Source organism: Grus americana, chromosome Z (genome assembly GCF_028858705.1).
Source record: "Grus americana isolate bGruAme1 chromosome Z, bGruAme1.mat, whole genome shotgun sequence".
Taxonomy (NCBI): Eukaryota; Metazoa; Chordata; class Aves; order Gruiformes; family Gruidae; genus Grus; species Grus americana.
In genome coordinates this window covers 37,327,306-37,471,484 of record NC_072891.1, presented here as the reverse complement: position 1 = coordinate 37,471,484, position 144,179 = coordinate 37,327,306, and the positions used below count along the sequence as shown (strand labels likewise).

The window sequence follows — 144,179 nt, the reverse complement described above, 5'->3', positions numbered from 1 at the left end:
AGACGGCTGGGCGCTTCTGTCCGCTTCCCAACACGCCATTCATTTTGAGCACAAGCACAGCCCACAGTCGCAGTGCCGCCTGTGCTTCTGGCTGCACGGGAGTGCAGCGGGCCCCACCACAGCCTCGCGTTCATTGCTCTTGCCCTCTGCTTTCAGCCGGATACTTCCCCGGGATACTGCTGGCCTTTCCAAGGGTCTCAGAGCCAGGTGCTAATCCGGTTGCCCGAGCAAATACGACCGATGACCATCACGGTACAGCACACGTCAAAGATTGCTTCTCCGCTGGGGACTGTCAGTAGCGCTCCCCGAGATTTCGCTGTCTTTGTAAGTCTCTGTTGGGCACTGGTGGCTGGGACCTAGCCGCGGGGAAAAGCTGGAACGGGGACTTGCTGCTCTCTGCGCATCTGCTGAGATTTGTGTGCTCCCAAGTACTGCAGTTCCCTGAGGGGACATTTCAAGGGACCTGTGACCCCTCCTAAGACTTGCTTAGCACGTTTTGGCACAGAACGTCCGGGCCCTTGAGCACCATACAGGGAGGAAACTCAGCCCCACTGCATCCTGCCCCAGACTGTGCTGGAGCTGCCGGAGCTGGGTGGGGATCACGGGCCTGGATCTGGCGTGAGCGTTTCGTGCTCACATCGAGCGTGACGTGCTCCGCTGTGCTTTATTTCCAAGGGACTGGATGAGGAAGGCAGCGACGAAACTCTGCTTGGGACGTTCATGTATGCTGTCCACAAAGAGCCAATGCAGAACTTCCCTCTGCAGGTACAGTGAGTGCGCGTGGGCGAGAGGCCAGGGCAGAAATGCCAGCTTGCCAGAAAGTCGCTTGGCCCGACCCTGGCCAAGAGAAGCATTGGCGGGATTGGGAGGGAGAGTGGCATCCGGCAGAGAGGGAAAAGCAGAACAAAGGCTGTGCTGGCCCCACAGCCATCTGGGTCCCCAGAGCTACCTGGCATCCAGGCAGGTGGTGGCAGGGAGGACGCCTAGCACCTTGTCCTGGCAGCAGGACTTCCCCAGACCCCATTTGCCCAGGACCAGTGAGCCTCAGGTTTCCACAGCTGCCCACCACGCTCTCTCAGGCCAGGTGTTTGCTCCGCAGGGGCACAGGGGTCCTTTGCCGCCGGGGTGGGAGAAGGGAAGGAGGGAGAGGCCGCCGCCTCAGCCAGGGCAGGAGCTAGTCCCAGAGCAGGGGCCAGGCTGGCAGAGGAAGACACGTGGAGCCTTCTGTCACTTTTTACGCCCCAGGAGTGACACTGCTTTCTGCTATGCTTTCTTTGCAGAACGGGATCCCCAGAGCCTTTCGGTTTTTGAAACTTGTCATACAGAGCAACTGGGGAAAACCAGCATACACCTGTCTTTATCGAGTGCAGGTGTATGGGAAGATCGTGGGAAAGAAAGGCATTGGTCAGACGTGTGCGGAGACCGTTCCTCAATAAAAAATGAAAAGGAAAATGGAGAAACAGACCAGAGGGATGTGGCTGTTAGTCTGGTGGACAGCAACGCTGTTTCAGAGGCCCTTGCAAAGCTGCCAACTCCTGCCCTCCTGACGTGGTTTAGGCCCAGCCGGTAGCTGGGTGCCACGCACCACTCACTCACCCCTCCCCCGGCGGGCTGGGGAGGAGAATGGAAAAACAACGGCAAAGCCTCGAGGGTTGGGATAAGGGCAGTTTACTGGGACAGCAAGGGAGAGGGAAACAATCAACAACAGTGCTGATAACAGATATTCACCATGGGTGATAACAAAGAACAATTTACATCGACCACCGGCCGACAACCGACCGACCGCTCAGCCTGTCCGGGAGCCACACCGAACCCGCCCCTGCCCGACCGGCCCCCTTTTATGGTGAGCATGATGTCACATGGTATGGAATAGCCCCCGGCCAGCTTGGCTCACCTGTCCTGGCTCTTTGTGAAATTAACTCTGTCCTTGCCAGAACCAGGACATTATCCACCCCTTATTCCTCAGGCCGAGGCCTACTTCAGGCTGAGGCCTTCCTCAGGCTTTCGGCTTTCCCTCCACCACAGGGATGTTTCCCCACTGAGCAAAAGGAGATGACGCTCCCGTAGCCTTTCCTTGCCTAAGTTCCTTAACAAAAGGCTTTGCCACGAGGGGTGCCCCCGCCCACCCCCACCCCCCCACCCCCCCCCCCCCATCTCGCCCCAGGAAGGAGTCATCAGAGCCTGGCAGCATTTGGCCATCATGATCCCCAAAGCACTGACCCATTCCATTCAGACAGCACCTTGGCTCTGGGGTCAGGGCCTAGCGAGGGTGGGGTGCACATGGGGTGCAGCCTTGTCTGGGACCCGTGAGGGCTGTCTGAGATGTGTGAGGAGGCCTGAGCAGCCTGACCACCGGGGACGGGGAGGGTTCCTGGCTCAGCTCCCCCATGCCCCTGTGTGCTCCCAGGCACAGCCCTACGCCTCTCCCTTCTGCCTTCTGCTTGCCTTGAAGAGCCACCGTTCCCCCACCCTGAAACGCCAAAACATAGCTCCCAGCTGAGTGCTGTACACACCAACAGAGAGAGAGTGAGTGAGTGCGTCTGTCTTTGTATCGGGGAGATTTGCCCAGTTCAGCTCTACATCCTCAACAGCAAGTACGCAAGGTTATTGACCTACACCCATTCATCTCAGACCGATGTAAACTCGGAAGCCTGAAGCCTAAAGCCAATGGTTCCACTGTCATCCCTGCTACTCTGCTAAGTATGAGAGGCCTGAAAACCCGTGGAATCTCATTCCCATGGGTGCAGCTTTGCGGGGAAAGCTTGGGCACTTCCGCTCTCTTTCCACGTTGCTTTCCGCATTTGCCTTTGAATTTAATGTGGGGAAGAGGCAAGTTAGGGTGGACAACTACATTGCCATCAAGCAAGTTCACAGGTCAGGCTGGGAGAAGTTGAAGGGGTGCGGCCCAAGACTTCCACTGCCACTGTCCTCTCTTGGCAGGGAAATGAGACCACAATGGTGCGAGCTTCATTTTCCATGGAAGACTCTGTCAAAATGCTTGGAAGAAAAGCACCTGCTCAACTGTCTGCAACAGGAGGGCAGTAAGCTCAGAATCAGATTGTTGGAGGTTGGAAGGGACCTCTGCAGGTCATCCAGTCCAATGTCATCCCTGCGCAAGCAGGGCCTCCCGGGGCTGGTTGCTCAGGACTCTGTCCAGACGGCTTTTGAACACCTCCAGGGTGGGAGACTCCACATCCTCTCTGGGCAACCTGTGCCCGGGCTCAGTCACTCTCACTGTAAAAAAAAAGTGTTTCCTGATGTTCAGAGGGCACCTCCTGTGTTTCAGTCTGCATCCATTGCCTCTGGTCCTGTCACTGGGCACCTCTGAAGAGAGCCTGGCTTTGTTGTCTTTGCATTCTCCCTTCAGGTACTTATATACATTAATGAGATCCCCCTGAGCCTGCTTTTCTCCAGGCTGAACAGTCCCTCTCAGCCTTCCCTCATAAGAGAGATGATCCGGTCCCCTCACCATCTACGTGGCCCTTTGTTGGACTCTCTGCAGTACATCCATGTCTCTCTTGTACTGAGGAGCCCAGAACTGGACATAGGACTCCAGATGTGGCTTCACCAGTGCTGAGTATATATGGAGAAGGCTGAGGTGCTCAGCTCTTTTTTGCCTCAGTCTTCACTGGCAAGTGCTCGAGCCACATCGCCCAAGCCGCAGAAGGCAAAGGCAAGGACTGGGAGAATGAAGAACCACCCACTGTAGGAGAAGATCAGGTCAAGACCATCTAAGGAGCCTGAAGGTGCACAAGTCCATAGGGCCCGATGAGATGCGTCCGCGGGTCCTGAGGGAACTGGCGGATGAAGCTGCTAAGGCGCTCTCCCTCATATTTGAGAAGTCGTGGCAGTCTGGCGAATTTTCCACTGACTGGAAAAGGGGAAATATATTTTTAAAAAGGGAAAAAAGGAGGACCTGGGGAACTACAGGCTGGTCAGTCTCACTTCTCTGCCTAGACAGATCGTGGAGCAGATCCTCCTGGAAACTATGCTCAGGCACATGGAAAATAAGGTGGTGATTGGTGATAGCTAACATGGCTTCACTGAGGGCAAATCGTGCCTGACAAATTTGGTGGCCTTCTGTGATGAGGTTGCAGCCTTGGTGTAGAAGAGCAACTAACATCATCTACCTGGACTTGTGCAAGGCGTTTGACACTGTCCCGCATGACATCCTTGTCTCTAAACTGGAGAGACATGGACCTGATGGATGGACCACCATCTCCACCATGTGAGCAGCAGACCAATGCCCAGCTTGTCCCCAAGCAACGGCTACTTGGGAAAGACAAAAGATCCAGGCTTTATTGTGGAGCATGACATTTACATGGCATGGAGTCCCCCTTTGGTCAGTTTGGGTTGGCTGTCCCAGCTGTGTCCCCGCCCAGCCTCTTGCCCAGCCTCGGCCTACTCGCCTGTGGACACCCAGACAGAAGGAGAGGAAGCCTTGGCGCTCTGCAAGCGCTGTTCAGCACCAGCTTAAACACTGGTGTGTTTTCAGCACTGACTGGTCACAAATGCAAAACACACCACCAAGTGGGCGGCGGGTCTCTCTCCGCCCCCACCGCACCCCTGTAGCTCTGTGATGTCACAGCCATGTCCTCACACCATGCGAGGCCAGGCCTTTGTGAAGTCAGGCACTGTGGGCCATAGTCTGTGGGCCTGGAAGGAGCTCGCAGTGTGCTGGTGGCTGTGTGCCCGTGGCAGGTGGTCTCCTCCCAGGTATCCCCAGGAGGAGATCTGCCTGGACAGGCAACACTCCTGCAGCTGAAGGAGAGAACCGAAGCTTACAGGAGAGCTTCATTTCTCACCAGGATGAGGAGGAGAAAGGCTCCTCCAAAAGCACAAGGGGCTGCTCCCGCAAGGAGACGAGTCAGCAGCAGCCCAGCAAGGTCTGGGGAGGCCCAGGGCTCCAGAGGGCGAGGGCCTGCACGCTGCAGTGCTGCAGAAAGTCAAGGCAAGTTCAGTGCTGCCTGTCACCCCATGTTTGCACCAAGCCTGCCCGGCTGTGCTGGGCCTGACAGCCTTGCAGAACCAGCATCATCCTGCCGTGAGGGAGGCCTGGGGCCACCTTGGCTACGTGACAGTGATGCAGCTGGTTACCATGTCCATGTCTCTGTGGGATACTGTAGAAACTATGGGGTGCCCCAGGACTCATGCCACCCTTCTTCCCCAGGCACTCTGTCAGTGCCCTGCCTGACAGTAGGGGGATCCTGCCAGGCCCTCTGCCTCCAGCTGTCCCCCTCTATGGGGCATAACCACAGCCCTGCTTCCCCCGCCCCCTCCCTCCGCAGGGATCTGGCATGCACTGAACCAATGTCTTCAAGAAGGGTCCTCAGGCTTTTCTCTGGTTTCTTTGCCCAGGCTGGATCATCAGTGTGATACTGGCCGTGGTCTCCTTTCAGAGATGCGTCAGGTCAGGCATCTCCACCATGTGAGTACGACTCATGTCCCAGCGTGGACACAGACGAGGGGTGCCGGTGGGTCAGGGCAAGCGGGGGGAGGCTGGTGGTGCTCCCCACTAGGAGACCCAGGCTCCTCAAAACTTGCTGCTCCTCAGCTTGTAAGAGAAACCCCCCACACGCAGGGCTCTGCCCCTGAGCACTGTTAACACCGGGACTCCTTCGTTTTCAGGAAAGAGACCATCAGCTCAAAAAAGAAGAGACTCTTCACAATCCTCTTCTTGATGAGCCTAGGTGCTCTCAGTGAGTATTAGCCCACTGCCAGCGGAGGCACGGAGGCACGGAGTGCCAGCTTCAGCCGGAGGGAGAGGCGCTGCTGGGCCCTTCCAGCCTCCCACGTCTGCAGCTCAGGGAGCTCCCGAGATGCTCACTATATGCAGAGTCCACCCCGCCCCAGAGCCAACAGACAAAATGAGTGCACGGCCCGTGGAGTCTGGTGGTGGTGCTGGCCGCAGCAGGGAGGGGAAATGGGGTGTAGCTGTGGGGTGCCAAGCACACCCAGAAACCAGGGCTGTGCAAAGTCGTGAGGCCCGGGGAGAGGGTCTCTGCTTGGAGCTGCAACCACTCTCTGCATCCTTCCCCGTGTCCTCAGCCAACCTCTTGCAACCTTGATGTGGGAGGAGACCGCATGGCTACAGGGATCATTAGAAACCCCAATAACTCTTGCTGATGTGAATTACAGCTGGTGCTTGCTTTGGGACGATAACGATGCTGTGGATGCTATGGACAAAGGATGTGCCACAGGTCAGTGACTGCTGTTTTGGGACAGGAAGGTGCCACAAAGGAGCACGGCTGGAGATGAGTGGGTAAATCACCCAGTCCCTCCAGTTCTAGGCAGCGACCCAGAGAGTCAGTGGCAGCTTCCGCCGTGCTTTCCTAGGGCCACCAGCTCTGGAAAGCCCCGGCAGCTCTGGGACTCAAAAGGAGAGCCTTTCTCTTTTAGGTGCTGCTGGGACAGCCTGCAGCCGACTTGAGGTCCATGCGGTAAGAGCCCTCTCCTCTCTCCTGACCTGCAGCACATTTGGCGGGGTAGCGGCAGATGAGCCCGTACGATTTGAACTCACTTGCACAGTGCCCAGGGCTTGTGCCTTTTGCTCCTGCCTGGGCCTTTTGCTAAACCTGGAGGGGAAGGGAAGCGTTTGCAGACCGGGGAAAGAAAAGGAGGCTTGAGCAGCTCTGTCTCCACTCCTCCAGAGCTTGGAGGCTCCAGGAGGGGCTGGACAGCTCTCTGACAAGATCTGCTTTCCTGGTGACTGCAGGAACAGCCTCTCTCTCTCGGGGAAACAGTCACAAGAGGTGCAACAGCTGAGACATGAGGTGGCAAGCCTGACTCTGGAGATCAACACTATGACGAAGGTGATCCTGCACTGTGGGAAAGAGGGCTGGGACGAGCATGCCCCCGCACAAGGCACTTTCTGGGCCAGTTGGTGGGCTTTTCCTGCTCAGCCCACACACCCGTCCCTTGCCAGGGGCTGCTGGTTGAGCTTCTCTGCTGCAAAGCCCCTTCTCCTGGCCAGGTCTGACACGTTGCCTCTGTTGCCTTGTGTCTTTCCCAGGAAGTTCGGCAAATGAAAGAGGCGATGTCTGCAACCACGCAGGTGTCCGACTGGGCTCTGCAAAGTGTAGGTACGGACAGACACAGGCAGGCAGGGCTGTCACCGCACTGGGCTTCTGCTTAGCGCTCCCAAAAGGAGGCCGCGCAGCAGACTGCTCTCCGAGGCAGAGGGACATGGGGCGAAACCACGGGGCACAAGAGCATGGCTGTGGCTCCCTTGGGCTTACCCCAGCCCTACCGTCAGACTCCTCGCTGGAGCGCCGGCCAAGCCCCTGACAGCATTTCCGCCCTCTCCCGCTCCACAGAGCTTTCCTGGGGAACGAAAACGAGTGGCCGGGTTGTCCCTTGCTGTCCACGCAGCGGGGCCTTGGCTGGGGTCTGCTGCCCTTCCCACGGGCACTTGCTGGCTCCCAGCACCTGCAGACCTTCTCTTTGTGTGGCTGGGAGAGAAATGCTGTCACCGGGCACAGGGATCCCCTCCTTTTCCTGGGGCACCTCCGAGGGTGCGGTGCTGTGTGCAGGGCTGGCAGGCGGCCTTAGAAGTCGCCTGCAGCCACCGGGTCCTCTGAGCCTGGGGCCTCTTGCAGTCAGCTGCTCTCTTCTCCCTTCAGGGGCTGCCATTGATCTGCAGAGATCGTCCAGCAGCTTTGCAATGCTCTGCAGGGTCCTTTGGTTCCTGTGTGCTCCACCCCTTCTGGATACCTTTGTGCAGGTACAGTAGGAGAAACTGTCAGTGCCGCTTCTCTTGCCTCTTATAAATATGGGGCCAGGCCCTGGGCTGTCTCCTCTATTGCTCAAGGCCACGGCACTGGTCTCGTGCCTGACACCTGAAGTCTTTCATACAGGGCTTGGCTCCCTACGAAATAGCAGTTGCCCTCAGAAGCGACTGAGCTGAGCCGAGCTTCCTGCCCACCATCCTTGGTCACTGCCGGGTGAAGGAGCTTCTCCTTAGGGACCCCATTTCCCTGCCACAGCTGCGATTGTCCCTCTCCCGATGGGGCGGCGGAGGGTGGGGGCAGGCTGCAGAGCTGTTGGGCAAAAAGAGAGGTTTCTTTAAAGCCTTGACTCAGGTGCAGGACATCAGATGTTTCCCACTGGCTGGCTATCTTCCTCGTTCCTGGGCCGGGAAGACGGCTGGGCGCTTCTGTCCGCTTCCCAACACGCCATTCATTTTGAGCACAAGCACAGCCCACAGTCGCAGTGCCGCCTGTGCTTCTGGCTGCACGGGAGTGCAGCGGGCCCCACCACAGCCTCGCGTTCATTGCTCTTGCCCTCTGCTTTCAGCCGGATACTTCCCCGGGATACTGCTGGCCTTTCCAAGGGTCTCAGAGCCAGGTGCTAATCCGGTTGCCCGAGCAAATACGACCGATGACCATCACGGTACAGCACACGTCAAAGATTGCTTCTCCGCTGGGGACTGTCAGTAGCGCTCCCCGAGATTTCGCTGTCTTTGTAAGTCTCTGTTGGGCACTGGTGGCTGGGACCTAGCCGCGGGGAAAAGCTGGAACGGGGACTTGCTGCTCTCTGCGCATCTGCTGAGATTTGTGTGCTCCCAAGTACTGTAGTTCCCTGAGGGGACATTTCAAGGGACCTGTGACCCCTCCTAAGACTTGCTTAGCACGTTTTGGCACAGAACGTCCGGGCCCTTGAGCACCATACAGGGAGGAAACTCAGCCCCACTGCATCCTGCCCCAGACTGTGCTGGAGCTGCCGGAGCTGGGTGGGGATCACGGGCCTGGATCTGGCGTGAGCGTTTCGTGCTCACATCGAGCGTGACGTGCTCCGCTGTGCTTTATTTCCAAGGGACTGGATGAGGAAGGCAGCGACGAAACTCTGCTTGGGACGTTCATGTATGCTGTCCACAAAGAGCCAATGCAGAACTTCCCTCTGCAGGTACAGTGAGTGCGCGTGGGCGAGAGGCCAGGGCAGAAATGCCAGCTTGCCAGAAAGTCGCTTGGCCCGACCCTGGCCAAGAGAAGCATTGGCGGGATTGGGAGGGAGAGTGGCATCCGGCAGAGAGGGAAAAGCAGAACAAAGGCTGTGCTGGCCCCACAGCCATCTGGGTCCCCAGAGCTACCTGGCATCCAGGCAGGTGGTGGCAGGGAGGACGCCTAGCACCTTGTCCTGGCAGCAGGACTTCCCCAGACCCCATTTGCCCAGGACCAGCGAGCCTCAGGTTTCCACAGCTGCCCACCACGCTCTCTGAGGCCAGGTGTTTGCTCCGCAGGGGCACAGGGGTCCTTTGCCGCCGGGGTGGGAGAAGGGAAGGAGGGAGAGGCCGCCGCCTCAGCCAGGGCAGGAGCTAGTCCCAGAGCAGGGGCCAGGCTGGCAGAGGAAGACACGTGGAGCCTTCTGTCACTTTTTACGCCCCAGGAGTGACACTGCTTTCTGCTATGCTTTCTTTGCAGAACGGGATCCCCAGAGCCTTTCGGTTTTTGAAACTTGTCATACAGAGCAACTGGGGAAAACCAGCATACACCTGTCTTTATCGAGTGCAGGTGTATGGGAAGATCGTGGGAAAGAAAGGCATTGGTCAGACGTGTGCGGAGACCGTTCCTCAATAAAAAATGAAAAGGAAAATGGAGAAACAGACCAGAGGGATGTGGCTGTTAGTCTGGTGGACAGCAACGCTGTTTCAGAGGCCCTTGCAAAGCTGCCAACTCCTGCCCTCCTGACGTGGTTTAGGCCCAGCCGGTAGCTGGGTGCCACGCACCACTCACTCACCCCTCCCCCGGCGGGCTGGGGAGGAGAATGGAAAAACAACGGCAAAGCCTCGAGGGTTGGGATAAGGGCAGTTTACTGGGACAGCAAGGGAGAGGGAAACAATCAACAACAGTGCTGATAACAGATATTCACCATGGGTGATAACAAAGAACAATTTACATCGACCACCGGCCGACAACCGACCGACCGCTCAGCCTGTCCGGGAGCCACACCGAACCCGCCCCTGCCCGACCGGCCCCCTTTTATGGTGAGCATGATGTCACATGGTATGGAATAGCCCCCGGCCAGCTTGGCTCACCTGTCCTGGCTCTTTGTGAAATTAACTCTGTCCTTGCCAGAACCAGGACATTATCCACCCCTTATTCCTCAGGCCGAGGCCTACTTCAGGCTGAGGCCTTCCTCAGGCTTTCGGCTTTCCCTCCACCACAGGGATGTTTCCCCACTGAGCAAAAGGAGATGACGCTCCCGTAGCCTTTCCTTGCCTAAGTTCCTTAACAAAAGGCTTTGCCACGAGGGGTGCCCCCGCCCACCCCCACCCCCCCCCCCCCCCCCCCCCCATCTCGCCCCAGGAAGGAGTCATCAGAGCCTGGCAGCATTTGGCCATCATGATCCCCAAAGCACTGACCCATTCCATTCAGACAGCACCTTGGCTCTGGGGTCAGGGCCTAGCGAGGGTGGGGTGCACATGGGGTGCAGCCTTGTCTGGGACCCGTGAGGGCTGTCTGAGATGTGTGAGGAGGCCTGAGCAGCCTGACCACCGGGGACGGGGAGGGTTCCTGGCTCAGCTCCCCCATGCCCCTGTGTGCTCCCAGGCACAGCCCTACGCCTCTCCCTTCTGCCTTCTGCTTGCCTTGAAGAGCCACCGTTCCCCCACCCTGAAACGCCAAAACATAGCTCCCAGCTGAGTGCTGTACACACCAACAGAGAGAGAGTGAGTGAGTGCGTCTGTCTTTGTATCGGGGAGATTTGCCCAGTTCAGCTCTACATCCTCAACAGCAAGTACGCAAGGTTATTGACCTACACCCATTCATCTCAGACCGATGTAAACTCGGAAGCCTGAAGCCTAAAGCCAATGGTTCCACTGTCATCCCTGCTACTCTGCTAAGTATGAGAGGCCTGAAAACCCGTGGAATCTCATTCCCATGGGTGCAGCTTTGCGGGGAAAGCTTGGGCACTTCCGCTCTCTTTCCACGTTGCTTTCCGCATTTGCCTTTGAATTTAATGTGGGGAAGAGGCAAGTTAGGGTGGACAACTACATTGCCATCAAGCAAGTTCACAGGTCAGGCTGGGAGAAGTTGAAGGGGTGCGGCCCAAGACTTCCACTGCCACTGTCCTCTCTTGGCAGGGAAATGAGACCACAATGGTGCGAGCTTCATTTTCCATGGAAGACTCTGTCAAAATGCTTGGAAGAAAAGCACCTGCTCAACTGTCTGCAACAGGAGGGCAGTAAGCTCAGAATCAGATTGTTGGAGGTTGGAAGGGACCTCTGCAGGTCATCCAGTCCAATGTCATCCCTGCGCAAGCAGGGCCTCCCGGGGCTGGTTGCTCAGGACTCTGTCCAGACGGCTTTTGAACACCTCCAGGGTGGGAGACTCCACATCCTCTCTGGGCAACCTGTGCCCGGGCTCAGTCACTCTCACTGTAAAAAAAAAGTGTTTCCTGATGTTCAGAGGGCACCTCCTGTGTTTCAGTCTGCATCCATTGCCTCTGGTCCTGTCACTGGGCACCTCTGAAGAGAGCCTGGCTTTGTTGTCTTTGCATTCTCCCTTCAGGTACTTATATACATTAATGAGATCCCCCTGAGCCTGCTTTTCTCCAGGCTGAACAGTCCCTCTCAGCCTTCCCTCATAAGAGAGATGATCCGGTCCCCTCACCATCTACGTGGCCCTTTGTTGGACTCTCTGCAGTACATCCATGTCTCTCTTGTACTGAGGAGCCCAGAACTGGACATAGGACTCCAGATGTGGCTTCACCAGTGCTGAGTATATATGGAGAAGGCTGAGGTGCTCAGCTCTTTTTTGCCTCAGTCTTCACTGGCAAGTGCTCGAGCCACATCGCCCAAGCCGCAGAAGGCAAAGGCAAGGACTGGGAGAATGAAGAACCACCCACTGTAGGAGAAGATCAGGTCAAGACCATCTAAGGAGCCTGAAGGTGCACAAGTCCATAGGGCCCGATGAGATGCGTCCGCGGGTCCTGAGGGAACTGGCGGATGAAGCTGCTAAGGCGCTCTCCCTCATATTTGAGAAGTCGTGGCAGTCTGGCGAATTTTCCACTGACTGGAAAAGGGGAAATATATTTTTAAAAAGGGAAAAAAGGAGGACCTGGGGAACTACAGGCTGGTCAGTCTCACTTCTCTGCCTAGACAGATCGTGGAGCAGATCCTCCTGGAAACTATGCTCAGGCACATGGAAAATAAGGTGGTGATTGGTGATAGCTAACATGGCTTCACTGAGGGCAAATCGTGCCTGACAAATTTGGTGGCCTTCTGTGATGAGGTTGCAGCCTTGGTGTAGAAGAGCAACTAACATCATCTACCTGGACTTGTGCAAGTGGAGACCAGTGAAGAGTGGCGTTCCTCGGGGGTCGCTATTGGCACCAGTATTAATTAGCATCTTTTCTGGGGACTTAGACAGTTGGATTGAGTGCACCCTCAGCAAGTTTGCCAATGACACCAAGCTGTGTTGTGTAGTCGACACGCTGCAGGGAAGGGATGCCATCCAGAGGGACCTTGACAGGCTGGAGAGTTTGGCCTGTGCCAACCTCATGAAGTTCAGCAAGTTAAAGTGCAAGGTCCTGCATGTGGGTCCGCGCAATCCCAAGAACAAAACAGCCTGGCCAGAGAATGATTTGAGAGCAGCCTAGAGGAGAAGGACTTGGCGGTATTGGTGGACAAGAGGCTCAGCATGAGCTGGTAATGTGCACTTGCAGCCCAGAAAGCCAACTGTATCTGGGGCTGCATCAAAAGAAGTGTGACCAGCAGATTGAGAGAGATGATTCTCCCCCTCTACTCCATTTTGGTTCGATCTCACCTGGAGTACCATGTCCAGCTCTGGGATCCACAGTACAAGAAAGACGTGGAGCTGTTGGAGCAAGTCCAGAGGAGTGCCACTAATATCATCAGAGAGCTTGAGCACCTTTCTTATGAAGACAGGCTGAGAGAGTTGGGGTTGTTCAGCCTGGAGAAGAGAAGGCTCCAGGGAGACCTTATAGCAGCCTTCCAGTCCCTGAACGGGGCCTGTAAAAAAGCTGAAGAGGAACTGTTTACAAAGGTGTGTAGTGATAGTGCAAGGAGGAATGGCCCTAAGCTTAAGGAGGGTAGGTTTGGATTAGATATTAGGGAGAAATTCTTCACTGTGAGGGTGGTGAGGCACTGGAACAGGTTTCCCAGAGAAGCTGTGGCTGCCCCCTCCCTGGGGCCAGGTTCAAGGCCAGGTTGGATGGGGCTTCAGGCAATCTGTTCTAGTGGAGGGTGTCCCTGCCCATGGCACAGGGTTTGGAGCTAGATGTTCTTTGAAGTCCCTTCCAACCCAGGCTATTCTATGATTCTATAATTCCATAATGGAGTCCACCTTCACTTAGAAAATTTGCAGACGACACCAAGTTGAGTGGTGTAGTTGACATGCCTGAGGAACAGGATGTTATTCAGACGGGCCTGGAGAACTTGAGAAGTAGGCCCATGTGAACCTCATGAGGTTCTACAAGGCCAATTGGAAGGTCCTGTACATGGGTCAGGGCAACCCCTGGTATCAATACAGGCTGGGGGATGAAGGAATTGAGAGCAGAGAAGGACTTCAGGGTACTGGTGTTTGAAAAGCTGGACATGAGCTGGCCACGTGTGCTCTCAGCCCAGAAAGTCAACTGTATCCTGGGCTGCATCAAAAGAAACGTCGTCAACAGGTCGAGGGAGGTGATTTTGCTTCTCTACTCTGCTTTGGTGAGACCCCACCTAGAGTACTGTGTCCAGCTCTGGAGTCCTCAGCACAGGAAAGACATGGACCTGTGGGAGCGGGTCCAGAGGGGGACCATGAAGATTATCAGGGAACACCTCGCCTCTGAAGAAAGTCTGAGAGAGTTGTGGTTTTTGAGCCTGGAGAAGAGAAAGCTCCAATCTTTCAATACTTAAAAGGGGCTTATAAGAAAGATGGGGACAGACTTTTTAACAGGGTCTGTTGTGATAAGACAAGGGGTAATGGTTTTAAACTAAAAGAAGGTAGATTCAGACTAGATACAAGGAAGAATTTTTTCATGACGAGGGTGGTGAAAAACTGGAACAAGTTGCCCAGAGAGGTGGTAGATGCCCCATCCCTGGAAACATTCAAGGTCAGGTTGGACGGGGCTCTGAGCAACCTCATCTATTGTAGATGCCCCTACTCATTGCAGTGGGGTTGAACTAGGTGACCTTTAAAGGTCCTTTCCAACCCAAACCATTGTATGATTCTATCAAGAGATAAATTGTTTGTCAAGAACAGTCAGAAAATTCCCACTGGAATTCTTCCTATTAAAGCCCTCTTTCACACCAAGACCCTTTAATAGAATATAATAACATTTGTGCCAAGGACCCCATTTCCAGCAGGAAACTTTCTGCCTTTGGTGACACTTGAAAACATCCCTAGATTTCCTAATGAAATTTTATTCAACCTCTAATTAAAACAAGCAATGCTAGGCCACCAATTTTTGCTGGTCTCTTGAGTAGCCTCTTAAGACTGAGGCTTTTATGTTTCTATGCAGAACAACATAGTTGGCTCACCATTTTCTATATTTCCTTTGCTATTTATTATCTGGCATATTTATGCTTGGATAAGAATAATTTTGCTGACAGCCACAATCCTGTATTTGTAACTTAGCATTTTGTTGCCATAGAAATGAACACAGTGTCACAAATCTAGCATTATTATGATTTACAGTGCTGGATCAAATTGGAGGATGCTATAAACTGAAAAGGAACGAAGCTTTTTAAGTGCCGTAATAGGTGAATGGAACAAGGCAAGAAGTCTTTCAAGAAATGATTGTCAAGGTTGTACATATATTTGTCCTTGAACTTTAAAAATTTGTAAGTTAGGTCCTATTCCTCCTGTTTTACAGACTTCATCCCACGGCACAAACTCCAAATGATTTTTAAAAGGCAGAATCCACAGCAAACAGAAGAAAATTTCAAAACCAAAAATGAAAAAGGGGTTGGAAAGGAGGCAAACAGTGGGATACGCACTGGCAGCTCTTTAAACAAGGTTTATCTTTTTTTATAAATTGATCTGTTTATTTCAGAAGCAGTTAGCTTGACAGTGTATCTGTGTTGAAAATGACCCAGATATCAATCATGCATCCTTAGTGAATCAACCCAGAAGCTAATACCTAAAGGGCATGAGCTTGGCAAGAAGCCTTGTAGGCTTTCTAAGTCATTCCAGGCTGAAGAATCCTAAGGAACATTACTTTGCAGCAAGTTTTCTATTCCTGCCCTTCCGGGACTTAAAATCAAATGTGCCCTGAAAAAAGAGAAATGGACATATTATGAATTCTAAAGGGTTTTGGAGCAGTTGGACTCCAGCAGTGGGTTCTTGGAGCCCAGGGATCCAGAAGTCCTACCACATTTGGGCTTTTATGTTCTGGTGGGGGTGTGGGTATGCACCTGAATGAATGTGGGACTTCTAGGGAGATAGCACGACTGTGCTAGATGTGTGTTAGATGAGGAAAAGAAATCCAAAGTGAAAAAAGTAAAATTGTCAGGCTGAAAGAGTGCTAGAGTTGAAAACTTTTACATTTTACTAGATTTGAAGGAAGAACATAGGAAGCAAGAACAAAAAATAGAGGGGCAGAATGAAAAACTTCATTTGCAGTGGATATGAAGGGAAAATAGAGCTTATTAGGGACTGAATTTTGTTGTTGTTACAGTGAATAAGTGGCATATTATTTTCTGAATAATTCTATTCAAATCTGCAAGAAAATTTGCAAGGTAATTTTCAGCATGACTATAAGCAACACAGAGTTTTCTATGAAAAAATAGAAGTTGTTTGTCTTTTGCTTGTAGTACTATAGCATGGAACAAATTGAGGAGATCCTTTCATTGAACCATGTATTAAGATCTATATCCCATTGCCAACAAAGTGTCTGGTAAACATGCTACCAAATTTCCAAAAGGTAGTTGTACCTTATTATGTGCTCTGCAGTCCATAATCACTTCTGAAATAATTATAACATGTTTAAATGTTTTTCTAACTGTTACTAGCCAGAGTTAGTGAAAGGTGTTTACATCTAGGAATTCATACCAAGAGCATTTCCTGTTTGCCAAAATGTGTGTTAATCTGAAATGCACTAATTCTTACTTGGCAATGACTTGATATTAGATGTAGGTTAGAAGGATCTGAAACACCACATTAATGTTAGCTAAGTGTGCAAAGTCATACCATCAAATCATCAGTTATATCCTAATGGCTTGTGAAAAACAAATTCACCAGATATATTTACACACACATACAGAAAGCATAGGAAGTGCCTGTACAAGTGTGAGATTTGCCTTAAATATTTTGCAGGACATTGAATCGCTAGATGCAATACTCCTCATTGAAACAGTCCCGCTGATTTCAGGAGCTCTTCTGAAATGAACTGACCTTTTTTTTTTTTTTTTTTTTTCCCAAAGGAGGTAGCATCCCGTAGCAGTGAGACTGTTAGTATCAGTCTAGTTTGTCTTATCTTTCCTGCATTTACCTTGCTGTTTCTCATTCCAGGTAAGCCTTGCAAATTAAGTTTCTTTCTCAGGGCAATATCTGAAGTACAGTTCCTGCGTGGCTTTTTTTAAACTGTCCTATACACTCCACAACCCTCCAAAATAAGGATTTTTCATGTGGAGACATGGGAAACACAAAAAAGGGATTATTAGTAAGTGAGCCCATCTGCTAGGTGCAGTATATACTGATTATTGCCTAGGAACAAGCACATTTGCTGAGGCTGGTGAAGTGGCACTTTCTATCCTTAGGTCTCAAAGCATTTTATGTATTAGTAGTTTTATCATTAATCTTATGCTAAAGCTGAAAAGCAGTGATCTATGCATAGGTACCTCCCAGGTCAAAGTAAAAGGTAGGAAAAAAAAAGAAGACTCTCAACCCGTGCATTTATCTACTATGATACAACCTTACTGAAAGGCAATTTGAAATTATGAGAAGGGGAAAAAATAGGAGAAAAATACTGGTCCCTTGATAAGAAGAGGACTGCAAGAACCCAGGATTTCATTCTGCAGTATTTCAAGGCATTTTCACATAGTGAATGACTGTTAACCTAATCAGATATGGTTTTGGTTTGGGGTTTTTTTTGGTTATTGTTCTTTGCTTGTTTGGGTTTTTCTGGGTGTTTGTTTGTTTGGGTTGGAAGGGACCTTAAAGATCACCTAGTTCCATCCCCTGGGGACACCCTCCACTAGACCAGGTTGCCCAAAGCGCCATCCAACCTGACCTTGAACACTTCCAGGGATGGGGCATCCATAGCTTCTTCGGGCAACCCGTTCCAATGCTTCACCACTCACGTGGAGAAGAATGTCTTCCAAATATCTAATTTAAACCTACCCTGTTTCAGCTTAAATCCATTACGCCTTGTCATTTCTAGTCTGTAGTTCTGACATTAGCTAAAATTGCCTAGTTTTGCCCCTGCATCTCTGTTTGACATATGTGCTCCTGCAAACTCTTTAACTCAACACATGATAGGACAAATTTGCCAGAAATGAAGTGAAGAGTATCTGCAAGCTGAACTACTTGCAGAGGGTCACAAAATCTTAGGCTGCAGATGACCAGCAGAAATAAATATTAGAAGAACTTCATAACCTATCATCTACTGAAATACAACAATCAGGAATAATTTTTCTATCAGGTCAGAACAGAAACACAGAAAGTAAAAAGTTTTTTCCCTGTTATGTTGGCTGAAACATGTGGCATTTTACTTCATTTATTTGTGCTTGTACCTTACAAGGATGAAAGACTACAAGCAGATTAAAGAGGAGTTTCACTGGCAAATTCTGGGAGATTATTTTTCAGGTGTTTTTAAGAGTGTTTCAAGTACTTCACTATCAGTACAGAATTCTTCCTGTTAAAGCTTCTAGAGATGGAAGAGGTCATCAGTTTGGTCACTACAGGATTTCAGTCCTGACACAAAGCCCATTGAACCACGTGGAACACTACATTAGGTTTCAGTTTAGATGATGCCAGTATAAGTGTGTATATATATATATATATATATATTTACCTTAACTAGTGCTAATTCACTGTTTATTATCTAAATGCATAAATTGGTGCGCACTGTAACAGATTCTGTGGTTTCAGAGCCACCAAAAATAATTTTATTCACAGAACAGCAAACAGGTACTTAGAGCAATGTCAATAAATGCTATGGTAGCTATCGCAGAGGCAGCAGTTTTTTACCAGGTTGGGTAACATTAACGATGTTTGATTAACAAGTGCTATTGAGGTATGCAGGGAGTACACATTTTGCTCAAGTGCACAGAGTGAATCACATCAAATCTGAGTACAAATCACAAATCTTCTACCTCATGAAGTATCAAAAAATTGAGCCAAATGGAAAGGCAATGCTAAGTACTTTGCACAGTGAACTGTGCTAGAATCATTAAGATAAAGAAGACATTGATTTTACTTTAAAAGAAACTTACAGGATAATAATACCATGAAGTTTGGACTTTGACTGTTTACTATCCATGCAGTTGAATAATAACTCTGATTTTAAGATGAAGAGAATACATGGGAAAACTTAAAAGTCTTTCAAAGAGATAGACAATAAAGTAAGTATGTATGTGAGGTAGGCTCTAGCAGAGAGTTTGGTGCAGCCATTAAATCAGACAAAAGATTCTGGACATTACTTTCCTCCTCAACTCTATCAGCGGCTTTCTACCTCCAACATTTATGACTCAAATTTACCTTTTCATGAGCCACTTTGGAAACACTTGGAAGAGAAGCACTGAGTTCAATGTATTAATGATCAAGTAAACAAGAATCCATAATAGGTGCTTTCTGAGAACAAATGAAAAAATGAAGCAACCTATTGAACACTTCCAAATGCAAACAGCGTTTCCCTCTTCATCACCAAGATTATTCTCAGTTTGCCTGGAAGGTATGCAACCTTTTCTCACTGCATTAAAGGTACTTGCAGGTATCCATTTCTTTCTGTCTTAGCCTGGTGCTGATTGCTCAAAGTTGTTGAAGAATTGGAAGCAAGGCAAAGACTTCCTAGTTTTGCATGAAAAAAGAGCCACAGATCATTTGTTAAAAGATTTGTTCTTGTCATCTATCAGCTTGTCTTCTGTATCTGTAGCTAAAAGCCTGTGTGAGCCTTCCATGATATACTTTACCCACTTATGCTATCTGAAGAACTTGTTTGACATATTTCAAAGGTTACTTATTTATTATTATATTTTTTTACTGTACAAGGAATTCAAGTCTTTCCCTAGTTACATCAAAAAAGAACTAGGACAATGCAGCTTCTTTTGTAAAATGAAAATATGCAGGGAATCCAGAGGTGTGCTAATAATGCTTGACATTAGGAATGTTTTCCATAAAAGAAAATAGAAAAGAAAAAGCACTTGTATGCCAGTTAGGCAGAGATTTTATATGTGATAACACTGCTATTGCACTGTGCAGTTCTAGCATGCAGTTACAAGTATGCAAATATAGTAGAAGAACATTCTTCAGGTCTAGCTGGGGCTAAAGCATCCATTAAAAACTTTAAAATCACCTATCATGAATAAAAAATGCCTTGCTCTTTATGTACTATAGAAACATACATATACCATTAAACTAAAATGGATGAAGTCAGGTAAATTTTCAGTACAGGGATTATGGAGGTGAAATGCTGAAGGTTTTGACTCTATAATGGCAAACAAAATGATTTACATAAATGTCCATGTTGGAAATATCCTTGTGTTATATTCTCTTTTTAAAATACACAAGTGTGAATCCTCAGCCTCAAAGAACGAAATATGAGTGAGGAGAAACTGGTTGTAAATTTCCACAGAAAAATAGCGCCTAAATGCAAATATTTCTGTTTTATCTTATGTGAAAGTTAGCTTTTATTTTTCAAACATTTTACTTATTTCAATCACAACTAAATTCTCTCAGATCATACATATTGCATAATTACAGTGAACCACAGAGATAACAAAATGTAGTTTAAACATTAACGACATCTCGGTCATTCTCCAAAGCTCTTCCCTTGTTTGAAACACTTAAGTAAAAACTGCTGGGCATAGGCAATTGTATCATACATACTAAATCATACTGAGAAACTATGTAGTTAAAAATCCCTCTACATGCCTATTTTTTCCTTTTTTCACCCCAAATTGCAATTTATGGTAATACATTAAATATTGTCATAGAATCATAGAATGGTTTGAGTTGGAAGGGACCTTAAACATCATCTAGTTCCAACCCCCCTGCTGCGGGCAGGGACACCCTCCACTAGACCACGTTGCCCAAAGCCCCATCCAACCTGGCCTTGAACACTTCCAGGGATGGGGCATCCACAACCTCCCTGGGCAACCTGTTCCAGTACCTCACCACTCTCACAGTAAAGAATTTCTTTCTAACATCTAATCTAAATCGACCCTCCTTCAGCTTAAACCCATTACCCCTTGTCCTGTCACTACACTCCCTGATAAACAGTCCCTCTCCATCTTTCGTGTAGGCCCCTTCAGGTACTGGTAAGCTGCAATTAGATCTCCCCGGAGCCGCCTTTTCTCCAGGCTGAACAATCCCAACTCTTTCACTCTGTCCTCATAGGAGAGGTGCTCCAGCCCTCTGATCAGCTTCATGGCCCTCCTCTGGACTCTCTCCAACAGCTCAATGTCTTTCTTGTACTGGGGCCCCCAGAGCTGGACGCAGTACTCCAGGTGGGGTCTCACAAGAGCAGAATAGAGGGCCAGGATCACCTCACTTAACCGGCTGGTCACACTGCTTTTGATGCAGCCCAGGACACAGTTGGCTTTCTGGGCTGCAAGCGCACACTGCCGGCTCACGTTGAGCTTCTTGTCCACCAATACCCCCAAGTCCTTCTCCTCGGGGCTGCTTTCAATCCATTCTCTGTCCAGCCTGTAGTTGTGCTTGGGATTGAGCTGACCCACATGCAGGACCTTGCACTTGGCCTTGTTGAACTTCTTGTGGTTCGCACGGGCCCACCTCTCCAGCCTGTCAAGGTCCCTCTGGATGGCATCCCTTCCCTGCGGCGTGTGAACCTCACCACACAGCTTGGTGTCATCGGCAAACTTGCTGAGGGTGCACTCAATCCCATTGTCTATGTCGCTGACAAAGATGTTGAACAGCACCGGTCCCAGTACTGACCCAGAGGGACACCACTCATCATCGTTCTCCACTTGGACATTGAGCCATTAACCACAACTCTTTGAGTGCAACCGTCCAGCCAATTCCTTATCCACCGAGTGGTCCATCCATCAAATCCATGTCTCTCCAATTTAGAGACAAGGATATCGTGTGGGACAGTGTCAAATGCCTTGCACAAGTCCAGGTAGATGACATCAGTTGCCCTTCCCTTATCCACTGATGCCATAACGCCATCATAGAAGGCCACCAAGTTTGTCAGGCATGATTTGCCCTTAGTGAAGCCATCTTGGCTGTCACCAGTCACTGCCTTATTTTCCATGTGCCTGAGCATAGTTTCCAGGAGGGTCTGCTCCATGACCTTGCCAGGCACAGAGGTGAGACTGACCAGCCTGTAGTTCCCTGGGTCTTCCTTTTTTCCCTTCTTAAAAATGGGGGTTATCTTTCCCCTCTTCTAGTCGGTGGGAACTTCGCCGGACTGCCAGGACTTCTCAAATATGATGGCGAGTGGCCTGGCCACTTCATCCGCCAGTTCCCTCAAAACCCACAGATGCATCTCATCAGGTCCCATGCACTTGTGCACCTTCAGGTTCCTTAGATATTGTCGAACCTGATCTTCTCCTACAGTTGGCGGTTCTGCATTCTCCCAGTCCCTGCCTTCTGTGACCTGGGCAGGGGGGCTCAAGCATTTGCCAGTGAAGACTGAGGCAAAGAAGTCATTGAGCACCTCAGCCTTCTCCCTATCCTGGGTAACCAGGTCACCCGTTTCATTCTGGAGGGGACCCACATTTTCCCTCGTCCTCCTTTTATCACTGACATACCTATAGAAGCTTTTCTTGTTGTCCTTGACATCCCTGGCCAGACTAATTTCTCTCAGGGCTTTGGTTTTCCTAACCTGCTCCCTGGCTGCTCGGACAGTTTCTCTGTATTCTTCCCAGGCTACCTGCCCTTGCTTCCACCCCCTGTAGGCTTCCTTTTTTTTGTTTGATTTTGCCCAGGAGCTCCTTGTTCATCCACGGGGCCCTCTTGGTTTTTTTGCTTGACTTCCTCTTTGTCACATTTTTGTAAGTTCCATGGTGCATTCTTTCCATATACCATATTTTCTCTGGACTTCATCACCACTAAAGACTAGCTACCATAATGAAAGATTATGATATTTAGCTGCTTTTTGACAGCATACCAGAGAGAGATAAAAATGTGAGGGTTTCAGATTGTATTAACCCATTCAACTGAGGCTACTCTGTTGGTCTGACTTGTTGGCAGTCAGGGATAGTGACCCATTCAGCACCCTTTTAAGAAAAGAGAGAGGAATTTAGAGAGAAAGCCTTGAATAATGTATCATTTAAAGCATTCTTCACATATTCCAAACAAAACTTCTTATTAGTAAACCATCAGCGCTGTTCACTTAGTCAAAGGAAAGTCATTACTGTGATGTTGCTCTACCGTTCTGTTATCTACCTCTTCTTCTCTGATGACATCTTAATTTCCTCCTGTACCGTCCAATTCCCTTGGTTTCTGCACTATCAACTTCTTGTCTTTCAGACTAGTAGGGGCTATTAAACACATAGACAAATTTGTTCAAGCCACAGAATTTCGATCAATTTCTACTTAGTAACTACATCTATAAGCCTTATTATGCTTTGCATTTTGGAAGGGACCCAGTCACTAACAGACTCTGGATGCATCTCTTCCCTCCATATTTTGGCCAACAGCCTTTCTTTAATGTACTTATGAGCACTAATAGACCCACTATATTCTCTGTTTTATCCCATTTACACCAATAAATATATTTTTCTACCAAAATTAAATTATCTTTCTTTCTTATTAAAGAAAAAATCCTAAACAAAGATTGCATATTGGCAGGGTGTTTCCCTAGGTTTCAAACAATTAGCAGGTATTTTCCCACGTTTCCAGTTTTCAATTCATTCTAAGTGTTGATGTTAGAGCTGTGTGTAGTGTTCTGGTATCAGTTGCACAAAAATCACCTGCCTACATCTACTGATTACTACCCTTTTTACATATTTCAGAAAGGTAGTGGCATTGTTGTTGGGATGGAAGTGTAGTATTTATTTTGAATTGCTGGAAGCAGCTTAGCATCATAGCAAATATGTGAACAACTCAATGTGTCTGCTATTAGAAACTAGCATTTACAGCCCAGGCTTTGTTTTGAACACTTATCTCCAATGCTTAATGAGGATATTGCACTTGACACCAATTCTGTTTCTCACCATGTCATCTTGTGTAAAAGTTTGTGACCTTTGCTTTTATGCCCATATCTCAGTACTGATACCCATGTTGTCACCTGACACTGACTTTTATGGTCTCTGTTTGTCAGCCTCTAACAGCAGCCCAGAATGAACACCAGTTTTGAACAGGGCAAACTCCTCAGCTCTGTTCATGCACCAACAGATTGTAGAGGTGAAGAAAGAGCACAGACATTAAAAGATGGGGGAAGAAAAACCTCACAAATCTTCAGACCTTTCTGATAGGCTAAACAGGTATGAGGAATGGAATTTTGATCACTTAAAGAACAACTGAAGGTTGTCAGTATTAATTCCTCTAAATGTCAGATCACCTGCATAGAATTATTAGGAAGGATTTCTGGATTTATGCAGCTGTAACATAAGAGAAGCTGGTAAAAAAATGTAGCAATTCTTTTTTAAAGATAAAGTTTTACAAAGTAAAACCACCCATGATATCTTTTCAATGCGATTATGTATGCTTTAGTCATTTTCAAGATGTCAGAAACGATGTTAAGCATAGTCACACATAAGCTTACACAAAATATTTTGACTTGTAAATTAACACTTTGGAAATACCTTTTGTGGGAAATACATTTTGTGGGAAGGTTTAGACTTTTTGCTCTTTACTGGAAATAATAAAAGCAGAAAACTATGAGATCCTCACACAAGAAAATGTCTTCAAACTTCATAGGAAGAGAAGAACATATCCTGATGTTTTTCTTCTTATTACTCTGAGAGAAGAGCATCCATTCAGTTAGAAGTTTCTTGCTTCTTGTATTTCCTTTGCGTCAAGCTGAGCAGAGACCTTGGATGGCATCCTTCTTGATACCAATCAGCCAGGAATTTCTAATTATCCTTTCCTATCACCAGACTTATTCACCAGACTCCTAGCCTTCAGCATCCCTTGCTATCTCACTGTGTGTGCAGACACCCACACTAGCTGCTTCCAGCTTGCAGGAGTGCTAAACCCAAGGATAGCAACTGCACAGGGTTAGCTGTCCCTAAATATTGCTAATGCAAGGCACTTTGCCTGTTACTTGTTTTTTTCTGTAAGTGCACTTGAGCAGCAGCATCTGAAGGTTGTCCTTACAGTCTAGATTGTCATTACAGAGCATAGTACTGGAGATCTTTAAAAGCAAGTCTGAATAATATACTATTATAGAAAATATCCAGAAAACCTACTTAGGCCAACATTAAGATATACTGCATGTTACGTAGGATTGTGTCTATAGCTGCTAAGGATTGATTACTGTAGAACTTGTACGATGCCTGGCACAGTGTTAAAAAAAACAGTATGCAGAATTTTTTTCCTTTCTATACTAAGTGCTGTAGAAATACAGTCAAGTAACTATTTACCTAGGCATTGGAACAAAATAGAAAGACAGGGGTGTTGCACACAGTCTGTGGCAGTGCATTGCTGAGTGCAAGCAGGAATTACAAATTTAGGGGATTTTAAAAAGTGCTCTTCAGCTAGTTCCCTGTTGTCTGAGAATCCAACACAAAAATAAAAAAAAAACCCTCCATGAAGTTTTACAGAATGTTAAGTAGATGAGGACAAAGGCCAAATGCAAAAGAGTTGCAGAGGCTACTCTGATATGTAGCCAGAAGAAGTGAAAACAAGTGACTATTTTCTGCTGGAACATGAGCAGATTCTCAGGGTTTCCAGTGAATACATGAGAGAGATGTGCTGATGAAAAAAAAATGAAAGTAAGAATAATCTTGATAGCAGAGATTCAGAGGTTGGTATTATCTTTATCAAAATTATATCCTTCAGAACAACCTCTTTAACAAGTAGGTGTGCATCCTCTACATAAACAAAAATTATCCTCTATAACAAACAAGAAAAAAATATAAAATAAAAGTCTGTTGCTTTAATCTGTAGACTGGAAAACTAATACAGGGGCAAAGACATGGTGCAAGTTGTCCAGTAAATTTGCATAACAAAGCAGCTATAGATACCTTCTATGTAACAACCAGTATATCTTAATCTTGGCCTAAGAAGTCTTCTTGTAGCTAGGTGACATCTCTGAATTACAGAGATAGTCAAGAGCTGATCGAAAATAGTTTGCCAAAGCTTATTTTTGTCAGAAAAATGTCATGACTTTTTAATTACAAATTGTTTCCAGTGGCATTTTTTTTAATACCAACTCAGAGTAGAATACCTGAGGAGTATATAAGTTTTAAAAATTTTTTTCAAAACTGGAAATATTCCCATATTTTTCTTTTTTTTTTTGTTTTGTTTCACGTGCTTTTTCTCCTGAAACCTGGGTAAAACATGGCTTATAAAATGTATAAAAGAGAGAAAATAGCAGTCATTTTACTTCAAAGTGTATCACTTAAAAAGAGAAAGCAGAACATTAAAACTTTTCACTCTCCATATTGGGTCAAAAGCAAGATCTTACAAAAAATATATTTCTCCAATGCTGAGACATTTACAGAAATCATTTTAAAAGTAAGAGAAAGTTGCAGTCCCTCGCAAAAAGGGAGAGAATATTTTGAAGCAAGATAACTTCTATTCTTTGATAATAACATCATGTCATGGGGGAAAAGGAACACCAGGTAACATGACATGGATGAGTTGACTTTATTAGGTGGACCAAAACAGTGGGATAGGCTGTGTCAGGTAAAGGATTGCACAGACGTGTGCACATACACACAGACACAGAGTTAATGTATAGTCATATGCATGATTCTCCTACTGTTCCTGTGTCAGAAAGTTGATGCTGCAGAAAAAGCGACACTCTCCCCAGCCTCTCCGTGGTGGGCTCTGCCTGAAGGCTTGGCAGGCAATGTTTTAACAGTTGCATCTTGGGTTCTCTGCTTCTACATGGTGGCAGATAATCATGTACCAGCTTTCCCAAACTCTACTGTTGGGGGGGGGGAGGGTTATAGCCACATGCTGTCTCAAATTGATACATGATGCTATCACACTAGGCCTTTCCAGCAGTTTCAGATGTTGTTCTCCTGGCACTCATTGATCCATGGTCTGTACCATGGCTCATCTCACTCAGTTCTTCCTTGCTTGCTTGCCTGTCAGTCATGGCTAATTATGCTTAGTTGCTTACTTATGATCAGGGAAAAGGTTGTGATACTCCTTCAGCTAGTAAAAAATATTTTGGAGACAAAAATATCAAGTATTTGCAAAGGAATTAAAGTTTAAATATCCTATGAAAAGGATTTGCTTTCAGCCATCACAAGATATTTTGCCATTTGCGCTGTGCAGAAATTTTGGAAACCTATCGCAACAGAGAATAGCCAAATAATTTGGAGTTGGGAATGCCTAGTCCTTGGAAACCCTGTGTTTTGTTAATCCTGATGGTTTTAACTGTAAGGAATTCCCTCCGCTCTTTAGGAACAAAGTACTAGCTGAAGCAAATGCTGTCACTAACGATGCTTTGAAAGGACCCAGGAATAAAGACAACAAAGACTGGTTGCTAGAAGGATTTTCCAGAGCTCATCAACAAAACAGTTCCACTTTGCACATTCAAGATACTTGCAAGGAATGTGCTGACTCTGCCCTGCCTGCAGCACAGCTTGTAAGCTTTTCTTACAACAGTGGTGTACAGGTGGAAGCAGAAGCCCGTATCCATTCTATCCCCAGTATTCCCATGCTTGTGTTCTTTACTTTTTTTCCTATTTCAATGAAGCCAAAAAAGATCTAGTTTCTTTTTGTCAGACTCTTTTGTTTTCTTTTTAACTCATTCTAAAGCGTCAAAATGATAGCTAGGGATGGTGAAAGTCTCAGAAAAAGGTGTCTCTGTGTGTTGCTGGGCAAAACCACATTTTACAAAGCACTGGCATTGCTTATGACATGAGCCATGCTTTCTGGTGGTGCCACACAGGGCACGCATGGCAATGATTTGTCATCATCACTCCTGTGACTTTGACATCCTGAGTCCTCTCTGCCTTGTCTGTACCAAACCCATAATACCTCAGGTTGTTATCCTTTTGCCTCACACACTGCCTCCTTTTGCACATGCGCATGAGGTTGATATTCTTACAATCTGTTTTTGAGGATGGTTTTAAGATTTCACATGAAGAGTACTTGTTTCAGCACTTTTAACAGGTAATTTCAGCTTAGCTGTTTACCAAGATGAATACCTTTTGGAATGTCTCTGGAGAACCCATCTATACGCCTGAAAACACTTTTTGGTCCTTATTTTCATACTTATCTCTTACAGTCAAGTTACAGACTAAGTACATTCTTAGACATTATTAGTTCCTGCACCTCCTCTTACTCCTAATACTTATTTAGAGAAACAAACCATGTTTGAAATTACCCTAATCTCACAGCAAAGAGCAACCAGGCACTGAGACAAGTACTTCAAGACACACTTTGGAAAAAGTAGGTCTTAATCACTTATGCCTCAAGGGCCCATATGTAAACTGGGTATAATAAAAAGATTTTGCTACAAGAAAGAACCTCAATTAATATACATGAAGCATTTGGGGAACTTCAGATGAAAGGTGCTATGAACTGTCAAAACATTCATATTCTAATATATTCCTTGAGACAGTTTGGCCCAAAGTAAGCATAACTCTCCTTCCAGCTAAAGGCTGACAGATGTATTTCATGATGAATAGTTTGTGCTTGAATGAACAGTTTCAGAAGCTATTCTGATTTTTTTTTTAAATTTTATGTTTTCTGAAGGTGAGCATCTGCAATTCTATTATTATATAGGGGAAAGGGGAAAAAAGCTACATATAAGCATGTGTGTGCCCGATTGAAATTACGAAGCTTAGTGCTGGAGGGATCTGTAGCTAGGAGACAGCTAAAAATAACTTTCTTCAGGACAGATGGATGATGTGAGTATGTGGGTGCTATTCAACTGTTTTACTGGACTTTTCAATCTTAGGGGTGTTTTACTACCCCATTCTGAAGATCCACATAAAAAAAAAATTGCCTACATTATGAAAATATGATGGATGAAAATAGGTAGGGTGAGCTTTAGCAATTTCCACAGCTTAGGCTTTTGGGTTGTTTGTTAGCTTTGGTGGGGTTTTTTGGTTTGGGGTGGTTTTTTGTTTGTTTTTCTGGGGGGTTTTTTTTGTTGGTTTTTTGGTTTTTTGGGGGGGTGTTGTTTGTTTGATAATTTTAATGTTCAGGTTTGTGTGATATTGATAAAATGAGTTTTCACAATTACCTTTGCACAATGGCCATTATCTATAGGAATCTCTATGTTTGTTAACAGTATCCATTAAAACTTTAAATTTCAAAAAGAGAACATATCCATTTAGAAGTTATTATTAAAATAAAATGCCAGGGTGCCCTCTACTGGCTCACAGTATTAACACCAAACAGTAACAAAAATAAAATATTTGTAACCCGGCAGGAACCATGATCCAAAATCTGAGATTGCCAGCTGCATTTAATTTGAAACATGCTGGACTTGTTAAAAACAGATTTGGGTCCCTCCCACGTCTTGAAAAGGTGGTGGCAGCACATGCTGTATGCAGCTTGAAGGAATAGACTGGCTTCTCCGGTGGCTGCTGACTGCATGGTAGGGCAAACCGTGTTCATATTGCAGTAATGAAGCTTCAAGATCATGCATCATCAACTGAAAAAGTGCTTCCCAGGGTATGAAAATAGAAACAAAGCATGCCCTGTTACATTTTCTACAGCTCATCAGAGCCTACAAGTTCAGCAGGGACTGTGAAATTCCTTGCTGTTGCACAGTCCTTCCCTACTCTAGTTCCCCGCAGGACTATGACAAAAGTGGGCTGCTGGCTGTACATCATCCCAGTATTCACTGGAAGATACCTTCAGCTTAATTCCATTTTCAGACTCTCAACTGAAGGCTAGAGTATTAATGCTTAGTAAATATCCTTAAACCAGCAAAAGCAAAACTTTTTGACTTGGGTAAAAGCAGAGATTTTGATTTGGCTGGATTAATATCATAGTTGTACAGAGAAAACCGAACAGATTCTTCCTCACGTCTACAGTGTAAAGTCTGAGAGCTTTATGTACATTAGTATATATTTGCAACAGCTGTGTGAAACATGGAATTATTATCAGCCCTATTGTACAGTTGGAGAATTAAAACTAAATTCACTGCCCAGTTTCTGGCAACAATTCTTTGCCAGCACTGGAAATCAAATCTATGCTGAGTCCCATTCTAGGACCTTAAACAGATCTGGAAACAGGTACGATGTGACCTCAGTAACTTTGGGAACCCCATGAGACCCTGCTAGACTTCCAGGACAAAACAAATAGTGACTTCATGATGCTCCAAAGTGAAAGCAAGGAGCAATTTCTGAGAGAAGGAATGTTGAGGACATGGTGACATGATCTATAATGTCCCATGTCTCTGGAAGTTTCCTCATTTTAAACAGCTATTTCAGCTTTACACACAGCTGAGCAGCTTTACGGAAAGCTGCTCTTCTGTAGTGGACATCATGAGTCTAAGTTATTTTCATGTGATGTACTAGGCTTTTTATCCTCCTGCTCAAAAGTGTTAAAATGATGGTATAAACAGTCCAGCTGCCTTCTATTTACTTTATATCTGTAATTCATTCTGCTCTTTTAAGAGTAAGCTTTACAGCACCTGCTTACAGGACTTGCTGGGGCTGATGAGGTGCCTTACTGCCATTACTCTTGCCTCTACCCCACTCATCACACAGGAACTGGGTACAACATTGGATCAGAAGATCACTGTAGGATTGATGAAGCTGATGCATCTGCAGTGTGCTGATGTCTATTATCATACTGTATCTTTTCCTGATTGTTCAAATTTGCATATGTTAACTGTGAGCTGCTAACAAGCTACTTCAGCCTACTACAAAAGGATTGTCAGAGGCCACCACTTCCTTCTCTCATGCTGAAGAAGTGAGGTATGCTTGCAAGGCTTTCTATTTATGACTGTTTTCCTCTTCATGTCAGTATTGCGTTTCGAAGCAGCTATGATCACATTTCACTTAAAGACTAAAATCAGAGAAATTCCAGGAACACAAGTCCTGTCTCTAGAAGAATAGGAGAGGATAAATAAAATTCCTGTCTCTTTTTCTTACTGAGTACTCTGCTGTTCCCTCATAATTCAGGAAGTATTAATTTCCCAGCACCACTTGAAAAACCAGCAATTAGAGAGGATAGTTCTGACTCTGAAGCTTCCTTCTAGCAGATTGAACACCCTTTCTGGCTCTTCTACAGTTGCCTGGTTTATCATGCAACCCCACACCTGGGCTGAAGCTTCAGACATAGGATACTTTCCGCATTACTATAGGAGCTTCTGGGTTTCTTCCTGTTCTGGTGATCTCTGGAAGGTCCAGGCAGAGGAAGATATAAAATGTTTGGCTGTGACTGCCCAGCTAGAGTTAGTGCTAAATTTTTGCTGACAGGTTTTTTAAGATCAAATCACCCAGCAGATCTTGACATAAATTAAGAAAATATGACTGCATACTGGACTGAATTCTGCTTGCAGTGTTGGCAGAGGATTATCTAGCTCAACAGATGAGTTTTGCCAAGGCTTCAAGTGCTTCTGGTTAAGAAATGCAGACACTTCAGGAACTTTTTACAAACAAACCCTGTAATGACCACTGGGCTAAGTGGCAATTCAACAAGCACTTTGAGAAACCAAACCTTAGACCTAGGCACTCAGAATGCATGTTAAATCTTTGACACCCAGCCAAGGTATTTGTGGAATTCTCCTTATGCGATTAATTATTCAAGCTGTGTATTTTCACTTCCACCATTAGATGCCTCAGTACCCCTGAAGTACTTCATGTTGTCAACCATTATAGCCATAACTGTTACAGAGTCATAACTAGTCTCCTTCTCACTACACATAACATACAAGCTTTGGGGACAGCCACTACAGCAAGCACTGAAGGCCGGTGGATATCCAAGTTATTCTGATGCATAGCATATACCAGCTAACTTCTACAGTGGAAACTAAGGATGTTCTGCCTCTCTGCAACAAAGGCATACCTCCTCTGAGACTAGACTCTCCAAATCTAATTTTTAACTTGGTTCTATAAAATTTGTTTCACCAACTAATATGAAAATAGATGCCAGACTTAAAGTGTTCAATGTTTAAGAATCTACCCATTATTTAAGAACCCAAATGTTTTAGGATGCTATGGTCAGCTCTATTTACAGGCAAGTGCTACAGAAATATATAGAATATATTATTTTGAGAGTCCTGTAGTATAACATTGTCTGTGGTTTAACATCCTAATAGACAAACTGATAAAGTATGAATTAGATCAGTGGACAGTGAGGTAGATGGAAAACTGACTGAGTGACTGGGCCTAGAGGGTTGTGTTCAATGGCACAATGACCAGATGAAGGCCAGCCATGAATGGTGTACACTAGTGTTCAATAGTGGGTCCAATCTTGTTCAACATCTTCATTAAACTGGGTCCAGAGGAGGGCCACGAAAATGGTCAGAGGGCTGGAGCACCTCTCCAATGAAGACAGGCTGAGACAGTTGGGGTTGTTCGGTCTGGAGAAGAGAAGGCTCTGGGGAGACCTTAGTGCAGCCTTGCAGTACCTAAAGGGGGCTTATAAGAAAGACAGAGAGACATTTTAGCAGGACCTGTAGTAATAGAACAAGGGGTAACTGTTTTAAACTGAAAGAGAGTAGATGTAGATTGGACATAAGAAAGAAATTGTTTTACAATGAGGGTGGTGAGACACTGGAACAGGTTGTCCAGAGAAGTTGTGGATGCCTCATCATTGGAAGTGTTCAAGGTCAGGTTCAAGGCCACTTTGAGCAACCTGATCTAGTGAAAGATGTCCCTGCCCATGGTGGGGTGGAGAGGTTGGAACTAACTGATCTTCAAAGGTTCCTTCCAACCCAAATCATTCTATGACACTATGATTCTATGATTAATGGTCTGGAAAATTAGGCAGAGTACACTCTCCATAACTTTGCAGATGATACAAAACAAGGAAGAATGGCTGATACAGAGGGTTGTGCTGGTAACCAGAGAGACATGGACAGGCTGGGGAAATGACCTGACAGGAACTTCATGAACTTCAACAAAGGGAAATGCCAAGTCCTATCCCTGACAAGAAAGTTTAGTGTGAAAGTTACATGTCACAAGAGAGGTCTGTAAGTGGGATGAGAGAGTTTATGCATTACACTGAACTTGTGTGTAGGCATTGGATGGGTACACGGTTTCAGACCAAAGTGTGTGGTCTTTGTGGGGCGGGAGCACGTCATCTGGAGTACAGCTAAGAGGGGCCTATGAGAGGTCTCTCTTGCAGCCTGGGGAGCCTGGTGTCGGTGCTCATCACAGCGGGGAGAAAAAATAGGAAGTAGCTGTGGGGTGCCAAGCATGCCCACAGTCTGGGGATGTGCAGATCCCCAAACCCCGGGTAAAGGGTCCCCATTTGGAGCCACATCCTCTCTCTGCACCAGTTCTCCATGTCCTCAGTGAACCTCTTGCCACTCTGGTGTGGGAGGAGACAGAATGACTATGGGGATCATTAGAAAAGCTAGCAAAATAACTCTCTTGGTGATGTGAATTACAGCTGGTGCCTACTTCAGGATGTCACTGCCTATGCAGATGCTCTGACCAGACAACATGCCACAAGTCAGTGACTGCTGAGGGACACGAAAGTCCTGTAGATGAACACTGTTGATCGCGGTTGGGTAAATTGCTGAATCTTCCGTTTTTCAGGCAGTGACCCAAAGAAGCACTAGTGTGTTTCTGCAGGTACTGGGAAATCGGATCTTGTCAGAGAGCTGCCCAGCCCTCCTGGAGCCTCCTGGCTTATACATGGTCAGAGACCCAGGAGCTCAAGCCCCCTTTTCTTTCCCTGCTTTGTTAGTGCTTCTTTTCAACTACAGGTTTCACAAAAGGTGAAGAGAACGTGAAAGGCACAAAGCCTGAGCATTATGCAAGTGAGTGCAAGTAGCATGAGGCTGGCTGCCACTACCCCACCAAATGAGCTGTGGGCCAGGAGAGGGCTCTTACTGCAGGGACTTCAGCTCGTCCACTGCTCCAGCAGCATCTGAAAGGGAAATGTCCTCTCTTTGAGTTTCTGAGCTGCTGGGGCTCTGCAGAGCTAGTGGCTCTAGGAAGGCATGGCAGAGGCTGCTGCTTCTTTGACCTGCTCCCCTGTACTTTATCTCCAAGGAGATACTATTAAAGGTAAATAGCTTAGAATTTATCTGTACTTTACAGTGCACAGCAAGAATATATCACAAAGCTGTTCCCATTTTCTGCAACATTTTAGGCTGAATGGTAAGGAGAGACAGCAAAGCCTTCTGGAAAAGAACTGTTTGAACTGCCAGAGTGCTAAGAGTTCAAAAAGAATAAAATAATAATTACAGAGCATTCCAGAAATTTTGAGCCTAAGTCTAAGACAACCCACTGGTGCTTTACAGAAAATTAAGATCAAGTTCATGTCTACAGAATGTACTTGGTTTTATACAGTGTTACCTGGGAATGAGCCCTAATTCATTACTTTATTTGCTGTTGTGGTTTAACCCGGCAGGTAGCTAGAACAACCACACAGCCACTTGCTCATTACCCCCGCTGTGGGATGAGAGGAGAGAATTGGAAAAAAAAATGGTAAAACTCATGGGTTGAGATAAAGACAGTTTAGTATGACAGAAAAGGAAGGGGAAATAATAATAATAATAATAATAATAATAATAATAATGGAATATACAAACCAAGTGATGCACAGCACAATTGCTCACCACCTGCAGACCGTCGATCCCTGGCCAGCTTCCCCCAAGTTATATGCTGAACATGATGTCATATGGTATGGAATATCCCTTTGGCCAGTTCGAGTCAGCTCTCTTGGCCGTGTGCCCTTCCAGCTTCCTGTGCACCCCTAGCCTCCTCACTGGCAGGGCAGTTTGAGAAGCTGAAAAGTCCTTGTAAACCTTGCCTAGCAACTACCAAAATATCAGTGTGTTATCAACATTATTCTCATCCTAAATCCAAAACACAGCATTATACCCACTACTAGGAACAAAATTAACTCTATCCCAGCTGAAACCAGGACATTTGCCCATCTTGAACTCAGCCTACTCCTATGCTGGAAAGAAGACCCATCTGCACACTGACCTACACACACCCTGTTCCCTGCTTTCGTGAGTCCAGTCCATTTCCTCAGCCTGCAGAAATGGCAAGCATAGGACACATTGTTCAGCATAGTGGTAGCTACAAAGATTTTTAAGACCTAAAAATGTGAAACCAGGAAAGAAGTCATCATAGCACTTTTCAGGTCTTGTCCATGCAGTTCATGTAGGAAAAGCAGTTATGATTTTCTGTAAAGGGAGATTTGTCAGCATAATCACTAATCCAAGATTCGAATACAAAATTCTAGGTGTGACTACCATCTTCTTTCTTTCTGGAGGGAAAGCGATATTTTAAAAGAGGAAAAAACCCACCCTAATTTGGTTCAATCACTTCTTTATTTAAATGGACAACTGTTCAGGAAACTGTTGGTGTTTTTTGCTATATTTTTCACAACGTTTCACTTTGTGATAAATGAGAAAGTCTAAGAAGGTAAAAGCTTCATGAAATCTTAGGGTTCAACAGAAAAAAAACACAACATCAAACCCCAAATATTTAGCTATATTCAGCAGCTGATAGCTCAGTGCTGGAAGACTTCCTAATTTCCTCTTGTGAGGTGTGGCAGTTCTACAGGCAAGTTTGGTAATTAGGAACCCATGTCACGTTTTTGAAAAGTTTCTGAAAAGTTTCTGAAAACATACACCTTAGGAAGCAGGATGACAGAGGCTGTAAGTTTACCAGTGAAAAAAGGATGTTGCCTCCATCAACAACATGTCTTATGTGCTTCTAGAAGGCAACAGGGCTCCGTAGGTAAAACTTTGAACTAACTGAGATGTAAAAGCAAACAGCCTCCTGCTATCTTCCAATCCCTGGATCACACCCTTCATCCTAGCAATGAAGCTTTAGATGCATAATTTTGTCAGCCCTGGTAATCGCTGTCTTTGCCAAATCAGATTTTAATCTTACCACTCAAGGAATATTCTTCAGAGATTACCTGTACAAGACAGAGAACACAGCAATATGGAACTGGCAAGAATCCTGTAACATGTCAAGACCAGGCCCATGTCATCAAGTGATGGCGTGTAATAGATGTTTTGTTCTGTGCATTCCCTCTGGCACCATTTGTTGAAAGACACAACATTTCCCTACACCTTAAAAAATAGGCCCCCTCAGCAAGGTGGGACAGCACTGCACACCAATTACCCTTTCTCTCTAAATCATATAAACTTATCTCTAAGATAGTTGCCCTATGTTTGCATGTCCTCCACAAACACAACAAAATAATAATCTGGTAAAGCAGGAGTGTGCCAGGGCCAGAAATGTGTCTCTCAGATCCAGTGAAACTACCCATGACTGCTAGGACTTGATAATTAACATAGTTAATTAACTGTAACATAGTTCTTAATTGTAGCACATCACCTTTAATGCATCTGTTAAAAGTTTCAGGGCCATCAGGTTTGAAACAGATTACTTCAAATCACTGACAGAAACTTACTTAGAAGCCAGTCCTAGTATTTAGGCCAGAACTGTAATAAAAAGTAACAGGAGTTGTGTGTATATATATATATATACACACACATATATATAACATACACATATAGATATATTTATGTTTTTTCTTTTTTAAAATAGTTTGGGTTGGAAGGGACCTCTAAAGGTCATCTAGTCCAACCCCCCTGCAATAAGCAGAGACATCTTCAACTAGATCAGGTTGCTCAGAGCCCCGTTCAGCTGCCTTGAACTGAGCCTTGAATGAGGCTCTGTCTCTGTCAGACTCTCTGATGACTTCCACTCTGTCAGAGTCTCTGTCACTGTGTGCAGGGACATCCCTTAGACAGGCCGATGGCATTATGTGACAAGGCGCTGGCAGCAGGGGCTGCAGGGCAGCCTCTGTGAGAAGCCGGGGCTGCCCCGTGCTGGGTACAGCTGGTTCCAGCCAGCTCCAACGGACACACCGCAGGGCATGGCTGAGCCCCTCAGGCAAGATGGTGGTGCCTCAGAGAAAACATATTTAAGCAAGGGCAAAACACACTGGGCAGAGAGAGGAGGAGGGGAAAGATAAAGAGTGAGAAACAGCAGAGGGAATACTGAGGTCAAAGAAGGTGTTCTTTGAGGAGGAGGTGTTCAAAGAGGAGGACGTGGTCCATGATGCACAAGCAGATACTCACACTGTGGCCTGTGCAGCGACCCACTGCTGAACAGGAGAAAACCGTGAGGAGGAAGAAGCAGTAGAGAGGACTGACCACAAACCTCCCATTCCACATCCCCCTGTGCTGCTAGTGGGGAGGAGTCAGGAGTGAAGGAGTGAATTTGAGCTTGGGAAATGGGGCAGGAAAGGTACTATTTTAATGTTTGTCTTTTTTGTTTCTCACTACACAAATCTACTTTAATTGGTAATAAATTAGTTTTCTCCAAGACAAGTTTGTTTTGCTTGTGACAGTGACTGGTAAGCAATCTCCTTGTCTTTATCTCAACCCACGAGCTTTCTTACCCTACCACTGAGGAGGAACAGTGACTGAGCAACTGGGGGTGTGTTCGGCTCTGTGCCAAGGCTAACCCACCACAATATGTGTACAACAAAGAATATAAAATGAAATAAAATGCTGTGTCATACGAAAGAAAAAAAAAAATTATAAGTTACCATGCCTTTAAGCTTTATTAGGGGGTTTGTGAACATCAGCATTCTTTAATGAGAAACAACCTGTATCCACAAAATTGCATGCCGGTCATCATGACATTAATTTAATGTGCTCAGTGTTCAGTTTGTCCCATTTATGACAGCCATTATATGTATGAGTTTTAATTGAAGCAATATGACAATGACAAAACCAGGTATTTTTCACATTTGCAGGAAATGAGGAACATGCTTTCTTAAATAAAATTCTTGTTAGCTGAAGTTAGCACAATAGATTTGAAAGCAACAAAGTAATAATCCACAACATTATTCTAGTTATTCTCTCAGCATTTATTTGAAATATCAATACTTTCCATTATATAGTTTATACATTAAGCAGTAGGGAATTGTCTTAATTTCACATTATCCAGTACTGAAGTGGCACATTCGAAGCAGCACATTAAACCTCTGAAAGAGTCTGTACAATTTAGATAAATAGAACTCTGGATAACTAAACTAACAGAACTTCTGCAACTGTTACCAAAAGAATGCCAAGAAGCTAGGCACAGCACTGTACACACAAAGTGCAGGAAGAAGGAACACAAGAGAACCAACTAAACATATGGGAAATGTTTTTGCATATACAGCCACATGTCTTTAATTGCTCAACACAAAAAGATGACGTTTTATTTAGTCCTCATTGAGGGCAGAATATGCACAAACGATGTTCGAAGAACACATGGTGGACAGAAACAAATGAAGGGAGGGTCATGTTTGGTTGGTTATTGTATTCCTCAATGAATGAGTTTACAAAGGATATCTGGTGCTTAAGCAGCATGATTTTGTGCTAAGACTTGACAAGAAACAGTTAATAAATGCCAGTTTTATTCCCCATCTTGCCCTCTTACTGGCATTTTGGTGAGCATGCTCAAAGTTCCTGAAGGGCAAATTCAGGTGGTTTGTGGTCCAAGGTTTTTACTATAGGAATCCCCATTTTATGGTTTACAGTTTACCTCTGGAGAGAAATAGGCCTTTTAACAATAATTAAGAATATAAAAATAAGCAGAGAGCAGCAGGACACACAGTACAGTGGTTCACTTTCTGAGAAACCAGAGGGTCTACATTTACACCATCTGTGAGAACAGCAAGCCAGTTTGACTGGAAGATACAATTCTGTTTAATCAGTGTTAGACCTGTGTGAACTGTATCATTAGGAAGGGAAAGATGGAATGGCAAGAACTTTTCCCTCTTTTTATAGAGAACTAAGACTGAAAAGTAATGCAGTGGTGATAGGCATTATCTTCCCAATACCACCTTCACTTCCTGCTACTTCATTAGCACTTACCTGCTTTGCTTGCCATCATCTTCTCAGCCACATCTCAGTAATTACTCTGGTTACCACCAGGCCAGCATGGACAAAAATCTAACCCACACTATGCTGACTCGGAAGATACCATGCATCACCACCACGTAGTACAACAACACGTAAACCAAAGATGCTCAGTGGGAATCGATGACTCTAACCACTGCAGTTTGCACTTGTAAGGTGTAAGAAGCAGCATTCTGAAAGCAGTGGTACTGACACAACTATCTGGGTCAGAGGCGGTGGATCAGCCATCCTAATTGGGTAATGGAACTAGAATATCGACATAATTGATGGGGAAGAAACCTGACTGGCCATGAAGCATCCCCTCATACCAGTTTTCATCAATCTGATTAGTGAGAGTAATGATATCACCCTCTTTGAATCCCAGTTCCCCTTCATTTTCTGGTTCAAAGTCATACAGAGCTCGGCAGCATGGCTGATCCATGTGAACACCTATGGAGAAGAAACACAAAGAAACAATGTGCTTAAAAATCTCAACAGTTACAGTATCCTTTTTACCATTGTACCTACTACAGACTTGGCTGTTTCTGGTATCACTCATATGCTGATGACAGTTCTGTGATAACATCTAAATTTGGACTGCTAACTTCATTAGAAGACAGCTATCAGTTTTTGGCAGCCTTCAGTTTTTGTATGTGACTGCTAGTAAATGTCTGAGAATCCTAAAGAACCAAGCTACAGCCAAGCCCACACATAAAAGCATGGCTACGATCAGTTTGCAATCTAATTTTTATGTGTTTACAAAACATAAAAAAATGAAGCTAAAGCCCTAATGTATTGCTGGCTTTACTGGCACAGAGATGCTCTATTTGCCGCAAGTAAGTAGTGTAAGGGGTAGCTTAAAACTACAATGAAAATGTAATTGTGTCTGTCCTTTATTTGGAATCTTCACTGGTACAGCTATACTGTAAACCACTGTATATGCTCCTAATCCTCTTAATTTTAATATGGAATTTCCAAAGACCTTTTCTCCCCATTCCCATAAAACACTTGATTGCAGGGCCACCAGGATAGATTCAGAACAAGTTTGAAATTGAAAGATTTCTAATATGAACATCTGACCATAAACCCTTTAAGATAGCTAATGGATATTATTATAAGTAATTAGATCAGATTTGCATATGTTGTAGGAAGTTAATAAATATTTCTCCCATCCCCTGTATTTCCTCTGCTCCCCCCACCCCGCCTAAGTCTCCACAGCTTCAAGCCTACGAAAAGCAAAATTGTTACTGGTCAGAATATTTAGGATTTGCAGCACAAAATTGTAAGGAATCTTGTATCCCTACCCAACTTTCCATAGTAAAAAATCATGCACTTCCAGTGGTGAGAATGAACTGACATATGCCACTCCACCATAATGGCACTTCTACGAACACGTATTTCAGCTTTTTCATGTATACTGGCTTCCAGATGAATAAGTTTCAGATTCAAACTTTTTGCATACTTGTTTCAACCATTCACTATGGCTAGAAGGCCCATGCGTGAGCTATTTTAGGACAAAAATATTCCATTTCTATAAATTTCAATAGAGCAAGTTTTTCAAATGCCAGATTTATTAAATTCTGTAGTGAAAACTTCTTTCATTTCTTTACATATCACTCACAGTGTATTTTGCTTTATTTGTCATGAAGACTATTTTGCTGGCATCAACAAGCCTTACAATGCATGTTTGGTATCCTCATTGATACCAGCTGAAATTTAGAAGACTTAGCAAATAAACTCTAATGACCATAGAAGATCAGATCTTTGAATGAACCACCCCAAACAAATGTTAAAGAATTTTCAAAGAATAAGGTGTTTCTCTGAAACTGATAAACACTTCAAAAGAAAAAAACCTTATTGAACAAAATGCCAAATACTGCTCTGTGAAGAGGAAAACACAAGTGCTAAAGAGACACAGGAACATCAGTCTGCACTGCCTTAGCACAGACAAATGTTCATGACACTACAAAAAGGAAACAAAAAAGAAAATTATTGGTGGCGTGAGGAGAGCTTTAGCATGCAAGACTCAAGCCACACTCATGAACAAGGAATCTCCATTATATCCCCCTCCTCACTAGCATAGTGAGATTATTAGGAGTTTGCAAGATTATGCGAGACAATTTCCAGTTGCAGGTGCCAAATGGAGATACTGTTGCTGCCTATATCTGGGAAAACATCAAACATTCGCATCAGGATGTGATGGGAAGGAAGGAAATCCTGATGAAAGATCTGGTGAAAAAACCCCAGTCTTGCAAGGTGGAGTGTGCTAGCAATTGTCACTGATGTAAACTGGAATAACTGAGGTCAGGGTCTCGACAGAGGGCAGCCCTCACCATTAAGCATGGGATATCAAACAATTGCTATGAGAAATAGTAAGGCTTTCTTAGTATGTGCTGATATGAAATAAACACTTCTTTAAGATAATAATTATGTACAGTCATATAAATGCTTAATCTTGCTTATGCTGCTCCCAAATGGACAAAGAAAATAACTCAGATGGCTTTGTTTTGCTTTTTAGTTATCTTTACTTTCAGACTCTTTGTGTTGTAATACCTGGCTTTAAATGCAGGGTAAGGTTATAGAAGCTTTGAGGGGTTCAGGTGTCTGCATTTTCATGAAAAACTTCCAGTTGTTCTTTTGGTTTTCTAAATGCCTATTTTGTGAAGATCTATATTTCAAGGTGAATTTAGTACAGCAGCATCTCTTTGAGATTCTAGGACTAAGGAAATTTTTGACCCAAACACACCCTTAAAGCAGTGGATGATCCATCCCTGTTCTCCTGTCAGGGGATGTGAACACTTTACAAAGAAACAACAGTTCAAACAGTTCTTTCCTATACAATCCTTATTCTCATTTTCCCTCACTATGGAAGAACTAATCTCTGGAAGAAAGCATGGAACTTCTGCATTGCAGCAAAACTTCAGACAGAGTTGGCTTTTCTTCTTACATTGCTACTGCCTTTACCTGACGGTTTGGGTGTGGTGGCATGGGATATTCCTCCATTGTGCTGAGTATTGTCACCAGTTGTGAAATCCAGGCTCATACGGGGTTTGGGCTGGTATTCTCTCCTGGGCTGAGATGATGCCTCTTTTATTCTGCCAAAACATGAAGTTAAATGTCAAGAGTTAGTTTCTTGTTAACATATGAGATACACCAAACATCTTTCTTTCCATGGCTGAAGTTCCCATTCAGCAATCATCCAGACTAAACAAGTTTTGGCATTTGGAGTAATTTTTTGTTTATAACATTAGTTTAAATTACCAAAACCCACCTGATGTGACTATATCATGAGTTTGTTAATTTTTCTTTCCCTCTAGCAATCTTTTTGTCTGGCTTCCTTTTGTCTAACAATAACAAAGAGCTTCTAACAGAGAAAAACTTGTTATGTGATTAGCAATGCTTACAGAAGGGCTGTACAAACATCTCTGCCCCCATTTTTAGCACGATTTTTGCTTCTGTCCCTGGCAAGCCTTAGCTATTCAGTTGGTCGATGCCAACTCCTGTCATTTTGTGAGGAGACTGTGTGGGAATGTACTGACTTCAGTTGCAGACTTAGTTAATTTGTAATTTGGAACACTTGTTTCACAAAGGCACACAACTCCAGTTTTCCTGACTCTCAAAATAAAAATATTATACATCATTCATTTCAACTTATTTTTCTAATTGAGAAATATAGAATTTTCAGGATAGAGTACATTTTCAAATTCCAGGGTAAAATCCAGGGAAGGGAACAACTGCCACACATATTTCTAATCCTGCATATGGAAGAATATTTGAGTCAAGACCTCTGTATTTAAAGGACAAGTTGGTTTCTCTAACCTTCTCCAGATCTGCCCCAGGCTTGCTGTTGGTAGCATATTTTGGTTTATCTTTCAAAAAGATCCGCTTCTAACTTAAGCAGTTTTGGTCCTGATAACAAGGGCTTCCTCACCATACAAAGTATTATCAATATTAGTCAATCCCCAGAAACTGTTTTTCTTCTTCATAAACAAAAAATAAGCATATTAAAAATGTAACTAATGAAGTTGACAAAATAAACTTAAACCAAAAGGCTTTGCTGTGTTTCACTCATCAACAGAAGTTACTTTTTCAAAACAGTAGTTTTGAAGAAAGAAATACTTATACAATTTCTATTACATTTAATACTTCCATGAAACAAATACCATTTTTTTACAATTATAAACTAGATGGTGACAGTTCTAGTGACTTGCTAAAAATTACCCAAAAGCTGAGCATGAGCCACGTCTCTTAAGAAAAGAAACATTTCCAGGGAAACCATTTCTGCTTCCCAGCTGCTCTGTCATGATACTGTCTTGAAAACTGCAGCCAGCCTCCTTTCGCTTGATGAAAAAGAGAGTGTAAAAGGCAAAGCCTTTCTGACCTTCCAAATTTTATTAATTTTATTGCAAGTCTCCAAATATTTGCCAAATTTCTAAAGTTCTAGTTCCTGGAATCATGGAATTTTAACGAAGTTTAATGTGTAGAACAAAAATGAAAATTCTTGCATTTGCAGTTCATGAAGAAAGTTTGGAAGCCTAGAAAGAATAGAAAACTCGAGTGCGTTTTTGAATTTTTCATGGCTTTTGCAGTCTAACTCATATATTTTTTTAGAATTCTTTCAGCAATATTTTAAACAGGACAATCTTAGCAGTTAGAAGACATTGTCCGTGCCAAACAACAGCACGAACAAGTTCCATTCACATCTTTTAGAAAGTAGCTAGAAAACAGGCAGCATGTGCTGTGGAGTTCAGATGATGCTGTAGATGTTCACTGAGAATGAACAGTAACATATTTGCTCATCTTAAAAGTAAAGCATTATTTGTTTTCTGGTCCATATGGTCAAAAAACAACCTCCAAAACCCAGGGCCATGCATTCTTTGCTGCCTGTATATGACCAGCAGGAAAAGACAAGCAGTTCAAATAGTAACAGCTCTACATCCCTGCTTAATCCCTGGCACAAGCATAATCACAGTGCTCTAATTTGTGTCCAGTGGTGTGGACAAAGTATGATTTAGCCAGCAGACTCTTGACAATTAGGGATGCACAATAAGTTTATGCAAAAGATTTATTTCAGCTGATCTATAAGAGCAGTCTGATGTAAGGTTCTTGAAAAGCTACAATCATTCATAGCTGACAAAGAAAAGATACTGACTGTTTAGCAGAAGTTTCAAAAGAGCAAAGGATTATCTAAATTGATACAGGAAGAGAAATCTGTTGCAGAGAGAGGTATGTTCACTTTTATGGCATAACTTAGGGACTACAGAACAACCCACCTGCTCCTGAGGATGTTTTAATGCTTCTGCAAAGTAAGCGAATTGCACTATTCATTTGGAAGTGCTGAAAATCATTCTGTTAGCTGTTTAGACAGTACTGCAAACTGTATCCAGAAACAGCTTGCTGGGCAGTCTACCTACCAAAACAAATGCTGCTTCTAATCACAAAGGAATTTCAAGACTTAGAACTCGATGAGGCTTACAGACCATGTGCTCTGAGAAAATAAACACTGACAGACCCAGTAGTACCAGAAACTAGATCCACACTAATGACATCAGAAAACAGCAAAGAATTACGCTGAATTAAAAAGCTGCCTTCAGACAGTATGTGAACATTATCTGCTCTTGGGAATTATGTGCAGGTTTTATGAGGAGTCTTGCAGCACCATGTGGACTAAAGAAAACTTTCTTTATGTTAGGTTTCCTTGAAGAAGGATGTGTGTGTGGGAAGCTCATAAAATTTTACAAACATTATTTTCATTTCAAGGGGGTACAATCTGTTTTGTGTTGATAGAAACAAAAATTCTAAACTAAAAATTCTAAAATTCTATTAAAAAGATATTGTAGCAATACTGAATAGCATTTGCAGTTACAGAAAAGGGGATGGGAGAGGTAAACTCGGTTAAGCCTTGTATCAAGATTGATCTGATAATAAAGCTGGAAAAAAGGAGTATTTAATAAGGTGGCAAATTGTGGGGGGGTCTCACTACCAGGCTCAGGAAGATCTTCAGATAGATGAGAGTGTAACAAGATACTCTTTTTCATAGCAATCATTAACATCTTCTCTCAGAGAGACTACCTTGTGAATAAAGGCACGAATGGTAAGGAATGCAAAGCTGTAGGTCCCACTGACTTCCAATATTTATAAACACTTGCTTTCAGTTAAATCCCATTTAACAGCTTTACTGTTGCGATGCTGAAAGCTGAGATGCTTTCCTGAACTCAGTCCTCATTCAGACATATTCAGAGGCATATGCATCTCCAAAACATACAAACCTCAGCTTGCAATTGCCTAATGAAATGGCCTTTGTTTTCATAAACAATTACCAAGTTGCAAAAGATAACAGTGTTGCATTCAACTCATAGTTTTTCTCCCTCTATAAACCAAAAAAATTTTCAACAAACTTACAAAAAGTGCATTACCTATCTTCCAGCTTAGAAGTAACTCGCTGTAGGATCTGTGTGGCCTGCTTGTGGTACTCCAGCTGGGCTTGTACAAGAGCAGAAAGCTGGCTCACTTGTTCAATCTGAGGATTGACATTGAAACATCACACCTTAGGTGAGCAATAACAGCTCAGCAATAGCGAGTAAAGACCACTGTCACACTGACACTGCAATGGCAGTTTTACTTATCTCTCTAAAAACTTGATTCATCTTTGTAGTTCATAAATAGTTACATATCAGTCTTTATACATTACCATGTCTAGTTATGACCTGATCTGGAAGGTTAACTGCAACTCTTCTCAGCTGTTCATTTGCATGAACAGCAGCCTACAGACCTACCTCATTCAGCAAACTCTAGGAAAGTAAAAACGAGACTGTAATGAGAGCGTAACACACCTTCTGCCTTTGAGGAGCAGAAAATTATGGGGACTATGGTCATGCTTCTGTTCTATTCTGGCCTGTGAAGCAGACCAAAACAGGAAGATACTACAATATTTGGATGCATATTTGTAGTGAAGGCAGATACCATTCTATTTCTTGAAGGAAAAAACATCCACAACTCTGGTGTGGGCCATGCAGTTGCTAGCAGTTTCCATAATGCTGAATGCCGCAAATGGTGTAATGCAGGCCAGCACTATCTGGCCACATGGGGTTGAATGTCACTACAAGGATTAAAAATACAAACTTGCTATACTTCTTTAATTTCAACACAGCTATATTTAATTTCTAATGTGCAAGTATTTTCAGGTTTGTTATGGCCTTTCTACAGAAATCTGGTAACAAAGTGAAGAGTTAAATAAGGTATGTATTTCAACTTTAAGTAAAGTCAATCATTTGCTTCAACATAAATATATAAGCTCAGTTTCCTTTGACCACATATTCTGTAAGACAGACTTCAGCTGAAATGTTTTTTCCTCCAAAAGAGATAAATTTTTCTTATTCTTGATTTTACAGTTTCAACATTAATAATAAATAGAAGATTAAAAAAACATAATAGATGCTCAATTCTAAACCAGTCTGTAAGCAAAAAATATGCTGCAGAGACAGATTTGAGCAGCCACACTAACTTTGGCTTTCCTAGTCACAACTGCATCTGACTACAGCAGAGACTATGGGCTTGTGAGTTCATAATCTCTCATCTTTTACCAATCCTCTCAGCAACCCACACACTCAAGTAAAAACCTTGGCTCAAACCCTAATCCTACAGCTAAGTAAAAGTCATGACTTACATTTACGTTATTCTAAGAAGAAAGATATTTTGGTTTTGTAAATAGCACGATGCAGTTATGAAGCACAATGATATTACAGAAGATTCATGTTCTTTAGCTCAGTTACCTATAAAATACCTATAAAATTAGTCCTACACATGTATGGTGTGCATTACGATAGCTTCTGAGCTTCTCACTGAGTCTACCAAGGATGCAAGTGTTCTTCCTCATTGTACAGTGACAGCAATCTGTAGTGTCATGGATTTAATAAAGCTTTCAAGTTTTAGACTGCTTTAGACTGCGTTCACTGCTGCACCAGTATCTTTCTAAGACTCAGCTCAAAGATTAACAAGGGATATCTCACATCCATCTCCAGAAGGTTGAACATGCTCGACTCAGCAATTTCTTTTGATTCGTCAAATTTCTCCAGAGCTTGGCGAAGTTCTTCATCAGGGAGCTTGCCCTGTCTCTTCTTTTTGTAATCAAAATCCAGGCGTCGACCCTCCATTTTCTTTAGGTGATGCTAAAAAACAAAAATGCATACGCAAGCACAGAATAAAGGATATTCTCCAACACTCCTTGTACTCCAATGTAATCAGGTTGTCCACGTTCATTTGTGAGCATGTGCTGTTTGTTGTGTATCAACCCTCCTCCAGAAGGGAGAGAAGACAGAACCTACTTCAGAACAATGAAGTAGGTGGTTTTACATATCCTTTAAGAAGCCATGGTGTGCTGCTGCCTAAATGACAGGCCTTCAACATTAAAAAAAGGCCACGCAGGTTGGATAACTGCAACTGCCACCTGTATAAAAAATATGCAAGTTTCTAGCTTAACTCTGATGCGGAATTACCTGAACACTATGGTTTTTCCCTAGATGTTTAAAAGAAAACTCTATTAAAAGCACAAGTTAGTGCATTTTTGCCTGTTTAACAGTTCTTATAAACAAAACAACATAGAAAATATTTTTATCATTTCCATCACACCACCAAAGGATCTTAATGTTATCTTTTATTAAATATATTCTAGTTTTGCTGACAAAACATTCATGTCAATCTGTTTAGCAGCTCCCACATCAAGCTGACTGAAAGTTAATGCTACCAGCATGAGCATGAATACTTAGGTGTTTATGTTCCCTCAGAAGAATCAATTTGTCATCTATTATGATATTTATAACTCTGTAAACTGTGTAAATTATATCAAACTGCCTAAGACATCTTTGTTCCACATATATTTAACAATGTGAAAGCCCTACTGAGCTCAGAAGAACAGTTACTTATACAGATAAGCATTTGCTGAATTGGGAGGCACTTTTACTTCCACAATTATAAAATTAGGTTGTGTCCACAGAAGTATGTGTGCAAACAGATTTTTCTCTGTAAATACTGGCTAGTTCTTGGATTACTAACTACATAATTGATGCAAGCAAACAGTGTTTGTGTTCGAAATTCCTGGGGAAGTTTCGGACACAGTCTTCATACAGACAAAAGAGCAGTGCCAGTCTAGAGGCAACTATTGAAATGCCCTCACATGTCATACACTAGAAAATGGAATGTAAACACCTGTTCATCTATTTAGTGAAACGAGCTTTCAAATGGTAGGATTGAAGTACTGTGTTCATGCCTGCATAAGCTTGATGATGCTACCGTTAAAAAATGTTAGAATTTTGACCTCTCTCTAACGCATCAACAAGATAGGCAGAACTGAGAAGTAAAACTCAAGCCAAAAGAGACTAAAATCAGATCATTTGCAAATCTGAAAGTCCATTTTAAACTACACAACTAACATAAAATTCAAACATATACAATCTGCACATCTGGCATTAGTGAAATGCCACACTGAGGGCAATACCTGTATTTCTCTCAGGTCTTTGTCATGGAGATTCTGAAGTGGATCAATGAAGTTTTGTTTCACTTCCATGTCTAAAGAGTCCTTGACCTCAGAAAGCTCCTTCATAGCTTCTCCCACATCTGCAAGTGCTGGTCCTGAAAGAAAAGGTGTCCAGTTTCTAAATCACTGTAGAAAGAAACTGAGTCATGGAAATTTCAGTTAACATTTCATTTTAAGTGTAAAGTTTAGGAAAGAAACAGAGTATGACGCACTGTGTGAAAGGGCAACATGGATTTTACACTTCTGCAGCCCCCAGTTTATGCCTTGTAACACAGCTGAACTTGAAGATCCACACTGTCAAGACAGCCTCCTCCACACCCCTCGTCTGTTCATTCCTCACTCTGGTGAAACAAACATGCTAGAAAAGAATTAGCTGTATTTGCTCCAGTATTGCCATCACCAGACACTACACTGCATACAAAAATAGCTCTAATGCAAGTCTAGGTCTCCCTAGACTGGTTTGTACCAGTGAGACCGGAGACAGTATCAAATGTAAAAATTCTTAACAATTTCACAGACTTTTTTTTTTTTTAATGAAAGATGTCTTCTGATGAAACTATCAGCTTCATACACCTACTCAAGTTCATAAACTTGAATAAGAATTATCTGCCTTCTGAGATTTCCTCTAAGATTAACTTGAGGGCTACAAAAACTGTCACTCTGGTTTACCTCCTCTGCATAAAAACAAAAGCAAAAGGCTCAAAAATACCCTCCTGATTTGAGGTGAGGAAAAAAATTCACTTTCAAAGAATACAAAGGGTCTGAAAACATAATGTGAGAAATCGGAAGGAGCTTTGTCTCCGAACAGGGGATGCCAGCAACGCATTGCAAAACTAGAGAGCCTGCCAGACCCAGATCAAGAGTGACAAACAGCCATATCAGCTGCTATTAGTTAAGAATATGAAAATAATTGCCATATCTATTCTGCTGCATGCTACTGCAGTCATCAGGGAATATACAGCAATTTGTGCAAACTAAATTCTGATAGTTCTTCATTTTCTTTTTAAAAATGTGTTTGAAATTTAGCAAGTGAGAGGCAACCAATTAAAAAAACCCCAGTTCAGTAATGTTTAGCACAAATAAACTTACATCTGCCAAGCTAACTAATAAATGATATAAAACAAACAAGAAAGTACCTTTTCCTTTGCAGACGTCTTTACGCCAGAAAGAACATTTTATTAAGATTCAGAGAGGAAATAATAGACTTTTCACAGTCCAATTTGAGGATCCTGTGTGTTGCCATATAAAAATGGCCACAGAGAAGCCCACACAAATAGGACAGAAAGACAAAGGATCCTGTGGTGAATGTTATCTCTTTTAGTTACACCTCTACTGTTGAAGAACACAATGTTAAGTCTCAGTTTAACATTTCTAACTCAGGCAGCTGTGAACTCATTTGAGGCTTGGAGGGAGGAGTGGTCGACAGGTAAGACAGGAGTATTCACAACTGTCTTAAAATGTGGAATTTGGTCAGAAAAAAATGTCAAAGTCTGTTAAAAATCTCTTAACCTTTATTCCTTGCCTGTAATGAAGACATTAACATTTATGATAAGGATTCTGAGGGCAAAAGGTTTTTATTGTACACATGCGTAGACAGTAATACCATTTCTGAACACATCTTTCATCCCAACACAACCCCAATAACATAATCTATGAGAGAGAGCCTAAAGCTCTATATGGATGTGGGTCCAAATGGCAACAACTTGACTTTCATCCACAAGAAAAAATCTCTAGGCCAAATCCGCAAAAAGGCAACAGGCCTAGACCGACCTTAAAGGCGAAGCCTGATGAAGCAGAACTCTGATGCTTCTTTCAGAAGTTCTTCCTTTATGAGTGCAACATAATAATGAAATAATAATAATGAAAGTTATATTAAATGTTACTACCATTTTTATTCCATTATAACAGAAAGGGAAGTAATCAAGTTACCAAAGTTGCATTCTTCTCCAAGTTCTCGGCCAAATTTCAGCATCGCATCTGCCAGCAGGGCTTCAGCCTGAGGGTAACCTGGTCCCTTTTCCTGGCCTCGAATTTTTGACATAGTGTTGATCATGCTGAGTTTAGCTCTGGAAGCTGAAGCAGGCAAGTGAGAGGTTACTAATGTGCAATAGTTTGACTACACAGACAGGAATGGACTCTTTAAATCTATCTGAGCTACCTACAATGTATTTGAAGCACATTATCTAAGTTTAGGACTAAGACCTGTTTTTCATCAATTATTGTAAGAGTAAAGGAATGAAATGTTGTTGGTCACTTACTTTTTTCTTCTGTTGGTAGGCTAGAGAGGAGGCTCTGTCCTGAACTTTAAGTCAAAGCTTCCCTTGAAATGACTTGGACAGAAGCCCAGGAACAGTCCCAAGATAGCATGTTTGACACGTGCTACAACTCAGGTAGAAAAATCTGTAAGCTATCCCCAAATTCTTAATCTTAAAATCTTCACGTACCAGATGGATAGCAGATTGAGCCAGCCTTCCTCTCAAGGAGAAGTCCAGGCTAGGTACACTCAAGATTAAACTGTGGTGCCCACATTTTTTAAATGTTTGAAAGTTTTTCTGTTGTACAATATTAAATAAAACCTATGTCCCCAAATATGATGTCCAACAACCCTTGAAACACTTTTTGCTCTTTATAGGGATTTGGGGAAACCCCTAATTCAACATAGTTTTCAACTGTACTTTAGCTTGTATTTTATTTCAGATACACAACTGCAGATCAGAAGAAAGCATGCAATTATCATAGCTGATGAAAACAAAGACAGCAAACAGAATAGAACTAATTTGTTTGATGAAGTGTTTTAGTGAATTTTGCAACTACAGAATGTGAATGGCCTGCAGAGAGTGAATTAATTAATGGCACTTGACTTCGAATTTTGCCAGCTAAATCCTATTGCCAGCAAAGCTGACTCGGTGTTTCTACCTGCATTATTGCGTGTGCTATAGGAGGGCAGTTATGCATGCCTCTACCTTCCTCCTTGCAAAGACTTGACTTTGATAGCTGCTCTTATGAATCAGTATTTCTGTTTACAAAACATCAGTAGCTCGCACTGTTGTGTGCTGATTTCATTGTCAAAGCTCAACCTCGCACACATTTCTGCAACAAAACAAAACTTTAGCAGACTAGAGTCAACAAGCATTTTGCTCTTCATTTATTGTCAAAAGTGCATATGAGGAGATGGTTCTTGTTGCTGAATATGTTTTCACTTTGTGGCATACAAATGTAGGCACAGACATAGACATAGAAACAGACACAGGATAATCAGGCGTCATAGTTCCTACTTTTGCCTGAGAAGCAGCTACGAAAGGATAATATATTTTTAACATACAGTAATTATGTTTCTGTCAGCCTTCTCACTACCCTTGAGTGCCACCAGATCATGCTTTTCGGCATCTGAATTTCTTGATGCCTTCTGTTTCTATCCACTACAAAACTACAGTCAGCAGACTAGCTGACTGTTCAGTATGAGAAACCGCATATTAATGAAGTGTCTGGCCTTTAAAAATGGCATTGAAATGATGGTGGCAATAGGAAAATACAGAAGCACAAAAGAAACTAAGGCACAAACAAAATCAGTCAGGGGAATGGAAGCAGCAAGATGAATTAAAAAAGGAACAAATGGAAGAATTGTCAGAAACAGAAGAAAAAATATGTAAGAGGGAATATAAAAAAATGAAGTGGCTATATTCTGGACAGGTAGGTAAGAGCAGAAAGCAAAAGGTACAGGAAAGAATGAAAGAGATGAAAGGACAATAAGAGAAGGGCAAGAAATAAATCATAAAGAGAAGAAAGGTAAGCATGAAAAATTCATGCTTCAGTGATTCATCTAATCATTTAATTATGATTACATTAGAATCCTGATTTAGTAGGAAATCTTAGAATACATCCACCAGTGATCTCATTCCACTTTTCTTCTTTCAAAGTTGATTCCAGTAACTTCCATGGGACCAGAGGTAAGTTTGTGCTCAATCTCAAAATCCCATCCTGAGCCCTTTCATTTCTATTGCTTTACTGTGCTAGTGCCATGTGCTTTCTCTTCTAAGTTATGTTTCAACCTGAGTGAGGACAGGCAGAGATGTACGAAACACCACATGGAAGTGACCTGAATGCTTGATTCTTTTCTTAGTTGCACTCCCTCTCCTTTACATTGATTTTCATGGTGTCACTAATGATTCACCTTAATACTGTTAACAGAGCCATGGTGAATCATAAGAATACTGCCAAAAGAGTTTCAAAGAAACTTCAGCAGTGCATTCAATTGCTCATTCTTTGTACTTTCAATCTTGTTAATCCTGCACCTCTTTTTCTTAAAATTATGGTCATGTATAGTAAGTTTTTGATATTAGTAAGAAATTCTTCACTGTGAGGGTGGTGAGGCACTGGCACAGGTTGCCCAGAGAAGCTGTGGCTGCCCCATCCCTGGAAGTGTTCAAGGCCAGGTTGGATGGGGCTTTGGGCAACCTGGTGTAGTGGAGGGTGTCCCTGTTCATGGCAGGGGGTTGCAACTAAATGATCTTTAAGGTTCCTTCCAAACCAAACCATTCTATGATTCTATGATTCATCATGTTCAATTGTAGTTATTTTCAGCTGTCCTTCATTTTTTTTCATAACTGGGAAGTCCACGAAGCTATCTTTTTCATTCACACTAACCTCAGCTGAACATGTTTCAATAAATTCACCTTTGTCTTTAATATCTTTTTCCCTTCCCTTCCCTGCCCTGCCCTCCTCTGTTCTTCCTTTCCCATTCCATTTTCCTTTTCCATTTTCCTTCCAGCATTACTTAATTAACTCTTTAGTCAAGTTAGACAATGCTGCATACGTAATTTATTGATCCTTCAAAACACCATGAAGCCAATTGATCTCTAGCACTGCAGTACTATGTTATCCAAGCATATTGATGTTTTCAGGGCACATCTTACTTATCCAGGAATGTGTGCTACATCCCAAACCCTCCTCTCCCTACCAAACCCAGGTAAACTTTTAAACAAAATCTTCTGTTAAATATTGCTGTTAAATAATTTTTTTCCATTAAATTCCCCCCTCCTTTCCCAATGTAATGTTTCTATTTTTTATGAAAATGAGAAAGCAAACAGGAAATACTGGAAATTGGCATTTTTGGTCCCCCAGGTAAATAGTAATATAGTTGTAGTGAGAATTTTAAAGAGGAATTTTTAAGTTTTACTGAAACAAGAAGTAATTTTCCATGCAATTCTTCTCACTATAGGGAGTCCTTTTGCTGCTGGCATAAAACAATCTAAGATCAGGTGAGAGCTGAAAAAAGTCAGTCCTCCTTTCCTCTTACTCCAGCTGCTACCATTGCCCAGCTGTGGAATGAATAACATGATCTCGTTTGATATGCAAGAAAGTAAATCTTCCTCCTGCCTATTACAATTTTAATTTTCTGATCCTACTTGCACATGACACAAGCAGATGAAGGGATGTGTAGCTAGAGTTTGGAAACTGCTCTTTCCTGCAGCACTGCAAACCTACATCAGCCTGAGGAGCCTGAAATCACACCCTAGCTACTTCCAGAATTTTTGCTCTCTGCCGTTGCTGTGAGCCTCTTTCGTGACTCACAGCAATCATGATCACTCATAAGGCAGCCAGAGAAGCACTAAACAGCCAAAGCTTATTACTCAGTCTATACCATGTTGCACAACAGCAGCTTGACAGTAGTTAACGATTTTATCACTAGCCCCATAATGTTTGTCAATCCTATTGCTTTTCCTGCAGAGTGCTTGTTGACGATGAGCAATGAAACTGTGGACTCAAGTCATAAACAGTATTTCATCTGTTGACATAGACACCATTCTAGTCATCATTATTTTCTCTCTAGAAGTTCTTGAACTGTAAGTATAATTCCTCTTTTCAATCCACTGGCAGCATCATCAAATTATCCTCCTTTCCTCTGTGGTCTAACATATAAATATCACCAATTAAGCTATACCAGCAACAGTCCTTCACCTTACCACACTGGAGTTAAAATATTTCACACTGGTTTAAATTTGCTTCCAGTTATTAGGAAACAAATTCCTCACAGTGAATGAGTGAATTTGGTCTGTACTTCCACGAAACGCTAAGACACTTAAGGTAGGTGAGGGCCTCATTTTACCTTCACGCTACTTTTGCACAACTGTGCCATCAGTGAAGCTGGCCTTGACTTATGCTAGTATCAAAACCCTTATGTTCTTAGGTAAGTATGGAAATCTTCAAGTCCTTGAATGTAATGCTTTATTTGATTACAAGAGCTCCAGATCACCCCTCCTTGTGAGAATCCTTTGGTAAGAGAGAAGCATGCAGCTCTCCATCAGTCCAATAACAAAACCTTTCTTTCATCTATCTCCCCATGGAAACCAATCATTTATTTCTATTTTGAAGGTTCAATTTAGTCATCTCTAATTATGTATGTTTATCTGCCCTTTTCTCCAGTTCAGCATCAACAGCTCTTTTGCACCCTCCCTTTTCTAGTAGCACTAATGAGGACGGGAAATTGCTAGAGGACCAGGTGAAAGGTGGTGTTACATCTCTTCCTGTGCCCTGGAGGACATTGCTTCAGAACTTTGTCTTTCTCCCCATGGTCTGCAAGGACTGCCTGGTCCTCTTCCCTCACACAGGGTGAATGACTGGGACTATAGAAGAAAGAGATGTCTCATGCAGACACCCTCACCATGCCTGACCCTAATCCGCCCCCCAGGCTGATTGCCTGGCCTGCCCTATCCCCACGCCCAGGTAGGTGCCTGATGCCCAGGGCTGCTGCTGCCCCCATGCCCCCCAGCTGCCCCACTCCTGGATGGAGCAGTGGGATTGGCCCTGGCTGCCAGGCACTGCCCTGCCACCCCCGGGGAATCCACAGCCATCTCCAGCTCCCAGGGAGCCCCCCACACTCACAGTGCTGACATTCAGATGCCTGCAAGTAAATACACCTGGTTTCTAGGCATATGCTGCCCCTTCACCTAAGGCAAGAATGCACAAAAGGAAAACAAGCCTCCCAAAGCCAGTCTCCGTTCCCTCTGACAGCCTAACACAGAAGCCTGTGCTCATCTCTGTCTTTTAGTTCATGGTAACTTCACCAGTTTTGTGCTAATCTTAACTGCACCAGTGAGGATGAGATCTGTCAGACTATATATTGGTGAGAAAGAGTATTTTCAAAAAGTGCTGCAAGTACTGTTAGACTGTGAAATTACATTACCTGGATTGGGCTGAAGATACTCTATTGTCTTTGCCATTATTTCCATAACTGCCCTGCTGGTAACATCCACTTTCTGAAGGACAGAGAGTTAAACAAAAAGAAACACAAAAAAAAGATGTTAGATAAAAGGAAGATGTTTTTCTCTCTTCTTTTTGTTCTTATGAATTCTTTTAACTCTTCTTATAATTTTATTTTTGTGTCCCTGAGAACAGCCCTGGTACCAGAATGGTGATAATACCTGAAAACTACCAAAGCACGAGTCCACCATTTCAATTTATAGCAGATCCATTCTCAAATGAGGCCGTTAGTACAGAGTACCTCGAGATGCGTTAGGCATTTGATACGACTCATTGTACCGTGCTGATACTTTACATCACCCCGGAAAACGTCCACAATAAGGAGAACTTTTTGATAGAATGGTCACTGAAAACTGTTTGAAGAATTAACCATCTTTGATCCCCTAATGACTGGCAAAATGGGGGGAAAGCAGATGTCAATCAAAACGAACCACCAGTGATAAAATGGGTTGTCTATCTCTTTCAGAGCTAGTCTAGTAAAATCGGGGTAAGGAAGATTAGGTATCACCTAGTTTCCAATTTCAAGAAACCTATCAGCATGGACGCACTGACCATTTATTTACGCTGGCCGACTCCTTGTAGAATTATTTTATATTTAGGAATGTAGAATACTTAGAACTGAAAACCATTACTTTCTTCTACCATAACGGATTCTTGCTTTCTTACAAAGTACTCTGCATCAGCTTCCTAAGCTGCACATAGCAAAGTATGCAACTGCTCTCCCTCTCAGAATCAGGGCTCAAAGCAAAAAATGCTGCTTTGGCAGATTTGGGGATCCCCGTAACCTGTCCTGTACTCTGCATTTACAAAGACACATTGCATTTCTCTGCAGGGTAGCTTGTGTCCCACAGAGTGCACTCCTTTACCATAATGGCAAGTTCCTATTTTAAAAAAGAACACCTGAGATAGGTTGGTTGCAGCACACTGTGACTGACCTCCTTCCTCTTTCCTGTTGCCACTGCCATCTGCCAGGTCTTGCTCTATGCTTCGCCCAAAGAAGCAGAAGAGGTCTGCCAGCCCAGGGTGAATAAGTAGCTGAACTGCCTGGTAGGGAGCCCAGAAATGGCTAGAAGGCTGCAGAGGAGAGTGGGGGTGAGGAACAGAAGGCCGGGGATAGGCAGAAGGAGCATGTCCACTGCCAACAGAAAAGCTGGCAAGGGATATGAGGCCAGGCAGGGAGTGCGGAGGCAACCGATGAGTTTACTCCATTCACTTCTCAGCCTGGGCTGCCAACCTATGCCACCCACGAGCACTATGTGGGACTCACCCCTGGCTGTTGCAATGTCCTACTTTCCACTCTAAACCTTGCATCTGTTTTCAGAATCTTCGTTAACATCTTCCAGTTTTGACAGCAGTGCCTATATTGCAGCACTTCCAAAGGGAAGCTGGGTGGAAGGGGAGAAACCAGCTCTGCAGTACTTTTGCTGTAAGAAGTACAAAGGGTATGGCCTTCTCCTTTATTCTCCATTCAAGGTTTTTTCCCCATCTCACTATACAAATGCACAGATAAATAGCTTCTGTTTCTCTTGATCAGTGTTATATATCAGACACGTACCCTACAAATCACCTAACAGTAGCTTGTGTTACAAGATTTGATGGTGCCTTTCGAAGTCAAAGCCAGAAAAAAACCTGCCCCTACTGATCCTTCCAACTGAAATATTACCACTGCCACACACAGCTGTGGCTTTTTTGTTTTTTCCCCTCCATAGAAAAACTCAGTGCTACCACTGCCAGCCTCACCAAGCGGTCTGTCAGGGGGCTGGGTTAGCCTCATCTACCCAAGGCACTTTGCCAGTGGAGGCTGCCTAACAGGAATGAATATTCCAATGCACTGTCAACCCCCCTTTGCCAGACAGCTCTTGCTCCTCTTGACTGATGCTCAAGAAGCTGAGAATTACATGCATTCTTTGCCGTTGAAATGACCATCTTGTAGACAGACTTTCTCTGCTGTAATATCTCAGTTAGTGATAGCCTTGGCTGCAGTGATCACAATATTGTGGAGTTTGGGATCCTGCTGAGCATGCTGAAGGTTAGTACTAAGACAAAGGGTTTAGATTTTAGAAGAGCAAACTTCAGCTTGCTCAGAGGTCAGTTGGAAGGGATTCTGTGGGAAGCTTCCATGGAGGATAAAGGAGCTAGTGAGTGCTGGGAGTTTTTCAAGAACGCTCTCCTGAAAGCACAAACCCAGTTTATCCCCTTTAAAGGTAAGGGAAGTAGGCAGAGCAAGAGACTCCCTCGGCTTAAGTGCGAGCTTCTGAGTCTGCTCAAAACCAAAAGGGAAGAGTACCAGAGGTGGAAAAGCAGACAAACACTCATTGAGAATTACAACAGCATTGCCAGGGTGTGCAGAGATCCAGTTAGAAAAGCAAAAGTTCAACTTGAATTGAAATTGGCCAGAGATGTCAAAAACTACAAGAAAGAGTTCTTCAGGTACATAAACAACAAGCAGAAACAGAAGGAAAATATTGGCCCGCTGTTAAACAGGAGAGGTGAAATAGTCACCAACAATGCTGAAAAGGCAGAGGTTCTCAACATTTCCTTCACCTCCGTCTCTACCAGCACTGTTGGGCCTCCAGCCTTGGGAACTAAAATCCAGGTTGATGCAAACACAGACCCACCATCAGTGAAGGAAGAGTTGGTGTGTGAACTATTACAGGAGCTTGACCCCTACAAATCAATGGGTTCTGACAATATCCACCCAAGGGTGTTAAAACAGCTGGCTGACATTGTTGAGAAGCTGCTTGTCAGGCCACACCTGGAATACTGTGTTTAGTTTTGGTCCCTGCTATGCAAAAACAGATGTGGACAGGCTGGAAAGGGTTCAGAGAAGGGCCACAAAGATGATGAAAGGACTGGAAAGCCTGCCATATGAGGAAAGGCTGAGAGAACTGGGTTTGTTCAGCCTTGAGAAAAGAAGGCTTAGGGGAGACCTTATCACCATATTCCCGTACTTAAAGGGTGGCTACAAAGAAGATGGAGACTTCCTTTTTACAAGGAGGAGTAATGGGTACAAGTCACTCCTGGGGAAATTCCAATTAGATGCAAGAGGAAAATTTTTCACAATGAGAATTCACATTGGAATAGTTGCCCCAAGGGAGTGGTGGATTCCCCAACATTGGGCAGTTTTAAGATTCAGCTGGACAGGGTGCTGGGCATCTTGTCTAGATCATGCTTTTGCCATGAAAGGTTGGAACAGATGATCTTTGAGGTCCCTTCCAACCTGGTATTCTATGATTCTATGATTCTTCTCAGAGATCCTCTACAATGATTTAACTGAAACTTATCTGTAGCTGACATCAGCCTCAATTTCTGAAATATTTGCATTACAAAGAGTGCCATATATTATGTGTGCCTTGGTTAGAAAACAAAAAGAAATAGGAAACAGAATGCTCAGTTCTCCTGAATAAAAGTTAAGTCTTTCAAAATTATCTGAGTGTTCAGAGACAAAAGCTGTGAAATTCCTGTCCGAGACAGGAAAAATGTATGGTAATAATGAATATACACATCTGTATTTAGACTTACCCTTTCCATTTCTTTGAAGTCGTCATCTAGCTTGGTTCCTTCTGCACCTCCTACTTTTTCACTCACTTTCTGCAGTTAAAAAAAGAACAACAAACAGGTTCAGCAATAACTGAAATATCTAGTCACTGTGTTTTCCTGGGGAAACGCTGTTTTTTTCTATAAGTTGGTACAACACTCAGACATTACTGCTTCTGAAAAGCTTATTTCAAACACACTTTAAGTTAAACAATCAGAAAATAATATATTACTGCATAAGTCTCAGAGACCCAGTCTTCTGCTGGTGTCAGAAGTACATACTATCATGTCTTTGCAAGATCACACCTCTATTTCTCTGTTGAATTAATATCTGTATCTTGGAACTTATCAAGTAATTACTCAACAATGACAGATCTGTATTCAGTAGACAGAAATATCCATCGTCGTGTGTGCTGATGAAAAAGGAGGTGACATGATATAATGAACTGAGGAAGGAATCAAGGCACTAAAAAATTTCTCATCAGAGCTGAAAAATGGCCCCAGCTGCTCTGTCCAGTGTGTATCAATGCAACTAAGGGTAATAATCATGCCTAAACACAGAGCAAGAAGCAGCTCCCAAGGCCTGATTCTAGCCACCCAGAAGGCAACAGGCATCCATGCCTGAGAACTCTCAGAAACATACTGACTCAAACCACCACCAGACCTTCACCATTAAAAATCAAGTTTATAAATAAAAGTGATAGAAAACAGGTAGGTAGGTAGGGAGGCAGGCAGGCAGGCAGATGGATAGATAGATAGATAGATAGATAGATAAATACAAAAAAACCTGTATTCATACCATGTAAGACCTCGAGGTTCACATGAGTTATATATAAAATACCCACTTGACAGAGCTATTAGAAAGAATGAAAGGAAACTTTGGTATCATGTCTTTAGTAAATACTCTGTATTTTATAAAATACTCAGTTTGAAAACAAATTGGAAAATTATTTTGTGTTACTATTTCATTTCCCTGATTCAATGGAACACATTGAACTGAGTTTCCCTTTACTGTCAGTAAAAGTGACAGTAACAGATTTGAATGGTAGCTGTTATGCAGCACCATTCAAAATGGATTTTAGCAATTGCATTGTCAGTCACAAAGTGGTTTAGTGGTGTAATTCCACAACTAAGGCAAGTATGATCCAATGGATGTACTAATCTTCCACTGGGCTCATATTTGTCCGAAAAAATTCATCAGACATTTGACTTTCTGTTTTCTATCCATTTTTAGTTCTTTGTATACTGAACACCATTTAATTTTACAAACTTTCCTAGGTGCCTCTGAATCATCTTTAGACTGTTTTAACTGAGTGTAACTACTGATTTCAGTGAAGCGACTCCTGCAATAAACAAGGAGAAATGAAAGAAAAATTGCACTTTTTTCCTCTTGGTTTCAACCATTGCGTTAACATTTCTATAGCTTTCTTTTAGTATAACGAAGAGGAAGACCCACAGTCAATCACCGTGTCATTAATAAAATCCAGACGTTTGATTAATTTCAAATTCACTCCAGTTCATTCCAACAAATCTGCAAGTGCAGCATGGCCAAGTGCTTACTAATGCAGGCTATAATTATCTGTGCAATAGGAAATGGCTATCAGCTCTGTTTGTTTTCTGTTAGCTCCTTGCAAATTAGCACCCAAAATGGTGCATTAATGAGACATCAATACTATGAAATATCCTGAAAAAAAACAAAGAACTTTACTTATCCCTTCTTTCCTATAGAGCAGAGTATAAATCCATGCAGACACTCTCTTGTCGTTAATCTGAATGCAGATGAGTTTGCGCGGTCTGTATTACTGAACCTGTGCCTTACAGAGATTAGTGAAGCTCCACAAAAAAATCATACATTTCAAACTCGGTGCTGTTAGGAACAATTCTGCAGTGGACAAGGGATAGATTCAATGTCCTAAAAGGTGCTATTCATTTGCAGTTTCTGTGGAAAATGGTGACAAAGGAAGCATAAAAGACCAGAAACTTTCTTCACCAATCCATGAATTAATCTGCAAATGGACCTCCTACTACAGATGATATGGTAAAATCTGCACAGGACCTTTCTACCACAAAGATTTCAGGTCCCTGTAAACATCAGTATGCAAATATGCTAGTACTTCAATATTCAAAACAAATTTGGAATAACTGAATTTCAACTCTAGGGATACAAAGTATCCAAAGGTAATTAATGTTCCAGCCCTTTTTAGCTGTTACTTTACTTTTCATCTCTTTGAGATATTTTAATAGTTGACCAGTTCTTGCCCCTTAGGGCAGAAGGCGGAGATCTCCTCAGAAGAGGGTATAAGCCCCCTTTGCAAGGCCATAATCTGAAGTGGTCAGGCGGGAGCAGTGGGCCTGAGAAAGGCAGCCTAAGCATTTGCTAAAGAGTCCACATCACTGTATTGATTAAATATAGAGATATTCTTCAGCCCGTTTATATCCATCCTCCAAATCAGCTGTTAAAGCATTTCATTAAGGCTACCGTTCCACCATTCTCTAAGATTGTCAGATTTGATTATCACAGGTCACACAGCTACGCCAGCTTACATCAGCTGAGGATCTGCTCTCCCGCTAAAGATTCACAGCCAGTCAGAAACATCGCCAGCTAACAGCTACAGCTAGCCAGAAAACAAGTCTCCTTGGCCACATCATTTGAGTGGAGGTTTCAACATTTTGGTTCTTGCTTTACAACCGAATGAAAAGTAGGCCCTTTAAGGTGTCCTTAAAAACAGTAATACTACGTCTCCTCCTAGTCCAGTCATACGGAAGAATCAAGAACTAATCTGATACCACAGCCAATGTTATTTAGTTATTCTGCAATTGTGTCTTCTCTTTCTAATGTTGATTATCTATTCCATCTTGCCTCCCAAAAGCCTTTACAATAAAATCATCATTAAAATATAAATACATTTTCATGAAAAATAACAGATTCAACATACAAACATTTTCTGGGTGTGTGGGGGGGAAATGTCATGAAAACATTTTCGTGCATCAAAAATATACAGACTTTCTACACCTAACAATGTCGTGTTTTACAGTGGGGATGTCCATATTTTTTATGACCGAAAACAAGTGTTATATGCCTTACAGCAAATTGCAGTTTTATAAGGATTCCACTTTCACTCAGGCAGACTATTAACTTAACACTTGCTGGTCAGAATGGTTTCAGTAGGGACAAAAAAAATGGCATGAATCACCCACTTAGGGGAAAAAACAAACTTGTTTTTTTCCTGGCAGATAATATTAAAAATGCAGGGTTTTGGTAAATGCTGACAGGATCTGGAATATAAGCCATGGTAGATGGATTTCATGTAAAACAACAAAACTTAGCAAGTCTTAGTTATGGAGCCATGTTCCATTTTTCATACAAGTGTGCAATTAACCTATCTTTTTTTTATTACTGTGTTATGATGAGGACAAAAAAAATGCTTGTGCAGTTCCTATGAATATGCTGAAAATTCCAGTTGCTTTTCATAGAATACACTGACGATCACTTGTACAATATCCCATACAGCAGTCCTCGAAGTAATGACAATATAAATCTGACACTGTCATCTCTCACTACTCACAAGATATTAATGTAAATCAAATGTGCATTAGATAGCTATTCCATGAGAATTATGTACTTCAGTACTATGACAGTGCATCATACTAGAGTGCCTTCTGAACAGGTCAAATAACTGCGACTAGAAAGCCTTGCACAGTATGATATGCCACTACCCAAATTTGAAAATGCAGCAAGATCAGCATTAAACTATAACAGTAGTTACCTGAGTCTGCAGCTCTATTAATTTAATGAAATACTAGTTTGGCAGCATGTATAGAAGGCAGCTTTGCTTCTATACAGGAGTAGAAAACCAGCTTTGAATAGATTACCACCACAATGCACTGCCTTTGCCTATGATGCAAATTGAATGAGCTGTCTGCAAAGCAGTCATACCACAGTAAGACTGAAAAAGTAACAGTCTCTTTATGGCATGCATTCATAGCTGCAAACACAGAGCTCAGCAACATGGTTGCTCAATGCACACAGCACACTCTGATCTACTTCTTTATACCTTTCATCATTACCGCTATCCTAGACTGGTTTTCTCATTTGGATATTTTGGAGATTGTCCTTCCACAATGTTTCTTATCTACCACATAGTTCGGTTTCCATGGCATAACTTATCTGTCCCTAAAAGGAAGGCTGTTGATACTACGGTCCTATCAAATTGCCACACAGTGGACAGGGTGGTAGGAACAAAAATTTTATTCATATGAAAGCTACAGGAAACAGTAATGAATGGAGCTTACAAATTCATGACGGAGAAAAATAATGCTCTCTGTAGTTCATGCTTGTTAAATGCAAGTCACCCTGTTGACTTCTCATTCCTGACCACTTAGTATCTGTTCCAAAGGTTTCTATAGTTCTTCCATGTGGTTTTTGCCTTTGTGACTTTTACCTGTCACTGTAAGGGTTCGTGTTCCTGAAGTGCAGCGACAGAAGTGTCTTCAGATTTGTTAAAGGTTTTCAAACAGGCTGTAAAATGCTGTGATGCTTTGTTAGCTTTGCAAACACAAGGAAGACATAGCTGACTTGCAAAAGTAAGTAATGAGAAATACACATTTTAATGAGAAGTCTGCCATTTTAATGGGAAGAAGTCTGTCTGTGCACACATGGTGAAAGTTTGCCAACACTGTAGGTTTTTCAGGAGAAAACTCTTGAAAAAGATCATTTATAAAAAGCACAGTCTCTAATAACAATTTTTTTATTATTCTCTCTGTCACTTCACTTGCTAGAGTAAAACAAACCTGCCACTTGCAGACTAATTTTTCTGTCTGTTTGATCCTGCACAGTTTGGGATTTATGGTACCAGCATTTGTTACCACAGAAAATATGTGGCATCTGCAAATCATATTTATGGTCATGGCCCTGGTTCTTCTTACTTCCTTGTGGTAAATCACACTGTCAGCAAGTGAGAGTAAGCAAGTAAGCAAGCAGACAGAATAAGCAAGAGAGATTTTCTGGCGATTTGAGATAAATTAGAATAGGGACTAAGAGAAAAAACACACCTCGAAAGCATAGGTAAATTAGCTGTATTTTAGACTTCTACTCCTTCTCCAATTGACATCAGAATATGAAAGAAAAGAAGGATCTTTCCTGGATTAGTTTGGAGATAGCCTATCTTCAGAAACATTAAGAGGCCACAGAAAGTATCAGTGTTGGTTCACAACACCTTATTCTGTACTGCAAAGGAAGTTAACATCTGACTTCAACTGAGGTACAGTGATCTTGCTCAAGCTTTCCTGGAACAGCCATCTAGATGAGGGAAGTCCTGATTTACAAGCCAAATGATCCAGTATCATTAGTCTTGGAAAGCTTCAGGAAATTCAGCAGATGTGATATACCTCACCAGAAGCCAGAAGTGTCTGATTAGCCTTATACTTACATTGCACTCATTTGTAGAGAAACTGAGCAAAACCCACACTTTCATTAAACACAAAAGCTTTCACAAGACAGGAAAGCTTATCACCCTCTCCCTTGCACTTAAAATTCTTTGAATGATATTCTATTTTTCTTTTAATTTGTAAACACCTTGTGCAAAATAGGGACTGTCAATGGGACATGGCATGAGAATGTAGAACGAGCCACTTCAGTAGTAAAATGAAAATAGGAACCCAATTTAACATGCACTTGAGATACAGTGATGTGCATTTACCTTTCATTAGTAAACTTCTCTTCTTCAGCTACAAGGATGGCTACAAGGGCAGTCCACAATGCCAGCTGGAGCTCATCAGCAGAAGATCCTTCCCTTGCAGAACTGAGGAGCACAGTGCTACCACAAGAAGCTATAAGGGGCCATGAAGACAGTGTGAAGGGCAAAAGGGAAAAAAAAAAGAGAGATCCAAGAATCTCCAGGGAACTTCATTGTTTATCTCCTGTTTGCACTGAGACTTTGATTATGCCACTGAAGCTTTGCTTTCTCCTTGCCAAAATGAAGAAACACACTTGCCTACCACATGGGAAAATTGTGAGCATTAATTTGCACCTGCTACTGCTTGCCATCAGGAGCATATCTGACAGAAATGTTCGTGATGTAGTTAAGGTAAGCATCTGCCAGACAAGCCTGAGATTATCTTTTCCCTTCTGTCACTCAGTGATATATTTAATCAGGATACTCCCTCCCTTGATAGCACTGAAATCACTTTCTCCCTGCTATAAATCTTTGTTTGCTGGCCTGTTCCACCACAACACCACACCAGCCACAGGCTGGGTAGGTTTACCCTCCCATAAAAGTTCCCTTGATTCTGCTGTTGAATGCAGAAATGTCAACAATAAAGTACACTATTCGAAGATCAGGAAGTGAACTGAATTTTGGAAACTGAAGAAGAAAAGGGAAGGCTATGACTGGACTCTAAAAGGCTTGCCTTCATCTCTCACATAGCATCTTCTATATATATATACACACACACAATAGCTTGGCCTTCCTTGTTCTCACAATTGCTATTAGTAGGGCCCATAGCCCTGTGAAGAGCTCCACTAACGGTCTGAAGGCAGGTCAGAAAGCCACGGAAATTGGCTGTAGATATGATACACACAAGATACAGGCATTGGCAATGCTAAAGACAAGCCACTGCTAAAGCTTGTCAAGTCATGAAGGAAATTCTTGGTGGGACAGGATGTCTAGTAACACCAGTGATAGTCTGAAGCAAAAGCAAAATGGCTGAGTGGAATTATTTCTCCCCAGGAAGGACAAAAAGAGATCAGGAACACAACCTCCAGCATTGCTGCAGTGTAAGAAATACACATATTGTGAACCTGTCCTGTGTTCTTACTCTCCTCATTTACAATCAATCCCTAATTTGCCTTCCCTCCCCCCACCATTTTCAGCTAAAGCTGTAAAGGGGGAGGGAAGAGGGTGTCTGGATCAATGCTTTCTTTGACCAATCTGATCTAGCATTTTGTTTTCTGACTGCTCAGACAACACTGCAGAATTCCTGCAACTCCAGCATCGCAGGGGGAGTCATTCACATTCAGCACTAGCGCAATGCATGAAAGTACGCCGCAAGCTTCTCCGCTGACAGGCAGTTACTGCAGAGCCTCTGCTGCAATGCCACTGCGTTACATTGGAGGCTGTCCACTGGTAAGTGAAATAAAGCAGGATGAGAACAGGGGAAGAACTGCTGAGGAAGTGCTGGTGTAGTAGTGCCCTGCGTTGTATCTGTGTATGGGAAGTCCCTGCGTAGAGGCACCCACCATGACAGATGAGGTCAGTACTACCCTAGGGCAGACAAAAAATTTAAATCAATATGTTCCAGTGACAGACGTGTGCTGACAGATGAGGCACTGCAGTGCATCCACGATAACCAAGAGAATCCATTTCACACATTTCAACATATTACTGGAGTTTCACATGTTCACCAAACACACACTTTAGGAGGTCGGTTCTCTGCAAAGTGTAAGCTCAACCAGAAAGCCGGTCACAACCCTAGCACCTTTGCCAGCTCCTGAGGCCACTCTAAACTGCAAAGAGAAGCTGGCAAAAGCTCAAAAGCTGCCAGAGAGCTAAGGACAGTCAGAACACTGTGTGCTTTTTTAACACTCTCTGTCCCCAGCAGGCCACCAGTATGAGAAACAGAGAAGAAACTGGCATTAAAAAGGTGGCTGTATTAGCTAGAAGATGTGCCAATCTCTGCTTTTTTTGCAGTACAGGAAAGGAACAGAGAATCTATTCCCATATGTTACCTGTTCTCACATGGTATTTCTATTTAGGATGACAACAGTACCATGACCCAGTCTCTTTGCTGGACCTGTAGGCAATAAAATGCTCACAAGTTTTTTACTCCTGTGCAAAGGGATCTGGATTCAGACCCACAACCCTTATGAGTTCTCCACACAGCAGTAGCGTGAGCCCTGCCCTACACTGCACTGCCACAGAGAAAGAGGACATCCGTGCTCTATTTCCCGGCGTGCCAAAAAATTTGGTAGCTGCCTGAGTGTTTCTTCAGTGTGAGTGGCTCACTCAGCTGGGTGGTGATAAGGAAACTGAGAAAGGGACAAAACTAATACAAGAACACTAACAGTTTTGGAGGTTCTCTTATTTCTTGCCTGGAGGTGCATAGCATCAGCTTTCTCATCTGGAATGCTATCAGCATATTTTTCTGTTTTAGGAGGAAAGTGTAAACCATGAAATTACACATTCATTCGAACTTTCATACTTCTCTTATGCCTCCAAAGCAATTTTTATGAAGCTTTAAGAGGAAGATGCTTCCTCTGGGTAGACAGAATTGCAAGCTTTAAATTTTCTTGCTGCACTTTCAGGCAAGTGAGCAGTGGATCTTAAAACCACATACAGAGATGCACGACAGTACACAGAGCAAAAGAGGGAAAGAGACCACACAGTGTATATCCAGCTACCACCCTCATCTGGAGCCCAAGTACAGCATGCTTATGGATCATGATCCAGCTTATCTCAACTACATACATTAACACATGCTTGCTCCATCCACATAGCTTCTAAGTTCAGCAGAAACAATCATCTCTTCCTTCCAACTGCTTCATTTGGCACAGGCGTACGTCACCACACAGCAAACCCAATCTGGGTACAGGTGATAGGTGGCTTAAACCATCCCATGCTTTCTTAAACCACGCTACTGGACTGTTTGAGCTCACCTATCCCGTTTCAGCACAAAACTGTGTCTCCTGCAGCAGTTGTTTAAGTTGCCATCTAGGAGACAGAATTCACATTCATTCCTCATGAAAAACAATGCTTAGTCTTGCCTACTGACCCAGGTACCTTTCATGAACTAAACATCAACTTTGAAAAACATTAGAGTATTTCACATGCAGGCATAGCAGGTGAAGAGTGCTACGGCACAGTCTAAACCTTGCTACGATCTCCACGAAACATGGAGTCCAAATACCTGATCAGCATTATGCAAGCAGTAATGCAATGAGGTACTGTTGATTGGTTAAGCAGGCTCTACTACATATGACATTCTTAGGCAAATCAACTACTCATTTTTACGGAGTATCAGAGCTTTTGGGGGTGTTGTAATATCTTTCTCTTAGTACAGGAATGAATTAAAGTTTAGCAGAAATAAATAGGACACAGGCAAAAAAAAAAAGGCAAAAATAACAGCATGAGAATTTTACAGCAATTAAATCCCATTTAAGGCATATTTTATAATTCTACATAATGTACAGCAGTCTACATGCCTTCTGCTGTGTGAAAGTCAGCCTAAGTCCTTAACATCTGGAAATGTGAGAATGCCAGGAACATTCAGAAGCTGCTAGAGGCCAGGAGAACAAAACATGGCTTTAAGATGATTCATCGATTGAACAGCTGTACAAGCCACACTATTGTGAACTCTTCCCTTCTACATTTGAAAGTGCATTTGCTGTAATCAGTCAGTGAATTAATTGTTATCTGCCAAAGACAAGACATTAAAGGGAGTTTGTGAGGGAAAGCTGTTGCTGGTACTGATGTCCATTTTATTTCTGGTGTTCCCATTGCCACAATGTCTAAGAGGCTGCAGTCTATACAGCACAACAAAGTGCCAGTCCAAACTGTTTGTATATTTTCTTATACTGTTGGCAGTGTTGATAAATTATGAACTACATGCATCCATCACTTTCCGTTTGATCGCAGCACATCCAGAAATTGCGGAGATCTGCTTTAAGCTTTAACTTTTCTAGATGAGCGCTACATAAATTAAGCTGAATGCCCTTTCCTTAAATTCCCCTCCTGTGTCTCACACTCACTGCGTAAGAGCAGTGTGTGCCAAAGCACTGGCCTGTTACCAGGGGCAGGAGAGCACTACAGTACAGCAGCAATGCCCAGACAAGCTCTGGGTATTTCTGGGGTGACGCCCTTGATTGATTGAAATGTGGCATGCCTTTTTTGTGCTTCTGAGATGTACACAAATGAAAAAGAAGAAGAGAAAGTGGACTGGATGAGTTAGGACTGGATGATACATATCCAGATATAAGAAGAAAATGACGGATGGCACCACTTAGCCCGACGCTGTACTGTGTGTAAACACGCTGCACAGCGCACCGGCCAGGAGCAGATGCAGCTTTGCTGCTGCAGCTGCAGCAAGGGGATTCTGTCAGAGTCCTGGTGGGGACAAGGAGCAGCCCCTTCTTACCAAAATGAATGCATGCCCACAGCCCTAGGGGATTAATATTTAAATTTGAAGATGACCATTTTCCTCCTTTCACCACTGTGTATATCAGCTACCAGTGACAAAGGACATTTTAAAATGTAAGGAAACAAAACCTGCATAAACAAACAAGAGACCAAGACTTAAATCTAACCCAAACAATAATGCAATTCACGAGTAGCACCCCTGAAGTCCAGACAGTTACACAAATATACCTGCATTAAGCAAAAGCAGAGCTGTGCCCACTGCCCTTGATATTTACTTGGAAATTCTAAGAGGTACCAAAGAAATAAGAAAAATTACCATAAAACCCCCCTGGAAACATATTATATTATAGTAATGATCTCACTAATTGGCTCATGACCACGGTCAGGACTGATCATAATACAACATAGATCAACACAACAAACTCCGCTTTATATGCACTAATAATATGTGTCTATGGTTCTAGCTGGTATCAAGATACTGATGCTCTAAGAAGACTCCTGTGACAAAGGGAAATGAAAACCTTTTCCTAGGATTTTACCTAATTTACAAAGCAGTCTTATTACCAGGAGAGATACAGAGATTTTTGAGAGAGAACAATGAAATAGACGTTTTTTGCTAATGTTACATCAGAATTTGTTTGAATGATGGAATCCAGATGAAAATACAATAAAAAAGAATGTTGGGCTTGGTAAAAGGACCTGTGGCCAGCTCAAAAATTGTAAATATTTACACCTTTGAATATCTCAAGATGTTTACAGTCTTTTAGTCTTTTACAGTCTTTCAGTCTTTTACAGCAGCTGAAGCTCTGAGCCACTGTGGATCAATTTACCTGAAGTTTCACAGAAAAGAGAAATGTTCCACTTAAAGTGCAAATAGAGTTGTTGCTTTTTGCCGGGTTATATCCCATGTAATTTTAACATCATATGAGAATAAACTATTGCAATGAATAAGTTCACTTTTATAAAGCCATTAGATTCCATTTACTTTTCCTAAAAATATTATGAAGCCTTCGTGAACTGACTGTGCAGGCTCATTTACAGCCCTTGAATTTAAAAAACAGATTAGGAAGATGCAAAAGTGGTCCTACTTACATTTCTTGATACAAAAACATGAAAAGTGCCAACAGATTCTGTTCTGAATTGCCTTCTTAGAGTTAATCCAGTTACCTCCCTTCCTGCTCTCAGTGTCTGGAAGTCCTCTGCAAGTCCACTACCCATAATGAAGTATTTTCACACTGTATTAGCCCATACAGAAAACAAAACAGTCAAGGTAGATTCCAATGTGCACATGCACATATGGGTAGAATACTTTCAGAGATAAGCTAAGTCTGCAAAATACTGAAGCCTCCATAAAAAATAAAGGGAAGACTTTATCAACACTGACACTTCATTCTTCCTAAATCACACCATAGGCATGTCCCATCTGAAAAAAAAGGGCAAGCACCTCTTAGCACACTACAAAATAAAAACATAGATACTTAGATACATGTCCCTGCCCATGGCAGGGGGGGTGGAACTAGATGATCTTTGAGGTCCCTTTCAACCCAAACCATTCTGTGATTCTATGACAAAGGGGGTAATATTCATAGCTTAGAGTGCAGAAATGTATGCATGGGAATATACTGCTCAGTACTAAACCCCCACCTGATTCTGTCAGCAGGCTAATGCAGGTGAAGGGCCATCCCAAATGTGCCTTTTTAAAAAGACAGCTGCATATTCATGTCAAGTACAGTTAGACAGCAATAGTTTAAACCTGTCTCACCTCATTTAGAGAGACAGGCTAGGAAGGGCAGCCCTTGTGGCTCGCTCCCACGGACCCTGCCTGCCTGCGCACCCACAGCCATCTCACTGACACCTCTTTACTCTGGACTGAATCTATTTTGCAGTACACAGCTGATATAAGGCAGCCACGTGCACAGGGACTTTCCACCTTCTGTGAAACACATGGAGGTTACTGCCTGCTACCTGCAAAAGAGTACTACATGGCAGGAGGAGACAGGGGATGCGAAAAGAGCAAGGAAAGTACAGCATAAAGGAGATACAATTTTCGAGTGGTATAACATACGTGAATCAGCTTCCATTCTGTGACACAAGTAATCCTAACAGATGCTCTATGCTGCCCCTGTCAGTGAAAAACCCATCTCCTCTTCTTTCATCTGTTTTCTTAAAAACACTTATATCGTGTCGCCAGGTGCTGATCTGTTTTGTGCCAGGCGCTGATCTGTTTTATCCCAGAGGTACCACATTTCATCAAAAGGTATCATCTGTGTACTTTACAGAATGAGACATGAGGGACATATAGTAAAGCTTTTAAATGCTTAGGATTTCTCTTCCATTTGAAATAACCTAAGGGAAAATGTTTTTAAAGACAATCACCTTAGCCTACAAGAGAAAATAACTTCTTTCCTTCCCTCCCTCCTCCTCCTATTTCCCATACTCTAAAGTATTAAAATTTGTCTTGAATTTTAGGATGTAAATATCTTGCAGTCTGCATGGGATATTAAAGCATGTATGATCCTTTATGTCAATCTGCTAATTAAACTTGATAGAACATTTATATTCAATGCAAAATTTACCACAAGTTATTCTGTTGTGGTGTAAAAGCAAGAAATAATAAAAAATGCAGAAGAGGTGAGCTTTTCAAATGTCTAAATTCAAACATCACGACCACAAATAAAAATACAGCAGTAGCCTCTTGATGTAATTAGTTAATGAGCCTAATTAGCCTAACTACCCATGTGTCCAGAGTTACTGTCCATGGTGCAGACAGCTATGCCATTAACATGTTCATTATACCCAAGCAGTTTTATCTTGGAGGGTGGGGGGAAGAATAAATTAGGCTCTGCATTCTTTCATAGCCTTCAAACCTGTACTTGGTTGCAAAAGAAACACAGAGATAGAAATGTCACTAAATACTTCATTGCCTTACTCTGCCTTGGAAGCTGCTTAGCAGTATACCTGTCTAAGGTGAAAAGTAATTCTCGAGAAATACTAAACCTGTTACACTGCTGTTTCTTACTTTCAAATACTGTATTTGAGTTAGTTTCTAAAGGCAACATACAAGCAGAAATTATACAAAGAGGCTTGAAATGTACAAATATGCTTTGCCAGTCTTAACCTCTCTTAATACACCTTCCAATTTAGGGAAGATCATAGCAGCATAAAATCACAGAAGGCTCTGGGTTGGAAGGGACCGTAAAGACCATCTAGTTCCAACCCCCCTGCCATGGGCAGGGACACCCTCCACTAGACCAGCTTTCCCAAAGCCCCATCCAACCTGGCCTTGAACACTTCCAGGGATGGGGCATCCACAGCTTCTCTGGGCAACCTGTTCCAGTGCCTCACCACCCTCACAGTAAAGAATTTCTTTCTAACATCTAATCTAAATCGACCCTCCTTCAGCTTAAGGCCATCACCCCTTGTCCTATCACTCCATGCCCTGATAAACAGTCCCTCTCCAGCTCTCCTGTAGGCCCCTTTCAGGTACTGGAAGGCTGCTATAAGCTCAACAATCCCAACTGTCTCAGCATGGCTTCATAGGGAAGGTGCTCCAGCCCTCTGATCAGCTTCGTGACCCTCCTCTGGACTTGCTCCAACAGGTCCATGTCTTTCTTGTACTGGGGACCCACCCCAGAGCTGGACGCAGTACTCCAGGTGGGGTCTCACAAGAGCGGAGTGGAGGGCCAGGATCACCTCCCTCGACCTGCTGGTCACACTGCTTTTGATGCAGCCCAGGACACGGTTGGCTTTCTGGGCTGCAAGCGCACACTGCCAGCCCATGTTGAGCTTCTTGTCCACCAATACCCCCAAGTCCTTCTCCTCGGGGCTGCTTTCAATCCATTCTCTGTCCAGCCTGTAGTTGTGCTTGGGATTGCCCTGGCCCATGTACAGGACCTTGCACTTCGCCTTGCTGAACTTCATGCGGTTCACACAGGCCCTCCTCTCCAGCCTGTCAAGGTCCCTCTGGATGGCATCCCTTCCCTCCAGCGTGTCGACCACACCACACAGCTTGGTGTCGGCAGCAAACATGCTGGGGGTGCACTCGATCCCACTGTCCATGTTGCTGCCAAAGATGTTGAACAGCACCAGTCCCAATAATGACCCCTTGGGAACTCCACTCATCACTGGTCTCCACTTGGTCATTGAACCATTGACCACAACCCATCCAGCCAATTCCTTATCCACCAAGTGGTCCATCCATCGAATCCATGTCTCTCCAGTTTAGAGACAAGGATATCGTGTGGGACAGCATCAAATGCTTTGCACAAGTCCAGGTAGATGACATCAGTTGCCCTTCCCTTATCCATGGACGCTGTAACCCCATCATAGAAGGCCACCAAATTTGTCAGGCACAATTTGCCTGTAATGAAGCCATGTTGGCTGTCACCAATCACCACCTTATTTTCCATGTGCCTTAGCATAGTTTCCAGGAGGATCTGCTCCATGATCTTGCCAGACAGAGGTGAGACTGACCAACCTGTAGTTCCCCAGGTCCTGTTCCCCAGGTCCTCCTTTTTTCCCTTTTTATAAATGGGAGTTCTGTTTCCCCTTTTCCAGTCAGTGGAAACTTCACCGGACTGCCACAACTTCTCAAATATGATGGAGAGTGCCTTAGCAACTCCACCAGTTCCCTCAGGACCTGTGGATGCATCTCACCAGGTCCCATGGACTTGTGCACCTTCAGGTTCCTTAAGATGTTCTCAAACCTGATCAAGATCCTAGACTAGCCTGCACAAAATATTTAATGACAAGCAGAAGCTCCTGGCATTTGTCACAGTACCACCTGCAGGTTATCATGACTCTGAACAGCACAGATTTTTCAGTTACCTGCTTATTATGGTGCATCACATTTACATAGTCTTAAAAATACTTCAAACTCATTTATCCTCACAGCCTTCTAGAAAGCCAGCAAACAAGGAAGCCCTCTACTACAACTGATACTGTACCCCTACACACAGCTTCAGACACCACTTCTGCTCACATGTGGGTGGGTCTCTGTTATGCCACTGGCTTTACAGCTTTTTTCCAGTGGGGTATCTCATTGACTGAGCATGAGCTATGCCAAGTCATTTAATCACCTGTGATCAGATCTCAGCATATATGTATTCTTCCCTACACCACATTAGTAGAAGGGTAGATTAATTAGCTAGGATCCCAGTTTCTACCACATCTAGGCATTAGAATGTTTGCAAAGTACAAATTTTCTTAGCAGAAAGGTAGCAAAGCATGCTTGTTAGCAAAAGTGCTGTAGCTTCCAGAGCTGACATTTTACCACAGAGATTGGCAGAAAAATTCCCACTGACTTTATTGACACAGCATCAAGCAAAGCAGCAGAAGCAATGGAGTTTAAAACATCAGACCAGCTCAGTGGATGTGGGAAAAGCTGTGAATGTTGTTTACCTGGACTTCAGTAAAGTCTTTGACACTTTCCCACGGCATTCTCCTGGAGAAACTGGCTGCTCATGGCTTTGCTGGGTAAAAAAAACTGGCTGGATGGCTGGCCCAAAGAGTTGTGGTGAATGGAGTTACATCCAGCTGGTGGCCGGTCACAAGCGGTGCTCCCAGGGCTCAGTACTGGGGCCTGTTCTGTTTAATACCTTCATCAATGATCTGGACAAGGAAATTGAGTGCACCCTCAGTAAGTTTGCAGATGGGTTTTTGTCTCTTCCGCCAAGTAACAAGCAATAGGACAGGAGGAAATGGCCTCAAGTTGTGCCAGGGGAGGTTTTGGTTGGATATTAGAAAAAATTTCTTCACTGGATGGGTTGTCAGTCATTGGAACAGGCTGCCCAGGGAAGTGGCTGAGTCACCATCCCTGGAGATATTTAAAGAGCATGTAGATGTGGTGCGTAGGGACATGGTTTAGAGGTGGACTTGGCAGTGTTAGGTTCATGGTCAGACTCAATGATCTTAAAGGTCTTGTCCAACCTAAATGATTCTATGATTCTATGATTCTATAACAATTGCTGCCTTCTGCTTATCAGTAATCTTATTTTTTATGTTAGTCTAGTCAATGTCAAGGTTCTCCTCATAAGCCACTGATCCTTAGAATACATCTTCCATGAGTTCTTGAGTCTCTTATGTTAACAAAAAAGTAACTGGAGTTGATAACATTGCACTAACCATATTTCAGAATTACCAGCCCAAAAGGGAACAGCAATGTTAGACATTTTGAAAGAGAAACTTTTAAAGAAATGTCAACCTTGCAATGGTTTTGCATTTCATTAGTATCTGTCAGCTGTTACTTGATACAATATAATACAATCAGTATTTAACAACTATAGTGTAGTTAGTCCACAGTTAAAGCCATTAGATTTTTTGCTTTAAGCACCATTTGAATTGATTATTAAGAATATATAAAAGCTTTGCCTACTCTAGGGAGTCTTTTGCAAAAACACCTCCTTTATGACTACAAGTACCCTGGCTCTAGCAGGCCTTCAAATGCTGGCAGTACGCTGCTGCCAGTTGGAGCAATGCTACTTCCAACCCTGCTCAGAAGAGGTTTTCACTATGCCAAGCCAGGTGACCTGCCTACGCCTGGACTCCCAGTACCGTCAGCAGAGGTGGAGTTCAACTGGTTTAACACTTGTCCTGGTTTTGGCTAGGACAGAGTTAATTTTCGTACTAGTGGCTGGTGTAGTGCTGTGTTTTGGATTTAGGATGAGAATAACTTTGGTAACACGCTAGTATTTTAGTTGTAATACACTAATATTTTAATTGTTGCCAGGCAGTCAAGGCCTTTTCAGCTTCTCATACTGGCCTGCCAAACAGTAGGCTGGGCGTGCACAAGAAGCTGGGAGGGGATTTAGCTGACCCAAACTAGCCAAAGGGATATTCCATACCATATAACATCATGAACTGGGGGGAATTTGGCCAGGGGGGTGCCGTGACTCGGGAACTAGCTGGGCATCAGTCAGCGGGTGGTGAGCAATTGTGCTGTGCATCACTTATTTTGTATACTCTATTATTATTATTATCTCTATTACTATTATTATCCTTTTCTGTCCTATTAAACTGTTTTTACCTCAGCCCATAAGTTTTACTTTTTTTCGATTCTCTCTTCCATCCCACTGCAGGGGAGGAGTGAGCAAGTGGCTGTGTGGTTGTTTTAGCTGCCTGCCGGGTTAAACCACAACACACTTCTCTTTTGTTAGGCAAGAAATAGTAAGGACAATTTAGACTTAAGACAGCTTCCGGAATTTAAAACAGCAGTAGCATAGTGGTATGCTGAATTATATCTACTGTTGCATATGGAAGGTGGGAAAGAAGGAATGTGTGAAAATATAGCTATACTTCAACTATGAATACCCTAAATATGTAAATGAAAGCATTTTGATCCTCTAAATTAAATGCAAATGTGAAGGGTCAGAAATTATTTACACAAAATCCAATGCTTGCAAAATGCACCACGACAGTATGCCACTTGTTTCCTAGGTGAATCATCTTTAATACGTAGGTCTACAGGATAATGGCCTTACGGCATCTGAAAAAAGAAAATTTGTTGCTTCTTAAGAATAAAGAACTATTTGTGTCTTGAGTTTCTATAATGCCAACAATAATTTGGTGTGAAATTTCTAGTATAGTTGTTCATCAAGTAGTCACATCCTAATACAGGCATTACAATACATATGAGTACAGGTGAAGTTTTGTGGTTTTTTAAATAACAAAAAATATATAAATATCTATAATATACATATATAAATGTAGACATGTAAGTGCTAGTATTTCTGTCTTTCACCATTAGCTAATGGCAATGCAAACCCGAGGATTTCAGTGGTTAAAAAGTATCTACAACTGAAGCTAGGGAGTATGGAGACAGAGAAGTCATACTGGCTTTTGCAATATCTCATTTTTCATACTTCATTTATGCTGAGTATGTCACTCACTTTGAAGTTTTGTAAACTAGTGGACAATAAATAAGCCTTATTGTGAATATGCATGAACCTGTGAATAACATTTTCTCTGTGTCCCAGTTCCTTAGCTACTGTGTGAAATGATCATGCCCAGAAGGAAAAACCATTTTTATATCTTCTCCTTAAAGTATGCATAAGCTGTGATGGGATCTACAAACCAGTCGTGTTCTGCCTTCTGATTATGATCCAATAATCTCATATGCCAGCCACTCTATGCCAACATAAGCAGGAACAAACACTAAACAAGAGCTACAAAAAGAGAAGATTCTTGACATACAAATTTAGCAGCACTTTTCAAAAGCCAAAAGAACACCACACACAAGCGACACTGAGAAAATTAAGCCTGGTATACACAATCTGACAAATCAGGGCAGATTAAAAAAAATGTATGGGTACATGTATTAGTGGTGCTCTCAAGACTTATTACCCACTTCTTACTCTTCAAGCCTTAGGTTCTCCATTACCAGCACGTGGGCCATGACAAGGTGGGCCGTGACCCATTGACTCCTGTCTGTGTTAGGAATTTTGGAAGATCCACATGGGAAAGCAAGCTGTGGCATTAGCAGAAGACTGCCTTCCAGCACCACAGAAATGTTCAGTAAGACAATTGGTACTGCCACTACGCTTCTGAAAGGGGACAGTATGGGGGCGGGGGGGAGGGGAATTAGGAAAAACAAAGCCAACAGCATCTCCTTTTAAAGATGCCAGAAATGCATAGGCCAAAGTCATCTTTCTGAGGGCAGAAAGGCTTCCCTCAGCTATACGTACACCATCTCCTGCTCTTCACCATGAACATGAGGCAGTGTCTAGTGGTGGAGCTGTTAGAAAAATCATTAGAAGCTCTCATGACCTGGTGGCCACCCAACCATTTGCTTTCATTTCCGATCACAACATGCAACGCTAGAATCTGTTCATGCATCAGTTCCGCCACAAGCCACCCTGACTTCGTATTTTTACAGCTTCAGCATCAGTACAACTGGAGTCCTTTGCTCAGATAACCTGGCAAACGCTCCACTCTCATGACTGATGACCTATTTTATTTAGCAGAAAGTGGGGGAGATGAGAAGCCTTTGCTGCTCTACAGTTTCCATTTCATTCTGAAGCTTATCTTACCACAGCACAGCCACTCTGAGGGATAATGCTACTTTAAATGACTGAGGAAATTGAAGAAAGAATTACTGTGCTTAATGCAGAAGAACATGTAATTTGCTCTTAGAACAAACAGTGTACTTATCTTTAGGAGTAACTGATAAGTTTCTAATTCTTATTTGCTGTATAACATTCTTTTGTGAAGTTGGGTTTTTTCCAGTTCACTTTTCCTTTAACATATGAAGTTGCTTCTGTCAAACACAGCAAAATGAACGGTTAGAATTGCAAATGAGTGTTTCCTTCTCTTATACTGTGGGAATACTAGTGGAAAAAATAAAAAAAATACCAAAACCAAACAGTTTGAAATGAGGGCATTATGCCCTGAATAGCTTATCAACAATAAATTTTACAATCATCATCAAATTTGAAGCTGGAAAAATAAACCAACACAAATCAATTAAAAGTTCCAATTTTGCTGTCCTGACACAGGAAAAATTCCTATTTAAAATTCAGAGAAATTCTACCTCTCAAAGACTGCAGGATTGGGACTAGATGCACTAACCACACAAGATGACAGACCTAGACATTTCTTGAAATTGCTAATGTTTCTATGTCGCTGTTCTTTGTGTGAAAACTAATACCTACTTTTTCCTCAACTTTTTTCTCTCTTGCATATTGGAGCTGTAAGTCTGCCTGGGTAAAGCCGAGACTATTTCTATGCAGAGTATATACACATCATTATGCTAGTTCAATCTACCAAGACTATAGGCTTGACACTGCCTAGGCACTAGTGCTGAGGAGATGTATACCTTCATTTTGACAGGCAAAATGTAGCAAAACGTTCCTAGCATCAAACTGCCCAAGGATACACCTGAAAACTAAACCCCTCTCACATTCCTCATTACGCAGGCTTTATAACCTCCTGCAAACTGCAGACAAAAACAATAAAACTGAAGCTATTGTGACACTGGGCATCTTGTGTAGGACAATCAAGGACATGACTGATCTGAGCTCTATTTAAACAGCTCAAATGTTACAGCATGACGATGTCTTGTTCTTCCCTGGAATCTCCTCTACGTAACAGCTTCTGATCATTCAGATGCTCTGTAAAGACAGTTGGGAACCCACAAGATCTACACCTTTAATAACTGCAGAAACATTTTTATAGTTTAGGGCATGTGAATGATAACCAGAAATAGTAACTGCCAGTACACTACACAGTAAATTTAGGGATGTTTAGGAATTTCTCAAACAGTTTGACAGATAAAGCCAATTGGCCAAAAACCCCTTTTTTTACAGGATTCTACCAGTTTCACTATGACTTGAAAAATGTTTTCTCCATGCCAGGATAGAAATTCTGTTCAAAACTGGACATAACAAGTGACCGTGTAAGCTCACTCAGAGAGTCTCTTTTACAAAAGAGACTTAAAATGTGCAGCTCTGACATCTCACAGCCTTAGCTGTTCAGTAAAAATTTATGCTTGAACAAATTAACATTTGGAGGCAAGGGAAGGGGAGAAGAAGGAACTCACACAAAGTGCAGGAGGTCCAAAATGAGAGATTAAGATCATCCATGTCCCAGGAGAAATTTGTGTGAACAGAACAGTACATATTTAAGTAGGTTGCTTTTTCTACAAAAATTCTCTGCTACCTCAGAACTGTTTTCAGCATCATGTAAGGTAGGAAATTTTCTGTAACCTTCCACAGCTGCACAGGGCAAGAAAATCATGCTCTTCCTCATTTGATTAATTTGTACCTTACAGAGTTTCTAGGTATGTTGTGTTTTTAACTGACCCTACGGAAGATAATTTGCTCTGGAGGTTGATGACAAGCTGCTTTGCTAATACCTTTTCTATCATGATATTGACAATGCTGAGAACTAAGTCAGCAGCTAATACGTGCAGGTGACAAAGTAAGGTAAAAAGGGTAGAAGATAACATTACAAATGCATAATGTGTGAATCCCTCCATACGTGTAAATCAAAAAACACCAGGCCTGGTTTGCCTTACCATGGCATCAGTGAGGTTTCATCAGGTGATTCCCACTTAAAAAGGTACCTGAAAGAGCTACAGTAACTAAATACACAGGAGAAAACCAATTTATTTGGACAGCAAAAATATCAAGGAAAATTCTTCATGATCTGTGAAATGAATTACATAGAATTTCTTAATTTAATTACCCATTCATCTATAGCTTTTGAGAAGTTAAATGATCAACTGTGCTTACTCAGGCAAAGGCATTGTGGCACTCATTACAGAGTTTGCTGCTGCTAAGACACAGCAAATCTTCCTTTCTTTTGCATGTAACCACAATTTATAAACAACGTATTTCAATTGCACTGTAATGAGATGTTTGAATTACTTCATGGTAGCCTGCTGCACCTAATAAAAGGTTTTACTTTCAAGTCATCAACTTTTACAAAGAATAAAGTAAGTGCCAGTTATTCACAGCAGAATGGTAATTTTCCATTACTTCTGTCAGTCTTTCCAATGGAGAAAATGGCAAGGGTTTTCAGACAGATTTTGCTGCTTTGTGGAGATTTTAGACAAATGCACCAATGCAGTGTATAGGATTGCTGGGTTTTACTCCAGGTGGTATGCGTAAAATTTTTCAAGGACTAAGCAAGTGAAACCATGGTGTGTAGACATCCCGCTCTCATGCTTTGTCTTCAATTCTATATGCCTAACTACCTCTTGGAAATACTGTGACCAGCAGAGGCAGCAAAACTTGCTGATGTTAAGACTGTTGACAAAGCTGCAAAATTGTGATTAGCATCAAACAGGTCTTGTTTGACACTGCTGAGGCGCGTGTGCATGTCTGTACTGCATCATGCAGCCCCATGTTAAAGATACCCAGCAATCTCTGGGAAAGCTGGCTTGTCACCAAGAGCAGAGCGCAGTGCTGTGGAGAGCAAGTGACCTTAGCTTGTCCAAGGAAAAGGTAGATGTGGTCCCATGGGAGGTGGTAAAGGAAGGCAAAGGAGTGCAGCAACCCTGGCAGGCCTTGAAGGGCAGCCACCTCTGATCACAGGTATGGTCTCCATACTCAAGAGAACAAGTAAACACGTCAGGAGATCGGCTTGGCTAAGCTGGGCGCTTACAGCTGAGCATCAGTGCTGTACACAGGAAAGAGCAGCAATGAGAGCGTCCAAAGAAGGAACAGAGGAACCCTGCCTGGGTAAACAGGGACAACATTGGAAATGGTGAAAGCTCAGCTGGAGCCAGAACTGGCAAGGGACACTAAGAGATGCAGGAACACCTTCTACCACTGTATTGAAAGAATAAATGAGACAAATGGAGGCCCGTTGCTGAATGGGGCAAGAATTATTGCAAGGGGTGCGGATAAGGCTGAGATACTCAGTGCATTCGTTCCCTTGGTGTTCACCAGTAATGTTCTCCATCCTTTATGCCACAGTTCAAAGAGGAGCCACTGGGAGTGGAAGAGGAATAAGTCAGAGTTGTCTTGAGAAAATGTGATTACTGTGAAGCCATGTGTCCAGATGGGCTGCATCCATGGCTGCTGAGCAAGCTGGCCAATGTCTTAGCAAGGGTGCACTCTATCATTTTGGAAAGGTCATGGAGATGAAGGCAGAACCACTTGGGGCAGAGGTGCAAATATTGCACCCATCTCCAGACAGGATAGAAAGCCAGATCCAGGGAACCACAGCCTCATTTTAATCCTTAAGAAAATCATACAGCATGTCCTCTCAGTAGCTATTTCTGGGCACATGAAGGAGAAGAAGGTGACTGGAAACAGTCAGCATGGATTTATCAAAGGCAAACCAACTTGATTGCCTTCTGTGGCAGAATAACTAAATCTGGGCATGAAGAAAGCACAGCAGATGTGCCTGCGCACTCCCGCACAACTTGGTGTTATCTGCAGACTTACTGAGGGTGCACTCGATCCCCTCATCCAGATCATTGATAAAGATATTAAACAGAACAGGCCCCAGTACTGAGCCCTGGGGAACACTGCTTGTGACCGGCTGCCAACTGGATGTGACTCCATTCACCACAACCCTTTGGGCCAGCCATCCAGCCAGTTTCTCACCCAGCAAAAAGTACGCCTGTCCAAGCCATAATGACCTTCTCATGTCCTTTTTCTCTGCCTCTAGTTGAGTTTACGGACTACAATCCTGTTCTTAGGACTACTGAAATTTCTCTAATCTAAGAACTGTTTGAGCAACTAAACAGTGGAAACACCAGTATATATAAAGTAGATATGGTGATGTACCAATTTTGTGTCTTACCAGATTGGATGCATTAGATGATCTATACCTAAAACAAGAATAGGATGCCTCATCATCAGAAGAAAGCTCAAGGAAGTTTAAGAATGTGTTGGTAGAGAAAGCAAATCGGAAAGATTGAATTTAAAGTGATCATCAGTGCAAAATCACTACAAGAACAGTTTATTTGTTTGGAAAATGCAGTGGCTAGATAGCTGATTTTCTGGGCAAAAAAAGAAAGCAAGTCCACATCATCTTGCAGAATATGCAAATACTCTAAAATTTAAAAGTTAGAAACTTTTAAGTGAAATTTGCATTTGAAAATCATAAGCATTCTTAAATCAATTGCCATTAAGAGAACAGATCAAGCCTTTCCTCTCCGGAAACAAAATTTTGACCAATGCAATTAATGTAAAAACTGTGGAGGCAACAGCAGTTCACGGTAATCTGTGGTAAAACCCATCAGCACAGATGGATACTCTTTTGATGAAAAGCATGCTGATTGTTGTAGAAAACATACCACAAATTTGTATTTAAGCTTCAAACTCTGTTCCCAGTAAAGACTCCAGCTGAACACTATGCACAGAAATACAAATCATGTAACATTTTATACAATATGAGACAGAATTATTACTTACTGCTGTAGCAATTGCTCAGGACTTTCTTTTGGTTTATATCTGCATGTAAAAAAAAGTGTGCAAATACATAAGTATGTCCTTAGACTGCACAAAATTGCTACCATTTTTCTATTTAAAAAAATATTGTTAAAGAGATGAAGGGTAATATTTTCACTGTGTGGGTCACTGCTAAACTAACTTTTAATTGCTTTCTGCTACAATGCAACTGGCGGGTCTCACTGATTTGAATCTGAGGTATTTCCTGACAGGGGAGCAGCCAGACCTAAGTTCTTGTCTTCAGGCTCATTAAACTTCCACATTACGCCAGTTTCAGTAGCAATGCCAGTGGCACAGGTTTCCTAAATTAGCTTAGCTCAAATTAAATATTTAGAAAAGAAAAGCTTTTAAGACAGCAGGGCATCACTAGGCCACAACTGTGGTGCAGAGCTACAGAGGCGTCATCTCAAAATACATGCAGAAAAAGAAATCTGCTGGCTTCAAGGCTGATAATCACCAAGCACCATAGGTTAATATAAAGTTTCAGAAGCACAGTACCTAATCTTTTACTAATTTATAAACTGGGAGTATGCATTGAAAAAAATAAATTATGCACAAGGAAAAAAAACCCCACTTTTTAAGAAGTTGTACTCTCCAATAGTGATGCCTGTTGAAAACACTGGGAGATAAGACAGGTCCCTCAAATTACTGAAGAGTTTTTTCTTGTTTTTCTTAAAAGAGGACTAATTATTTGAAGAAATGAATTCATGCCAAGAAAGGTCACTAAGTTATGTAAACACACTTATTCAAGCAAAGCAGTGGAAATATGCTTTATTTTTAAAAATCTACCTCTCACCAATTTCACATACAGAAAAACCCACTCCCGTGTTAGACCTAAATTAGGATTTCACAGAGAGGAAACAGTATTCATCATATAGAGATTTGTACAAGGTCTTTAATAACCATAACTGCACAGAAATCAGCAAAGATACGGCTTTATTGCAACAACTCAGAAGTAAAACATGTCTTCATTCAAAATTTGTTTCACTTTTTATTACAATTGTACAATTTTAGGCTTTATAAAAATTTCTCTCTCAGAAAATAAATATACAACCATTATACCAGTAGTAAAGGTTTAAAACCACTATCCACACCACAAGCTGGCTCTGTTTTTCTGCAAGCACTCTCAATGGCAGCTAAGAAGCAGAGAAGTCCCAGGTATGCTGGCAGCCATATATCCATCCTGACATGGCTTTCTCCCCCGTGTTTGGATTTGAGGGGCGTTCTCTGAGGTATCGTAACTCAGTCTTATACAAACAGTCTTGCTCTCACTTCCCACACAAGTGGCATGGATTACTAGCTTGTCTGATTTATTATCAGGTCAGCCATGACTGGTTTAGTTTTGTTTAGGAAGACGTCAGATAAGCCATGAGTCACAAGAGAGACATTACACAATGCCATGAACAAAAATAACAGGATGCAAGGAGAAAGAAAGAACAAAAGGCTCAATCTCTGTGGATAACTTTTGAAGCATCTTGGACTAGCCCCAGCCCTGATACAAAATGGATCCTGACGTAGTTTTTTATGCACAAACTTCCCCACTGTTGAAGCATTGCTGCCGATCTCTTCTTACTCTAACTAGGACGCACAGCGTATTTTTTTAAAAGGTGTCTCTGTACAAGACACAAGATAGCAGGTACTATAAGAGTATTTGACATTTAGACCTGCTCAGGCCTAAAAGTTTTCACCTATAGGCAGCTCCCTTATCTGCCCATACTGTACCACTAGCCTATGGTAAAATAATTATCCAAAGGCCAATGACTGTTGAACTCTGTACTTCCCCCTGAGTTTCCCTGCAGCATTTTTACTGTCTGCATGTTCCCCAGTGCTCTTCTCAGCCATTAGATACGCTTCTGTTTCCCTTCCTCAAATCCCAGATTCTCTGTACTGCAGATGCTTCTCTCCCACTGTCTCACAGGTCTCTCTCCCTTAAATACCTAAGAAAACCAGTGATCCCAGCTATTAAAATATTTTACTAACTACACCTCTGGTGAACAATCTACCTGCAGCAGGATTGACACTAAATAAACAGAAATCACAAACACTGAAGCTCCTGCACATAAAATATGCAATTTGCTATTCTGATGAGGCAAAAGGAAAAGATGCACTGAAAGCCTCAGATTGTTTGTCTGCACAGTTTGATCACATTTATACATGATTTGCATCAAATACAGAGTTGTAAAGACACACGAGAGAATGCTTTTAACTAAATCAGAACACAATAGAGAGAGAACTTTCAAAGAAAAAAAAAGAATAAATTAACATGCAAACATGTATATTAAAAGTTATGCCTGAAACTTTTACATGTACATCAAGGCAACTAACATATATTGTAACCAGCAACTTTAGCTAACAATATTATGTCACTACTTGTTTGCTTTACATATATAACATGCACATAGAGGAAATTCAGGAAAGGTGGTGTAAAGTGACAGTGAAAAATCTGAACACCTGTCTCAAGTCTCAGCAGCCACCAGTACTGCATTGCTTTGGGCATATTATTTCACCTGTCGGTATACTAGTTTCTCAGAGAAATGGGAATAACATTACTCTCCTTTGTAAAACATGTATGTATTTGCAGTGTGTTTCTTCCTTTATTCAGTATCCATATTTACATATGAAAAATATATTTAGTACATATTCACAATATAAATTCTTAATGATTTTAAAAAAGGAAAAAGGTTTCCAGTAGAATGCTTTCTCTTCTTTTTATATTGGGATTAGATACTTTCCTCCCTTGTTTACAGCAGCGCCATTACCAAGAAACTGTGTTACAAACAGTTCTTTAAAATAACTGAGTTGATTAAGCTTTAAATCACATAATAAGGGTGTACAGCCTGCAATTGCTCTTGTCAATTTAGCCAGCTACTGTCGACAACAGGGATATCTCATAACTATTCTTTGATATTCAAGATGATGATACAGAACATCTTATTTTCTTGGAGAATACCACCATTATGTGAAGCTCTACACTGATTATTTTAAAGACATAGAATATGCTATGCTATTGTCTGCTGCAGCTATTAGAGATGTGTTAAAAGTTATTATGTTTATCTGAAGACTGTTCAGGATGAACCATGCTTCATTTTGCAAGGTCCTGTATTTGTACCTGAGGTGAGTTAATCCTTCATTTGAAAAATTGTAAGATGTATCTCTATACACAGTTTAGCTTCACCTACATCAGCTATATGAACTGTGGTAGAGCTATGACTCAGTGAATGCTATCTTTGAGCTGTGTTTCATAACCAGGACACAGCTCTCTCCTTGTTACAGATGGTGGTGGGTTTTTTCCTTCTTGGACATACCACTGATTTATTGCAAGTTCATCATGCTGCTAACATCTAAACTGAAAGGTTTTTTAGAACTTTGTAGGGCTATATAAAGACTTTGCAGAGAGTAGCTCTAAAACAAAATTTAAAAACAGCAGTAGATGCTTAAATGTCATTCTGTAACAGACAATTAAAGAGCATCTGCAGACTTTGTGCACGAAAATAACTCTCCCTGGGTTCACCTTTTGCAGAGTTGATGTGTGTGCACTACACTGGCACTTCAGAGCTTAATTTCACATCCTGCTTAACCCAACAAAGGAAAACGTATTTGGTTTCAAACTTACTTTTAGAGACCATCTGCTCATATAATGAAACCATTATCCAAGGTTAATAAACTCTGTCTAGGAAAGGCCTCAGAATGGCCAAAGTGCATTATCTTACATGGAAGGACTACTGCTGGTCATGATCTAGTGCTATCACCCACATGACACTGCAAAGACTTCACATGCACTGATTAATACTCTCAGTGCCATTGATGTAGCAAAGGTGGTGTGATCTAAGCCTGAAGGCTTAGAGATTTTCAGGTCACTGTTCCTAATAGCCGACCTGTCAGACATTGCTATGCTTTTCCTACATGGAAACCCTTTAAAAAAAAAAATAGGGGGAGAGAGAAAAAAAGAGGAAGAGAAAAGCAGGAAGTCATCTTGAAGATGCAAGAGGTACAAACCAGCCAGGGAGCTGGAGAGGATCAGGAAATGGGACAGGTCAGACTCCTAGGTGCAGAATGAAACAAAGCACATATTCCTTTGTGTAGGATTTATTGCTATTTCCTCCCTTTCTCCTTTTTTTCTCTGCTATGGATTACGACTGAACTTTAGCCCCACTTCTGGAGAAAGCAAGCAGTTCACAGAAGTTCACTATAACATTCTCTCTCTCTTCAGATGCTAAAAAACTCAGATTGTCTTTGTCAGTTCCCTAAGAAATGTCTCGAGCTAGGTTCAAGGACAGTTCTACAGTACTTCTCAAACCTATAATGTCACTTTACAAATCTCAAACTTTCAGTTGCCAATAATATTGTTTCCAAGAAGTACAGGTTAAAATTTTACTTTTTCTGCCTTGTGAAATGAAAGAGAAACCTATTGAAAAGCACAAGTGAAAACCACACAAAACAGAAGCGTAAAGGCAATAAAAACAATATTCAAAGCTGCAGAAAAAAGATGAAGAAAAGCAACTAGTACCAAACTAATGAATGATGAAAATTAAACAGTGAAGAAACAGAAAACTGAAGAGAACTTGCTAGAAGCAAGAATCAAACAACTGTCATGGAGCGCAAGGAATGCCAATGCATGCAGAGATTTTTCAACTACACAAATCTAAAATGGAAAAGGGTATCTGAAACAGCAATGTAAACATGGAGCTATGCAGCTCATATTCACCAGTATAAAAATACCAGCCCAGGTGGTTTGAACATGAGGGAGGAGGGTCCCGGAGAGCGTGGAAAATGACAGCCAACAGGTGGTTTTCAGGTATGGAGGCAATACAAGCAAAATCTCTAATAGATTGTGAGAATATGCACAACTATTCTGTGGTCTACATTTCAGCTAAGCTGGACAGGAGGGAAAATTTCTAGTATTTTGAGTTGAAAGAGACTGGAGCAATTTCTTCTTGGGGTGAATTTTACTTCTCTTTATAAACTAAAGGTCTGTACTTCACTAAGAGTCCAATACGGAGCTGAATCCACCTCCGCAACAGGCATCAAAAATGCCTCGGGTAGTGAGAAAGGATTGGTTTGAATTTGGCTAGCTGAAAAGACAGCTCTAGCTCAAAGCAGCCTTCCCTGAGACTTGCAGTACCAAGGACGTGACCCAGTCACACCTGCTAACAGAAGGATGTGTTGCTCATACTTTCAGGAGGATCTTTGTGATTAATAAGGCTGACACGGCACTCTCAAAGCTATGGGAGGGTCTTCTGCAGAGCTGAATCCTTCACATGCTCCACGCTCCAGTTTTCATTTTGTGACTGAGTTAAGGTTTCCAGATAGGCACCAGCTGAATTAAAATAATTCTATTAAGTAGAAACTAAATAAGAAAGGGATGTGTTGCCACAGACCCAGGTATAAGGATTTTTATTACAAAAAAATCCCTAGGGCTTTAGACAGGGATCAGGATCTTTTTTTGCTATTACAATAGTCACGTACAACAGAGTATTTGTTGGAGAAGCAGCAATCATTTATTTTTTAATTTGGATCTAAAAGGAGTAAATACTGTGTTAAAATGCTTTATGATATCCTTAACTGAATTCCTTCCCTGTCTTTAATAACCACCTAAAACAAGTTTCAAGTAATTATTTTTCCTTAGTCTCACAGAGCCCAAAAACATTTTTTTTTATCCAAGCAGTATCTAAAAAGCTACTGGACAAGGATTACATCCCAAGCAAATATTCAATATCCTGAATGGATTCAATACTTGCTTCTGCTTCAAATTAATCCCTCTATGCACTGCCTGGCTGCGTAACAGCAAGAAAAAATGTGCATAACACTGTCTTTCTGCAGTACGAATGTTAGGACTTTTGTGAAGAGAAATTACCAAAGTATTTCCTGTACTTTAGATAACGCTAGTGTCCCAAAACAGCTGACTGCCAACATACTAAATAACTGCGAAGCATCACCTATGCAATGGGCCTGCCCATGCTCCACATCCCACATGCACGACACGTTGCACCACATGCCTTGCAGAAAACTCCTGCAAACTCTGGGCTGGTTTGTAAATCCATAGGGTTTCAGTTCTGAAAGTAAACACCGCGGTTCCACTTTGCTACAGAAGTGCAAAAGATTGATGGGAAAGAGAGAGTCACAATAAGCACTCCCTTTACATCCCAACAGGTAAAGAGATGCCTTTGTAACAAAATGATGCACTGCCTCCACACATCACATCTGCCAACGCCACGAGAAGGTCACAACTCACAGTTTTCTCATCTTAGCATTCTCTACCAATTCTTTAATATTTAGCAAGTCTCTAATGGCATCTCATTACTCAAAGCTGAATAGCTTTAGTTTCATGGGTATTGAACTCCATCAATTTTTATAGATATTAAGGTTAAAACTTGTTTGGGTATTTAGGTAACTAAATATACAGGTTGGATTAAATTATATTTATTACATACTATGTTGATGATTATTAAGTCCTAAATTATAGTAGCTTTAATGGGAATTCATTGTCTAGTTGCAAGAATACTTCCTATATAACTAAAGATACCAAACTGAGATTTTTGATCCCCAAATTTACTATTCCCATGAACAAGACCCTAAAAACCTCTACAGATGAAAGAACAGTGCAGGCTTCTTCTCCAAAAGTTAAAATAGTATATGGTAATGGAATAAAAGGAATGTGAAACTAATTATCCTGTGTAATCAGACTGCTGAAACAAGAATAATTAGTACAGTTCTTTACACTTTCCTGAGAAAGTCTAGCAAATGCTGGCTCACATACCAATTAATTCAGCCGGAGTTAATTCCATCACGAGGTAGAAGGTCTATGTACAAAATGCAAAAGAGAACAATATATTCTGAATTCTGCAGTGTAAACAAAACATTAGAATATGCTTCCTGCCAATACCAATCTATTTGAATATCAAAGAGACCTTCAATCTGTAAACAATATTGCTGAAAAAAACCCCACAGAAAGCCAAATTCATTAGCAAGCAATCTCAGTTTATGAAACTGGCCCACAGAGAACATAACTTGAAAAACAGTGCTCTCGTTCGGTAGGTGTTGAATCAGGGTATTGATCTAATTGTACACTAATACATCACACAAACAAATCCATGTCACAAATAGCAAATGGGCCAGGAAATTATACTACATGACCGGATTCCGTTTCTAACACAGCACACGCAAAACCCTGCACTGAATTTTAACACAATCCCAAGGATGCTATCAGACAGGCCCATCAGAAATAACACTTTGTTCTTTTTTAATGGACGACTCAGACAAGCTATCAGAGAGACTGCTTTTTTGGGAAGAACAAATCCCTGCAACAGCCTAGATACATCCAGACTGGTAACAGTAGAAACTTGTTTATAAGCTGCTATCTCACTCGGTGTTCACAGCAACACCCCTGGAAGTTAAAAGACTAATTAATTCCCTATATGTGGTCGGTTTTATAATTTCTCTGAGTAAGGATAAGCAGGATAGCAGAATGCTTTGCAGCAGACCAAAAGCATCATTACTGTTAGCTCCACTTACAAAATTCATCTTGATACAAGCTGGTGACTTACAGATCAAACTCTGTTAACCTCATTTCCAGTGTGAGTTGTTTAACCACCTTCAGACAGGTCATTAATGACCTTAATAAATCATGTAAAAACAAATTCACAGATCTTATGTTATCCTAGGTTACATTAATTGGTTTGTTGTATGTCCACCTGTTGTGTTACAGAATCCAAAATCATCCTTTTAACATAGCTTTCCTGAAGCATTTTCTTCAAACATGTAAGCATCAGTTCAACTTACAGAACAGATTTTTCAATTTTTTTCCTGTACATAATTCACGTTATTTCACATTGCTTTTGCAGCAGTGTAAGAATTAGAATCATTGTGCTTTCTTAAAGTGGGAAATCATAAACGCAACTCAAATTTGTTCCTACCACTATCTGCAAAAGAGAACTTTATGATTGCATTCTATGTGGAAAGTCCTCTGCCTATACAGACTCACTGTGACAGCTGATGACATAAAAGCCAAGACAGACAAAGGTTTTTTGTTTCTTTATAGTGTAAATCCTCTTTTCTTTATACCAAACAGAATTTTGCTTCAGGAAACTAACAGTCCTTGTTCTTACCTTACAAAAAATTTTGACTTAGATAATGATGACACTGGACTCTGAGCCCTGAAGAGGCCTTACATTCTGCTTTGTTTTCTGGAAGAAGTATCTGCTTTTTATAGCCTCTCTAACATAGCACTGAACAAAACACTTTAATCAATTGCGGGGTGCTTTTAAGCTGAGGTGCCTATTTGGCAGGAAAGTCCTGAGACAGTGATTTAACAGTCTGCTATTTCTCAGCTTCAATATTGCAATTCATTATCTGCAAGGCTCAGAGTGACCGCCATAAGCTCCAGTTAATTAGAATACGGCTCATCAGTTCCTCACCAGGAGCAGCAGGTCAGCTCTGTTCTCTCTCTTCTGCTCAAGTTTTGAATTAGCTTTAAGATTTAATTGGTGTCTTGTGAGATTATCAGTGATGGAGGTCCCAGATCTCTTTTCATGGTTCACAGGAGTCATACATGTCACCAGAAAATAGTTTATCTGAAGAAATTTATAAAACCCAGTAAGCTATGACAGCTCTTGCTCTAGAGCTCTATACATTGTACAAACATTTTGCATTATCATGTTAGAATCATTAGCAGAGAAGTATAATGACTTCATGGAATCACAGAATCATAGAATGGTTTGGGTTGGAAGGGACCTCAAAGACCATCTAGTTCCAACCCCCCTGCCGTGGGCAGGGACACCCTCCAAGGGACCAGGTTGCCCAAAGCCCCATCCAACCTGGCCTTGAACACTTCCAGGGATGGGGCCTCCACAACCTCTCTGGGCAACCTGTTCCAGTGCCTCACCACCCTCACAGGAAAGAATTTCTTCCTAATATCTAATCTAAATTGACCCTCCTTCAGCTTAAGGCCATCGCTCCTTGTCCTATCACTCTATGCCCTTGTAAACACTCCCTCTCCAGCTCTCCTGTAGGCCCCCCTTTAGGTGTGGGGGGGTGGGGGGTGGGTAGAAGAGGTTTTTTTAAGATTTGGTTTTATTTCTTATTACTTTACTCTGTTTTGCTTGGTAATAAAATAGATTAATATTTTCTAAGTTGAGTCTGTTTTGTCCGTGATGGTAATCGGTGAGTGATCTCCCTGTCCTTATCTCGACCCACGAGCCTTTTGTTATATTTTCTCTCCCCTGGCCAACTGAGGAGGGCAGTGACAGAGCGGTTTTGGGGGACACCGGGCCTCCAGCCAGGGTCAACCCACCACAGCTGGGGCCCCCAGACCCCACCAGTACTCCAGGTGGGGTCTCACAAGAGCGGAGTAGAGGGGCAGGGTCACCTCCCTCGACCTGCTGGTCACACCTCTTTTGACGCAGCCCAGGACACTGTTGGCTTTCTGGGCTGCAAGCGCACACTGCAAGCTCATGTTGAGCTTCTCATCAATCAATACCCCCAAGTCCTTCTCCTCAGAGCTGCTCTTAATCCATTTGTCGCCCAGCCTGTAGGTGTGCTTGGGATTGTGCCGACCCATGTGCCCTTGCACTTGGCCTTGTTGAGCTTCATGTGATTTGCACGGACCCACTTCTATTTACTTCCAGCCAGTAAATACATCTTAATTATGTGCAGGGGTTTTTTCCACTGTTGTACCCTAGCATTGGTTACGGGCTGTTTAATGAGCTTCCTGAGTCATTCTGAAATACTTAGAAAAATGTCAGTGCATTTTATTCCAATAAATTAGCTGAAAACAATAGTTCCTAAAAGACCAGGCTATTCCTCTCAAGGAATAATAAAACCTTTACCACCACAAAGCATAGGATCTCAATATACTCCTGTACTTGTACTTTTCCCATTTTTGCCCTCCAGATGCATTTTTTTCTTAGTATATGAGGTTTCTTTTATGCTGGTACAGTTGTTTTTTAAAGTCCAAGGGACAGTCTTGGAAATGAAACAATTAATTCCTAGAACTTTATCAGAAGTGTTTCAGAAAAGCCACATCAAAAGCTGGTAGTCCTGACAAAATGTAGTATTGGAAGCGATAGCTCTACCACGGATAGATTTAGACGTGGAGTGTCATGGACTTACAGCTATGCACCAATGCCAAAGAAACATAGCAGTCACATCTGCCACAGTTCAAAAGCAAAATCAGAGACACTGATCACCCTTTAAAGTAAATGTAATGGAGTCCATGCTCACCTTTCACATGCTCACATACTATATACTAGTACACCCCAGAGAAGATTGTCATCAAATACAGAAGTTACAGATCTGTCACGCAGGCATGAAGTCAAATATACAGGAAAACATGATTATGTCCAAGTTCACTAAAAAAAGAAGGGTTATTACATCACTGCACATGAACTGAACCACTATAATCATCTTATTAGTTGGCTTGCTCACACTGTCGTGTGAGATACAAGCATGCAGCACGTAACTGGTCTGTGCACTGAATCAGGATGTTCTGTGATGATCACAAGGAGCTCTCCCAGGGCCAGATTTATCTCTTATTTTGTACAAATGAACAAAAAGGAAAAGCAACTCTAACTGAAGATTCTGGATCACAAGCCAAATTGCTACCTCTGTGGGTCTTTCCGATAGAGACCAATTTGACCTGGCTGACAGAGAAGCTGGTACTGACAGGTCTCGGGCAGCACCCGGGTGAGTGCCGGGCTGTCCCTGACTTCCCTTGGGGAAGGGCTGCCATGGCCAGTCTGTCCCCACACCAGAACCTTGCTCCTCCCCAAATTCTTCCCCCCCCCCTCCTTGGAATTTCCCAGGCGTTTCACTCAGCACACACAACTTTGCTAACCGTGACGGCCCACGGTGCACTACCTCCCCGCCTCCTGCCCTCCAAGCCTGCTTCTGGGGAAGGAGGGCCAGTGCCCCGCCGTCCTCCCTCCCAGCAGAGAGGGTCACCACACGCGGGCTCAGGGGAGGGACTCCACAGCTCTTTCCTACCCCAACAGAGCCAGAACAGTCCTCGCACTGGTTTTCCTCAGAAGCAGATGCCACTAGATCCTTAGAAAAGGAAGGATGGTTTTTACACTCATGTCCTCCTGCCGTTTGAGAGCCCGTGCCTCATACTTGCATTCAGGTACCGAGGCCGTTGCCTGCCCATCCATCGCACTTTACACTGCTGTCAGCACAGCTTGATGTGTACGCCTCTAAGGATACGGGCACAAGTTAACTAGCCGTTAACTTGTTAATTGTTAGCTGTGTATTAACAAGGAGGAACTCTCCTGGCTATCACAAATGCAGGTATATGAAGAGCATACAAATCAAGTGGTTTATATAAAATGCTCTTTTTCACTCAGAAAATGTTTTTTCATTGAGCAAGTGGACCTAAGAAGCTATAAAATTATTAAAGTGCTGTTGCCCGGATACAATATTTTTCCTATTTCATTGCTAAATGACCGTATAAAAAAATCCAGGTTAGCTTTGTTCTTATTGTTCAACTGAAAAGTAAAAATTCCTTAAACTTCAGAGATGTAATCAGGCAATTGTCTTAAGTTGAAGATATTTATTCTTTGATTAAATATGTATAAAATTTTAAATTGAATTACTACTTATAATTTGATTATAATATAACTAATTAATTCTATCTATAATAATAATATTTTTTATTTCTAATCAGTTATTTACAATCTACAATTATTTCTAAAATACTATTTATTTCTAAAATATGTAACTTTGTATTTTCAGGTATAAAAAGAGATGAACTAAGCTGCATGCATAAAATTGTTTTTAAGATAATGAAGGATTTACAGAGACATATTCAAAATACAAAAAATGACACAAAATTACTATGTAACTTTAACTTGGTTCTTTGTATATATGCATTATGATATATTAATTTTTACTATTTTTGCGCTACTTGCAGCTTCTTTATAATTTTCTCATTCACTGTAGAATGGGCAGTATTCATTTAAAAAAGCCATTTTTTTACTTTGTTTTAGCTCTACTGTGCAATCTGTGGACAATTGCCTTATCACAAAACCACATCCTGCATAAAGATCAAATTCTTCATAATGTTTCCCAACCTTATTCATTAACACCTAAACTGGGTGCTACAAAACCATGGTTTAATTTAATAAGAATGCTACAAGATTGTGGAAAACCTTAATTTTTATCAGTTCCTGATACTCTTTTCATCTAGTATTTATAGATTGACAAGAATACATGATCATAAACACCTTTGGGGTTATGGACAAAGCTTAACCCCTGTTTAAATATTTTTTTTTCCCCCTACAGTCGAAGCAGGGGTTTCAGAGTTTTACTCAGCCATTTCTAGCTGCATTGCTGACTACCAAAGGTGCTCGAGAGAACATCACGCATATAAAGAGGTTATTGGCTTGTTTTTCACCCAGACTTCTGTTTCAAATTGACATGACTAGTTAAAATGTTAATAGCGGTGGATGAAAGGTCTTCCTTCGACTCCAGATATGATTAAAACCGTAGAAGCTACTGTATGGCTTTAACTACAAGACCTGCCATTATAGGCACTCACCTGAAAAACTCACATTGTTAATATTAACCTTATGCAGCACTATATCTATGAAAGCAATATTAACTACATTTTCAAGATGTAACTGCAGCAAATTTATCAGTTTCTGACTTCCTGTTATTCTCAATTAGTCCCAGCTTCAAGAGGCCATTAACAGAAATGATTCATAGCCCTCTCGCCAAGACCTAAGTCAATACACACAAAATTTGCTATCTGATTTCAGCCATGAAGTGTGTGCTCAGTACAGAGGATGATCAACAGCAGAAAACAGAAAAACAAAAAAGAAGAAAAATAGAAAAATAAGAAAAAGAAAGTGCGTAAAGGAAAAAAAGGAAGCAGTATGTCAGAAGAAGAAAACAGAAAAGAGAAAGAAAGGAAAAAATCCAGGAAACACACCCCTTTTAACAGTCTCTTTACTTACTGTTTGATGGAACAAGCATAGCACTTACAATTAATTTCCTGAATTGCAGTTTAATGCTAATTTGTTGCCTAACCTGAAAAATGTAGTCTTTAATGAAGTCATAATTATTTTTACTATATACAGTAACATTCCATCCAGTCACCTGCAGCATACGCTGTCCAGTCACACAGTGACTTGTACTGCACCCCCAAGAGTGAGGGTTGTCATGGCTACTGCTACTTCAAAAGTCTTCACTTTTTATGACTAACATTGTATCTTTAAAAATAGTATTATGACAAAACATAAGAGACAAAAAAGACATCTCTGGGCATGGTGTTATGCAAACACAGTAGAAAGATGGCCTTTTTTTTTTCCTCTAAACCATTTACAATCATACTATATATATATATTTTTTTATATATATATATATATATATATGTATGTACATAAAAAAACCCAAACAACTTACTTGGATTGCCTTTCTATACATCTAGCAACAGCACTCCTGAACGTCTTTAAATAGATACCATTTCTAAAAGCATGATGGAACAGGGGCTCAAGTCTATTTTTAATAAAATGCACAAAAAATTGAAAAAATATCACACTTAAAACGATTGTTACTCTATGACCTGGTTGTAGTAATAATTTATTACATATGCAAGCACATTTGACTGATGTATTCTTTTTAATGCCACAGAGAGACTATGAATTTGTTAAAGTCTTGCTTAATTAAGAGCCACAAAATCATGACTGAAATAAATCAAAAGGACAAAAGTAAAAAAAAAAGAGTCAGATTATTTTTCTACAACGATGTTGCTTTCACTTCAAGGAATGGAAATATTTTCTTCTATTTTGGGCAGAAGGCCTCAGCTCTGCTTATGTAAAGCGAGTCATGGGGATTTCTCCCTGCGGAAACTGCCAACTTCAGAGCCTTTATTACTTTTTAATGATGTACGTAAAAGCTTGCTACTCACTACAGCAATGAGGTACATTATTCCATCCTAGGACGTAACCCTTACTTACCTTCAACTCTTTACTCAACTCTTATTTCTTCCTCTTAATGATATTGATAGGGCATACAGAGTCAGTAAAGAGAGGGTTTAGAATCTGAGAGTTTAATTTCCAGCTGAAGTTCAGTAAGAATGTATCTCCAGTGAAATCAATTAAGCTATACCATTTGCACATCAGTTGAAATCTGGCAGCTGAGAAAGCCAAAACCCACTTTTTAGTTAGGATGGTTACTATTAATGCTGCATTTGTTCTTGTTCCTTGCTGGAGCTACCCCTCTCCCTAACTGCTGAAGATGCGGCCTGCAGAACAAAGAGTGAGGGCTGTGCAGAAGCATCTCTGTTAATTTTGGAGGTTCTTCTTTGAGTATGAAAGGTCAAGACCTTTCTTCTCTTCTTCCCTGTTTCCAATGAGCTTTCCAAACTAACATCAAATGGATTATCTACCTGTAAGAAGAGTCTGCTACCATAAGTGGCTGAACTATTTATAACATGTAATGTGATTTTAAACCAACTTAGTTACAATTATTTAAACCAATCTTAAACAAGAATGTGTTCCAGAAACATTGTGGTTCTATGAAAACAGTTTTAAGATAATCTTAAAATAAAGTAAAAAAAATCAAATATAATTTGCAGCAAAGATTATTTGAATAATTATTACTTAATGGAGGTACAGCACAAAACTCCCAATCCTAGAAACATACTAGGTTATGATGGCTGCTAGACATCTGCAATAAAACCACTATCTTTGTTAGGAAGATGTTGCACAGCAGCATGCAGAACATCAGAGACACACACACAAAAAGATGATGAACATTTTAAGGTGAAAACGTATCACCTGGGGTCAAGATTTTGTAAAATGTGGTAGGTGCATTTTGGCCCAGTTGCGTTTATCTGGTGGCAAAGACAGCTTCAAGTCAGAGGCCCTCTCAGGCAAGTAAGACTACTTGTTGGACTTTACAGGAAGGTCTACCAGAACTGTCTAACCTCAGAGTTAAAGACCTGAAAGGTCTGCTGCACTTCTGAATATGGAAGGATTAATCTGATGATGCAGTATGCTTTTTGAAAATGTTTGTATTAGTTGCTTTTTAAGCTGGAGGGGCTGGATGCTATTTCATTCAGCAGCAATGTTTCTTTTTTCATTCTGTGATTTTAGATTTAGGGGACAATGGCCCAAAGCACAGAATCAGAGATATGTTAAATAAAGGCGTAGTAAGGCTCTATTTCTTCAGTGGTTTAAGACTTTTAGCATCTTATATCTCAATGAATGGTAACGTTCACACTTTTTCACTTCTGATCTGGATGAGGCAGTTACTGAGCATGTCAAAAGGGCAAAATGTTCAGCACCCATCTAGCTTTAATAAAAGCTAAATTTGTAAATGCTCCTGATAATATTAGCAAACAAGAATCCTAAGGGCTAACTTCAACCGCCACTTCTGGCTTGGGATGGAGGCAAGGGGTAGAAAGCAAAGCTGATTTTTACCTCCAATGTTCTGGACAATTTCAACGGCAGCGTTGCCAGGTAACACCCACTAACCTCCAGAGAAAAAAGAAAAAAATATCTCTCCTGAAAAAAATGGCAAAAAGAGAAAAGACATCAACCCAAAGCTTTGTCACTGAAAGCTCTAACATGAACTAGAATGAAGAGACTGGTTTATTTCTGGATATATCTATCTGAACTGTAGTATGTAGGATTTTTCTCCACAATGTGCATCCAAAAATATGTCCTTTTAGAAGAAGAAAAGACACATTGTTGTAACTGTAGTCTAAAGAGATTACTTTCTAAGATACTTATAATAGCTGAACAAGACTCTGCAGTTCCTCTGCGTATTGAGAGTCTGATATTTTCTAAGTAATCTTTGGGCTCCAGGTAATTCTTTGCAGCACAATTTCTGTCAGTATCAATATAAAATTAAGAACAGTATTTTTAAAAAGACAGTTAATGGCTAAGCCAAACTGTTTCTTAACAAAATCAATGTACATGTAAATTCCTATGAAGGCTTGGTTTACTGGATATACACTCATTATCTGGCCAATATGGCTGCAAGTGGGAAAATGCCTTACACCTATATGCTCCTGGCAAATAGAGAAGCTCACATTCCAAAATTGTGCGTACCATCTGTTACTGAAAAAGGGCACTGCCTAATAAAAAAAGAATATTGCATGTTTTTACTGAAATGCCCGTGCAAAAATTGAGTACATTACAGTAAGTGCTTGATGCCTATTTTCAAGATCTGCATCAGTTCCATATTCTTTCAGATAAAGTCCAAGACAATGCCTTTAACCTTCAGCAACCTATATTAATTGAAACATGCTCTAAAGACCACTAACACTCTCCCCACTTCCATGATTGATTTTTAAGGGAAGGAACTGCTGATAAACCATTATCTTGAATGATCATTTGGCATTTGCTACTCACATCAGTGCAAAATACCCATTGATACTAGCGAAAGGGCATAAAAGTGAATTTAAGCATTACTCTGTAAGAACATACAGCACAGAAATTGAGCGATAGGTTACAGTAGGAAGAGGACAGCAAAGAAACCGGGTCCAGACACCCTGTGGGAATACTGAGATGGGAACTCAGACTTCTGGTCTTTGAATTTGCCTTTACTGCAGCTACCCTTGGCACTTGCAATGTGGCTATGCAGCTTCACCTGGTTCTAGTGAGAGTATCTGCATTACAAAGCCCTATTAGACTGTCTGGCCTGTGCTACTGTAAGGAGCTATATGAGGTACTAGGTCTTATCCCAATTGTCCTACTGCAGCATTAAAATCTTAGCTGATTTTAAAGCTGGTAAGAACACATCAACATAGGGAAATTGGCATTCTCAGGATACTACCACTGTAAACATGAACAAAGCATTCCAAGCTAAACCCACATCTTTGGGACCCAGAAGCTAACCCAGACACGTAGCACCATGTTACAGATATGAGAAGTTTGGGTCTTAATTAGCTGTGAAAGTCCCTGAAGGGGAGGCACCACCACCAAAATAGTTTTTCTTTCCAGATGTAAGTAATCACTACCAAAAAAAAAAAAAAGTGCCAATTCATACCTGCTGTTATTGCTGTAAAGCTGTGGGCGGGTCTGCACTTAGTCTGTGAAACATGCATTTTCACCCTACATACACTACTACAGTATTTTCCATTAGAAATGTCAAAGAATACAACTTAAGTCGAACTGTCTCAGAAAGAGAGAGCTGTGGTCCCTTTCCTCATTAAAGGAAAAATGCCACCCTAAAGCAAAGTGGGGCAGCAGCTGGCACTCACTGCCAGGAGCACAGAGCCTGCCTGTCAGGGTCCAGCAACCTACAGCCCAGGCAAACTGCTGTCCTCCACATTTAAATCCAGAGTCAGCTTCAAGGATGCTGACTACCGTTCAGCTGAATTTGCACATAGTCAGCCATCTGAAACACATATTAAAATGCTTCCCGGCCATCCACATAAGCCATCTGCAGCCTGCAGGTTCAAGGCGTTGTGCCTTGCGGCTGCAGAGTGACCTTATACTTACAGTGATGTGCTTTAGCTCCCAAGGATGTCTTGCTTAGCTTGAAGAAAAGGGTATCTAAGGTCATCACCTCCTCCCTGAAGGATTAATGACCAAATATGAAGACACCTACTCCTTAGTTATTCTTCCTTAGTGGCTCCATATGGAAATATGCCATCCACCATAGCAGCCAGCAGAAATGGACGCCAGTGCTGGAACTTCAAATATAATTAACTTACAAGATAATGTACAAAGTAGTGCACTCCTCTGTTTTCTAATCATAGAAGAATTCAACAGAATAAAAATGCAATTCTTAATTATAGGATAGATACAAACAAAGCTGTACACAGAACACAATAGCTGACGTTCTTTCCATACCTGTTCACTTGCATTTAAAGGATGAGGTGAAACACACTTTTAAATAAATTTCCCACATAAATGTTCTGGAGTAACATTATCAAAAGACAGTGTACATGAGGAAAAATGAGCACTTCTAAGAACAAACAGCATGAGAGCAGGAGGTGACAAAGCACCACTTACTAGTCCCCAATGTTTTTCAGAAGCCAGGTATTTTAATTTTTCCTTGAAATGAAACAGATGCAGTCTTTCTCCTAAAGACAGCTCAAAAAGAAACAATATTTTTCAAGGCTCCCTATCTGCATTACATTAGCTACACATCACTCTCTCATGCAATATTCCACATGTTAAAGCTACTTGACAGTCTTGTTTTAGAATATTCAGTCTCTAAAAATCAAGTAAAAATAAGTTAATTTCTGCTGACAGGTGTGGATACTGTTCAGTCATCTGAAGAAACCTAGACAGTCTTTAATTACATAGCATTGTGTCTCCATCATAAGGTAACTCCTATGATCTTGGTCTGTCATTGCCACATTCAACTAGCACAAAGCAATCTCTTAAGGGGGGAACACTACTTTTGTTCTATTTCCAAAAGACTGATTTCTTAATGAGTTCACAGTGAAATTTATTAGTTAATTTCAAATTCACTGATACAGTTGATGATCATAAAGGGAAAACAAAAGAAAAGAGACAAGAGGTCCTTCTGTCACTTGTTGAATGGTTATTTTTAGAAAGTTTCTTAAGCTACAAGTATTGCAAAGGATCATCAGGGTTGGAGATGATTTATTGCTTCCGCTTATTATGGATGATACATGAATAATCAAACATAAGGTCAAGTATTTGCAGACTTTCTTTTTTTTTAGCCAGATAGGGAGATACCTGGATGTCAAGAGCCATTCACTGTTCTGGGTCTGTCATGGATTTAGAGTTTCAGAAAGTACATTTCCTTCTTGCAAGATACTTACGAGGATTATATTCACCGAGTGATTAAATTAAATAAATGTGAAAACTAATGCAGAGTTTAATTAGCAGATTGACATTCTTAACACAAGCTGTTCACTTACATGCAGTGTCTGTTTATCTGGAAGGGAACATGTGCATTTGGATAGTTTACCAGGGATTTTGACTAATACAGGTGTAAGTAGCTGTGAGATAATCACGCCTCCACTTTTATCCTTTTGTCTCTGCCCCATTCCTCCGGAAATAGATTTTATCATGCCCACAACAGTCTTTAAATAAAACTTCTGTTAGACTGATACTGTCTGGTGTTAAGTCTATACAGCTTAACTGAAACAGTGATAAATGTGCAGATGTCTATGTGATCATGACAGTAGTATCAAAATGGAAAGCTCAACTTTTTAGCAAAATCAGGAATTATTAGATTATTTCCCTTCCCTCTCTTTCTCAATATATAATATCTTAAAACCAAAGGCTGAAACATTAGTAGCAACATCCTTTTCTCCGTTAAGGGCTTCACAAGTCCAGGAGGGTAAAAATAATGTGCTAGTAGTCTGTATGTCATGGACTTATTCTGCTTTTTAACTCTACAGATGAAGCTGTAAGAGCAATAACTGGGTAAGGATTTTCTCTGCCTGCACATCAGTAGCAATGATATACATTTGCCAAGCAAACTGCTTATTAGGGCTGATTTTTCCTACTTGCATATAAATGGATCTGAGTAATGCTGTGTCCAAAATCCTGAGGGAGCTCTGCATGATCCATTCTCCCACTGAAAGCAGTAACAAAACAGCCTGTGATTTTGCTAATGTAAAATGCACATCCCATACAAATTATACTTGCACAGGAGAGCTGTCTTACTCTTTGACCCAAGTAAATTGCCTATCCCGTTAACTCACATTCCTCATCTATAAAAAAACAGATAAAAATCTTTGAGATGCTGCCATGGGGGGCCCTGTAAGTGAAAAGTGCTATTGCTATATGAAGGAGGATCTGTTCAGCTAAATCTCCCAGTCTTCTATGAGGTCATTTTCTCTACATGCTCCCTCCCCCTTTTTGAAAGCAGCTTTTACAAAAATGATTGCATGTGATTTCTAGAAGAACTTTGCATCCACAAATATTCATGGAAGCAGTGGAAATTATAGGCAACTTCTTAATGTAAAGCAAAACGTGGGTGAAGTTAGACTCAACAGATGCTATGCTACACACTTTCATCTCAGAAAAAGACAAACAGCTGTTGAGTTCAGTTTTGTGGGGCCTAGCTACAGCAGCATGATAAAGAGCATAGGAACAGATACATAAACTTCTTACTTGGCTGTATTTGACAGACAGGGTACTTTTTTGGTCACAGTATCTGGACAGATTGATGCATAATCTGTAAACTGATTTCCCTCCCAGTCCCACTCCCCTCCTGTACTGCAGCAGATGTATCCAAAACCTGTTTGAACTGATTGCTCTAAATGCAGAGGGTTAATTGTAACCAGGTGACCCAGAACACAGTAGGCATTTAACTACCTTGTGAGGAAGCCAAAATATTAGACTTCCTTTTTTCCCCCTCCTTTTCTTACTGTAGTTACTGCTAAAACCTGCTTCACTCCTACAGATGCCAGCAGACCCTGGTGTCCCATGGAATGAATTGTTCGTAATGTTTTGCTGAAAAGGAAAATATACCAATCTACTCATCTGGAGACCATTCAGAGTTCCACTAACACACACATGGAGCAAACTCAATTTTCAGTCTTGTTTGTTCTTCTTTCTGTGTTTCACCTTTCATCCTCAGCCGAGGTTCTGTTCCATTTGCAGCTTTCCAAGCCCTTGGAGAATCGTTAAGGGAAGGGAGCAGAGAAAAATACTTTCAGTAACTGCACACTTCTGTGGCTTCACTTAGGTTTTTATTACAACACTAACATTTAAGACTCTTTGGAGAGTCTTGGTTAGCATTAAATAACAGTTTGGTATAATGAAAATGATATGGCAGTAAAATAATTTAAGCAGGAGATGTTACAAACGTTGACTCCCTCCCTCCCCTCAGTCCCTGGACAGAAATCTTCCAAATTCAGTATGGTCAAACCAGGTAGGGAAACATCACATCTCACAGCCATGTTCCCAGTCACTCAGAAGATCACTTGTTCATTTGTTAGATCCGCTTCAGGAATAAGGTGTAACATCCCCATTTTGGTGACTGAAAGACTGTTAAGAAAAATAGGAATTGCAGACATTGAATCTTGGACATCTCAAGAAGAATTCTCCCATTTTCTGAGTAAGTGTTGTAAGGCCTGGTAAGAGAAGTGGTACAATGAATTCACTACAAAAAAGAGAGATGACCATCCCAAAGTGAGTATTAGATTAAATCTTCGTACTGCATGGAAGGGAGGAAACACTGACTGCTTCAGACAGATGAACGTCAAGTTTCTTAACCCCAGTTCTTCTGAAGTGTAAGCAAGGTGCTCAGCTATTAAATTGTCTAAAGCCTAGAATTCAGCAGGTTATCCATAGAAACAAGAACAGTTACTGAGAGATTTTAAAAGCTGGTAAAAGTTTGGATGCATTCTGGCCTAGGGGCAAGATGAATAGGATTTTTCAGGATTTCGAGTTTGGAATTTCAGGGACAGATTTCAGCTAAATCTCCTTTCAGATCCAGTTGTAAGGCCAAATGGCCTGCAAAACATATATTATTGCCATCTGTACTGCAGAAAAGAATCTGCCTGATTTTTATTTCTCAAATTAAGTTTGAAGCCTGACATTGCTAAGTAAAAAATTATTGCATTCAGGATGTCAGAAAAACAAACCATAAAAGGCAAGTTTAGCTACCTTCCGAAGTAAAACTAAGCAACTACATGGTAAACATCTCCTAACATTGAAATGCAGCACCTTCACAAAACTCTGTTAGTCAAGAAGTCATATTCTGTAGAGAATTTCAAGATCCTCCCCTAGATTCAGAGAACAGTAAACCTATGCTGGCATAAAAATGGCTTATAAGTTAATGATCTGTTTTCCTTGATGTTCCTCAAATAAAAAATAACAGACAGCTGTTAAACCACCACAATTACTTACTTTGATTGCCATCAATGCCTCAGCACAAAGCTCTTCAGTCAAAGAAAATAAGACTGGCCCGCAGAAGTAATTAAAGTCAACTGACTGGGAACTGTGGCTGACTCTTCTGCAGTCTGGAGGAAGCAAAAGTCATGATTCTACTCAAAAGTGATGATGGCTTGTCCAAGACCAGAGCAAACTGCATTCAAACAGACCAGAAAGAATCAGCTGGGAAACCAGTCTATTGATTGAGACACACTTTTTTCTGCTTTTATTCCTTAATATCAGAAAACAATGCTCTTCCAGTGTATCTACCATTCCAGGTCACATTGGATTTATATTATAAAGCACTGTGTAACTATCATATTTCTATGAAATCCTAAATTTTTAGTCTAACTTGACACTTAAGCATATGCCGTCCTCCTGTAAGCAGTTCAGAAGCACAATTTTTACCATCTGAGAAAGGTGTACAAGCATTACCCCTTGAAACGACAAAGGTAACAATTTAAGAAGATTCATTGCTAAGAGGCCATGATAATGTATCATCTAGCAAGAAATTCAGACTGAAGAAATGGTGTAATAAGCAGATGAATGTCATATATAGCAATGACTAGGTGAGATACTTATTTTAGGTAACAAAGGTAAGCATAATCAGAATGATTCATTAACAACACATGACTGCAGATCTATATGCATTTCAGCTAGCAGCTGTTTCCTGCTTAATTTAGCAGCTAACAAAAAAAACTTGATAGTTTGTAGTGAGACAATGATTTATTGTGGGTTCCAACTTGTTATTAAATTTATTTTGCATTTGTTGAAATATTGCAATCAGCCAAGCAATAAACTACATATCACTTTCTCCATTATCACATTTTTGTTTTGCTTGATAAAAATTTAAGTGTCTCAAAAATGCACTTTGCTTTAGTCCACAAAAAAATTAATCACTACATAACAAATGGTGGATCCTCTAGTACAATTTAAAAGTATTGTAAGCCATGTTACCAGTTGATAAGGTAGCTATGGCAAAAGTTTTCTTATTCTAGGGTATAGACATCTGTTCTAGAGTATCCATAATGTTTTAAACTTGTTCCTCTTTCTCCTTAATTCAAAACAGACATTTAGCCAAGTCCTTAGATGGCAGAAAGTCTGGACCTCAGAGGAACCTAGAAAAGACTGTATCAGAATATGATGCTAGGATGCTATGTATCTGTAAACTTCACACCACTGCAATAAAAATGTGTACTTCTGCCTTGCTTTTCAACTATGATTCATGTTTGAATAAAAAACCTGTGGAAAAGAGTGTGCCCTCCCAGACTTTGAAAAAGATCACAAAATTTAAAAATTCTGTATAAAAAACTGTAAGAATTGCACATAAGAGGTTAAAAACACTGGTGTCCGCCTGCAAACATTGCAGAAGGAGATCCGCAAGGTTGGCATGAAAAGCAGCTGAAGAAGGGAGTCTTACAGCAGCAAGATGGCTCTGTTGTGGTTAGGGAACACGGAATAAACAGATAAACCATTTCTACACAGAATCCTGAAGGCCACAGTGCCTAGAGCGAGACCTTTTGCTTAATTATCTGTGAAATGAATATTAAAGTTGACACCCCTAAGTATTATAATGAGCTAAAAAAAAGTACATGCTAAACATATATGACTATAGTACTCGACTTTCAACCCAAATCATGTTAAACATCACCCCAGGGAGGGGACCAGTTAAGGCTGGGGTATAGAGGATACTGAGGAAGTTACCCCCGGGGCGAGATAAGAGATTGAAGACCCAGAAAAGGCAGTCGATGGGCTGTGCTCCTTCTCCACCCCGGATAGGGACACCTTCTTGGTAAGCATTGTGACTTCACCTTTTGGTGAAGAATACCCAGGATAGCATTTTGCTGGCGTTATAATTGTATATTAGCGCTATTGCAGTAAGTGCATTTATCAACAGCAATTCTGAACTCTCTATCTGTCGCTTTAATAAACTTTCTATCTGTTTCAACTTTGCCAAACTGCCTTAGTGAAAGTCCTTTTGGGGGCTCTGACAGGTAAACATTGACTCTGACATGACACACAATCCTTTAGACATAAACTGTTGACGAAGTCTGGGACTAAGACCGGACCTAGCCGCACCTAGGCTCCTCTCTGAAAAGGAGTTTGTGAACCTCGTGACTCAATGGGAGGACCTCCCTCAGCCACGCATCAGACTCATACCCTTTATGCCACAAAAACTCGAAAGGTTCTTCTGCAGTTCACAGGAGCTATGAGGAAGCTCAGGATGGGTACACTTAGTTGTATAAGTAATTAAAATTACTTATCTAACAGATACTCCTTACTCCATACACTCTGGTAGCTTCACAGTATCACCACATGACATTATGTAATAAGGATTTTCATTAGTATTTCTTCTGCCTATGGTTTTCTCTGCAGAAAGTGGTAAAAGACTCATTTTTGGGGCATGGTGGAAGACATCCAAGTATCAGTGCAAACTGGATTCCAAGATTGAATGACTGACATCCCACTAATTTTCCAAGTGAGGAAACTGAAAGAAAAGACAGATGATTTGGTTTGTACTTGGACATAAAAGTCAGCATCATGCCATTAACAGATTCTAGTACTGAGTATTAAACAAAAGCTTTTCTCGCTAGCTGAGTTTCTTTGTGATATATGCCTGCAGAAAGCAACAGAGATAGGTAGCTTGTGGCATACAAGCAGATTTCAAATCATGGAAATCTGTGCACTTTAAATGATCCTATACTCAAAATAACACTACATTCCGTCAAAATACCCAAACTCCAACCATCAAACACATTTCCAAGTACTGGAATACAGTTGACCTAAGTATGGAGACACTGAGATGACAATCATACAAATTGACGTTGCAACTTCCGCTGGTAAAACCAAAATCACCATGAAAAAAATGGGCCAGTGAGTCTTTTTTCAGTCTCTGTTCCTGTTTACCCAAAAAAGGTTAACTGTGTGAAGGTAAGGGCAGAAATGATAGGGTGGCAGCCACTGAAAGACATCTACATGACATACTGTTTTAGCAGCTATTATGTTGTAGGAAAGCAGAGCTGACAGAAACATTATTTGCTTGTCTCCATATGTTCAGAAACAAAACAGCAGTGAGGAAAATAAAACATAGGTAAAATACTATGTCACAAAAGTGATCTCCACCACTTCACTAGCTGATTTAAACTCAGAGCTGCCTACCCTTAACGGAATAAAATGTCCGGAGTTTTGTTCAGTTACTAGTCAGACAAGGTCTTACTGAAGCCAATGGATTTATTTCTTGTGTAAAGACTGAATAAAGGCATTGAGATTTACTCTACAAAAAGAAATTTAAACATTTCAGTAGTACTTTAACCCAAAGGACTGCATTAAGAAGTAACATTTACATATTAATTTTTCAAGGTATCATTTTCGTTTCTCTTGCATTCAACAGAACTAGTAGACTTGCTGAATGAAGCTGATAATCATCTTAAAATGATCTTAGCATCAAATAAAATATAGTCAAAATACATTATCTTTATCCACGCTCCACCCTTTGCTAGGTAGAAAAACATGACTCAGAAAAAGATATTATGGTGAGCTTAAGAATTATAATCTAAGAGTCTTCTACAGCCCATCCTTTTCTGGAAGGCCTTATAAGCAAAGTAACTCATAGCATACCAGATCATACTCCTTTTCACACATCTGTAGTCCAGCTTGAGAGCGTAGCACATAAAAGGGAAAATACACCTGAAATACATCTCCCAAACAGAGGAAAATTTTCCTAATCATACCTTTTTAAATTTAATAAAAGAAGACAAAATTGTACTTAAAGAGATGACAATTCGTGTGAAAGTGAAGTTTACCTGAAAGTTTAAAAAAAAAAAAGCACAAATGGAGTTTTTGAAAACATTTTAACCCTGCTTGTTTACTCCCATTTACCAGCTCCACTGAAGATGAGTTTTGCATGGTCTGTGAATTAATTTCCAGTGAACACTGCTGACCCTGCACTAAGAAAAAAAAAAAAAACCCACAACCCCACCAAAAAACAAAACTACAACCTCTGTCCAAATGTTGAAAAAAAAATTAATCAATCTTTCTTGGATGCAGTTACTTGTGTCTGGACAACAGATGCATGCCAAGCTCCACAATCATTATGTATTCTTGTCAAGTAAAAAATGACAACTACCATCACAGTAGAAAGCAGAGGACTGTTTTAGCGTGACATGACAGGACCGTATTGGTCTCCTTCTTCTCCTAACTTCTAACTCAGCTATGGTTTTAACTAAGATGAAAATCAACTCAGAATACAAGAAAATGAGAAGGGGAAATATCCTCTTGGGGTCCTGGTTCATACGCAAGCTGGAAATAAAATATTGGAGTGGAAGAGTAAGACTTTATCACTAACCAGAAGTCATCACTAACTGAAAAGGGTTTGATATAAGATCCATTCAGTTCCTGCCATAAAACATAATTTCAAAATGAAATCACACTGAGAAATATAGAAAGGAGATTGACTAGTGGGAATAATCCTTTCAGGAAATTAATATGCAAGAGCTTAGGAAGACTACAAAAGCCATTCAAAAGGAAATTTGTTTTAAATTGCATATATCTCTTTCGATAGGTGGAGAAATGTTTTGGGTATACATATCGTAGGTTTCACAGACTCATAAATAAAAACCAAAAATAGTGTTTATACATTTTTAAGTCTAGAAAGCAAGTGAAATTATTCCAAAGATGTGCACTTTCCTGTGTTCCCCAAAATCTATGCTTTAATTTAAAAACAAATCATAGAGATCCTTTGGAGTGGACATTACTGATGTCTTTCCATTTTGATACAAGTTGACACAGAGAACCAGAGATGTAATGGCATCTTTAAGATGTCAGTTTTCCAAGGATTTTGCTTTCAGCTAGCCACAGAGAGTTCAAAGTTTATCCTTCCTTTTTTTTCCCCCCCAGAAATAAGCATCAATTTTTGAAGCACAGCTTTGCACGTACTTAGCTAAAGGTTAAGAAATACTGACCAGTATTTCTGCCAATTTCCATCTGCTTCACAAAAAGTCATGAATGTTTATTTCCTAAAAAAGACTAAAAACCTATAAAGATGACATGTAAAGAAAAGGTCTCAAGATTACTGACATAATCATAATACATCAAAATCAGAAGGCAGTTGAATCAACTTTACATATTTGGCCCAGATCATCAGACTGCAAATGTATTTTTCCAGTACCATTAGGCACATATCAGAGTTTTACAATTTCCTATTCACTAGCATGGATAATCTCCAGGAAGCTTCTGCCGAACACATGCTTATTCCAGAAGCTGCAGCAGTTAAATAACAAGCTAAGACAGCTGGGCTCAATTTAGGTTGCAGATTATTCATTCACTCAAGAAGATAACCACTGTTAGGCTGGTGAAAGCCAGCACTGCTGCTATTACTGAACCCAGTTGTTACATCCAGCTTTTTTCTATTTAGGACATTAAGGAAATATTTCTAAAAGGCTACTAATTTCCAGAAAAAAAAAAAGAAAAAAAAAAAGAAAAAGGACACAAATTTAACTTCTAAACAATGACAATTCTTTCTTAAAAATAACTACTATTCTTAAGACTCCAGATTGGTATAAATTAAAGAGATTAAAAGCACAGAAATTTTACATCTTCAACTTTTTTGTGAACATTTTGCATACATCTCCTACATTTTACTAACTGATTTGCCATTTTCTGCCTACCATCTTTGCACATGGGGGAAAGACTTTGGGAAGGGACTATTGTTATAGATAATGGTAGAATTTATTCTTATTTAGCTGACAAATGCATTATAATAGGAAACAGAAGGGTTACTCAAGGGTGGGTAGCATCTAAATCTATGTATTTTCATTTTCCAGCTGTCTCAATTTCAATTTCTATCTACTCCTTCTGTGTCAGAAATCTCAATTGGTTATACACTGACTTGCACTAAAAGATTCTCTGCCATATTTTCTATGGGATATTTGCAGAGATCTTTATACAAAGTACAAGTCCTAGGGTCTGATATGCTTCCATACAGGCTTAAAATCAAAATCTCCATCTAGTTTTCAGCACAAAGTAATCACTTCCCAATTATGATTTTAGTGATCTTTTTGTTTGTTTTTCCATCTGAATACAGTAAACAGGATACCAGATTTTGCTGAAATATTTAAAGATAGCTTATGGTGAAACGTGTTCTATGATTATCACATGTGACTCCAAACATTTCCCACGTGCCTAACATGTAACTTCACTAGATGTTTCAATTTATCAAGAATCTATTTTAGGCTGTAGGCCTCATCCTTTCAAAGGCAACTTCTCAGAAACTCTTGACAAGGCACAGAAAGGAAAATGACCAATACTGTTGCAAGAGTATCCAACTGCTTTATTGCAGTTTGATTTATCTATTTGTAGAACATATTAACCAATTTTGGAGTGACTGACTAAAACTATTCCATGGCTAAAGCACCAGTTCCATACAAAAATGGGCACCTGTACCCTAATATATTTTTGACTGAAACCTGAATTATGCCTTGTAAAATTTCCTTGCATGATCGCAGCCTAAGGGATGGCATCTTTCCCTATACGGACAGAACTTTTTGTGACAGCTTCAGCTTCTTTAAGAGTTTTCACATGTTCACTACTTACTCATCTCTCATTTCTTCATGTAATCATGATAGTTACTTTTGGAATATCTCATCTGTAAACTATGTATCTCCATGCTTGCACACTGATGACTTGTATTGACAACATCAATTAATAGGTCAATATCTTAAGAATCAGAGTGCCATAAGTCCATCCATGACAAGTTAGAACATCACTTCAGTGCAACTGTGACGGGCAAAGTTTCCATATATACAGAAATGGAAACAAAGAATCTTTCCAGTATTTCTATTTTCCAGTATTTCTATTTTCTAAGTTTCTGGGTCTGAATCTAAGAATCAGTTAAATTACAGTATGATAATGATATTTTACCATAAGTTCTTCTTTTTCATATTTAAGTTCTAGTGGCATTTCTCTGGAAGCACAATGTGCTTAACAACATATGCATAACAGAAGCTTTTCAACACAGGGACGCTCTCTTTCATACAGAAGCAAGCATATTCATGACATAAATAAGCAGTTAAATTCACACAAGTGAAAGCGTGCAGGTAAGCCTTCAAAGATAAGTAATCCACACCCATTTAAACATTGTGCTTTCTCAACGAAAATTAGTATTACAGCCATCAAAAGTTCATCTGTCAAAACACAATGAAAAGAATGTCTACAATATGTGAAAGCTTTTAAAACAACATCTTTTTGACATTGTCCCACACGACATCCTTGTCTCTAAATTGGAGAGACATGGATTTGATGGATGGACCACTCGGTGGATAAGGAGTTGGCTGGACGGTCGCACTCAAAGAGTTGACATCAACAGCTCAATGTCCAAGTGGAGACCAGTGACGAGTAGAGTTCCCAAGGGGTCGGTACTGGGACCGGCACTGTTCAACATCTTTGGCAGCGACATGGACAGTGGGATGGAGTGCACCCTCAGCAAGTTTGCCAACGACACCAAGCCATGTGGTGTGGTCGACACGCTGCAGGGAAGGGATGCCATCCAGAGGGACCTTGACAGGCTGGAGAGGTGGGCCTGTGTGAACTACATGAAGTTCAACAAGGTCAAGTGCAAGGTCCTGCATGTGGGTCAGCTCAATCCCAAGCACAACTACAGGCTGGATAGAGAATGGATTGAGAACAGCCCTGAGGAGAAGGACTTGGGGGTATTGATTGATGAGAAGCTCAACATGAGCCGGCAGTGTGCGCCTGCAGCCCGGAAATCCAACCATGTCCTGGGCTGCATCAAAAACAGCGTGACCAGCAGGTCGAGGGAGGTGATCCTGCCCCTCCACTCTGCTCTTGTGAGACCCCACCTGGAGTACTGCGTCCAGCTCTGGGGGCCCCAGTACAAGGCAGACATGGACCTGTTGGAGTGGACCCAGAGGAGGGCCACAGATGACCAGAGGGCTGGAGCACCTCTCCTATGAAGACACGCTGAGAGAGTTGGGGTTGTTCAGCCTGGAGGAGGCTCCAGGGAGACCTAATTGCGGCCTTCCAGTACCTGAAGGGGGCCTACAGGAGAGCTGGAGAGGGACGGTTTATCAGGGAGTGTAGTGACAGGACAAGGGGTAATGGCTTTAAACTGAAGGAGGGTAGATTTAGATTAGATGTTAGGAAGAAATTCTTTCCTGTGAGGGTGGTGAGGCACTGGAACAGGTTGCCCACAGAATTTGTGGCTGCCCCCTCCCTGGCGCCAGGTTCAAGGCCAGGTTGGATGGGGCTTTGGGCAACCTGGTCCCTTGGAGGGTGACCCTGCCCCTGGCAGGGGGGTTGGAACTAGATGATCTTTGAGGTCCCTTCCAACCCAAACCATCCTATGATTCTATTCTATTCACGATCTCTAAGTAGTTACAGGAGGGCCACAGCCCTCTCTTTGCTTATCACTGCAGTGGAAATAATCCTGGGAGAAATTGTTTGTTGTACACTGCTAACTTGCTGACTACTGGTTAACTGGCTGAGTTACATTAGTCTACACTCAGATTCCTTGATCTTTCACCGTATTCACACCAGTATTGTCACCGAAATTTGGGAATTAAAGAAAACTCCTTAACACCAGTTTAGCATTAAGAAGCAGGCATTTCTTTTTATTGCAGTGCTGGGTGTCAGGAGGATAGTTCCTCTAATCAGGCATACCTAACGCTGGTTCTCTTGTCGTAATTATACACAAATATTACCAAGATTACAAAGTGGTGTGCTCCCAGTTACAACGATTGGTTCATGTTCACGCATGCTCAGTTCCTTTCTCCGCCTCCATCTTTTGGGTAGGTGGTATAATTTGGGTAGGGGGCTTATGGGTCGTGGGGACCCTGGCCCAAGTTACCTTTCCCCGAGTTTCTCAATACTTCGGTGTTGGTAATTGTTTGCTAAATGCCTCAGGAAGATAAGGATGATCCTGGAGGCAATTAGTGTCCTCCCGTTCTGAAAAGTATGTACATAAGGACCTTGAGGTGTCTTGTAGCTCCTCCTTTTTATCATGATGTGTAACGTGCTCATTCTAAGAATCGTCAGCCTTCTACCTAAAGTAATAATGAATAGTTTCTTATCACATATAAGTAGGCCTTCGTTACAGGCCTATCTTTTTTGCTACAGTATTATGATCCATCTCTGAAACACCATTTTCTAGTATATTAGGAACCAGGAGAACTCAAGGGAATAGCAAGACCCCACAGCTTTAAAGGGACATTGTTAAGCCTGATAAGCTCAAACATAATTCCTTGCTTTGTACTGTCGTTACAGTAGCGCTATGTCATAAGATGCTGTAATTGCGAGAAGCATACTTCAGAAACACGGTATTTTGCAAATAGGTGTACTATCATAAGCGAGTGTACACCAAGTTGGAGGAAAAAATATATAGGAAAAAAAGTGTTTCCATACACAAGTTTCTTGCAGGAAAAATGTCTTTAAACAGCCTCAAAGCAGTATAATATCCCCCAGTAAGAATCTTCCAATTTCTATTGTTCTCATTCCTGTAATTAAGAGCAAAAGTCTTGTAAGCAGCCTTTGAACACTTTAAAGAACTTTAAAGAAATACTGAAGTTGCCTTAAAAAACAGTGCTTAATAAAGGAAATAACGTACATGAACTGCAGAAGAGATACAATATTCACAAATCCCTGCAGCACTACCTGATTTAAGTTCACTATCATTAAAAGGACTTTTAAAACACCAAACAGCAGTGCTCATAAAGCACAAAGAAAATAGTGTAAATATCCTTTCAGGTTAATTTTAATTATGATCTTTAAGTAAAACATCCAAGAATTCAAGAGTCCTTATTACTGGAATATCGTATCAGCTTTTGGTAACAACGACGCTCTAAAATATTTTCAAGTAATATTTAGTATTTAAGCAAACAGAACTGGAGACATTTCAGGCAAAATTCGGGTCTCACCAAGGTACGTGAAAGGTTAGAAATGGCAAAACATGGACAACAACTATTTCATTATATCACCTTGGTAACTAAATTCAAGGCAGTGGAAACCTTCCATGTACGTGGCACTGTAAATGAAAAATAATAATGAAAAAACCCACTTTATTCTAGATGCCTGCTTAAGAGTTGTGATTAACATTTTTTATAAAAGACTATATGAAATGGAAGAGACATTTCTAAACAAATGGATAAATCTAGGTCATGACAACAGTGCCACAGCACAAGCCCCGCACGGCCAGCCCAAGCCCAACTGAGCCCCAGCCTGCGTCCGCGGGACATTACGTAACCTACACATAAGCCACATACAGCTTATCATACCCCGTGACTCAGTACAGTCTTACTTCCTATCAGGCAAATAAAAGAGAATAAAAGTAGCTTGTAGCACTTTCTGAGCTGGCAATAAATCAGTTCAGGAGGGTAGGGGGCAAGACTGTCTGACAAGGACTCATAAACTGTAATTTCTCCGATCAGGCGACCTCCGGCACGCGATCTGCTGCCCGTGCCCCCTGGGACACTGAGACAGCAGCATTACGTAAGCACTGTAATACTCTTAAATCAACTGGAACAGGCCTGACATGGGGTAAAGCGCAGATCCCTTGCCCCCCCCCCCGCCTCCCTCAGTGCTTATAATTGATGGTAACTGAAATTTGTTAAGTGAGGGCCTGACCCATGGCTGCGCTGCAGTCACTGAGCAGCTCCCAGCTGCCCACCCGGGGCTCAGGGTCCAACCCCAACAGCTCCCACAGCTCCCCGACAATCAGCCCCCTGCTCCGAGTGTCACACCAGACACAGGCAAAGGGAGCGCTCACAGTGCAAGACGCAGGAGATAAACTGCATACAGGCATAGGTGTTGCAGGCATCAAAGATGTCATCCTTAAAATTCTCCTAACAACTGCTGAAACTCTTACACTGACCTGCTGCTCTACACCCTAAAATCAGACCAATGCAAACAACCAATGCTGTTCTTTGAAGAATGAATTTAAAAGAGTTCAGTATAGTTGCTTTAAGTCCTAGCAGGAGAGAATGTATTAATTAGTCCTACTGACGCAGCCTCAACAGCATATTTGACTATTTAGAGATAAGGACAGTGACAAACCCTCTACAGCAAAATTGTGTTCTAAGTACATCTTATCAGGAATTTAATGACTTGTGTCTCTTAGAAAAACAAAGGACAATTTTTTCTGCTGTGATTGTCTCAGGGTTTATCCCTGTTTGAGCCAACCACAAATAAAAAGAATACAAATTTTTTGAAGGGATGGACATAATAATTCAGCTCTGATCCACTAATGATGGCTCCTTCCTATCCTCTATCTCGGCAGCATGGAAACCAGCCATAACCCCAGCCAGGGAGCCTCCAGATCCAAGATTAACCTGAACCATCTTGCACTTTTAGTCACGGATGTTCCTCATTTAGCACCCAACAGTCAGCCACAATAGCAGTCAACATTTAAGCAGGAGCCAGAGCCAAGGTCTCTGGCTGAGACTGTAACAAGTCTTCCTCCATTTATAGGCACACAAAAATGAATTGATTACTTTACACTCAAAAAGTGAACTTTTAATTTCAAGATGTAGTCTTGAATGTGAAGTTCATTCATTTACAGCCAAAAGTGCAAAAAGAGGCAAAGTATTGCAGCCATCACCTTCTTCCTTGGTGAATCCTTGCAGGACTTCTTGTTTCTCTGACTGCAAATTCCCAAGTGCTTCTGCTTCCAAGCTACTAATAGTGAGAAGGGGAAGGAATAGCAAGCATAAGAAATTGTAGCTGTGTTCTCTGTACATTAAAAATGCCATGTCCAAACATCAAAGTGTTATTAATTTTTTATTCCTTTGCAAGACTGTGAAGTTTAAATGGAAAATAATATTGAACAATACACTTACACTGATAACGTCACGGATCCCCTCAGGCAGTCTCAATTCACATCACTAGCACAGGGAGTACACAAAATATTAGGACACATTTTTTAATGTAATAAAATCCCAGTTAAATAACTTTGTCCCTGAGCCATTTTCCAGCTACCAGTGGATATTCCCATCCCCACACTGTGTGTCAGTGCTACCAGGCTTGAAGTTACAATAGAGACAGACCATGGCATGAGATGACTGGGGAAGTCGGTAACAAAATAAAAATTCCTTCATTTCTAACCAGCCTACACTCAAAGACTCATCTCCCTGTCACTGAAGGCAACTGCAATTTTCCCCATCACTTTCAACTACAGAAGGGATCCAGTCCTAGAGTACAGTAACAAAGTCTTTTCCATTTCCTGGCTTTTGTGACAAGCAAGAAGTCAACTGATGATCCTAGATTACTTTATTCTAAGAACATACTGAAATGACAGCAGACACATTGCTGACATCTTCAACAAAGACTTTATGGACTGAGAGATCAAAGTCTTTCGGCATCACAGCCCAAGCTTAACTCTGAATTACCCTTATATATCAAACATGATCATGCTGAGCTGAGTGAGCACTCTTCTAGGGGCCATCTAGAAAAATCTGTTTGGTACCTTTCACAAGGTGTACGAATACGAGACTTCCACATGTTCAGAAATTCTCACTGCTGTCTCCTACCACCTCCACCCATCAGCAGTCTAAAATTCATTGCAGCAGCATAACACTGAATTTTTTATAAGCCTTAATGACAACTTACCTCTGTCAAAGAGATTTAGCAGGATCTAGAATGACAGGGACACTCTTACCACTGAGATCACCCAACTTGCCTTAAACATCCCCGCAGACTTTCAGCAAAGAAATCCTGGGATATGTGTCCAACGCATCACTGCTTCCAGCTCACCCATAAACCAGCTGCCACAAGGTGCAAGGCAGAGAACAAGGTGTGGTGAACTCTTCAATTCGCTTTGAACTCCTGGCAATGCTCTGCACTGATAAACAAGTGAAGAGGGATCGTGTATCTAACATAAGCCCTTAGAGTAGCCTCTTCCCTTTACTATTACATCAGAGTTTCACCTCCTTCTTTGTAATGATGCTAAAAGCTAAACCACACTGCTGTTAATAGAACTTTGCCAGGTCTTTGGTCTGGCTATGACAATGCTATTCCCACCTTCCACATCTCCCTATGGTTGCCTTCCAGACAAGAAAAAACTGAGGATCAGCAATTAAACAAATTTCTGTTTCAAGTTTTTTCCCCCTTTTAGTCTGCAAACGTAAAAATTAATAAAAATTAAACCCACAAGTACTTGGCTGAAGCTCTCTATTTCCCCACTGAAACAAATGTTCGTCATCGTTGGAAATATAGATAATTTTGTTTATCTAGTAGGCAACCAATAGTGCTATTTTTGGAAAACAAATCTTTTAGTAAAAAAAAAAAGATAGAAAGTAAACCTTTTATTTGTTGCTGAAAACGGTGACTATTTTCGACTATTTCAACAGCACGAATTAGCCAAGTTCTTGTTTTGTTGTTAAAAGCAAACTATTCCTCTGTGTACTTGTTCATGAGAAATTTACATGAATTTGTATGAATTTATCAAGAAAATGAGCTTTACAGAAGGTACTACAAAAAGACTGAAGAACCAAACAGTGAATGCCACGTTGATAGAAGGAATTCAAGTTCCTATTAAATCTCATTGGACTTCACCACCATGGCTAGAATTAATCTTAAATGATAATACTATTATTACATGCTATTACCATGACTAGCTTATTTCAACAAGGTTACGATTACATGTTTTTAGAGAAAAGCAGATGTCATACTGATACTTCTGTGAATGCTCTGTTTTCCTCTGTACTTGTGTCTTTATGTGTCACCAAACCAGATACATGAGCAGCATTGAATTTGTCTTCCACTAGCTTATTGCAACATCATTATGCCAAGATGGACTTCTCAGAAAGTCTGAATTTCTTTTCTTCTCTTAGCATGTGTTGTTATTTTCTGTAAATTAGTATTTTTTTCAATTCTTCTTCAAGGCCAGTATCAGGAGAGTTCAAAGGAAAGATGGAACACAGAAATACAAGATAAGATTTCCTTTGGTATCCCTCTCGTAGTGGACATTTAAAATATTTCTGAATGGAAAAGGGATGTAAACTAAATCATGTTCTACTGGAAAAAAGCTAAATGTCGACTACAGTCAAGCTTCTCCACAAAGAGCTTTTTCTTAGGCTGAAATAAAACAAAAGCAAGAGCTGAGAGTAAGTGCAGCTTCCTTTTACAGTGAGGTCGCAGGGGAGCAATATGCTCTGGGACACCAACGCATAGCACATTTCTACGCTGGAAACCACAGACTTGACTGAAAGTGCTCCCAGCCAAAATAGGCATCACTATTCCAATGTCACTGATCTCTGTGCAAGTAAGCACAGAGGAAAGAACAGTGGAAGACTTTCTTTTCAATTCAGCAGTGTTCTGGGGAAGCCTAGAGGAAATATGACCTTGTACTGTCCCACAGACAGGCACCACTAACATACTGATGCAAATTTCAGGTCAGTACTTGCTTTTCAGCTGAATATCTTCTTCTGTGGTCAAAGCTCAAAATAAATATATTTATGTAGTCTCATCCATAAAACCAACAAATCAATGTACTTATTGTTACTGTCTCATTTGAGAACTCCTTGGCAAATGGAGTAACCTTCTTCTTTTCTCCTTTTCCTTTTCCTTTTCCTTTTCCTTTTCCTTTTCCTTTTCCTTTTCCTTTTCCTTTTCCTTTTCCTTTTCTCCTCTACCTGTGGACTGCAATAAATCAGAACTCATTTAACCCTTAGGTCACTGATAATTCATCTACTTGGCACAGCAAGTACCTAAATCTGAAGCATGTGGCCAGAGATTTGGGTATTTGAACATGAACAAAATGTCAAATGGACTTTATATAGAAAAGTTAAATTACAAAGTTATTATTTTATTGATGCTGTTGAACTTCCAAAATACACTGGAAATCATTTCCCTTTCTCTTAATCAGATATGCTAGTCCTACAAAACACAATTATCTTGAATCTTCCATAGAGATCCGCTTTCTTCAGATTTCCTTTGTAGGCCTCCACATAGTTTGAGGGGGAGAAATGTAAAGAAAAGATAACAAGCTTAAAAGCCTTGAACAATAAATAATCCCTTTGACAGTGCTGGATTCTGCAGAGGTTAGTGCTCAAAAGCAGTTTAAAATTATTTACTAAAATTATTTAATAAATTAAGTTGAATTTCATAGAATTATAGAATCATAGGATGGTTTGGGTTGGAAGGGACCTCAAAGATCATCTAGTTCCAACCCCCCTGCCAGGGGCAGGGTCACCCTCCAAGGGACCAGGTTGCCCAAAGCCCCATTCAACCTGGCCTTGAACCTGGCGCCAGGGAGGGGGCAGCCACAAATTCTGTGGGCAACCTGTTCCAGTGCCTCACCACCCTCACAGGAAAGAATTTCTTCCTAACATCTAATCTAAATCTACCCTCCTTCAGTTTAAAGCCATTACCCCTTGTCCTGTCACTACACTCCCTGATAAACCGTCCCTCTCCAGCTCTCCTGTAGGCCCCCTTCAGGTACTGGAAGGCCGCAATTAGGTCTCCCTGGAGCCTCCTCCAGGCTGAACAACCCCAACTCTCTCAGCGTGTCTTCATAGGAGAGGTGCTCCAGCCCTCTGGTCATCTGTGGCCCTCCTCTGGGTCCACTCCAACAGGTCCATGTCTGCCTTGTACTGGGGCCCCCAGAGCTGGACGCAGTACTCCAGGTGGGGTCTCACAAGAGCAGAGTGGAGGGGCAGGATCACCTCCCTCAACCTGCTGGTCACGCTGTTTTTGATGCAGCCCAGGACATGGTTGGATTTCTGGGCTGCAAGCGCGCATTGCCGGCTCATGTTGAGCCTTTCATCAATGAATACTCGCAAGTCCTTCTCCTCAGGGCTGTTCTCAATCCATTCTCTATCCAGCCTGTAGTTGTGCTTGGGATTGCGCTGACCCACGTGCAGGACCTTGCACTTGACCTTGTTGAACTTCATGCGGTTCACACAGGCCCTGCTCTCCAGCCTGTCAAGGTCCCTCTGGATGGCATCCCTTCCCTGCAGCGTGTCGACCACACCACATGGCTTGGTGTTGTTGGCAAACTTGCTGAGGGTGCACTCCATCCCACTGTCCATGTCGCTGCCAAAGATGTTGAACAGTGCCGGTCCCAGTACCGACCCCTTGGGAACTCTACTCGTCACTGGTCTCCACTTGGACATTGAGCTGTTGATGTCAACTCTTTGAGTGCGACCGTCCAGCCAACTCCTTATCCACCGAGTGGTCCATCCATCAAATCCATGTCTCTCCAATTTAGAGACAAGGATGTCATGCAGGACAGTGTCAAACGCTTTGCACCAGTCCAGGTAGATGACATCAGTTGCCCTTCCCTTATCCACCAATGCTGTAACCTGATCATAGAAGGCCAATTTATGCTTGCTGCAGACTAAAAGCATGTGATACAACAGTTTCTGTGGCTTAGCTGTGCTGTGGCACTTTGATAATGAGCATCACTGAACATCTCAGAGACCGAGATATGTCACAACTTTAGGCATCATCATGTTACACAAAACGTTACAAAAAGACTGAAAGATCAATTGTCGTTGGTGTAATTTGGACTGCACAGTCAAAAGTATTTGTGTATTACCACACATGACTCATTTTGTAACTAATTGTTTACCACTATTTCCTAAAGTTACTTGTGTGAACGTGAAGGGGCTTATTGTGGTGTGTCAGCATTTCCTATAAAGACTGCATCCCCATCTGGAAATGCATCAGCATTTTCTCTCCCTCAGATCAACTCTAAAAATGTGTATTTTTTAACCCCAGCAACCGTGTTTTGAATGTTTGTGTTTCTTTCTTTTAACAGCTTACAATGGAAACTTAAATTTTCAAGAGGTCTTTTTTTTCTGTTCCTATGAAAAAGCCATTATTTATATAAAAAGACTTACTCAATATCGCTTTTTTTAGGAAAACTAAATCCCCGGTTCTCATATTTGCACAACTAGAGAGCTTCCACAGGAGGTTCTGAGAAAGATAAGAAACAGTCTTATTTGGTATAAAATGCCAATGAGGCTGCATCTACCAGTTTCGCCCACTAATTCTCACTGTTGTGCTCATCTTCAGCCTGCTTTTGTCTCCTGAACACAGTGTTTTCTAGAGTAATACTCCACTGAAGCCTTCTCCTTTTCTTCATCCAACAGTAATTCTGCTACTACTTACATCCCTGATGCTGAGGGTCCCTCACTTAGCCATCTGAATCAAAACTGACTTTGCTGACAGCATCAGGGCTTCTGGGAAGGGCACCCAGAGGAGGTGGTCCTCTCTGCCATTATGAAAGGAGGGACAGAATTTCTCACCCAGTGAGCTCCCTTGCTCTTACAACACTATAACCTACTTGCTCACAAGTAGGCTGTGGTTTGCAGCGTCACTGGATGTCTTTCTTGCTTGTAGAGTCTTCACTTCACTTCTAAATATCCTCTTCGTCTAAGAAACTGAAGCCGTTTAAGAAAGAACAGCAGACAATCAATGAAACCCGGACTTAAAAAATGTTTGCAAATGCAAACTGAAACTTATGTGCCCCAACCATATACTTGTAAGGACTTTCTGTCTACATCCTCTACGTCCCATGGATAAATGTTGCAGTCTATCGACACTTGACAAAAATTTTGTGAAAATTTCTAGTTCTCAGCAAAAATTGCTCCATTCTACAGCTGGTGTTAAAGCATTACTCCTGTATCATGTGATTACTTATTAGCAACAACCATCTCCACAGGACAAAACAGCCAGTGGCTACACCAGCTATAAGAAGAAACGTCAGATTTGGAACTTGTCGGTGAGGATCAGAGAGGAAAATCAGTCAGAGAGGAGTGTCTTGCAAGATAGGAAGTCACATATATCTACTTATATTTCATTTAGTCATACAGAGGATACTTACTCCCAAGCATATATCTGTGCTTTAAATATATCACAAGCCTAACTGGACCTTAACTATTGTTCAGTTATTGTTTACTAGTGAAAGAAGATTCCATAACCCTCTCAGTTTGACTCACCCCAGAATCACAGACAGCTGTTCCCACTACCACCACAGTAGCTGGCATCATCAATGGATATATTATTTCATGTCCTCATCAAACATTGCAAGTATTTGTGTTTTGAATATTCTTCAACTCTTCAGAAGTAGCTTAAGGAAGAACCACTTTTCTGAGAATTCAAGTTCAAAGAAAATCACTGTGCAGAACTTGAAGTAGAAAAATAATCTATTTTCTTTCCAAAAATACACAGAACAAAAATTCTATAATATATTGCAATAAAGTAAAAATAAACATTAGGATTTTAAGAGCTTAAAAATTTCCATATGTCTTCTGTAGTTGGACTAAATTAAGCTACTAGAAATTACCTATATAAAAATGTTTGATATGTTATGTATAAATATCTATTTCACAAGCTCCTGTTTACTTCAACGTATCAACATCTGTCCTCCTAGCCTTAAATCAAAACCCTGAGCCTAGATGAAAAATTTGAAAGCAGAACTGAATGGTTCAGAGAGCACGACATTTTCATCACCTGCACGCTGCCTGAAGACCAGGCCCTGAATCCTCTAAAAACCTGGAGATCTGGGTTGATCTCCAAGATGTACGTAGACACTGTACACCCGAGCAGCCTTCTGCAGGCTGGTCTATAACCCGAGCCAGCCATAACTCATTATTGCTTCAGGTTCTTTGATCAGTGTGAGTGACACTACATGACCATCCTCCTCTCCTTCTTTTTTCACGCCCACCACTTCAGGCAGATCTACCCTGCATACCTTCCCTGACACAGCTATTGGCTGGGAACTGACTTGACTCCTGACCTTCTGTTCTCTGCCACAGTGGCTTTAATCGCAATGGTATTGTTAATACCGCAATCACAGGTATCTGCCAGCATCATACACTAGTATTTCCATATTGGTACAGTGATCCTCATTTAGCTAGAGCCTTCCTTTCCCACTGCCACTAAACAACACCCTATAGGTAGAGTCTCCAACATGCAGAGCTCATTTTATGAAATTTATCTGGAGCTGACTCCCTCTACACAGTGCAGAAGAAACGAGTTGCAATCCTGCTGTTTTTATAAAACTACTCCACTGGGGTCAAGATACCATCCAGCACAGATGAGTCATCTCTGCAGTTTTATGTACGGCAAAACAATTCACAAAGTAGAACTGGAGGAGGTGAGACTTAAAGCAAACATTATAGGGGACTTGAGAATAATTTTCTTTACAGTCTTAATGATTGGTTAAAGAAGTTTCATGCTCTGCTGTTCTGAACATAAATAGTAAAAAACCATATTATGCAATGGAGAGGATGTGTAGTACTTAATTAAAGCTTCCATTACCCGTGATTTTGATACTGTCTCTCACAGTATCCTTCTGGACAAAATGTCCAGCACACAGCTAGACAAGTCCATAATACAATGGGTGAACAATTGGGTGATGGGTCAGGCTCAAAGAGTTACAGTAAATGGGGTCACATCAGGCTGGTGGCCAGTCACTAGTGGGGTTCCCCAGGGCTCAATTTTAGGGCCAGTAGTGTTTAATGTTTTTACAAATGATCTGGATGCAGGAATCAAATGTACATTAAGTAAGTTTGCTGATACTAAATTAGAAGGAACTGTCAACCCCCTCGAGAGTAGAGGCCTTACAGAGAGATCTGGGTAGGCTAGAGAGATGGGCAATCATTACCCATATGAAATTTAACAAGACCAAGTGCAGAATTCTGCAGCTGGGATGGGGCAATCCTGGTTATACATATAAATTGGGGGATGAGAGGCTGGAGAGCAGCCCCACAGAAAGAGATCTGGGGGTTTGGGTTGGTGGCAAGCTGAATATGAGTCAACAGTGTGCCCTGGCAACCAAAAGGGCCAACTGTGTCCTGGGTTGCATCCAGCACAGCATTGCCAGCCAGTCAAGGGAGGTGCTTGTCCCACTCTACGCCGCACTGGCATGGCCCCGCCTCGAGTACCGTGCGCAGTTCTGGGCGCCTCAGTATAAGAAGGACATCAAACTGTTAAGAGTGTGTCCAGAGGAGAGCAACCAAGGTGGTGAAAGGCCTCGAGGGTAAGACTTATGAGGCGTGGCTGAGGTCACTTGGTGGGAAGGACATTTTCGCAACCCCAACAATGGAAAGAAAAGGCCATATACAGTACTTACTCTATGGGGGAAATAACTTTACTGATTTTGAAACTTCTGAGCTTTTATTACTTTGAAATATTGCAATTTTATTTAGAATTCTACTAAAAGCTCCAGAACTTGAAGGCAAATGATTACTTGAAAATGTCTACTTCATGGACTTTTAAAATACGCATTTGGCCCCTGCACTTGTTGGAGGGTTTGGAAACATGAACACCCAAAGCTTCAAATCAAGAACAATACAAAACCAGTTCAGGAGTATTTTTTTCAAGTCATGCTTTTAATCCAGCCTCTCAGTATCATAATGGCCCACCTCATGATTTTTAAATGTTCACAGCTGACTATGCTATATATCAAAATAGTACTCTTGTCTCATTAAACTACAGTAATTTGCAACTTGGATATGCAACATAAAATATTAATCATCACTTCAGAAGCCACTTTCATCCCTTAATTTGTAACAGGATAATGCTCTGCTTAGGTCTGCTTCAAAAAGCTTGCTTATGTCTTTTCTGCTAGTATTCACATTTTGCCCTTTTGTTTGCGTTTGCAGCAGACACATATACAACAGAAGTACCATTTTTAGATATTTTGCACTAGTCAGATGTTAGCAGTAGCTTGTCATTTTCTCTGACCTACTACTTAATTCTAAAGCCTACCCAAAGAGGTACTGCAGATTACCAGAGGTAGGATGTACACATCTAAATATCTCCTATGCTGACACATGATAGAAATGGACACATACACAAAAGCACCTATCTCCTTTGCCTGAGTATAATGTGCGCATCCTCATGGCTGTGAGTGCTTGACACATAATGATATACAGACCTGTGAACAGGGGATGCATTGCAGTAATCTGACTGCTAGTTTCACAAGGACAAGTAAAGCAGAGGAACATGAAATGAAAAAGGCTTCTATGTCTACGGGGAGACTCTAATTGGATTCAAGAATTTTAAATCCATCTCCAAATGCACAGAAGCAGAGAGTGACTCACAGACCTTTCCACAGAGCATGCGGAGGTGAAATTAGCAGGGAAGATGAGGGTTATGTGGGCAGAAGAACTGCTATAAAAACAAACACATTTGTAGTGTAAAAAAGCAAATACAAGTAATGCATTTATATGGCTCCTAAGAGCTTCATAGTTCCTGTAGAGGACCAGGACCAGAACAGAGGAAGAGTAATTGCCACATACAGCATCACCCCAAAAGCAGTGAACTGCCAAGGCATCTGAAAATAGATAAAGCTGGGTTAGTCTCAGTGGCACAGCTGCTTTTCATGATGTCACTCAAGCAATTGAGCTGTAAAACTGCGCATACCAAGTTAGTGTTGTATAAAGGAAGTGCCTGGAAAGGTGTATAAAGGAAGTGTCTGTCACACTCTTGTTTTTGTCTGGTTTTGTGCTCACAGCAGCAAGGACACAGGTAGAGGACTGGGTGTATACGTAGGATGCCACTGGGATATGCCTATCCTTACAGTTATTTGCAGCATGAGCTATAGCAGTCTGAGAGCAAAGGAATCTCTATGTTGTTACCTAGACATACATCCTCCTGGACCTCTGCTGCATGCAGCTCCCTTCAACACTCCACTGAAAAAACACAACACAGGTTATTCAGGTTGAGGTCCACTGCTTGGACAATTCTTTGCAAGTGATTAGTCCATATTAAAGAACCAAGATCACTTGCAATGCTGCTCAGTGATGCCATTAATTCTTACATACAGAAAATTATAATAGCCCTAGAAAACACAAGTAAACAGAAGGAACAGAGCTCTTATGAAGGCTATTTGCTTAAGTATAGATAAGCATCCTTTCTGCAGCATGACAATAAAGTACACCACTGAGCTGACATTTGATTTAGAAAGATTTAAAGAAAAAAAAAATCTATTCACTTTACATGAACATACTCTGTAACAAAAAGGGCTTTCTTAAAACTTCAAAGATCCACACAGCTTTGAAAATTTTGACATCCACATGGCCCTACCAAGCAAGACTGCAGAGATCACAATGCCTCTATAAAACCTGAGAGACATATAATGAGATATATAGTAAAATAGTATATTGGCTGCAGTTACTCCTACACACTGTATCATCTTATTACAGGGATACAAATGTTTCATCACATAAAGAAAAGGAACTAGAGCATTGTTAATGGTTTCTTCACCCCACTCATCAACATATTCAGGCTTCAGTGCATGCTGAGCTTCAGGAGTCAGTATCAATAGCAAATAAAGGCTAAACCAAACACAAGATATCTAACTGATTCATGGAAGGCATTAGCTATCTGTATATTTTATTGGCATGACCTTACTGAAAGCACAAAAGCCACACGACTGAAAGTTAACAAAATCTGTCTCTAAGGAGCACAGATATGAAAAATAACAGATCAAGAACAATGACATGGCTCTAACACTATTCAGGGAATTGGTGGTAAGAGAGTCTCTTTTTAACCCTTTTGGGGCAGTGTAGCAAACTGTTACTGGGAGGTTAATTTTTTTTTTCCTTTAACTTCTTCTATAGTGTTGAATGCAGATGGCGTGTTGAAAAAGAAGAAAAAGTAACAACTGTTTTTTCTCCTGAATTTCAGGTTTTGTTCTCAAAATGATTTATAGGGTACCATTCAGAACTTACATGCGTTAGTGTCCTGGTTTTGGCAGGGATAGAGTTAATTTTCTTTCTAGCAGTTGGTATAGTGCTGTGCTTTGGATTTAGGATGAGAATAATATTGATAATACACCCATGTTTTCAGCTGTTGCCAAGCAGTCAAGGACTTTCAGCTTCTCATACTGCCCTGCCAATGAAAAGGTGGGGGGTGCCCAAGAAGCTGGGAGGGGGCACAGCCAGGGCAGTTGACCCAAAATGGCCAAAGGAATATTCCATACCATACGACGTCGTCCTCCATATATAACTGGGAGGTGGGCCGGGAGGTGGGTCAGCTCATAGTCTTGTGGAGCATCAACTTCAGGTGGTGAGAAATTGTACTGTTCATCAGTTGTTTTCTATGTTGTTATTATTGTTATTATTATAGTTATTATTATCATCATCATCATCATCATCATCCTTTTTTGTTTGTTTGTTTTGTCCTATTAAATTGTCTTAATCTCAACACACAAGGGTTTTTTTTTCCTTTTCCATCTTCAATTCTCTCTCCCATCCCACGTGGAGGGGCGAGTGAGCGAATGGCTGTGTCATTGCCAGGTTAAATTGCAACAGTTAGAAGAATTTTTGACATTAAAAATCATTTTATCTTCTTCAAATTCATAACACAATTCATGATCAAAAAGAAAAGACTCTCAAAAATTGCATGGCCAAAGCACACAATATGAAGTTTGTTCAAACTGCTCTCTCACCAGTGGTCTTTCAAACCCTTTGAAATCCACAACTTCATTTCAAAGATTAGGAACAATATACTTGTGGGCAGGTACAACAGTTAAAACTGCACAGATTGGCACTGTTTCACTTACTAACATACAGGACGTCTGCACTTGAACCACAACGGCCAGCACAGACATGGAAGAAATATTCCGTAGTCTTCCCACAACTTCATTTCCATGCATGGTCATAGTTCTCACAGTGCAGGACAAGACGGGCACAAAAGGTTATACCAAGGAACGATTTCTTTCTTTCATTGTAGCAAATGCTGTCAACTACAGCCTGATTACACAGGGTTTCTCCAAGCCCCACAGCTGACAGACACACCCAGGGGTGCTCTGAGGCACCTCCCACTCTTTTATCAAGGACACACTTTTGCATGCTAGCTGACAGGTAGCTTTTGCATGGATAAAATAGAAGGCACTCTAAAGTGCTCTTTTTCTCTGTTTTTAAACTTGAAAGTCACATTCAGGCATCTCAGGGCCAAGTCTGCTCCACCTGTATGTCTAGCAAGTTAAGAAAGTCCATACAAAAAACACAATTTCAGCGAGTGCCCCTATGGAAAAGCCTTTAATCTCCATGTCTTCAGCAATCCTATGATTAAATAGGAGGTACACCAATCTGTTTATAGAGATAATGGTTCTCACCACATATATTAAGAAAACTATAAATTCCTTGATGGATTAAAGTATTATTCATGAGAATTGGTGTTTATTAAAGTTAACATGCTTTTGTGAGAACTTTGGGCAAGTGTAGCCAGACAGCCCAAATTTTAAAAAGATGATGAATTACAATCAACTCATTCTCAAAGCAGAAAATTTTCCTCTCCAAATAAATTCTCCTCATCTAAATCTTCAACTCTATAAAGAAATTAAATATAAGGACTTAAAAATAATATAAATGTACAGGATGTCCCCATCTTTCTCCTGCCACACACAAATTAGCTGCAGTGCAAATGAAGGATGGGAAGGTAGTTAAAATTCATGCCATGTGGCTCTGATGAAGTGCATTGCTTGACTGGAAGTATCTGGAAAGATTAGGCCTCCAGAGGCCAGAATGCATCATGCTTTTGACTCTTTGGAGGGATGCAGAGTCCAAGGACTTCCTATACTCACCTAAGATGTTCCAGTTCCTACAACGAGCTTTGCCTATGGAGTGTAGATTAAATCCACCAGGTCTTCCAGCCCCATTGAATGCTTGATCATGGAGAAACAGCAGGTCTATCTCTGGCTGAGAAGTGTAGTTTTAAAACATCTTATTTCAAATCATTGACAAGAGACAGGTATGGCAGCACCACTACTCACCAGCACTATACACCTGGGCAATTTAGCAAGTCAGGAATTACGCAGCGTGCCTCTGCAGCAAGACCAGCATAAGGCAAGATCATACACCACTCAACTCACTGGGCTCTGGCTGCAGAAGAGCAATGGCTCCCATCAGCAATAAACAAAGACATATGTAACAGCAATAAAAACCAGGATAAACAGACATTTGTCCTCAGGGCCACAACTACTATAGCCATCCTTGTCATACCAAGAGATCAAGAATTCACAGAATTTCCTCACTAGTTTGCAGCTGGTTTTTCAGTGTCACAGCTTTGACATATTGGTGAGACAAGAGTGATGCAAAAGAGGGAGAGGAATTCACAGCAAAGCTTGTGATCCCCTGCCACTGGGGATCCCTTAGTTACTAGGAACATCTATTGCCAAGCTTTTATCTGGGTGCACAGAAAAGGAGTGGTTAAGGATTCTTTTACAACAGGACACAGAAGTGGTTCCTCACCAGCCTCCTGGGTTTGCATGATCCAAGCCCCGGAGAGGTGAACAATCAGTGCTGTAGCGTGGCACCCAGTACCTCAGATGTGCTGAAGATGATAGTCCTTGATGGCAACACAGCAGTGTTACCCAGAGCACCGGAGATCACAGTGACGCACGCTGCTTTTCAAGAGTCAATGGCCTCTTACTATTTCATGGCTCTGTAACATTCCCCATGTAGTTCTGTGCCTCAGAAGACACAATCTAGTTCTTTAATATGCACTCAAGGTAAAGAAATCTGCTTTGCCACATCTGTTCACTATTACACCGTTTCTTAAAATACAGCTCTCTCTGTCCATAAATCTGTATGATTTCTTTTCCCTGTGGATGATGCTACTTTTCTTCTTTTATCTACCTACACCCTCGCTTGCAAAGGAAGTTAGTACTAGCCAAGCAATTTACTAAATTTAAAACCCAAGTCAACCCTTCAGCTGAACAGAGAGCTTTTCACAGCTGTGTGAAAACAAGACTTCAAATATTGTCATGACATAGAAAAGCCCTCCTGGACTTGGATTACTTCCTGCAGTTTTCACAAGCATTTGGCTTGTGAAAATATTTTAAGTAGTGCAAATAAATTGAAAAGAAAAATGCTTAGCAACTACCAAGTACCTTTTCCAGAGTGCAGGTGCATTAGCATTTCAGTGCAGAGCAGGAGTTAAATTTTTTAAATAAGTCTCATGGTCTTCCCCACTTACTCCACTATGATTTAGATTGCAGAGCAGTCTTGTAGCATGTGAACTGGATTCCTCTTGAATGAAACTGAAGCAGAAATTTCTCTCCAAGAACTCACCTCATGTGCTTCAACCACTAGCAGGCCTTCAGTCCACAGGACCAGACTAGAGATAGTCCAGAATCAAACTATAAACAAATCATAAACCTCCGCTGGGGGACACTGTGTCCTCTGCACCAATTGTTTTCTTCTACAGACCCATGCCTTTTGCACTGTATGACTTCCCAACATAGGCACAGCCCCAGAAGTTCAGGTCAGCTGCTACATCACTCGATCTGAAAGAAAGCAAGAGGGAGGGGCACAACCACGCTTTTGTCTAAGATCTGGCGCACATTTTAAACTGGGGCAGCTCCCAAAGGAGGTAAGTTGTAAGGAGACAAAATGGTTCAGAGGAATTATTGCCAGGTCTTCACAATGGCTGTCATCTGTCTCCTGCTATGTGTTGTTTTCCCCTCAAAGCTCTTAAGTCCTACAGTCATATGGTTATAAGAAAACATTAGCTTTTACCCTCAAAAGAGCTGAAAATTTAAACCCTGAAGTCAATCCAATTCAGCAAAGAAGAAAAAAGGACCCAGCATTATTAATTTCTAAAACATCTTGATTCTGCAATGTTTGTGATTATATGCTGCCAAAACACTTGATTAAAAAAAAAAAAAAGCTTAGTTAAAAATGACCTCTTAACACTTAAAATCAAATAAATAAGCAAAATATCCCAAATCAGCAGAATTTGGTCTGCAGAATGTTTTCTTGCTGCTGAGTAAAGCCATATAGCAGTCTCCTGATTTCAGCAGGGAAAGAGTTAATTTTTCTCCTAGCAGCTAGTGTAGTGCTGTGGTTTGGATTTAGGATGAGAACAATGTTGGTAACACACTGATGGTTTTAGTTGTTGCCAAGCAGCCAAGGACTGTGTAGGGATAGTACAAGGGGTAATGGGTTTAAACTAAAAGAGGGTTGATTTAGATTAGATATATGGAAGAAATTCTTTACTGTTAGAGTGGTGAGGCACTGGCACAGGTTGCCCAGAGAAGCTGTGGATGCCCCCTCCCTGGGGCCAGGTTCAAGGCCAGGTTGGATGGGGCTTTGAGCAGTCTGGTCTAGTGGAGGGTGTCCCTGCCCATGGCAGGGGGCCTGGAACTAGATGATCTTTGAGGTCCCTTCCAACCCAAACCATTCTATGATTCTATGACTTTTCAGCTTCTCATACTGAGGATCCTTGAGTTTTCCCGGCTGGCACAGGCTGGGGAGGGTTGTGGCAGGAAACAAAGTTGCTGTAAATATGCTTCGATTTCCTTCTTTTTTTTCCCCACTCATCCCTGGGCTTTTTTGTCAGGGAGGTAGGCTTACCTACGATAGGATAGGACTGAGGTGCTGTAACTTTCCCTGAAGGCTTCCCCATAGCTTAGCATAGGGCAGCCAGAAATGGCTATCACTTCCTTCTTCAGTGTACAGAAGGAAACCTTCAAGGCAAGCCCATGCAAGCAAAAATGGGGCAATGACATTTCAAAGCACTCTCAGCTCTCATCTGGGAATACTAAGGAGCAAGTTGGCATTAGCTCATCCATGCTTATTCACCCCACTAAGTTTCAACATTGCACATCTTAGATCTATAACCACAAACCCAGTCACTCTCAAGGGCAACAGTGGAGACTTTAAGCCAGAGAATGGACAACCCAACCTACTGCCGACTTCTGACAGTGATACAGCCACAGTGTGCTATCCCACTATGATTGCTTGCATGATGTTGCATTAGAGAATAGAAAAACCAATAAAAGAATCAGAATCTTCCTCACATGCTTTTCTGTTAAGTTGTTAGTATAGTGCTAATAAAATTCCTAAAATACAGGATGCAAAGTCAACACCTGGTCCCCCTCTTCCCTCTTGCTGGCTCTCTGCTACCTGCTCGTTCACAAGCCCTCAAAAGCCCTAAGATTCAAGCAGGTTTCACCTCTGGCTCAGCCATCCACAGGGTTCTTACTCATACTCCTGATTTGGTCTTCATTCTTTAATAGAAAGCTCATTTGATATGCACGGCTTCTCCCCCAGCTGCTTAATTTACTTTCCCAAATTTAATTTTACTGCAAGAAAATGAATATAGCATTTAAAGGAAATAGAATTCTCAGTAATAATATTTTACAAAGGTTTAAAAGAAATATCAGGAGAAAATTAGGAAAACAAAAAGGCTACAGCAGTGAATCTGTTTAAATTCTTGTAGATGAAGAAGTTTTCCTGGACACAAGTGTAGTTAGTCTGCAAACACAAACAAGAAAAATATGGTACTAGAATAGTCCATTTTAGTGCAGCTTCCTTAAATTTTCACATCTCTCTTGCTCCAATTTGCTGTGCAAGAGAAAAAGTCCTTCACAGCATGCAAGTGAACAAGATACAACAGCACCATATCTGCATGTCTCTAGGGAACCTTCCAAATCTGCTCAGGAAGAATGCATACATTTTATAGAAGTTGCTAGAAATCCCATATAGATGATTTTAATGTATGATTTGGGATGTGGTCTTGTACTCAAGATGAGAGGAATAAATCAGCAATAACCCTACCAGACCCAAAACTACAGGAACAAAAATGAGAGTAAGGCCGGCCCTTGGACATCACTGGATCTTCTCCTACAGTTTAGCAGATATTCTCAAATGTAAGTCCATCCACATTTTCCACTTTGTTTTTATCTCAGGAACTTATTTTATTATTAAAATGGATTCTGCAGTGGTACCAGTAGGCCCCGGTCAGAAACTCAACCCAAGCATGCTTGGCTGCTTTCTTGGCCAGTACATCCAGGATGTGCATCAAGAAACGCAACAGCCAAAACACCAGCTCTTGGAGTTGAGGTTTTACAGACCTTAAGTGCCACTAACATACATATGTCCAGAGATTAACAGTGATATGGGGAAGGAGGATGTATAATTTACTCACTGATGTTAAGCACTGAGCAACACAGAGCAGAAGGACAGCTCCTTTTCTAAAGATACACTGAAACCCACCTCGGAGTCCACACCAATGCTTTCTTGCATAAAAGAACAGAGTCTTCCCCCTACATCAGGGTTACGGAGAAGCAAAACAAACTGAGACCGTCTTGCCTTTAATCATGGAAAGCCATCCATCTGTATAGCTAGTAAATCCATTACTGCATTTTGCCTCTGCACCAGGTACTTTCAGTCACCGGCAGCACCTCAGGCCCCAGCGCTGATGTCATGGCGATGCAGAGAGCCTCAGGAATACGCTAACACAGAGCTCAGCTTCTGCTCAGGACAGTTTTGAACTTCATTGAACTGTTTGAAAGAGTCAACGATTTGAAGCCGGCACTTTGCTGATCAAAACCTGGCAGAACCTTTGGCAGCCAGTACTCGGGAAACTTTCCACGTGCAAAAGATAACAACTCTGCCAGCCTGCTTAGGACAGCAAACTCTGCCTAGGGGAAGGAACAAGCACCTGAGCTATGGAGAGCTTATTTCCCACTGACTGTCCAGCAGGGTTTTTTTCTAAGACTATCCCCAATTCAGACCAGTGGAGGAATATTTCCTTTTCCTTATTCTTTCTCCTCATGAGACAGGAAATCTGCAACAGATGGGGTCATCATCTTAGAAACAATGTTGGCTTTTCCACTCCTCAGTCACATGTGATTCCACATATACTGACAGACACCATTAAATACAGTAGGCTAATGAAGCAGGAAATAGCAAGTGCTGGCTTCATTCACTAAAGCCTGCCATTTCTTCTGCCTGTAGCGAGAGTTATACATACACATGAGAGCACAGAATTTGCCTCTGCTCAGTTTTCAAGGATTCCTGTTGAAGACCTCCCCACTCTTTCATCCTCATTCATGTTCCTTTTGGTTATCTTACTCCCACCCATCTTTACAGTTAAATAAAAACCCAGAATACTCTCCAGAGAACACCAAAAGCTCTACAATCTTTTTCAAGTGTCACAGTCTTTTTTGGCCATCAAAATGCAGCTGTTCTAAAACGTGCCAATCCAGACCTTTGAGGAGAGATGTGATACTGTGAAAATCACAGGCCTCAAATCACATTGACTTATTTTGAATTACAACATTGAAAAACAAAGAAAAGAAGTTATTTATCTCTTGGTATCAGGTATTTGTGGCTCTTAGTTTAATAAGAGAATCCCATTCCTGCAATGCAAAGCTTAACTTATGCTACCATGTACCTTTTTTGTAGCAGTTTACATAGGTGAAACAAACTGGACAAAACTGACAGAGGAAAATACATTTTTCCGCATAAAAAAGTTAAAGATCTACATTATTTATCCAAGCTTGCCTCTTCTTTCAGCAAGTAAGTCTTCCTCTCCTCCAGAAACTCACATTCTACCTGTCTATACTTAAGACAGGCCAGATGTATGGCATATTATGCCTACTGCCTGCAACAGTCATAATCCACTTCTGACAGTGGTAGATTTGCCTCATACATGGCAAGATTTTTTTCAGCACTTTTGTGGAAGATTTCCCCACCAGCCTCAGAGCAATATGGTTATATTTTAAAAACCAAATTTAGACCATAAATAATAGAGGTACCTTAAGATCCAGCCACCCTTACTGAGAGACAAACTTCTATTTGTTAATGCTAGTGGAAGGCTCCTTGGATGATGGAGTCTAACCAGTAAACCATGTACACCGGTGGCTATTGTGTATGTCAAAGCACATTTGCACATTCAAACATTTTGGTTCCTAAAAAAAATTCATATCTTGTTGAACCTTCCTCATGCCCCAGCTCTGTTTCAAATGTTCTTATTTTCTAACAGTAGAAAATAAAATCAAATTCCATCTGTTCCTGGCCAACACAAGAAATGGGATGAAGCAACCAGCAGAAAATTCATTTAGGACTTGCTCCTAAGTACTGAAACCTCCTTTCACTTCAACTAGAGCAAGACTCAGGTTTAAATAACTCTGTTTCGAGGCCAAAGATAGCATTCCTAGAGAAACGCAAAATTCAGGTGGTGAATTAGTTGAGAAAAATACTCTAACTGGTCATCTCCAGTGCTTTGGCCAGTTCCATGCAAACACTCTTATTCCAATGGAAGGATGGGGCTTAGTCTGCTGTCCTCAGATTCCTTTCCAAACCAAATCAATTAAGTTGAAAAGCTGTTCTTCTATTGGCAGAAAGAAATCCATCCATTGTAGAGTTATACTTGTAAAATTGCAGCACTTCAAATTCAGTCCTTAGATTACGATGCCATAACTTTCCAAGACAGACAAGCTCTAAGTGACTCATCTGGAAAGACAAATACTGTTTTTGGCATTTATACTTTATGATTATTAAATGGTTTGCTGCATCTAGATTGATTTTGCATGAAAAGGATTTTTTGGCACATACCTTGAAGGCTGAAAATTGTATACAGACTGGAAAAGAATTCAGCAAAAATATCTAATGGGCTAGTACTGCTTAAAAAGCAAGTCCTGTTAGTCTACTGAAAGTCATAAAAGATGAAATCAAGAATAATTTTCAGGAGAATTTTCTTTCTAGGGACAAAACCAAACAACCAAACCCAAACTTTCATCTCTTTTGGAACATGTTCTGTTATCACCCTATTTTGTTGTGGTGGCACTCTTCCCCACAGAAACAGAACACAAGTGATGTCCAGTGCTTAAGGATACTCTAAAATGGAAAATAAGTTGTGTCCTCGGTGTTACTGCAGATCTCTAACCAAATTTCTTAACATAAAGGTGAAAAACAAGCCCTATTTCAAAATGTTTACATGAATTGTTTTCATATTTAAAGACCTTTTGCAGACAGTAAGAACTGGAATTTAGGCAATAAAAAAAATATCAATCAATAAATAAATAACACAAATTATTAAAAAATCAAACTGACATCCACAAAAAGATGAAGGCGGCAGAGGAGGATGTAAACATTTTAATAGTGTAAAGTACTTTTTTGCCATCAGAGTGGGGGAAAAAAGTGGGGGAAAGCCAACATTTTTCTCTATTTTAGAACTTCTGCTTACAAAGGATACAGTATAGTATCCCCATTTGACAAAGTGATAACACACCCAAGGAACACTTAAGCAAAACACAGCCCAGTAGAAATTACATCAATACGATACCTGCTGTTTTGCTGACAATCAACCCAGCTAGTGGCATCTATCTATTTCGAAATAGATGCGGATTCACTTCACCAGCCCTTCCCTGGTGACAGACCCATTAGCTGAACCGGTGGTTGAATTTCTTCTTTCAGGAGGCCCTCTGGCATCACACCAAGCCACCTTTACAGGCTGCCACTAGCAAGGTTACACTGCTGCTGCCTCAGCAGCACCTTTGCTGGGATCAAATAACACCCCTTCTTTGGAGGGAGAATGGTGATGGAGAAAGAAGATGAGAGCAAACTGCTGCCCCTCGGCGTGACCCATGCAATGCTGCAACAACCACTTCAGCCCGACTTCAGTCTACGTAATAGGAAATTTTTAAAAATGCTATTTAGTTATATAGATATGGCCTCCATCATGGGCACAAGAGCATCATCAGCATTACTTCAATTACCACTACCTACCCATGAATCATTCTGTCCAGTTCAGCCTCAGCGGCTTGTATCCACAGACAAATTGAAGTTATGCTGAACTTCAAACAGCCACTTCTAATTTTTTTATTTTCTCCCATGCAGGTCTACAGAGCCTCCATAAAGGGAAAGCTTGTGAAAAGCATTAGCACAGTAAATATGAATTTCCCTTTTTTTCCTCCCCTTCAGGAGAGAAAAAAAAAGTTATTTTAATTGCTGTCACTTCTATGACAGGTTGGATGGATTTCTGTGGCATGTGCTATAACCTCAGGTTTAAAAAAAGCTACTATTTTGTCTCCAAGATTAAGTGCAGGATCAGATAAGCACTGAAGGCTAGGTAATTCTGCTGTGGCAAAGATCATCACAGTAATACCATGCTGTAGCTCAGTTTTCTTTTGTCTGTATGCCTCCATATATTTATGACAGGATTAGCACCACCATTGTCCATCAAGGACCACTAAGTGAGAAGAAAATGAGGACCAGAGTCCCAGAAGTTGCTGGAAAGGAGTACTAAGCAAGACTTTTTAGTTCCAGGAGAAAAGGTTGTTGGAAGGAATGTTCGGCTGCCCCTGAGGGTACCACAGACTTTCACTGAGAAGAGGGCCACGGGCCTGCTTCGTCAGGGGACTTCCCACCAAATGCTGTCCGTTCACAACTTCTCTTCAGATGTACTCACAGAGTGGCAACAGCTCCCTGTGGCCTGCAAAGCAGATTTTCAACCCCTTCCCGCCTGTTCAACTTTTACAAGTCAAAGACTTCACTGGCACACTACTAGGTCATGACAGTCAGTGTTCAAGCTCCTAGACCCTCCATCCTCCACAACAAATATCTAAGACCACCCCAACACCTCTCTTACATTTACAGTTGACAGCTATGTAAAACTACAGAATCTCCTGCACAGTAACCTCTGCAAAATCTGCTTTGCTTAAATCTGTTTATGCTGCTTCAGCACTTTTATGAAGCATGCTATCAATCAGTATGCTAGTCATGAGGGCACATTTAAATCTTAAAGACACTGTTTTGCATGAATGACCAAGAGCAGCTAGTTCTTCCTTGCTGTGCAATACTTCCAGTGAAGATGAAAGTCAAGACATAAAACAAGAGTCTGATGCAGACTGTGTTTGGAGCCACAGATATTCTTTGCCTCCACAGATCACTGGGAGAAAAACTGCAGATGGGTGTCAATCAGTGCTCCAGCTTTATATATACATACATACATACATACATACATAAAAATGGAAACTGCATATATCAGGTGGAAAGATACTGCAGTGATAGATACATGAGAAATCTTCCCCAAAAAACAAGCCATTATTTTTTTTGTGCACAAAGCAGCAGCTCTTTCAACTAGATTTAGATGCAGGGTTAGAAACTGGAGCAGACCCTTTAAGCCATCAACAACTCAGAAGTGTTACACAGTATTCAACCAAAGGGCAATTTAGATTAAGGTCAATTTTTCACCCTTTCAATTATGTAATATCAATAAAAGGACACATGGGAATGATGCCAAATGTGAATACTGTATCTGGCAATCAAGCTAGAGTACGCAAACAGAAGGAATTTCCCTACCTGCTGTGGAAATAATCCCCTCCACAGCTAAGCAAATATTTTTTCTAAAAATAGCCTTTATTCCCAGATCAAAAATTTGGTCCTCGATCTCAAAATGTACCACTTTGCACTGAGAGAATCCAACAGACTGATGGTGGTACATGGCTTGAAGAGAGGTTTCTAACAGCAAGTTTGGGCACCATCCTCAGAGCCACATCACCTTGCAAGCGGCTCTCTTTCCTCTTTACTCCACCTGCTCACAAATTTCCACACCACAGGAGGAGGGAGCTCTTTAAGTCAAACATAAGCAATACACAATGCAACAGCCACACTAGGAAAAATACAGCATTGTCCAACTTCCCAGACCAGCTCGCATACATACCTTTACATACATGGAAACTGACCATAATTTGGTGGGTAAGGCTGAGAGGAAACAGAAGGAGATAGGCAGACCCAGCGTGAGTCCAGCTTCAACCACAGTCAGCTGGAAAAGACAGGTGAGGTGCTTTCGCTGAAAAAGTCTAGGTGGCAAGCACGCACAGGTCCCACTCAACACTGTGGGACAGTCAGGAACATATTATGAATATGGAGGTTGATAGGGATTTAGGAAAATACTATTATCAACACGTCACTGCCCACCTTCATCTATCAGTATGAACGGAATGGTAATAATTGGGTAGTTGCAGTTTCAGACTTCAGCAGGTTTAGAATGTGTTGTGTATAAAGGAGGATTGCTTCACCCATTCCAGTGAAAAATATTTTACACACTTCTGACCAAGGAATTTAAAAAACACTCAGCTAGACGAACCACAATATAAAAGTCATTTGACAAAGAGATTAATTTCCATCATACTCGTATTCCCACTGATTTTAATGGAACTGCTCACAAGTTTATGTTGATGCACACACTCAGAAGGTTTGCTGGATCCATGCTAATAAGCAGATACTCTTCCAGGACACTTTCAAAATGGATTATCAACAGTTTCAAACTCTGCCTCAACCCTAATGTGCTCTTTTTTTTTTTGCAAATGAACCTACGTAGACAGATTTGAATCAACATAGAATGAAGCCCACAGGATTTTGTGCTATATGGGTAATTGCATAGCAAGGCAGGAGTTTCATTTCCTTCTTATTAAACACTAGGTCAATCTCTTAATGTGCACTTCACAGGTTGCCTTATTAAAGAAGGAAGCACGGTACTTTCCACCTAAAAGTCAGGGCGTGTAACAAGCTACTGACAACTACGAGTGGAGTGGAAGTCATTTCTTCAGTTGTTTCTTTCAGTAACAAACCTGTTTCTCTATAAAACTGTACAAACCAGTGACTTGTCTTGGTGTTAAGATAAATTAAATTGTGTTGTATCATAAAAGCAGAATACAGTGGTGGAAAATAAATTATATTACAGGCCTTTTGGTTCAAATCACTACATTCAGACTGCTATTTAAACATCAGTCACATTTATCCAGTGGTTCCCAGGGGGACTCGGATGTAACCATTCCCAGCATTTTTGTTCATTTATTTCCCTATGAAATTATTACTTTCTGAAAGCTTAGTTTTGACTGTGCCTCACATGAGCCATATTATGCAATGAATGCAGTCATGTGGAAACAAAGCTCATGCAATTTTAAAACAACTCTGTTCAAATGCCCCAGACTGTCAAATCTGTATCACCCAAAATGATTGGGTGGTTTTAAAACTGTACACAAACCTGTAGGAAGCAATAGTCTCTCAGTCACACTGACACAGCACTAATGCCAGAGGAGTTTCCGCACCTAAATAAAAAGGCACCATTTGGTGGCACTGCACTTAGTTGCCCATTTCTGGATAAACACTCTTTGGGGCAATCTTCTCAGTTCCAGGATGTCTCAGAGATTTGCAGCAGCACAGTTAACATTCAAATGGGGTTAATTCTTCTTAGTTGCCCTGTGAGTAATAGCACTAAATGAATAATCTAACCTGCTCCATCCTTTGCAATCTAACATCTTGTGGTTCCGCATCAATGTCATGACTCCCAGACTCACCCTCCTTTTACAAACTCAGGAATATTTCTTCTAAACTTTATGGTCCTGCACAGAAGTAAAACCATTAAAGTTTTTCTGAAAGGCAAAAGGGTGAACACTCCATCCATTTTAAAAAGAACAAAGTTTCCCCCTGCTTTTTAATGACTCACTGCTATTGCAGTTGGTGCACAGAATTTGACAGGCATTCAGTTCTTCAGCATGGCTTCTATTAAAAAAAAACACAACAGAATGGCAGTATTTCATGCAGGTTAGTTTGACATTTTGCAAGTCAAAAAATGATGAATCAAAACAAACTGCTTAGAGTATAAAACAATCCAGACATGGAAGTCACATAATTTTAAGTTGTGCTATGGAAGGTGGATTTCTGGATGAAAGAAAAATGTTTTTATAACATTTAAATTGTGTCACAAATCTTTATGCTTCTAACTGGAATTGTATTTTGTATTAATAATATTGTATGCTTTTAATCATAAACTCTCTATGTGTAAGGGATACTAATGTTACAAGAATCACAGCACTGAAGATAGAAACAAACTAAACCAGAGGCCTCAAAACTTCACAATGCTATACTGGGTTAAAGGACACAACAACCTGAGAAATAACTTGAAATTGTTCCTGGTGTGATAGAGGACTTTATTATGACAGCACATCATACACCAGTTCTTACATGAATAAGAATGAAAGAACTAATTCAGAATTTTAGAACTTCCAATTTCTTTGGTCCTATACAGGTAGCTTCGTTCATACCAGCAACGTCAATCCATATTTCACCTGGAGATTAATCTGTAGTCAAAAGGATTACTCCCTAGAGTAAGGTCAGCACAACTAAGTCCTGGATTTCTCGCTCATACTGCAAACAAGCCAATAAACAGATCAGTCTTGCAACCTACTTGTGAGTCATTCTCATACATGAATGTGTCTTCATAGCCTGCATACAAACAATCTGTGAAAGTCAAGGCTGAGCCCAAAAATCCCTGGGTCATCTGATGTCAGGCTGCTGAATCTGGCATCAGAAACTTCATATTTTTGTTCCAGACAGCTAAACCCCTTCCTTCTAGATGACAGTATTGCTGACAATCAGTGTGAGAGTGTCATCTGAAGGACAGAACAGCACGTACAGACCTTTCACACCCTGCTCCCTCCAAAAAAGATGTTTACCTCTGCTGCTGCAGAGGCACATTCATTAGCTTACAATAATGGAGAACCAAGACTTCTATTATTAAACAGTGAACTTCAGTTTGCCTGCTTCTTAAATGTGGATAACACAGGCACTGTAATTCTTTTTTTTGGTACCAGAACTCAGTGCAGCGATGATGATTCCTGGGCTTCTGCTAGCGCTGTAGGTAATGGGGAGAAATAACAAAGTAGCAGCAGCAGATGGGTGCTGCAGGATGGACTGGGGCACCCTTAACTGCTCCTTACCGTATCTGTCATTGGTACGGCAGGTTTCTTGTGAAGCTTCTTTTGCCAGTGATGCAGCACAATGTTGTATGAAAGGTGAGACACAATGTCATTCGATGCCTGCATAGGCCCATGCAGGACTTGACATATCCCATTGCATTCAGAGTCATAACAGGTATTGGTGCAATTGCAAGGCACTGTGAATCAGAATTTGGACAAATTCTGTATTAGGGATCTTTCTTTCAGGAACACTTCCCCACAGTGCAACAAGAGATGAGATGAAAGAGATGAGATGGATGAGAAAGGGAAAAATGCAGGTGTTAAACAGTGTAGCAGCTGCTGTATCTTGCATCCCTGCACCTACAGACTGCTTACAGTGACCAAGACTGTTACCTGAAGATGCCCGCAATGGCAATTAGTAGGAAATAACCAGAGATTTGTATTTAGTTGTTCCCGTCCCCCCGCCCCCCGCAAAAAAAAAGGCACATTAGATGGGTCTTGGTCTCAAATCTCTAAACCCAAAGAAATTCCCAAAGAATTCCCCTGACTTCTATGAAACCATTTTAGATTTATCCCTAAAGCCCGTGGAGTCAGAACCTGATTCAGAAATTGTACCTTTATGGACTATAACACACAGATTTTGTATTATGAAACAACTCAAAGCCTGGTGAAACATCCACCCTGACCTTCCTGCAATATCACACCATGCCTAAAGCAACAGGACCAAACCCCATTATTCAGATTTCAGCTGTACTCTGGAGCCAGACAACAAAAAAACCCAAAACCAACCAACCAACCAAAGGTCGTGTTTATTTTACAAAGTCAGGCTAAGCAAACGCCAATGGAAACACGGTGCACAGCCCTCGGTAAAGAAGGTCCGAGGCCCACGCTGGGTACCTGCCCCAGTGGCCACCCCCGTTGCCTCAAAGCCCCCCTCTGTGCCGCACCGGCCCCGCGGGGGCTGCCCAGGACGTCTTCCCGCACCCCGGCAGCCCCTGCCCACCTGCCTCAGCGCAGCTGCTGCCGGAGAGGCCAGAGGGAGATGTGGCCAGGCGGCAAACCGTTGGCCCTACACACGCGTGCACCCTGCAGCCCATGTGCTCACGGAAACCCACACACTCACACAAACCCATGGACACCCGTGCAGTCCCATCCACACCCGTGCACATTCACGCACTATGCACACTCCTGCACGTTGGTGCAAACCTGAGAACGACTTGCGCACCATGCACACCCATGTATCACGGACACTTGTGCATACTCACGCACCCTCGTGCACACTCACACATCATGCAGACCTCTGTGCACAACATCCGTGCAAACCCACTCACCTGCGCACCCGTGCACACGAATGAAAACCCGTGCACACTTATGCACAACACACACCCATGCACATGCATGCATACCCACGCACACTCGTGCACTACAGACACCCGTGCATGCCCACGCACATGGGGGCAGGATGCACAGCCGGACATAGCCCAGCATCACGCACCCGACTGCAACACGCAGCCGAGCGCACTGCCGAGCACCCCAGGGCGCCGCCGGGCACCACACACCCACGCGTGCGCCCCACGCGCACCCCTTGCCGCGCGGGGGCCGGCGCGGGGTACCTGGGTTGCTTTGTGGAACTGCTTCTTGAGCCCGGCCACAGACATGGCGAGGGCGGCGCGCTGCAGCCGAGCCGAGCCGAGGGGAGCTGAGCCGAGCCGAGGGGAGCCGAGGGACGATGCGGTGGTCCCGCCGCCGCGCAGCCGGGGCACGCCGCCTGCCTGCCGCTCGCGCTGCCCGCACCCGCACGCCCGGCGGAGGCTGTCAGACGGCGGCGGCGGTGCGGGGGCGCCGTGACGTCAGGCCGGGACGCACCGCCTTCCACCGGGCACGCGAGGCCGCCCCTCGCCCCCGCCCCCCCCCACCCCCCCACTGGCGTCGGCAGTCACCGCCGCGGGGGCGGGGAGAGGGGGCAGCCCTGGCGCTCCACAGGGCCGCCGCAGCGCAGCCGGTTCGCGGCCGCCGTCCCGGAGGAGCCTGCCCCGCGCCCCCGCCTGCCCCTCAGTTTGCGAGCGGCGCCCCAGATGCGCGCCCTAACGGTCAGAGCCAACGGTCGGTCCCCCCACCCTGGAGTCTCTCCAGCAGCAGGGTGCGCGCTCCTCCCGTACGGCCCCCCCCCGGGTGGCCATTGCCCCTCTCCCTCGCCGGTCTGGGCCACAGGCGTGGGTTTCCTCGGCCCTCCCGTCCCGCGCGGACCTCGGCCTCGCCGCAGCAGCATCCCCCGCAAGGAGG

The 144,179-nt window shown here is 41.9% G+C and overlaps 3 protein-coding genes across 3 annotated transcripts in view; 2 read left to right on the top strand and 1 right to left on the bottom strand.

Moving 5' to 3' along the window:
• The window catches only part of LOC129199364 (sperm-associated antigen 4 protein-like), a 3,140-nt gene extending 1,704 nt beyond the window's left edge, over positions 1 to 1,436 (top strand). The window contains exons 5-7 of the mRNA XM_054809702.1: positions 157 to 324; positions 676 to 765; positions 1,281 to 1,436. Coding sequence (XP_054665677.1) covers positions 157 to 324; positions 676 to 765; positions 1,281 to 1,436 — 414 coding nt within the window. The remainder of the gene's footprint in view (positions 1 to 156; positions 325 to 675; positions 766 to 1,280) is intronic.
• Positions 1,437 to 6,435: 4,999 nt separating this feature from the next.
• LOC129199362 (sperm-associated antigen 4 protein-like) lies at positions 6,436 to 9,575 on the top strand. The gene is made up of 7 exons (XM_054809701.1): positions 6,436 to 6,440; positions 6,716 to 6,812; positions 7,013 to 7,082; positions 7,623 to 7,723; positions 8,296 to 8,463; positions 8,815 to 8,904; positions 9,420 to 9,575. Exons 1-7 carry the CDS (start codon positions 6,436 to 6,438, stop codon positions 9,573 to 9,575), a joined length of 687 nt encoding a protein of 228 aa, XP_054665676.1.
• A 27,331-nt stretch (positions 9,576 to 36,906) lies between these two features.
• SH3GL2 (SH3 domain containing GRB2 like 2, endophilin A1) lies at positions 36,907 to 143,770 on the bottom strand. The gene is made up of 9 exons (XM_054810186.1): positions 143,510 to 143,770; positions 58,574 to 58,642; positions 54,975 to 55,047; positions 49,721 to 49,864; positions 47,753 to 47,886; positions 46,269 to 46,427; positions 44,676 to 44,779; positions 41,224 to 41,354; positions 36,907 to 38,709 (listed from the first exon to the last, which is right to left on the bottom strand). The coding sequence occupies exons 1-9, from the start codon at positions 143,552 to 143,554 to the stop codon at positions 38,510 to 38,512; spliced, it is 1,059 nt and encodes a 352-aa protein (XP_054666161.1). The 5' UTR covers positions 143,555 to 143,770; the 3' UTR covers positions 36,907 to 38,509.
• Between the last annotated feature and the right edge of the window lie 409 nt (positions 143,771 to 144,179).

Excerpts from the sequence above, each read along its gene's own strand:
- LOC129199362 (XM_054809701.1), top strand. Across the intron at positions 6,813-7,012 it reads AGATCAACACTATGACGAAG|GAAGTTCGGCAAATGAAAGA; the intron begins GTGATCCTGCAC and ends TGTCTTTCCCAG. Across the intron at positions 7,083-7,622 it reads CTGGGCTCTGCAAAGTGTAG|GGGCTGCCATTGATCTGCAG; the intron begins GTACGGACAGAC and ends TTCTCCCTTCAG.
- SH3GL2 (XM_054810186.1), bottom strand. The coding sequence starts at position 143,554 with ATGTCTGTGGCCGGGCTCAAGAAGCAGTTCCACAAAGCAACCCAG. Across the intron at positions 58,643-143,509 it reads AGTTCCACAAAGCAACCCAG|AAAGTGAGTGAAAAAGTAGG; the intron begins GTACCCCGCGCC and ends TTTTAACTGCAG. Across the intron at positions 44,780-46,268 it reads TCAACCTTCTGGAGATGGAT|ATTGAACAAGTGAGCCAGCT; the intron begins GTGAGATATCCC and ends GTCAATCCTCAG.